This window comes from Scaptodrosophila lebanonensis, unplaced genomic scaffold (assembly GCF_003285725.1).
Source record: "Scaptodrosophila lebanonensis strain 11010-0011.00,11010-0021.00 unplaced genomic scaffold, SlebRS2 tig00000080-arrow-pilon, whole genome shotgun sequence".
Classification (NCBI taxonomy): Eukaryota; Metazoa; Arthropoda; class Insecta; order Diptera; family Drosophilidae; genus Scaptodrosophila; species Scaptodrosophila lebanonensis.
In genome coordinates, this window is record NW_022060561.1 from 3,251,253 (window position 1) to 3,389,806 (window position 138,554).

The 138,554-nt window shown below is 39.0% G+C and overlaps 18 protein-coding genes and 1 long non-coding RNA gene across 25 annotated transcripts; 10 read left to right on the top strand and 9 right to left on the bottom strand.

The window, feature by feature from the left end:
- Positions 1-3,134: 3,134 nt before the first annotated feature.
- LOC115626063 (transcription factor glial cells missing) lies at positions 3,135-5,167 on the top strand. Its single transcript, XM_030521316.1, has 2 exons — positions 3,135-3,502; positions 4,009-5,167. Exons 1-2 carry the CDS (start codon positions 3,135-3,137, stop codon positions 5,165-5,167), a joined length of 1,527 nt encoding a protein of 508 aa, XP_030377176.1.
- Positions 5,168-8,068: 2,901 nt separating this feature from the next.
- LOC115625977 lies at positions 8,069-10,251 on the top strand. 2 transcript variants are annotated; one of them, XM_030521222.1, is made up of 5 exons: positions 8,069-8,742; positions 8,799-9,058; positions 9,131-9,720; positions 9,776-9,903; positions 10,018-10,251. In XM_030521222.1, exons 1-3 carry the CDS (start codon positions 8,136-8,138, stop codon positions 9,173-9,175), a joined length of 912 nt encoding a protein of 303 aa, XP_030377082.1. In that variant the 5' UTR covers positions 8,069-8,135; the 3' UTR covers positions 9,176-9,720; positions 9,776-9,903; positions 10,018-10,251. The 2 variants fall into 2 exon arrangements, with proteins under 2 accessions (XP_030377082.1, XP_030377080.1); XM_030521220.1 differs by having other exon boundaries at positions 9,776-10,251.
- A 5,159-nt stretch (positions 10,252-15,410) lies between these two features.
- On the top strand, positions 15,411-19,195 carry LOC115625673 (trifunctional enzyme subunit alpha, mitochondrial). Its single transcript, XM_030520809.1, has 6 exons — positions 15,411-15,643; positions 15,949-16,685; positions 16,984-17,124; positions 17,177-17,946; positions 18,293-18,428; positions 18,504-19,195. The coding sequence occupies exons 1-6, from the start codon at positions 15,568-15,570 to the stop codon at positions 19,002-19,004; spliced, it is 2,361 nt and encodes a 786-aa protein (XP_030376669.1). The 5' UTR covers positions 15,411-15,567; the 3' UTR covers positions 19,005-19,195.
- A 185-nt stretch (positions 19,196-19,380) lies between these two features.
- On the bottom strand, positions 19,381-27,150 carry LOC115625674 (probable basic-leucine zipper transcription factor D). Of its 2 annotated transcripts, none has more exons than XM_030520810.1 (4): positions 26,888-27,150; positions 23,389-23,795; positions 21,592-21,644; positions 19,381-21,514 (listed from the first exon to the last, which is right to left on the bottom strand). In XM_030520810.1, the coding sequence occupies exons 2-4, from the start codon at positions 23,742-23,744 to the stop codon at positions 20,580-20,582; spliced, it is 1,344 nt and encodes a 447-aa protein (XP_030376670.1). In that variant the 5' UTR covers positions 23,745-23,795; positions 26,888-27,150; the 3' UTR covers positions 19,381-20,579. The 2 variants fall into 2 exon arrangements, with proteins under 2 accessions (XP_030376670.1, XP_030376671.1); XM_030520811.1 differs by having other exon boundaries at positions 23,389-23,921.
- A 5,787-nt stretch (positions 27,151-32,937) lies between these two features.
- On the top strand, positions 32,938-69,663 carry LOC115625789 (mediator of RNA polymerase II transcription subunit 12). 3 transcript variants are annotated; one of them, XM_030520961.1, is made up of 9 exons: positions 32,938-33,406; positions 57,306-58,238; positions 59,645-59,859; positions 61,951-62,216; positions 62,277-62,413; positions 62,482-62,622; positions 63,079-64,936; positions 67,782-67,982; positions 68,053-69,663. In XM_030520961.1, exons 2-9 carry the CDS (start codon positions 57,928-57,930, stop codon positions 68,137-68,139), a joined length of 3,216 nt encoding a protein of 1,071 aa, XP_030376821.1. In that variant the 5' UTR covers positions 32,938-33,406; positions 57,306-57,927; the 3' UTR covers positions 68,140-69,663. The 3 variants fall into 3 exon arrangements, with proteins under 3 accessions (XP_030376821.1, XP_030376822.1, XP_030376823.1); XM_030520962.1 differs by lacking the exon at positions 32,938-33,406 and adding an exon at positions 47,671-47,802; XM_030520963.1 differs by lacking the exons at positions 32,938-33,406; positions 57,306-58,238; positions 59,645-59,859; ... (2 more) ...; positions 62,482-62,622; positions 63,079-64,936 and adding an exon at positions 66,759-67,133.
- Positions 69,664-71,104: 1,441 nt separating this feature from the next.
- On the bottom strand, positions 71,105-74,483 carry LOC115626193 (UPF0430 protein CG31712). Its single transcript, XM_030521474.1, has 4 exons — positions 74,097-74,483; positions 73,759-74,031; positions 71,799-71,882; positions 71,105-71,725 (listed from the first exon to the last, which is right to left on the bottom strand). Exons 1-4 carry the CDS (start codon positions 74,457-74,459, stop codon positions 71,558-71,560), a joined length of 888 nt encoding a protein of 295 aa, XP_030377334.1. The 5' UTR covers positions 74,460-74,483; the 3' UTR covers positions 71,105-71,557.
- An 87-nt stretch (positions 74,484-74,570) lies between these two features.
- On the bottom strand, positions 74,571-75,181 carry LOC115626194 (bis(5'-nucleosyl)-tetraphosphatase [asymmetrical]). Its single transcript, XM_030521475.1, has 2 exons — positions 74,994-75,181; positions 74,571-74,926 (listed from the first exon to the last, which is right to left on the bottom strand). Exons 1-2 carry the CDS (start codon positions 75,164-75,166, stop codon positions 74,671-74,673), a joined length of 429 nt encoding a protein of 142 aa, XP_030377335.1. The 5' UTR covers positions 75,167-75,181; the 3' UTR covers positions 74,571-74,670.
- An 11-nt stretch (positions 75,182-75,192) lies between these two features.
- LOC115626192 lies at positions 75,193-77,294 on the top strand. Its single transcript, XM_030521473.1, has 2 exons — positions 75,193-76,946; positions 77,107-77,294. Exons 1-2 carry the CDS (start codon positions 75,330-75,332, stop codon positions 77,224-77,226), a joined length of 1,737 nt encoding a protein of 578 aa, XP_030377333.1. The 5' UTR covers positions 75,193-75,329; the 3' UTR covers positions 77,227-77,294.
- On the bottom strand, positions 77,187-88,353 carry LOC115626191 (ATP-binding cassette sub-family G member 4). 2 transcript variants are annotated; one of them, XM_030521471.1, is made up of 10 exons: positions 88,215-88,353; positions 80,967-81,363; positions 79,454-79,624; positions 79,252-79,388; positions 79,026-79,171; positions 78,722-78,960; positions 78,256-78,666; positions 77,974-78,074; positions 77,548-77,909; positions 77,334-77,475 (listed from the first exon to the last, which is right to left on the bottom strand). In XM_030521471.1, exons 2-10 carry the CDS (start codon positions 81,334-81,336, stop codon positions 77,334-77,336), a joined length of 2,079 nt encoding a protein of 692 aa, XP_030377331.1. In that variant the 5' UTR covers positions 81,337-81,363; positions 88,215-88,353. The 2 variants fall into 2 exon arrangements, with proteins under 2 accessions (XP_030377332.1, XP_030377331.1); XM_030521472.1 differs by lacking the exon at positions 88,215-88,353 and having other exon boundaries at positions 77,187-77,475; positions 80,967-81,336.
- Positions 88,354-97,393: 9,040 nt separating this feature from the next.
- LOC115625913 (methyltransferase-like protein 17, mitochondrial) lies at positions 97,394-101,292 on the bottom strand. 2 transcript variants are annotated; one of them, XM_030521146.1, is made up of 4 exons: positions 100,294-101,292; positions 99,945-100,234; positions 99,468-99,642; positions 97,394-97,490 (listed from the first exon to the last, which is right to left on the bottom strand). In XM_030521146.1, exons 1-3 carry the CDS (start codon positions 101,242-101,244, stop codon positions 99,504-99,506), a joined length of 1,380 nt encoding a protein of 459 aa, XP_030377006.1. In that variant the 5' UTR covers positions 101,245-101,292; the 3' UTR covers positions 97,394-97,490; positions 99,468-99,503. The 2 variants fall into 2 exon arrangements, with proteins under 2 accessions (XP_030377006.1, XP_030377005.1); XM_030521145.1 differs by lacking the exon at positions 97,394-97,490 and having other exon boundaries at positions 98,499-99,642.
- A 158-nt stretch (positions 101,293-101,450) lies between these two features.
- LOC115625832 (zinc finger CCCH-type with G patch domain-containing protein) lies at positions 101,451-103,159 on the top strand. The gene is made up of 3 exons (XM_030521027.1): positions 101,451-101,537; positions 101,592-102,497; positions 102,551-103,159. The coding sequence occupies exons 1-3, from the start codon at positions 101,517-101,519 to the stop codon at positions 103,136-103,138; spliced, it is 1,515 nt and encodes a 504-aa protein (XP_030376887.1). The 5' UTR covers positions 101,451-101,516; the 3' UTR covers positions 103,139-103,159.
- On the bottom strand, positions 103,125-103,938 carry LOC115625833 (DNA-binding protein RFXANK). The gene has a single exon (XM_030521028.1). The coding sequence runs from the start codon at positions 103,898-103,900 to the stop codon at positions 103,202-103,204; it is 699 nt and encodes a 232-aa protein (XP_030376888.1). The 5' UTR covers positions 103,901-103,938; the 3' UTR covers positions 103,125-103,201.
- Positions 103,939-104,557: 619 nt separating this feature from the next.
- On the top strand, positions 104,558-107,417 carry LOC115625724. Its single transcript, XM_030520872.1, has 4 exons — positions 104,558-105,045; positions 105,109-105,393; positions 105,454-106,266; positions 106,687-107,417. Exons 1-4 carry the CDS (start codon positions 104,683-104,685, stop codon positions 106,855-106,857), a joined length of 1,632 nt encoding a protein of 543 aa, XP_030376732.1. The 5' UTR covers positions 104,558-104,682; the 3' UTR covers positions 106,858-107,417.
- Positions 107,418-108,852: 1,435 nt separating this feature from the next.
- LOC115625706 (tRNA pseudouridine synthase B-like) lies at positions 108,853-110,048 on the bottom strand. The gene has a single exon (XM_030520848.1). The coding sequence runs from the start codon at positions 110,015-110,017 to the stop codon at positions 109,694-109,696; it is 324 nt and encodes a 107-aa protein (XP_030376708.1). The 5' UTR covers positions 110,018-110,048; the 3' UTR covers positions 108,853-109,693.
- Positions 108,853-112,116, bottom strand: LOC115625705 (transmembrane protein 184C-like). Its single transcript, XM_030520846.1, has 5 exons — positions 111,817-112,116; positions 111,475-111,752; positions 111,200-111,406; positions 111,050-111,137; positions 108,853-110,923 (listed from the first exon to the last, which is right to left on the bottom strand). The coding sequence occupies exons 1-5, from the start codon at positions 112,114-112,116 to the stop codon at positions 110,078-110,080; spliced, it is 1,719 nt and encodes a 572-aa protein (XP_030376706.1). The 3' UTR covers positions 108,853-110,077.
- Positions 112,117-112,631: 515 nt separating this feature from the next.
- Positions 112,632-115,632, bottom strand: LOC115625682. Its single transcript, XM_030520819.1, has 4 exons — positions 114,519-115,632; positions 113,862-114,183; positions 113,102-113,806; positions 112,632-113,041 (listed from the first exon to the last, which is right to left on the bottom strand). The coding sequence occupies exons 1-4, from the start codon at positions 115,344-115,346 to the stop codon at positions 112,719-112,721; spliced, it is 2,178 nt and encodes a 725-aa protein (XP_030376679.1). The 5' UTR covers positions 115,347-115,632; the 3' UTR covers positions 112,632-112,718.
- LOC115625683 lies at positions 113,798-114,276 on the top strand. Its single transcript, XR_003995546.1, has 2 exons — positions 113,798-113,970; positions 114,035-114,276. It is a non-coding gene; the product is annotated as an uncharacterized LOC115625683 (long non-coding RNA).
- A 147-nt stretch (positions 115,633-115,779) lies between the features above and the next one.
- Positions 115,780-116,919, top strand: LOC115625755 (60S ribosomal protein L13). Its single transcript, XM_030520912.1, has 4 exons — positions 115,780-115,801; positions 116,050-116,310; positions 116,376-116,681; positions 116,744-116,919. The coding sequence occupies exons 2-4, from the start codon at positions 116,068-116,070 to the stop codon at positions 116,846-116,848; spliced, it is 654 nt and encodes a 217-aa protein (XP_030376772.1). The 5' UTR covers positions 115,780-115,801; positions 116,050-116,067; the 3' UTR covers positions 116,849-116,919.
- Positions 116,920-119,027: 2,108 nt separating this feature from the next.
- On the top strand, positions 119,028-119,925 carry LOC115625849. Its single transcript, XM_030521054.1, has 2 exons — positions 119,028-119,416; positions 119,474-119,925. Exons 1-2 carry the CDS (start codon positions 119,247-119,249, stop codon positions 119,694-119,696), a joined length of 393 nt encoding a protein of 130 aa, XP_030376914.1. The 5' UTR covers positions 119,028-119,246; the 3' UTR covers positions 119,697-119,925.
- Positions 119,926-138,554: the final 18,629 nt, after the last annotated feature.

A 138,554-nucleotide genomic window follows, 5' to 3' on the forward strand; every position in this document is an offset into this window, starting at 1 on the left:
GGATTCCAATTTTTCTGGAAACAACTTGTGTTTTTTATGGAACTAAAAGAAAATGAGCTCAGTTTGATTCCGGTTGCTATGACCATAAAAAAATTAAATATGGATCTTGAATCATACATCTGTTTTTAAACGCAAATATTAGCGAAATTAGTCACAGGCAACCAAAGTTTTGAACATGCGATTTTAATTCAATACCGCAACCTTCCACGCGCTCACAAAAAAAAATAAAAATAACTCAAAGAACAAACCACTTTCTATGCGGGTGCCGAAATCGAGAGCCGAACAATCGAGCCCTTGAAAATCGACATTGTGGGAGAAATTGTGAAATATGTGCGAGCAATGTAATGTAATTTAGAGCCTAAACAAAATACAAGTATAATAATGCAAAATTTGACAGATTTTCGTGGGAAACTATGAAAATAATTTGTACTTGTAATCCTTCTTGTATAACTATTATTGGCACAATGGGAATGGTGTGAAATTTTTTGTGATAGTCCGAGCACCTGAGCTGCTCACCGTTTTGTTTCCGCCTTGTTTGGACAGATTAGTGAGCTGAGCTACTTAGGGACGACCACTTGTCCAAGCGGTCCGGTAAATGGATTTGTATTTGTAGTTTTCTTTTTTTTTGTGGCCGTACATTTCAATTTTTAGGGAAACTGGTTTTCCGTCAGTCTCGTCAGCTCAATCGAGGGTTGGCGATCAGCCACACCGCAGGACACTCGCGGCGCTCACTCGCCTGGACTCACGCAGAGTGTGAAAGGTATTATCAGTTTGACTCGATCTCATTGTATATACTCGTATATAGTTGTTGCCGTTTATGTTTTCAATTTCGTTTATCAGTTTTTGTGGAAATGCCACGATGAACAATGAAAAATTATGAGACTTGGTTTAAATCATTTACCACTGCTATGATCCTCGAATCAGCGAATCAGTCGTTCGGTCATTTGGTTGCTGGTCGGTTCAGGGTTGTTTTAAGTTGTTCATTGGCTTATCTAACTGCATAGATCTCGCGCGGATGTACTTTAGTATATTTATTCTCCTCATTGTTGTTGCCAATTGAATGGTTTTCTTCCATCCATCCTCTATGCGACTTAATTGCGTGCGAGCGAAATGGAAAGTATAGTTAATTAGCTGCGAATTGTTGTAAGATCGTTAACATTATTCATTGATAAGCTCCTGCAAGTGAAAAAGTGGAAATAAATATTCTACAATGACAATATATTTTTTGTTAATAATACATATATTTATCCGAGTTAAGCTCTTAAGCAAAAATGTGCGGGTCTCGAAAATTCTACTATACTTGGAACTGGAACTATACTTGGAACTGAGCTTTATTCTGTAGTAAATGTATGCTGACCAGATGAGAAAGAATGCGTTCAGAATAACCAAAAACCCTCCTCCCAGACTTGACGCAACTCGTTGGCGCACACTGCAAATCCATTACAAATCTCTTTAAATCAATGGAAAGGGCGTAACTTCCCACGTTGAGCGCTCAAGACCCCGCACTGCGAAACATCAAATTTACGATGACATTTATGTATAAGTTTGGCCAAATATTTTATTGACAGGCGCAAAGAGTTTACAGTCGCCCTGGGAGTATGTCAAATAAATTGTAATAGAGCAGGAGAGAGCGACCAGCAACAACGGGTAATATCAAACCGGAATGGACACAATTGACTTCGACTTCGACATTGACGCAATTGCAATGGAATAGTTAATTTTTGGCATCATTAAAGAGGCACACCCACTTTTTGCCAGGTAGAGAAATCCCTCTATATCTGCCTCTGTATTTCACTTCCAGTCGAGCTTCCTTTCCTTCGTTTTCGGTGTCAACGCCCCTTAAGAGCACCCTTTGCCGTAATCCTTTTAAGTCGCTGCCTGCCTTACGACTGTTGGTCGATATCGCGTGCTATGCACTCAAATATCAAGACACCGCGGGTTGCTCATTCAATTGTTTGTGTCGTGTCATAATTGCACGGTTGCTTTGACGTCTTGCCTTAGAAGTGTGAAAATTATGGGGTTTTCTGGCTTTACCCTATCCTATCGTTGCCATTAAACGGTTATGTTGTTTGTTGGCTTTATCTATGGCCTGAAATCGTCAACGGTATGGTAAGGAAATTTGTTTGCTAACTTTGCTTCATATGCGTGAGCTATGGAATGCCTTTAAGGGTTAGGGGTTGGTTTTTTTCTTCGAGCTGCTCTTTGGGTTTTTATTTTACGTGTTGAATGGCATTAATGAGTCTTGTGCGAAGTTAACAACTGATTTTCTCGGTGATAGCATAACCGTTTTTTGCAAAGGTTCAGAGCTTATCAGTTTAGAGATCGTGAGAAGAAACGTCTTCATGTATGGTTTTAATAATAGCTGGCGAATGAAGTGAATTCAACTCAGACTTTGACTTTGTTTTGAGCATCCTTGAGAAAATCTAAGAGTGGAGCCGTTTCAAACCTCTCCATTATGGATTTTATTATAACAATAACGTCGCTAAGCATCAGGCTGCATTCTAATACATCCTGGCTACGTTCATTAAATTATGTGCCCCTTGTTGGGCGCCCAATTACAAACCGTGCTCATTTACAAACCCAACCACAGTACAGAGGTGGCAGCAAATGCTGTAACTTTTTTTAAAAACCTAATTAGCTTTGACTTGGCTGCACACAATACAATATTGCCTGCTGCCCCGTCTCTTGAAAGCCAGAGGGCCAGAGCGCAGGTGTGTCATTTCGTTAGGCTGGCAGTAAGGGAAACAGTCGGGAAGTGAAGCAGCGACGCAGCAGCGCTGCCACCGGATGGCTGCCGACCAATCACAAGAGTAACAAGAATGCGCGCTGGAAGTCTCTCTCAGAATGTATATTATCCGACGGATAATACTGAATGCCAATGAGAGTTCGGCAGCGAACAACCCTCTGCCCCGACTAGCGGCGTTAGAAGGGACTTGGTATACTGATTCGCAGAGTCAGAAGTAGTCTTCAGTTTGCACTCGTTGCGAGCAGACGTAGTTGCGCGCCGAGAAAAAATTGAAAAAAAAATAAAACTCATATTTTAGTGAAAACACGCAAGCGAACTCAAAACTCGTTTGAGATCTCCATACCCGTGTGGTGCGAGTGCAAGTGTAAAAAGAGAACACTTTTGAACGATGGTCATGAAGTTCAGTGATGTTCCCATGCCAATGGGCACACAGCAATCACGCGTGCTAGCCGATTGGGATATTAACGATGCACAGCCACTTCCGCAGGTCCATGAATTCGACGATTTCAACGACTGGGCCGACGACCATTGTCGCCTGGTCTACTCGGGGGCAAATGAAGAAGCCAAAAAACATGCCAGCGGCTGGGCCATGCGTAACACCAACAATCACAACAACAAGATATTAAAGAAGAGCTGTCTGGGCGTGCTACTCTGCAGCGCCAAATGCAAGTTACCCAACGGCGCCAGCGTCCACCTACGTCCGGCTATATGCGACAAAGCGCGACGCAAACAGCAGGGCAAGCAGTGTCCTAATAGGTAAGTCCAGCTTATTAGTCCAGAAATGATGCGCGATAAAAGCGAAAGGCAATCTAAAAAGCCAACTAGAGTGTAGAGAAATTTTACTTTCAAGCTAACTTTCGAGCACTGCTAATCAGAAGGACTTGCCTTACCAATAGAGCTCCTTGAAGAGCACTTCTTTAAGCCCAAGCTGAAGAAAGAAAGAAAGTGCAAATAGAAGAATCCAGAAAGCTCTTTTAATGCAGTCAAGAAATGAGAAGCTAGGCCAGCCGGCCAAAGAAAAGAAAGACTTGAAAAAGTTCCGAAATTATGATAAAAGAACAAAGCAATTTTAAAGGACTTACTTACAACTAGCCGGGCTGTTATTAATTTTGTGTTTACTTCTGAGCTCCAGAATAAGTCAAACAGAGCTCTTACCAATTGTTAATTTTTGCTTAAGGGACTCATCGATGCAAGCGCACTCCTTCAAATATTCAAGTAGAGTACAAACAGAGCTCTAAGGAACTTTTTAACTCTTTTTGCAGAAACTGCACCGGACACTTAGTCATACAGCCCTGTCGCGGCCATTGCAACTATCCGGTGACACATTTTTGGCGACGCGAAGGAAACGCCATATTTTTTCAAGCCAAGGGCAAACACGATCATCCGCGTCCCGAGGCCAAGGGTTCCACGGAGGCGCGTCGTCTACTCTCCAGCGGCAAGCGCGTGCGCAGTCTGGCCGTCATGTTGGCTCGCGATGCAGCGCTCAACAAAAAATTGGACAGCCTGCGTGCTCCGAAGAAACAGGGCAAGCTGGAATCATTGGTTAGGCGCAAGCGAACGCCCACTATGACTGAGCTACAGTTGGCCAGTAGTCTTGGCCAAAACAATAACAATAACACAGACTCGGCCATTGTGTATAATGCAGCGAGCTTTGCGCAGCCGCAGTCCTCCAACTACACTGGACAAACGACGAGCACACAATGGGACAATGAGCCCTACTATGCACCGGAGTCCGTGAATTATGTCAATGGCTGTGGCTACGATATGCTGTCCTCGCCCGGCTCCAGCATCAGTTCCACGGCCAGCTATTACGGCACATTGAATGCACAGTCGATGCATTCTTACGAACCGCAATCCCAGCAGCAGACACAACAGTCGGGAAATTATCAGCAGTTGGGACAAGAGAAATGGTACTACGACGATACGTCTAGCTTGACGAGCAATACCAGCAACCATACCGACGAATATACGATTTTCAATGGCTACGGAAATGTCTGCATGGACAATAGCATTCCTAACAATAACAACAATCCAACGACTGATGCTTTCTACACCTATAGCTCGGAAGTTTTTAATAGTGTGTTCGAGCCCACCATCAATGGCACATCAAATGCCGTAGAGCTGCTTTACGGCGAAACTGCTGGCTATCAGCAGCAAATCTCGCCACAAAGCTATATCACCTCCTCCTCGCCCTACTCCCAACAACAACAACAACAACAACAACAGCATCAGCAGCAACAACAACAAACTGGAGACTATTACTACAGCAATACGAGTATGAATAATGTGTGGAGCATGGAACAGCTGAATGCTGCAACAACCACAACGCCCTCCGACTATCATCCAACAGCAGTCCCTACAGCCCCCACAACTCTGCCGGAACACAATCTACCGCTTCAGGCCTCGAGCGTCTTCTGTTAATGAAACTGTTACGCCCTGTAGCTCGTTTCTGATCTCGCGCCAACTACAATCGATAACACACTTCCACACACACACACACACACACACAGATACACTCATGCGTTGTTCTAGTCTCTAATTGTTCGCCCATTTTTAAGCCACAATCACTCAGCAGGCTAAGTTCGCTAAAAAAAAAAAAACTATGTTCCATTGCTTGTTGGTTTTAAGTTGAATGTTTCTATACAGAATAGATGTAAGTAAATTGAAGTAAACTTGTTTCCAGCTACTCCAAAGTTATTAACCTAAGTGCATAAATGTTTAATATTAAGGTCATTTAGTAATTAAGTAAGGGACATAACCCACCTCGACTATTTATGAAATTTTAATAAAGAAATTATTGGAAATCTTTAAGAATGAAAAGCATGCAGTGTTGAAATTCATGTGATTTTATTCGCTTGAACGCCAGAAATATTCACAAATTGTTTTTCAATTACTATTTACTTTATTTTGTAATATTCTCTTTGCTCCATCTAAAACCCTTAATCCCAGAAAGAATGCTTGAACATTTCTTGTGTGTTTTTTTTTTCATATGCTAAGCATTTAGCGGTCTTCTCCTTCAGAGTTAGGATCAGTTGTCCTTTGCAACTGTCTTGCCTTTCCAGCCACATAGAACATAATCATTTCTAACATCGCTCGGACTTCTGCAAATATGGGATGTTCGGGCCTAGGATCCTGCACAATTGAAATCAATAAATCATTCACACCATTTACTATGTTGAATGAAGTGTCTATATCGGTATTTAGAATATTCTCAATGGCACGAACATATTGTTCCCGAGGGATGGAGAAAATGGATGAAGCCATTGGATGGATCCAGCGGCCCACCCTAGTATACTCATCAATCATTTCTGCTAGTGTTTTAGGTAGGACAAGTGCTATTTCTTGTAAAAGTTGATCCCTATTTCTTCTTATCTCCATCGTCCTGATGTTTTTAGGAGAACCACTGTCCGGTGCCTCGGATATTTTCGACTCTTTATGGGATGTAGAATTGCATGTTTTCACAGGTTCTGCCGCCTTGACTGATGACCCATCCCCATTTTGTCGTTCGGAAGTTGACGCTTCCTCATTTTGTGGGGCTGGATGTGAGCAGCCGGATGATATCTCACCAATCTGGCGTTTTGAATCAGCTTTTCGTATAGAATTCGTGAATGGTTCCTTATTTTGTTGTCCTTGCTGAGCTGGGGAAGTGGATGGGGATGGGGATTCCTCAACTTGGCGTCTTAATTCAGTTGACCGTCCAGAATGTAGGGAAGGTGATGGGGATGGATCTACAGATGGATCTGATGGTATAGCTTCTGAGGACGATGTACTTATATCGATAGTACGTCGCAAAAGCCTAGCTCTTGGTTGCCGTCTACGCTGCCGCCTCTGCGACATCGCTAGGACTCTAGCCCTTCTTTGTGTTGCTGCTCGCCTTCGTCGCTGTTGTCGTTGAACAGTTAAGCTTTTTGTTGGGCTTCGTCTTCGTCTCTGCCTGGGAGGAGCAATTGGAATTGTTCGTAAAGTGGACAATAGTGAACGAGAAGATCTTCCTCTTTGTCGCCGCCTTGGTGGTACTGCCACAATAGCCTGTGTGGCTACTGATAGAGCTCCTGGTCGGGCTCTTGGCTGCCGTTGACGTTGGACTCGTCTCTGCTTGTCTTGTTCCCGTGGCAGGGGCTCTTCTCGCACGCGATTTCTTAGTCTACCCCTGACAATACGTTGCTCAGAGCCATCAGCCGCTCTTCTACGTGTCGCTACCCGCCGTCTGTTACGTCTAGGACCATCCTGTTCATCTATAAGGCGAAGAAAATCGGGCAACATATTATATAATTCATTCTCATTACTCGACACAGGTGTCACTGATGGGGATCTGCGCCGTTTTTTATTTGTTCGCTTAGCAGCTTCATCCTGGATGTTTTGCCGAGCCCGTCGCTTGGGTTGTGGACCCTCCCACTCATCTGCCATATTTCGTCGTCGCTTGGCCATTAATTTGATTATAGCTTAAGGTCTCAGTGTCTCTCGAAACGTTAAATAATAAAAAGAAATTTTGAAAATTCTTTTGATTTGCAAAACGAATAGAATATTTTTAAATATTCAGTACTAAAGTGCAAACCTTCCTTTTGCTTATTTTCAATATTTTGAATTTTGATTAAATTGTTGCTGCTTTTCTGGTTGCATGTGTGTTATGTGTTGTTTCTTAAGTCTTAGCTAGACTACGACTGTGTTCTACTTTCAAATCAATTGTTATTTAAAACAGAGAAAAAAATCTCGGCATACTTCTTATTAAATAGTGATACCAAAAAGGACAGAGAAAATGCTAATTGTTGGTGAGCCGGGGGGACATTCAAAATGTTGACCAGTAAGTGTTTATGTGTAATGTGTTTTGAAGAATGTTTCTAAGCGCAGTGTGGATGGTAGGCCTAATAGATTTCGTTTTTGAAAACATCTTCCCAGTATTCTTCGAATAGACGGCACAGCTCCTCTTCAGGGGCTCGAAAGACGACCTATTTGACTGCCACACATAAAAACAAAGAGAACGAAGCTGACTGTGAAGCAAGATAAGAAGACGTGACTAAGCAGTTGATATAAGTATAAAGCATTTCTAAATACTATATGGACACATCGCTCGCATCTCCGGGAGACAGCATTGCCAATGTTTTACGCATAATCTCGAATATGCTGCCATTTCTGTGCACATTCCTTACATTACATTCCTTGAAAAACAATTGCATAAATATAGTAAATCAACCAACCAAGCAATTAACGATCTTGGAGCACACATAAATATTTTATTGTATTTAGAATTTTAAAAAGCATAAACTCAACCTACCTTAGCGTAATAATTCAAGTCTGCATTCGACAACATTACATACTAGTGAGGAACTATAATTTGTGAGAAAAGTACACAGGAACACAAATATATTTGTACAATTCAATAATAATCATAATGGCAAAACCACGTTCCAAGCAGCCAAAAAAACGCGGAGCTCCGGCAGCTAGAGGCCGGCGGAATGAGGCAGGGACACGTCGGGCACGAAATCGCCGAGTTGGCAATAGAAGGCGACAGATTCGGCCCAGATTCAGGAATGGGCAGCGCTTAGCTGAAATCCAGCATGAATTGAAGAAGAGATTGCCAAGAAGCAGCGATCGGGGCAGTGTGAGGCCTCCACGTAGACGCAGGTTGGTTGCACCTCGACAAACCAGGACTAGAGTACGTCAAGGACGTGGCAGACTAAATGTGGCACGAAGGCCAAGACCAAGGATGCGTGCGGCGCCACAGCGTAAACGAAAACCCAATGTCTCCACAAAGAAATTGAAAAAGTCGATGGAAGAAGAGAAAACACGAGTTTGTGTGGACAAAATGTCAATTTCAACCCAGACTCCTGACGTCGACTATTTTTACAGCTCACATTTACTCTCAATGCTGGACAGAGGACCAAACTTTGCTGTTCCCCTTACTGCAACACCAAGATCCACTGACATGACTGATGGCCGATCAGGACAATCGAGCAGCTCAATAAAAAACCAGCAAGAGGAGCAAGTGAATCAGGAAGGTGGGTATATCCTGCTTAATACCCGACCAACCGCGCAACTAACAGCCCTCTCTCAGAGCTTTCAAACGAGCATCAGAACAACGCTCCATCGCCTCAAACAAGAATCAATCTTGACGAGGATCAAGTCAATTTTTTTGATGCTTTGTGCGAAGTGGCACACAATCGTAATGAAAATCCGAGGAATACACTTGCCAACCTAATAGCTCGCCAGTCTGTGTACTTTATTGGAGTTCTACCAGACCCTTCGTCGACTTCCCTCGCAGGTGATCAACATAATATAGAGCTTGATCTTGGAGCTGCCGGCGATGGTGTGCACGTAAGCTCAATTATTACAACAAATCAGAATCAATTTGAAAAACTTTTACACCTTTTCAATGAACAACAATAGGTGGGACCGCCAGTATTCGATAACGATGAAGAATCAGATGAATAAAGATACAAAATAAGATACAACACTCAATGGAAAATCAAAATTTAATTTGGAAAAATGTAGCAAAATTTGTATTTGGAAAGTTCCGTTGAACCTTAGCTTCAGTTTCAATTTCAATTTATTTTATACGAATACTCGTATACTAGATTAGAGCCATTTAAAAAAATTCAAAATAGTGAAAAGTACTACAGATATCTAAATATGTTCAGTGGAATTTACTATAAACTAAAAATATCAAAATTACTTTTTGATTAAAATAATACTCTACGGAGCTTGGAGTGTGAATGCAAAGAGTAAAAAGAGAGCCTTCTTATTCGGAATTTAAAAGAATTCAAAAGAGAAACCTTTACAAAGGAAGTAGTTATAAGACGCAGAATCTGAGTTAATGGAAGAATCACTTGACTAAAGAATAATAAGAAGCTCTCCTTGTGCCAAGGATCAAGAATTTTAACAAAACCGCAATCCAGATCCGCAAAGAAAAATAGTACTTAGTATTTTTGTTTTTAACACTCTCTTCTATTTACGAAAATACCTTTTTGAAAACTATCGTAAGCTTGTCATTATTAGACATTGAACTATTTATGCATTTATTTTATTTTATAGTAACAAGTGTAGAAGGTTTACGAAGCTTAAAGAAAGTATTAAAGACTACTTGTAGGAATAAAGAGGAAGGCTGTCCTCGCGCTGACCGTAGTTATGTTTATGAGGAGCCGAAGCAACACATCCAAAAGGTATGGCAATTCAATCTTCGTAAATAGGATAAGATACAAATCAAAGAGAGATGAGTACCATCCTCTGGGCAAGTGGAAAGAGCATATTTATCTCTATTTACCTTCCCTATTTAGTGGATTTCCATTATAACATATTAACAAAATTATGAAATCGTTTTGGAGTTGGGAGCGTCAGAGCCCGAATCATCGGATAAAGCTGCAAAGTTAAGAAAATAATAAAGGGGAGAGCTCGCTTCCAACCCAAGATGATTATGTAAACGAGGACTTCAAGCTAGATAACTTTTGAAGCATATATTTTTATCCCCAATTTAAAATGAAGAGAATATATAAATGTCTTTCTTTCAATTATGTGAACATCTTTAAATATGAATAAAAAGATAATCTCTTGAGAGATTATGAGATCTGTTGTGGTTCAACAAAATGATGCTGATGGTGCCTTTTTGCATTTGATTTGCAGTTCACTATTTTAAATAGCAAATATTAAGTTAAATACAATCGTACTCTTCTAAAGCCATTGCACAAAATTTGGTCGACTTTCGAAAGTAGAGCCAACAAGATACTTAGAACAAATAAGAATCTTTTACTAAACTATGGTTTTGTTATTTAAATAATTTCTGCAAATTGTTTTCCTGTTCTCTGATCAAATCAGCGACAAAAAATGACACCTGGTTCTCTTCCACCAAACGATTAATTATCCTGTCAACACGAACTGCTGCTTATAACAGCTCAATAGCACTTGGAAATCGGCATTTTTGCGATTTCACAAATTGCCACCATCTTATGGCTTATGGGCTCATCAAATGCATTTTAAATTAGTTTGCCAAATTTGCGAAACCTCAACTCCAGCCCTCCAGTGATTGCAATTTTCGCAAAGGCAGGCACTTCAGCCGCCATTCACGCGCATATAGAATTACAACGGCAACAAAAGGATCAGCGTCAATAAATTTGCATAATTCGCGAGCAGCACCCAACACAAAAACAAAACAACAGCGAAAAAAGCGCAGAAGCAGAAGTCAGCGACTTCATTTGCATACAACACGGCAACGGCAATGGCAACGTCAAAGGTTGGTTGAAGGGAGAGGCGCTTAGGGCTAATCAAACAACAAGGACGATGCGACAGGAAGCACACGCTCTTGTCTGATTTATGGCTGAAAATTAACATAAACGAAATCAAAACATTATAAATGTTTTCATTTTATAGAGAGAAAGAGAGAGGGTTGTGCTGCAAACATCCTTTCTATGCAAATACTATACTAGATATTTTTTGAAACAAAGTCATTTCAGATTTTGTGTGCGAATATCCTTGAAGGTCACACGCGCCGCACGCTCCTTCGCCTGACAACTAATGGGCGTTTTGTTTACGGTCGCTCAAACCCTCATTAGGGTTGAATTTGATGTTTTTGTTTTTTTTTTTTTAAGCTACAGACTCCCTTTGCTGTTAAGGTTATTTAATTATTTATAATCGGCTTACCATTATAAAGAAAAAAACTATAAATAGTTTTGAATATAGTTGAGTGGTGCCTGTCAGGCAGAGGTCCTGCGTTGAAGTTTAATTGCGGATAGAAATAGGATTTCAAGATCGCTCGAGAGAGGTTTAATTATTTAATGCTCTTTTTTATGACAACACAAAAAAAAGAGGTGTTTATGTCATAATAAAGCGGGGTTCAAAGGGCTTTTGACATTAACAGGAATTAATGCTGTGGCTTGAATTATTTTCATTTCAGCCGCCATTACATATTTTTCTCAGAAATAAATAAATACGTTCACCAGCTATTGTATTTCTTTCTAAATACCAGTGTTCAATCAAATGTAGACAAAGGCGAATCTTTAGAAAAAAACATTCATTATTATGGCGCACTATTTCGCCTTAGAATGGAACTGAGTTGGATTTGTTGAAGTTTTTTCTCTGATCATATGCATAAATTATTTTTTAAATGCATCGTGCATTATTTAATCAAAATTTTAATTTTTTTTGTGCATATACATATTATTATTAGTTTAACGCATCGTGCATTATTTAATCGAACTATTAAATTTGTTGGCCGCACTTTTTAAAAATGTTGCGTACGCCCTTGGATTTAAAGCTGTGATAATATTTGAGCTGCTTTATGTCGATTAGGCGCTCCCTATCCTGAGAGCTCTACAGCTCGCGGCTAAACTTTATTATATATTTATTATAATGGAGTATCATCCGACCTGCTCAGCAATGGCGCCTCTTCCTTAGCCTTCCTTCGCTCTGACTCTATCATATTTACAAACAATTCTTGTACTTTGCTGAATAGTTTTAAATAGTTTTCAAGTTTTCATAGATTCCATTGTCGCTGTGTAAGTAATGCTAATGAATCGGCCGCACCAGCATAAGTATATAACTTCGCAGTCATGTCAAACTCGAGTGTGACTTTTTTGGCTTCTGCACATCAATACCATTATTATCAGCAGCGGCCTCTGACGGTTTAAAAATCACAGCTGCACTGTCAGAAAACGATTAACTATTTAATTTATAATACGTGAAAAAAGTTGTGAACATAAAATGTCAAATGTTGCGTCAACAACGGCGGCTTGCGGGCTGGCCGAAAACCCATCAAAAACCACTTGAGAGTGGCCACTTCAAAGGACACCACCACAATGAGAGGCCCGAGCGAGCTACGCCTCAGGACAAATGAGGCGCGCTTAATGCGACATTGAATGGACAGAGTGTCCTGCACGCATGCGCCGCAAAAACCTGAAAAGTGGATAAATGGAAAAACTGGTACTGACATGCGTGCCACACAAAACGCACACCACTGAGCGGCTTCGGGGTGGGTCAGCGTGAAAATTGCGCAAAAAATAAAACAAAAAACAAAAGGGACTCTCAAAAGGTGGAGCGGATCAAAGGTAGAGCATACAAATACATATCTGATGAGGTTGCAATTGAAAGATATTTTAGCTACAAAGGTTAAACAACTTTTTGTTATTGTCCACAATTCGCAGAAGTTCACAATTTTTGTGAAATTTATAGAAGTTTGTTCCTCTTAATGTTTAAAAAAATGAACTAAAATGAACTTCGATTGATGGTTCAAGTTTTCTTAAAGCGGGAGTTTGTCCTCAAAAGTTGGATCCGATCAAAGGTAGAGCATCCAAATACAAAGGTTAAACCACTTTTTGTTATTGTCCACAATTCGCAGAAGTTCACAATTTTTGTGAAATTTATAGAAGTTTGTTCCTCTTAATGTTTAAAAAAATGAACTAAAATGAACTTCGATTGATGGTTCAAGTTTTCTTAAAGCGGAAGCTTGTCATCAAAAGATAGATCCGATCAAAGGTAGAGCATCCAAATACATATCTGATGAGGTTGCAATTGAAAGATATTTCAGCTACAAAGGTTAAACAACTTTTTGTTATTGTCCACAATTCGCAGAAGTTCACAATTTTTGTGAAATTTATAGAAGTTTGTTCCTCTTAATGTTTAAAAAAATGAACTAAAATGAACTTCGATTGATGGTTCAAGTTTTCTTAAAGCGGGAGTTTGTCCTCAAAAGTTGGATCCGATCAAATGTAGAGCATCCAAATACAAAGGTTAAACCACTTTTTGTTATTGTCCACAATTCGCAGAAGTTCACAATTTTTGTGAAATTTATAGAAGTTTGTTGCTCTTAATGTTTAAAAAAAATGCACTAACTTCGCTTGATGGTTTCAGTTTTCTTAAAGCGGAAGCTTTCGTTTTATTTTTTTTTTTTATTAAAAGAATTAATACTGATGCAGACAAACTTCTTATTAAGTTCAGATGTTTATGTAGGTTATTAAATCAAAAAAAATACCATGTATTCAGCCATCACCATGGGTTCAGCCATCACCAAAATCCAAGCATGGCTTTATCGATTCGAATAAATATACTTTATGGTCTCAGAGATGCTTCTCTGTTACATGCTTTACACAAACCTAATGCATATACCCTTTTTTCGAATGCAGTGTATAAGAAAGCACTACTCATCACACAAACTATTTGTCCAAAGGAGAGCCAACCACTCTATCAAAGACATTCTAATCACCAATTGCGGATTTAAGTTTAAATTTATATAAATAAAATATTTGTACAAATGTAGATGTAAAGATGTCTGCCTTTTAAGATATTTTTACTCTATGTTCAGTACAGATAGACTATGTATTCATTAAAAGAATCGTTTTTAAGCTAGTGTCTTAAAATATGATCAACATTTGGAATTACACCATTCAATCTATTTTAAATTCCATTATTGAATACAACAGTCTAGTAATACAAGTATTGCTGTATTCCATAATTAACTATTTGAAATGGGTTGGATGGTTCAGGAGCTGTAATTGTAAATTATAGAGCAATGAGAAAGACAAGACAAAACGGATTTTTACAGTCATTTTAGGCATCTATTTCACAATTAATCGATCTAAACAATTGCGGCTTTAGTTTATAGATCTATATTTCAAATAGCAACAGAATAATCCATTACTAATAACTCTTTATGTTTCTTGGAATAAATGGAGATAAATTTATATAAAAGCTGCTGCTTTAAGTTATTTGTGGCTTGCGATTTAAATAAAAACTAAGAAACAACATATTTCTTACCCCCATAAAGAAGGCTGCTGTGGGTAAAAATACTTGACCTGTACATAATTTGCATCAAGAAAACTAATTACGAAATTATTCGAATATTATGTGTATATCTTTTTGGGACCTATTTCACAATTCATCAAGCTTTACTATTTAGTTAATGGGTCTATATTTCAAATAGCTATAGAATAATCAGAAACTGAAAACTCTGCGTGTTTCTACAAATAAATGCAGACCAATTGAAATAAAAGCTGCTGTTTAAGTTATTTCTAATTTTTGCAACCTTAAGTTACATTCAACCCTGATTAATGTTTGCGGTTTAAATAAGAGCTAAGAAACAACACATTGCTTACCCTCATAAAGATAAGGTTGCTGTGGCTAAAAATACTTGTACCTGGACCTGTGCAAAATTTATAAAGTTTTATAAAGCTAAATTGAAAAGTAACCATGACTTCTTAATATTTATATACTTATACTATGATCATAATATGATCTAATTGTAGTCAAATGCAAAAACTCGAATGCTGCAATTAATTTAATATTTATGAAATAATTATAATTATTATTAATTACCCATAAAACCGCGAACCTGCCTTTTACTTGTAGCATTACAGTGAAAACTCCCTTAACGGACACCTCCTTTATCCGGGCACTCTCTTCGGCGGACACTTTTTCTAAAACATTCGATCGGTGTATAAAGTATTTAAGTATCCCCTTAAGCGGACACTCCCCTTGGACGGACAAAAATAGGCCGACCGTGAGTGTCTGGCCATAAAAGTTTTCACTGTAAAAGAAAAGATTTTCATTTCATTAACATATCCGCATCGTCACCTAGCGGCAATTTTGCGTAGCTCACAAGTTTAACACAAGCGCCACCTAACGAGCGAAGCAATTGCGACAAGTTGGCAGCTCCCCCTGCAGAAATAACTAATGTGCAACAAGTAGCGTTCGGTTGGCTGACGAAACTCATTATTTTTCGAGTGTGTTGCATTAGTTAATAAGCGTTAAAGTGTTGCATTAGTTATTAATTAAGTTCAAGTGCGAGTTGAAAACGAATTATTGCGAATTAACATTGGCGTTCATAGAGGAAAGCTTGTGTAATGTCGGCAACCAGACTTCTAAGTGCAATCGGCCAGATATCGCGACAGCAATTGCTGCAGAATAAATATGCAAAAGGTAAATGGTAAAAATAGCACAAAATATAAAGCCCCCAAAAAGAGTCGAGTGGGGGGTTGACATCATGAAGCTAAAAATGTGGCTAATAAACTTAAAATCTCGGTCAGCAATGCCGCATCATAACTGGACTTTGAACTTTGTACTGTTTGACGTCGACGTCTTTGTATATAAATATGTATGTTGTATGTACATATGTGTGTGTTTCTGTGTGTTTGCATGAGATTATGCCGGCCATTAAGCAGTTGTACATATGTACATGAGTATGTTGTTAATCGATAACTTATTAACATTTTCCCTCTCCACAGCCTATCCCGCTGCTTTGCAACTCCAACGCCGACTCATGTCCACGAATCCTGCGCCAGCGGCAGCCGCTGCCGGCGCCAACAAACATTTGCACACCCGCGTCGAGAAAGGGGTGCTGATCATAAAATTCGATTCACCCAATGTCAAGGTCAATTCCTTGGGCCAAGAGGTGAGCGCGGAATTCGAGCGCGTGATCAAGGATCTAGAAACAAATCCTGCTGTCAACTCGGCTGTGCTCATTTCCGGCAAGCCCGGCTGCTTTGTGGCCGGCGCCGACATTGGAATGCTGGAGGCCTGCCAAACCGCCGAGGAGGCCACGCTCATCTCACACGGTGCCCAATTGATGTTCGAGCGCATGGAGCGCAGTCGCAAGCCCATTGTGGCGGCCATCAATGGCGTCTGTCTGGGCGGTGGCTTGGAATTGGCGCTCGCCTGCCACTACCGCATCGCCACCAAGGACAATAAGACGAAATTGGGTCTGCCTGAAGTGATGTTGGGTCTGCTTCCCGGCGGTGGCGGCACCGTACGTCTGCCCAAGCTAACATCTGTGCCCACAGCGCTGGATCTGGAACTGACAGGCAAACAGGTGCGCGCCGATCGTGCCAAGCGTTTGGGCATTGTGGATTTGCTGGTCGATCCATTGGGTCCAGGTCTGCAGCCGGCTGAACAGAACACTATGGAATATTTGGAGCGCACGGCTGTACAAGTCGCCACAGACTTGGCCAACGGCAAACTTCGCGTAAGTTTTGTGCTTTGTAGGGGAAATAAAATAAAATAAATAAATAATAAAATGCATAAAGTATCTATGAACCTTACCTTACTTATACAAATCTTCACAACAGTCTTAGAGATCTGTTGAACAAAAGTATGTTAAAATATTTATCCTAAAAAGTTTATTTAATTAGATATTTGTATATATATATAATTATAATATTCTCACAGCTAACCATCATCTGGAGTGTTCCTTAGAAATGTTTAGCATCAATTTAGTTTTTAAAAGAATTATTATTTAATTATTTCTTTTTATCTATTTGCAGGTCAATCGCGAGAAAACTGGTTTGGTAAATAAGCTACAGACCCTTGTCATGGACACGGAGTTTGTGAAGAATAAAATCTTTGATACGGCACGTAAACAAGTGCTAAGGGCCTCCGGCGGTCTCTACCCAGCACCATTGAAGGTACGCAAAAGCAAATAAAAATAGATACAACGTATAACTTCCTCTTGCACAGATACTTGAGGTCATACGTACGGGCGTGGATAAAGGCACGGAAGCTGGCTATGAGGCAGAGCGCAAGGGTTTCGGTGAGCTGTCGGCCACACCCGAATCTAAGGGTCTGATTGCACTCTTCCGGGGCCAGACCGAGTGCAAGAAGAATCGTTTCGGCAAGCCACAGCGTCCAGTGAAAACTGTTGGTGTTCTGGGCGCAGGTCTAATGGGTGCCGGCATTGTTCAGGTCACGGTGGATAAGGGCTACGATGTGGTGCTGAAGGATGCCACCGATGCTGGTCTGGGACGCGGCATCGGTCAGGTGCAAAAGGGTCTGGAAACGGCTGTGAAACGACGACGCATTACAACATTGGAGCGCGATCTAACACTCTCCCATCTGCGCCCCACACTCGACTACAACGACTTCAAGAAGGCCGACATTGTGATTGAGGCCGTCTTCGAGGACATTAACATTAAGCATCGCGTTATCAAGGAGCTCGAAGCTGTGGTGCCCGAGCATTGTGTCATCGCTACCAACACCAGCGCTATACCGATTACAAAAATTGCCGCCGGCAGTGCACGCCCCGAAAAGGTCGTAGGCATGCATTACTTCTCGCCTGTGGATAAAATGCAGTTGCTGGAGATTATCACACATCCAGGCACATCCAAGGATACGGTGGCTCAAGCGGTGGCCGTTGGACTTAAGCAGGGCAAGGTGGTCATCACAGTGGGCGATGGTCCCGGCTTCTATACCACACGCATTCTGGCCACCATGTTGTCGGAAGCGATAAGGTGAGTGCAAATTTTTACATTCTCTCTCTAAGTATGTGTTCAGCTTCGAAAAACTATTCAAAAACTTGCGCTTTATATCAAATATTAATATGCCTATAGTATTTTACTGAAGACATTTAAAAAACCAATTATTTTATGGTATTTCCCAATTTCCATCGAATTCGAAAACTATAACAGCCTTGATACGCTCTTTGTCCGTTTTTTTCTATACAAACTAACTCCTTCGTTATATGCATATAATCGAGCTTAAATCAAATTGAACAAATACTATATGTCTTATAGCTGGCGTAGAAACAATCAGAGATAATAAGATACAAAATTTATTATTATTATTATTTGAAAACAGACTGCTGCAGGAGGGCGTGGATCCCAAGGAATTGGATCAGTATACTAAGAAGTTTGGTTTCCCTGTCGGCGCAGCTACGCTCGCCGATGAGGTAGGCATTGATGTCGGCTCTCACATAGCCGTCGATTTGTCCAAGGTAAGTGCAAAAGCTTTATATCTATAAATTATTAAATACAGCATATGCTGTACTTGCCATTCACGTTTTCTGTAGTCCTTTGGGGAGCGCTTCAGCGGTGGCAATCTGTCCGTAATGCAGGATCTGGTATTGGCCGGCTTTCTGGGTCGCAAATCGGGCAAAGGCATATTCCTCTACGATGGGCAATCCAAGGGCAGTCGTCCGGTTAACAACGATGCGCTCGAAATTGTTAAACAGAAGTATGCCTTGGTCTCCAAGGGAGCCAGCACTGCCGAGGATCAAACATTGCGCATGGTCTCGCGTTTTGTCAACGAGGCTGTGCTCTGTTTGGAGGAGAAAATACTTGACAGTCCGCTTGAGGGGGATGTGGGCGCGGTTTTCGGTCTTGGTTTTCCACCATTCACGGGCGGTCCCTTCCGTTGGGTGGATCAGTATGGTGCTGGTAAGTTGGTCGGCAAAATGCAGTCCTATGCTGAGCTCTATGGTGCACCCTTCAAGCCAGCACAGACACTGCTGGACATGGCCAAAGATCCGGCCAAAAAATTCTATCCCAAGACTACCGCCTCTAAATTGTAAACAGTCCAAACGAACTCAGGCAATCAATCAATAGGCAACCAATTAATTCTTTTATATAGTTTAGTGAAGACGAATGTGAAAAGGTTTAAGCAATCGTCGCTCGCATTTCTCTCTCCGGCAGCATTAAGTGGCCAGAATTGTCTGTTAACAATGCTTAAATAAATTGTACTATAGAATTTTTAAACATTTTACAATGGTGTTGTTGTTGTTTATTTGACACAGCTGTATGCGTTTTTATAACCATTCTCATTCTGATTCTTTTTCTTTTCACTTAACACTCACTTTTAAGAACTTAAGAACTGCAAAAACTTTGTACATCAAATTATAAACTAAACTTACATACATATACAAACATTGATGCGATACATATACACATATATGTAACAAGAGAGCACGGTTGCCACTATAAAAGATATATATATATATATATATAGGTGGTTGTTCAGATTTACATTTTGGAATTTTCAGTTTTAAATGCAAAAAACAGTTGAGCGTTGCAGACAATTTTCAAAAGAATAAGTAAACCTAAGCGGTGACCAGACAGGCAAATTATTTGCCCGCAAACTTTTGCAATTCTACAAATACGTCATGAAGCTTCGATTACAAAGCTGTTTAATGTTATAGAAAAGTATTATTGCAGCCAAAGCTAAAAACAATTGTATCTTTACTTGAGCCGCGATCAATCAGACATATTATTTGCACACAAACTCCTGCAACTTTACAAATACGATTTTAAAAAAATCAATTCCCTCAAGCCTAAGTTGTTGTACAAAAGTAATTTTGAAAACATATTTTTGGAAATATTTATCTAAATATAAGTTGTGGTCAGACAGACAAATTATTTGCACACAAACTTTGATAGTTTCGCAAGTGCGAGATGGATTTCAAAAATTGGTTTAGTTCTGTATATTGGTAGTTAGTTAACGATACAAAAAATTGTGGTTTTAACGCAAATAATTAAGGTGTGGTCCCACAGACAGATGATTTGTCTCACAGGCTCCTACAGTTTTACAGGAAAATTTAAATTTAAAAAGAAAGTAGTGTGTAAAACAGTTACTCAAGTTGGTTGAAAGTCGTTTTTGTGCAAATAATTTGGCTATCTGACCCATAGCCTATTTAGAAATATTCATTATTTATATTATGCTGCATTTTTTTGGTGGGAATTTGTTGGGAATTAGTAAATTAGTGGCAACCGTGTTAACAATTAGCACTGAATCATTTCCAAGGATAATCATTTGTTTAGCCTAAATTTGTAAACCTAAGTTGAGCGCTCAACTCATAGGGCCAGCAGCGAAATTAATGAAATGACAAAAAGAGGGAAACGATCAAATATAGTGAGCGTGGCAAACTAGAGCATCACAACCGAGCTTTAAGTATGGGGTTATACAAATGGGACGTATGGCTCATTGAAATATGATAATGGTCCTACGACACTAGACTAAAATAAAAACGATGGAAACGAGAAGTACGAGAAAATACAAAATTGAAGCGAACTGAAGACCTTCAAGTCTAGTTTTTAGTCTAGTGCCGTAAGGTCATAGGTAATATTCCCTTAATTTATGACTTGTTGGCGGCTCACTTGCGCCACTCTCTGCCCAGACTGCGACGTTGTTGCCGAATGCTGGTGCCGCCACCACTACCACCACCACCGGCACTGCTGCTGCCACCGCTGCCATTTAAGGTGCCATTGTAACGCTCCTGCGGCGCCGGATAGCGCTCAACCACATCATCGATCAGCTCCAGTATTCCAATTTTAAATTTTCTTCGCTGCTGCGGAGTTAATGCGGCAATGTCCGGCAAAATGCTACGAAAGAACTCCATGTCCGTGTGTTCGCTGCCTGTGAGGCCGCCAGCATAATAGCCACTGGAGGTGGTTGTGGTGGCTTCGCATTCTGTCTTGATGCGCTTCACACCACTCTGCTCGAAGTGGTGATGATGATGGTGCATCGGCGATTCATAAATCAAATCCTGTCCGGACTCCGCCAGCTGTACATCGGGTATGAAATTTTGCATCGTGTTCGCGCTGGCTGTGTCGCTGAGCGCAGGAGAAGTAGCACCACCGCCGGCGGCTGCAGTGGCGGCGGCGGCAGCAGCAGCAGCTGCCACATTGGCGCAGGGCGTGGAGGCAATTATATTGCAACCCACACGTTGCAAGCCCAGACTAGCGGCTATGGCAGGATCGAATGCGTCGATGGTCTCCTCATCGTCGTTCTCCGATAGCGATTGCTTCAGTTCCAGCTTGGTGTCGATACCATTGTGGTTATTGTTGTTGTTGTAGTAAAAATTTTGTTCTTGCTGCTGTTGTTGTTGTTGCTGCGAAAACTGATAGAGTGTGGCCAGATTGTTGTTGCCCTCCAGCGAGTTGCGCGTGGACTTTAGGAAGGGCAGTAGAAATGCCATATGTTCGGTCAGATAATAGGGTTTATGTTGCGGTTCCGAGCCGCTCTGCTGCTTAATATAGCGGGAGAGGCAGGCGCGTAGGTTCCGCCAACGTTCCTTGCAATGTATAACTGCAATGTTCAGAGATAGACAGAATTAGAGTGGTTTTTCTTATATACTCGTAGAAGTTGTGAAACCTAACACTTACCGCTCTCACGCGTTTCCTTTGATATGAGCACCCAAGCTTTCTCCTGATTGTCTCTGAAATGAAGCAAGAGAATTGTTAATATTAATACATTTCCAATAAAATTATTATTCTTCCCCCCTTCTATGTCAGGAACTTCTTAGCAAGTTACTAAGCAGAGTATTTGCTTGTAAACAAAGCTTTTCATATATACATATATATTAAGGTCTTAACCCTTATATTAATATTTCAAATCGTAGAATCTTTCAGTACTTAGTATTTCCTAGAGATCATTGGAAGTTAAGTTGGGCTTATGGTTCAGCTAGTTTCAATAAAATAATAAACTAAAACATATTTGCTCGATTTCCAAAAGTTTTGTGAAATCAAAGGCGATATGTTCTAATTCAGTTTATTAGAATGATTATTACAATAAAATTAGTCAATTTCTTTGTCAAAAAAAAGGAACTCATAAAAAAAACATTAAAAAATAACATCAAATGCTTACCAATAAGCAATACATTGGACTATTAAAAAATGAACGAAATTCGCAATTATAAACCCACAAAGTTTTCTTGGCAGTTCGAAAACTTATTCTTTTAAGTTGCTTGGAACACCACATCTGAATTCTTCACGTATTGCGTTAGTTTTTTTAAAGCAAATATTGGAATCGTTTTTTTTTTGGAATTTAACTAACATTTTCCAATTATTATTCCCCATAATTGTAACGATTACGTAAACGGTAAGAACTGAAAACGCGACGGTTCATTTAAAGCAATGAAAATAATAATGGATATTTTTAAGAAAGTTTTGTTTTCATTTGATGTGGATATTTGGATTTTGCGTAACGCAAAGCACAAAAGACGTGCCCTAAAAGTATGCTGTGTTAAATATCAATTTGCAATCGGATTAGTGGCTGAATTTTGAGAATAAAGTTTCTGAACATGTTTTGTAGACAAACCTTATAATTATTATTCATTTTGTCACTATTGATTGTGTTGAATAAAGACGGGTCAGAAATAAAATGACAGAAATAGAATGACTTATAAAATTATTGCAAAAGCTGATGTCTTTTATTAATACCCGATTCGGCTAAAACCGAGAAGTACGGTCAAAAAATTAGGGAAAGGAATGCAACAATTGCGATGGCTAACTAACGGATGAGCTGGGTAGCACCGACATGGCATTACGAAGCACAGATTCCGTGGAAGAGCAGCCTGGAACGCACACTAGCTGAGCCAGTGACAGATTGCTGAGCCACTGCAGAATGATTACAACAGGACTGCTTCCTGCTAGGCCTTTGAGAAGATTAAAACGAATCCGATCCGACCCCCTCATTGTGCTTATAAATCCTCCTGCGGAAGTGCAATATAATAAAAATTATAAAATGACTGGAATTACATATCAATTAATTATTGGGGGGTCAAGATTTCTTCAAACATGCAAATTGATAGAATTTTAAAAAGAATATCATATTTATAATGTTATTTCAATCAAACCTAATAAAATTCTATACAAAAACTGCTTTGTGATTTTATTTTCGAAGCCAACTTGTAAATAACAATGTGGTGTAACCAGCTTTGAAATCTACATACTAGTAATAATTGCTCAAATCTCTCGGCCCTCTTTATTTTATCTATATTAAAAATATTATTATTGAATAGAAGCAAAACAACCATTTGATACATCTTGTTGACAATTTTTTAAGTTTTCTTTTTTATAAGTTCGTATTGCCGTATTGTTCGTATTGGAGATTCTTTAAAGTTTTATTTTCTTGCGTAAAGTAAATTGGCTTACATTCATAAAATTCTATTTGCAACTTACCTGTTGCGGTACTCGGGAACTTTTTTGTCGTATAGACATTTGTGCGTGCGCACCAGATTCACGAAACGTATGTTGAAATCCTCATCGGCTTGCATGACACGACTCGCAATTGTTGTTGTTCCTGTTACTGCTGCTGCTGCTGCTATTTGTGTGGTGGCCATTGTTGTTGTTGCTGATGCTGCTGGAGTTGTGCTGTTGCTGTTATGTAAAGCGACTGTTACTGTTGACTCGCTTTGAAGTTGTTGTTCCTGCTGCTGCTGCAGCTGCTGTTGTTGTTGGTGGTTTCTGTTGTTGCTGTTGTTATTTTTGTTGCTTTCGTTGGTTGCAGTTGTGTTGCTGCGCGTTGAGGTGGTCATATTCGTTGTTGCTATTGCAATTGTTGCTGTTGTTGTTTCTGTAGCCGTTAGCTGTTAATTATGAAATTTTTAAACTGCAGTTGTTGATAATAACGGCAACCGAAGCACTGCTTGTCACTGTTGCTATTGTTGTTGCTTTTGCTGCTGTCAGAACTTTAAAAACTGTATTGCTATTGCCTACAATAACAAATGAAACGTTTGTTTGACTGTTTGCTTCTCTCTGCGTACATGAGTGGGTGTGTGTGTGTTCGTGTTGCTGTCTCAGCAAGCGCAGAGCAAACGAACGAACGAACGGGCAACAGAAAGACAGCAGCAGCAGCAGAAACAGCAAAAACAACGGCCGACAAAGCTTTTGCTGTTGTTATTTTCATAAGCATGTACATATGTATGTATGTGTATATGTATGTATGTACGTATATTCTGCGAAACTTAATAAAACATTGTGGCTGGCTGACAGTCGTTGTTGTTATTGTTATTGCTGCTGCTATTATTTTCAGTACAGTTTTGCGGGCGTAAAAAAAATTCAACAACAATGTTTACTTTTCATATTGTTATAGCAACAACAACAACAACCGTATTGGCTGAAAATTATGGTCTGGCTATTTTTGTTGTTCTTATTGTTGTTGCTCAAGTTTGTTCCGCGTTGCTATTATTCGTTGTCGTTGTTGTTGCCAAAGTTTAAAAGCTTTACTTTTGTTTGTATGTATGTATGTACATACATACATATACGAGTATTTACGAGCAGCTGATAACAGCAATCAGCTAACTTATTACACGACAACGCTGTTGTAATGACAACAACACAACAGCAATAACAATAACGACACTACAACAATTTGTTATGGTTCGCCAAAACTAATCGCCTGAGCTAAAAATACTTCTAATTACCGTTGTTTTTTTCAACCTACACCTCCCACTTTAAAGCGAATCACTTCTCGTTACTCGTTTCGATTCATACATGATTCATGAATCGTTTAATGATTGCTTTTGTCTCTTCCATTTAACATGCGGACTACCTGTTTTATTTTCTATAATTCTAATCAACAACCGTTGCTTGCGTTCTCTCTCTCCCGCTCTCCCTCCCACTAAAGTATGTTTCTTCTCGCTTCGCACTGCTTTGCGCTGCTTTGCGCTTGCTCAAATCTTTAACAGTTTTCCCGCCACTTTCGGCACCTTGCGCTGTGCCCACCAATTTGCACAAAAACAACGTGCGCACAGTGGGCTCGACTGTACTATATAGCTAGTGAAAAATCGTGTATTGAAATCAAAATATACAGCTTCTAAAGCTATGTATTTAAATATTGCAGGAGATATATTTGCTGAATTTTTGAAATAATTTAAATTAAGCAGTATACCGTATTTTAGAATTGCAAGATTTTCGTGATAGCCAATTTGTAATTCTAATTGTCCAGATTGCTAGGCTTAAAAACATTTATAGGAAAATTTAAACTCTTATGAACAGTTTCCAAGCATATTTCGCGCCGTGAGAATATGTGCGCAATTAGTTTAACGATTCTTTAAAAATAATTCCTGTGTAAGAGAACTCAAAAAAGTTCAATTTTCAAAAACTTAAACTCTTACATTAAAGTTAAGATAAGTACATACTAAATATGCTGTGTGCCCCAGGATACTTTAATTACTATAGATTTTAAACTAAATTCATTATGTTGTTAAGCTGTACCACTTGAACGAAATTTTTAGGGAATACTATTTCCTAAGATTTTAAGTAAGTTTGTCTTCAGTTTTGTTTTGAAATAGTGTGCATACTTTTTGTAGTGATTCATAAGCTAGAGTTCATTGTTATGATATTTTTTATTGCTTTTTCAAAAATGTGTTTAGCCCACTGTGCTGTGTGTCTACTGCTTGTGTTGTTTTTGTCCTCGTCATTATTATCAACTTCATTATCATGTTGTGAGTCTACGCTGCGCGCGTGTTTCAGTTCTTGCTTGTTGCCTGTTGTTGTTGTTGGTGTTATTGTTGTTTTTTCGTTGCCGTCTGCCTGCTGCCTGCGCCCCGCTTTGCTGTTGTGCTGCTGGCCTGGCCAGCTAGCTGTCTGACTGTCTGTTGTATTTCGTTTGCCGCTTGCACCCTCCCCCTCGCACCACTTCGGCTATTGTTGCTTTTGCTGCTGCTGCTGCTGCTGTTTCAACATTCTGTTTTATTCGTCATTTGTTGTTTTCGTTAGTTTTGTTTGTTCGTCGCCGTCATCGTCGGTCCCGGCAGCTGTTGTTGTTGTTACTGCTGCTCTGCTGCTGCCGTAGCAGCTTTAACAGTTGCTTATTCCCTCACGTTTCACCGCCGAGACAATAACAGCAGCGGCAGCAGCAGCAACAACAACGAAATCGTAGCTGACGCAGCGTTGACGTCGTTGACAACGATTGTTGTTATTGTTGCCAGTTCGCCTTACAATATTGTTGTTGTTGTATTGTTTTGTGAGATAGCGAGAGACAGAGAGAGGCAGGGAGGGAGCGGCAGCATTAGCCAGAGCGACAGAGAGAGAGAGAGCAAACAACAAAAACTAGCTAAAAGATATTTATTGTATTACGTCTATTAACATAAAATGTATTTACACACACACACACATACACATGGCAAAAACAACAATAACAAAAGCAACAAAAGGCGTCAGCACAAAAAGTACAGCAACGTGCAAAAACAAGCACACATACAAAAAAACAAAAAAAACCAACAACAACAAAATATTTCTAAAGCTAACAAAACACACAAAACTTGCAGAAAGCCAACGTGCCCCACCACTCCCCCTGTCACCTATACACCCCCTCAACACCCTCCACCCCCCTTACGACCAACAGGCGAGTGAGCGAACAAACCAAAGCCCCAGCAAAACAATAACAACAACAACAGCAATAATCAGCAGCAGCACAGCAAAGAAAAGGCAATAACTTTGTTAGATAGAACAACAGCAGCAGCAGCAGCAACAACAACAACAAAAGCAACAACAACAGCAAATACACTCACAGATACATAGCTACATACAATATGGAATATAGAATCTTTCTTGCCCGTGTATTGTTGTTGTTGCTTATCTGAGTTGTTGTTTTTGTGGTTTAAAAACAATATTTAAAAAATTGTTTTTTTTTTCAAACATGTGGACTTTTGAATTCCTTAATATTAAACATTACCTTTCGTTCTTCTGCTTTCACAAGTCGTTTCACGTTTTTTCAAAAATAATATTTGAAAACATAAGCCGTTCTAGCGTCTTAAGCAGCGCGTACAACAACAATAAAACAAAAAAACGGCGCCAAAAATTAAACGCTGCTTGCTGGCTGCATCAACCGACCGACAACCAACCGACCGACCGACCCACCGCCTGACGTAACGTACCAAAATTTCAATTTCGTTTGCGGCGTTGTCGGATCTCTCTCTCGATGCGAATGTTTCACGTCTCAAGCGACGAATGCGACTAAACACACAGATACAAACGACACGCCGCGGCTCTGCCAAAAAGTATCTATAAACCACACACAGCCAGCCATAGCCAGTAGAACACACAGAGCGGCAGCAAACAGAGAACAAAACACATTCCTCTCCTACACACACACACACACGCATGGCGGCAATGAGCGAATCAACAATACCAACGAGCAACTTTTTATACCCTGCCACCAAAGAGGGGGAAGAAAGTACATTCGATTTGTGCCAGTGCATGTAGCAAGCTATGTATTTCTTTTATTTCAGGAGTACGGAAATAGGTCAACGTGGTTTTCTTTAATAAAGAATCTTAAGATTGTGTATTATTAAAGCTTTCTAGTTCTGACAGTTCTTGTTTTTTTTTCATAATTTATTCTTTAAAAAATTTTTAAAAGAATTTTTATACGTATTTTATTTAAATTTATAATTAGAAAGCTTCTCTGGAAATATATAGCAATAAAGATACTAGTTTTTAAAAGTAGTTCATTTATATAGAGGGTATTTCAGTGTCGGCCTGCTCGACTATAAAATTCTCTCGTGTTATTGTTGCTGCTGCCGAGCAACAAATAATACAAACAATACACACACACACACTAAGCTACGCAGCAGGCACATTTCTCTCTCTCACTCTCTCTCAGAAACAACTACGGCAACTGCGCGGCATAAAAAGAAAAGAGACAGATACGCCAACCAACAAAAATTGTCGCACAGTGGTGCGAATTACAGACAAAAACATGCCGTTCTCGCATCTGAAAGTTTGTCATGCTGACCATTACAGATTCAAAAGGGTACTGCCTTTTTAAAACTGTATCTAACTGCGTGGGTAGGACACAAAAAGTTCTGTAGATAAAGATCTATTGATACTGTCCATGTTTTTTCGAAATTCATATGTCTAAAAAATTTGCTTCTCTAAGGCCGTCCTGCCTTATTTTAAGAAGAGCATTGACACTTTTCGGTTATGTTTTGTAATACACAGTCAAAGAGCCCTACTTAGACTGCTATTTAGGAGCCAACTTCCTCCGGAACAATTCAAGACTTTCCACTAAATTCGTTCAGACTTCAGGGTGGATCTAAAATATGCTTGGAAATGCGGAAATATCATGGAGAAATGGGAAGTGGAAGTGAGTCCGGGATCTATTCCTGACTGCCGCATATATATATATACATAGTATATATAGTAAAACTATTTGTTCATACATAAGTACATATTAAGAGTTTGTCGTCCATCCTAGTATTCAAATTGAATACGTAATGCTAAACAAACCTAGAGTTTTTGTTCGACTTTACATATATTATAACGCATATCCTCCAACTTACATGTTTATCCTAATCTTCGATTACCACCCTACTCTAGCAGAGTTCTGCTTAGCATCCGTGTTAGCTATTCAACCGACAAATCTAGGTATTGTAGTTCCCCACTCTTGTGAGGGCTGCCATTTCTTAGACAGGCTTTAAATGTAAACTCAACTTGTTGATGTTTCATGGTTGTTTTTTATTTCTTATTTGTTTATTTGTTGATTAATTATTTTTTATAAAAAAAATATCAATATAATAGAGAATAAGGTTAACAATTAAAAAAAAAAGATGATTATTCCCCCAAATGCTACCTGGAAACTTCGTTTAAGCTTCAAACTTCTCAATCATTGAGAATATAGAGATTCGATTTGAATTACTTTGTAAACATTTTTGAAATCGCTCTGTCGCCTTAATCTTACATCCGAATAATCAAAAGTTGTATGCTGTGTGAAAGATAATCTAATTATCAATAACATATGCAAGTTATCGGTGGAAACGCAATCTAAAGCTTTTTTATGCCATCAAGCCCAACTTCTCTCTCCCACTGCGCATTTCTCTCTTTGGCAACGTGTTAATGATTTGTTTACAACTTTGTTGCCGTGCAGTTTACCGAAAGCTTTGCCCGGCACCCTTGCCCCCCATTCCCCGAAAAGCTCCGATGCGTGCGCGCAAAAATCCGATAAAAAGGAGGCTCGTTTCGGTTGTGGCCTACATAAAAAAGCGCGAGCGAAGGCACGACACGACCCCTCATAACACGAACACGAAGCAATGTTGGTCAACAGGAGGTGTTGCTGCTGCGGCGGCAGTGCTGCGCGCTCTTGAGTGTCGGAAAAAGCTAAAGACCAGATTTTTCATTATTATCATTCCTAAAGAGGAACTAAGCTCCAATTCTGCGTTTCATATGTGTAAGAAGGGCGGTCTCTTGCAATAGTTTTCAACTTTTCTTCTGCACATTTCTATTTACAATCCTATTTCACGAACGAGTAACAATGTATTTACAAGTATGTATATATTACGACATAAAATTTGATAAATAATATTGTCACAATCCGAGAAGGTCATATACTATTAATCGATTTAATCGATTTGTTATAAAAGGTCTAGAATCAAAAGTGTGACTACGAGAATCTATGTATTCAGGGCTTACCTCACATTCGACGTGGAATGTACGCTAAAAATCTATAGGAATACTTTTTATTTATGAAAGGAATAGGGGGATGGGAAATTTAATTAATTTATCTGTTGGAAACCATAATCAAGTCATTTATGTGATTTGCAAAACACCCAAAAATTAAAAGTGATTAATAATTTGTTTTCAACGAGACAATTAGTAAATAAGTTAGTCGATTGATTTTTAAAAATGAACTTTATTTTTCGAACACACATTTTATTTGAAAATCTATAGTTGTTGAAAAAAAAAGCTAAATTATTGGCACTGTTTTGCTAGTGTTGTGGTTTCAGTTGCAATCCTTTGGAGAGAGGTTGGGAAAAAGGAAGAGAGAAACAGAGAGCGCGCGTAGCCGAGGCCTTAACGCTGACAAACTTCAGTGTCGCACACTCAGTTGTCAATGGACGGTCGGCGGGAGCCTTTCGTACTGCGGACGCCCAAAAGTATGCCACAAGGCTTCGCAGTATCGCGTATTGAATTGCGTGCGTGTGTGTGTGAGTGTGTGTGTTAGAGTGCCTCGAAATATTTGCTGTAAATTATTAACGAAGTTAACTGGAAAATTTAAAATGCGTGCTTTGTTCGCCCCACGAATCGGAGACACAGCTGTCACTCAAAATAAATGAAAATGGAAAGGAAGCACTCGGAAAGAGGTGACAAAGAAAGAAGCAAAAGAAGATATTAATAATACTATAATGTGGGACAAATTTTAATGCGTGGCTCAATTCTCGCCCGCTGTGCCATTTCACATGCACCTTAAGCCAGAAATGCATTTCAAACCGCAGTTCGGGTCCCCCTCTCTCTCTGAGAGGTGCCAGGAACTCTCTCACTCTCTCTCTCTCTCTCTCTCTTACACACACACACACTTTAACGGTTCGCACTCAATGACTCTGCTACTACGCAGCTATTTTTTTTTAGAATATGTTTTCTAGTATAAATGCTTGCATGTAGAGTTTCGGGTTTGCTAGAAAATGGAAATGGCCGTGCCAGTGGCAGGTGTGGATGTCGTTGGCATTGCCTTACCGTTAATGCGGCTACCTGTAGATATTGTACAATGTCCAATTGTAAGTGTATGTGGGTGGGGGTATGTGGATATATGGTTGGTTGGTCGTGTATGCGTGTGAGGGTGTGGGAGTCAGTTGCCAGGCAAGTCCTTGAAAGAACCGAACGCTTCGTTCGTTCGAGCATTGCTGCGTGCGTTTCCGACTCTAATTAATTTGTAATTCAAGGTCCACTGAGCCGCCACTGAAGGTTACTGTTGATGAGCTTATTGTGTTTAATATCTGAATTGAACATTTCCCAGTAATGTGCCTGAGGCGGCCGCTCGGTCACTCAAATCCATAAGTTGGACAACGGCCTCAAATTAGCCTAAGAATCGACGGTGCGTGAGCAAAGCCGTGTCTCTTTGTGTGCAGCAATTCTTAAATATGGGCGGTACTTTTAAAGATAAACTCATTTAATCTACACAAAAAGTTTGATTTGACGACGAAAACGGAAGACGGAAATAAGGAAAAGGTCAAGCTTATTAACGGCCTGTCACGGCACACTTAAGGAACCAGCTTTTAACTTTTATTTGTGTTAGAAAGCAAAGCTGTGCTGTTTAATTAGAAATGTTGATCATCCTGTTCCAACTATACTTTGAACTTTATCTTTTAATTACTGTGTAGAAACGCTCTCTCCTTTGTTAAGAAAATTCCAAACTGCACATAGAAAAACACCTTTGTACAGAGACGAAATACTGGCTGCTGTAGCCAACAAAACTTTATCAAAAGTGCTTAATTTAAGGAATCTATTTGCCAATAAACTTTATAAAAATAAGCAATTATGACCTTCTATTAAGTTACTTAATTTTTGTTAACGAATTTTAGGTATTTCTGTAGAAAATGTTCCCTGTGCATTAGGAAAACTAAGAAAACTGAAAATTAGATCATTAACATTGCAACAATAAAGAGCTCAACATCTATGAAAATTTGAAATGTTCGTCAAAGGAAGCAAATCGTAGGATACTTATTTTTGTGTTTCAATTACGTAAAATTTCAAACGTAATTTTATTTATTTTTTAATCAGTCCTGGGTTGGGCAACTATTACATTTAATGATAACTTTGAGCTTACCTTGTACGATTCCTGCAGTAAAGAACTATCAATAGTATTCAATTTCATTTCCATATAGTTTCTAATTATTGATGGCGTTGACTCCAAAACAAGATAATTGGGGTTTGATATCGTTATCGAAAACTTACTCCTACATATGCATATCTCCAATTTTAATCTTTTTACATATTTAATAACTTTCATATTAATATCTATAAAATATGTGTGGGAATTAACCTAACCTGTCCTATAACGGTAAAGTCGAATTATTAAATAATATTATTTCAGTGAAAGTATATGTAATTAAACAGTTGTTCATCACAGCAATTTAACACTTTATTGCAATTACTTATTCTGTTTATTACATTTTTAAAGCTTATCAATGTCCGCCATTTTCTCTTCGCTGCGTCTTCAAAATAAATTTTTAAAAAGTGCCTACAAAGCTGTTTTAAATTACAAAACCGAATAGTCATGCCTAAAAGTATGCTGCTCTAAATTTCAAAAAAGTTATGTAAATATAACATCCAGGCAAAATGAATCCAATTTTCATACATTTTGTCTTATAAGCAAACATGGTTACTTTTTATGGAAGGTAGTCAAACTTTTAAATGCAACTTTTACAGCAAATAAATAATTAGGCATGTCGACAAACGGCTTTCTTTGCGCGCTAGTTGAGCTTCAAATCCATCTTATATTTGTGTTGAGTTTAATTAGGAGGCGAGCAACCAAGAATTTAGAACCACAAAAATGCGTACTTAAGTGCCTAAGCGCCACGAGCCCGATTGCCAAAGTATATTAATCCAAAACCCTCCCAAATACCCAACCACACAGTTTCTAAGAAAACCACATTACGCATACGCCACATTGCACAGTCTGGCAACTTTGGGGCGCAATAACAAAAACAAACAAACAAAGAATAGAAGAAGGCAAAAAAAGCTTTTCATTGCTGGCCATTAGCGTTCGTATATTCCTTTGCGTGCGCTCTCTCTCTCTCTCTCTCTCTCGCTCGTTCTCCCTCTCCATCCATTTGGCTCGTTGCCTCCTTGCTATAGCAGCAGCAGCAACAAAAACAACAGCAATAATGAGAGCCCACATTTTTTGTGACGCCGACTGCGGCAGCGACGGCGACGGCGACAGACAGCAGACACAAACATTTTCGCTTGAGTAGAAAAATTCAATGATTTTTTGTGCTTAGTGTGAAACGAACCAACAACTTAAACGAAACGAACGCGCGCGTAAAATACCAACAAGCAATCAACACACAAATATAAATATCTACAGCACACACGAACACGTACACACACACACACACACGTACATACTTGCACATACCTGGCCACAGCAGCAACAACAACAATAGAAACACATAAAACACAAAGATATTATAAACAAAAATAATTTCAAACAAATTTTTAAAAGTCAGAAACGTAACAATAAATAAGCGAGCTGAGAAATTAGAAATGAGTATTACAAACGCGATTGCCTAAAGAAACGACCAAATAGAATCTACAAGTAGCTGAAACTAAAAACAAACAAAACACAAGATATATCTCACAAAGCCGCAGCAAAAACTATACGAAAATTATTCGAAGGCAACAACAACAAATGCATTGAAGGCATTTCCAACCTGTGTCGAGTTGCAGAATGTGCTTTATGGGCTGAGAGCAAGAGAAGAACGTGAGTCAACAGTGGGTCTACTTAAATAAAAACATAATTGATCTGAAGAGTGAATCATCGCTCATCCCCATATTTTAATATATATTCATGTAGAATACATTTTCAGCAATTACTGAATATATTATTTTATCTATAGATATTAGTATTACAAATGAAAAAGTCGATTTATTCTATTGATGTTCCACTAATTTTCAAAAAGAAGAAGACTTCAAAATTAAAAAACAAAAACGCCAATATTTTTCGGAAATTTATTATTTTGGCGATCCCAGTTTTGACTTAAACCAAACATTTTTGAACGCTAGAACTTGCATACGCAACCACACATTTTTAAAATTCTTATGTTTTTACCTTACCTAATTGGCTAAAAAAAATATTTTCAATACTTTTAGATATGATTATGTTTCTAAATCTGTTTATGAGAAATGTGTTTAAGAATTCTGAAAGCTTTTGATGAAGCACAATTCAACGTTATTGTATTTTATTATATATTTATTTCTTTTAATTATTGGATTGGGAAAAAAGAAATAAATTTTGTTCACTCTTTTTCAAATTTTATTTAATAAGGATGACGTTGTTCGATTTACATCCCGCATTGTTTAATTACTTGTTGCCATTTCAAAGAGTGCTTCATAATTCCTCTCTCGTAGAACCCCTGTTTCTACAGTCCTTCACTGAGTACACTTTTGGTTCATCCATAAAACGTTGTAATCACAAAATAGGAGATAATCACTTGCTTGTACCCTTTCTAATGGCCAATTCTGATCACTTCGGTAGCTTATTGTTGACAGTAGAGGTCAGAATTTGATGGTAGATGGGACTAGAAGGGTCCCACCGGTTGCACATAACTTCCTGGCTTAAAAACCATTAAATTGGCTCCACCGAACTTTTCCCTAAACAAGGAAGGTGTTATTCTCAAGCGAAATGGTTTTTACAACGTTTTTCAACATCGACCAAACAAGCTAAATATAGTACCATTTACACAGTTCTTTCTTCAATTGAAAGGAACGTTTTTTTACGTTTTTTTTGCATTCTTTCTTCAAGCAACCTTTCTGAGCAATCAACGTTTTTTCAAACGAAATTGGATTGCTTTTCAGGAAATCAATGCCAACCACTTGAAAGTTTCTTCTTCCTTCACACCAACCACCCTCAGCTCTGGTAATCTAACGTTTGCATATTTCAAATCAAATTAGCAGCCCACACTGATAGAAATCGAAATAACAAATTTAGACGAAATCTGCGTCACAAAGAAGTAAACAGATATATAACCTGGCTGGCACTTTTTCTTCAGGCAGCCAGCTCGGCCCAGCCCTGACTTGTCGTTCACATATTTGTCATTTGCAGTAAATCGGTACCACACGGCGTATGAGTTTTATGTGCCTTTTTAGCCTGCAACAGTCACACATTCAACACATACACATATGTACGTGCATATATATGCATGTGTGTGTATGTGTTAACATCAATTTGAATTTTACATGTGCTCGTTGATGTGTCTTTTGTGTGTGTGTGTGTGTGTGTGTGTGTGTGTTGGGACCGGAAGCTAGAGAAAACTGCGCTTCATTGCAACTTTGTGTATGGGTATATATGTGTGTGTGTGTGGTTGTATATACAAGTGCTGCGCCAAAAATCGCTAACTGTGACTCAATAGGCAAATAAGCCTCATGAGCTCCCTCAATCGCAAGAGTTGCTGCCATTGCTGCTGCTTATGTTATTATTATGGCTATGTTGTTGCCTCTGTTAATTGCAGTCACTGTTAATGTCGCTGTAATTGAGACTGTCAGTGTTAAATGAACAAAGCGATCGCTGTAGCGCGACATATAGATATGTATGTATGTATGTCGAAAAATGAAGGCGGAAAGGAGTGTTGGGATTATGTTATGTTATGATTATGGCTATGTTGTTGCCTCTGTTAATTGCAGTCACTGTTAATGTCGCTGTAATTGAGACTGTCAATGTTAAATAAACAAAGCGATCGCAGCAACGCGACAGATACATAGCCCATTAAAAAGGAAGACGGAAATTACAATTTAATTAATTATTTATTTTATCGACAAACAATGCAGTCGATGTAAAAGAAAAAGCACACAAATAAAAAATCGGAATTTTATTTGCCTAACGGCCAGCTATGCCCGTTAGATATTTTGTATTTAGTTTAATTTAATACATTTTTATTTTTTGATTAATTGTGACGGCTTATCAATTCATAGAAAGAAAGGGCTGTTGTAACTAACTCATTAATTCGTTCAAAAATTAGTAAATCACTGTAAATCACACTCACAGCAATGTTCTGCTAAAAATCGCCATTTTCGTCACCACTACTATTCGAGTATACGATATGTATGTAGTTTCTATATATACATACTCATTCTCTTATATGGTTGCTTGGGTGGCACTTGTTACAACGGAAACGGATATCCCGTGTGCTCTCCTTATTGCACAGCTTTTGCCTTTGCCTTCACCCATCCCCCAACCCTCCCATTTCGCATTTCGCCTGTTTGTCTTTTCATCATCAGTGCCGGCTTTGGTTGTCCTTGCAGCTCAGGAAATTTTCAAATTGAATGTGCGACCAGTTTGTTTGCCTATTCCACTGGCTTGTCTTAGCCGGAGTGCTGGCCATGTGAAGGCTGTCAACATGCTAAATAATACTCGCATCGTCTTTATTGTTGCCATGTCCAGCACATTTGTCATTCCTGAACTGATGTAGCACTTAATGGCGAGTTTTCTGATTCATTTCCATAAATACAAGTAGTCGCATTGCAAACGCGTCTCTGGCCTTAAAACGCACTCTAATGCCTCCTATACTATATAACACGACACCATCATCACCAGCAGAAAACTAAAACTGCTAACCCAATTTCGGCACGGTTTAAACAAATTTCGTCAGTGCCTCCAGCCTCCAGCCACCAGCCATGAACCACAGCTGTGTGCCGCATCAGGCATCGCCCAGTGCCCTCAATTGCGTTTGCACAGCAGGATATAGTCAAATAAGTACATAGTCTCTGGCCAGCACGCACACACACACACACGCAGGCATTTTACTCCAAATGGCATGTGTAACTACAGCAGTGGCTGAGAAGTAGAGTAGAGAAGTAGAGTCATAGGCATTCCATACCGAGGCATATACGCTCTGTAAAATCCATTAGGAACCATCATAACTATTTAAAGGAGCTGCTTTACTTCCGAAATATGTTGAGAAGGGTTTCTTGAATCAAATTTCTACCTTGAATTTCATTCTGAATTTATAAAATTTAATTGAAATTGAATAACAATAAACAAATTCCTCTCTTACCTTTCATAAAGTTTGATTATGTTATGGTCATATAAACAAATAACTTGGAGTTTACATTTCAAACAAACGTAAAGATTATTATACTATACAATACGCTCTGTATAATTCATTAGAAACCATCATAACTATTTAAGGGAGATGCTTTACTTCCGAAATATGTATGTTGAGAAGGGTTTCTTGAATCCAATTTCTACCTTCAATTTTATTCTGAATGTATTCAATTTAATTGAAATTGAAAAGACAAGGAGTATTTTCTTATAAGCCAATTACTCTCTTATCTTTTATCGAGTTTGATATGTTATGGTCATGCAGGCAAATAACTTGGAGTTTATATTTCAAACAAAAGTCAGAAATTTGGATTACATTTTTTGCGGTATTACACATGTTTGGATAAAAAATTAATGGAAGAGTATTGCTTCCCATTCAAAATGCACTTTTCAGCTTTTCCGCAAATGGGGGCTATTTATATCGTTGGAAGTATTATGAAAGACCCTCTTTATTAAAATCAAACTTCAAAAGCAACAAAATGTGAAGTGTGTTTCGTGATTAGTGCTTCATACTCCTTTGAGAAAGTGTATTTAATGAAAAAAGCTCAGCGTACGCTTGCCTATGCGCTCGCAAGAAAGCTGCTTGCTGGTTGTTGGTTTTTAGTATTATGGTTATGTTTAGTAGTAGCCATTGGTGTTGTAATCTTGCGGCCCAGACACTCTCACACTAACACACACCCACGGCCATAGTATCGGCCACTTACACTTACATTATACATACATATTATCCTATAAACACTTAACGTTGCAAATCGTCGATGGGTGTTTTTTTTTTCTGTCTTGTCTTATCTCGGCTTTTGTGCTTATCGCGCCAATCACAGTTGACGAGGCCGCCCCCACTACTCAACCACCCAAGACAGAATCAGGCCTAACTAAATGTACATATCATGAATATGTATGAGTGCATGTTCATGTATGTGTGTGTGTGTTAGTGTGTGCTGTTGTTGTTTTGTTGTGCCTCGTTATTGTTATTGCGCCGCCTGGCCGTTTGCATTGTATGCGTAGGGATTTATGTTGAAGCTGCGCGCGTGACAACAATAAATTAAGTCACAATCACGCAAATTCACGAAACTAATTCTTATCAAAATCGGTCCATCATAAGGGGTCTGGCATAGCTCATCGAGCTAGCAGGAATCCCACAATGTAAGTTCGTTCCTGAGTAGGCTTGATTGTAAAAATTTCAGTTATTATAAAATTTAATAATTTTTCAATAGGACAAATCCTAAATAAAGATTAAAGGTTAAAAAAAAGTACGTTATATGATAAGCTCTTTAATGTTACAAGATGTGTTAGATGTGTGTCTAGAAACATAAGCCATGTTGCAGAGCTTAAGACTGTACGAATGTTTAAGAGCATAGCTTTAAAAAATATTTCATTTGAAAATTAAATTTATCTTTAAAAATTCAAAGAAAGTGAGCTTAATTCCAAACTGTCGTTTTATTAATTGTTCGTTACTTTATTGAAGGGAGAGGATAGGTCTTTCAACTGAATTATCTCACGCTTTTTCAAAAACCTTCCTTATTGTGTATGTGTGCGATATTTGTTTTTTGACCAGATTTAGATTTGGCCTAGCCAGAATGAACTAGAAAAGTACTGAAATAAAACAATTTTTAAATTGTGTTGGCTTCAATCAATGGTATTTGATTCCACTGCAATTTTGGCAGTCATTCTTCTTTTTTTTTTGCCTCTCACAATCACGCACATTCACGCGCTGCTCTAATACATGCACATACATTTATGTATATAAATATGTACATGTTTGCTTTCAATCCTTTTGTATTTGGCACAACAATAAAACATACATACACACACACACATATATATATATATATATATATATATATATATATATATATATATATATATATATATATATATATATATATATATACTCAGCCACCTCAGTAGATGCGCACAGTTGCGTTCGCATAAATATTTTATTATTTATATCGGATTTCTCTAGTGTCAAGTCCTCTGGCAGCGCAAGGCGAGCTCGTTAAGCGCCATGTCCTTCAATGCGTTCGCATGTGTGTGGTTATTGTTTTACTTTGTTTGATTGAAGTGCTTTGAATTGTTTGCCATTATGAGTGTTGGTGTGTGTGCGTTTATTTGTGTTTGAGAGCAAATGTACATATGTAGAAATGGTTTTATGATTTATAATTATACTTAAGGAATGCAGACGACGGATATGTTATACACAGTAGCACAGCTAGCTTCAATCGCGCACAAACTGTTATGGAACTATTTATGTTTTCATTAAAATTTATCTAGATGTTAAAGTAGTAGTTCATATAATAAATATAAGAAGTTAGCATTCAATGAAGGGACAATCAAGAATATAAAAGACTTATTTTATTTATTGAATACTACTTAAATATTCTTAAATTGTTATACATACAATCTCAAGTATGGAGACGGAAACATTTGTTCAACAGTTGGCAAAGATTATCTCTCAGGCGATTGATGTAAAACAGATGTCATACTTTCAGTATAGCCCTCAAAACCTTAGGGGGAGTTTTCGATGACAAGCCGATAGCCTATCTTCGTAAAGGCTTACAAACTACAACTGATATCATTCTGAACGGTCTACATCGCTTCCACATCTTATGACAATAGAGAAACCGTAATCACAACATTTTTATCACCAATTTATTTTATTGTCTGAACGGGGTAAACAAATCTCATATCCGAAGCGAACCCGTTCCCAGTTAAGTTCGTAATTTGTGACGCAGATTAGCTTGCAATATACAGTTATTCTTCTTTGACGGCTTACAGAGCACGCCTATTAATAATTATTATATAATACGATTTGTTTACCAGAAGCAAACAATAGCTAGCCTAATTTCATGTGTGAAAGTGAAAGGCTTGTTTGTTAAAAATGCAAATGCGAATTTTTGCAAATTTTAATGATTTTTACAACAAAAAAGTGTAAAGTACCTTAATTTACTTCAATATAGCTCCTATTGGCTTTATCCAAGCCAAGCCTCTTAAGTCGCTTACAAAAACCCCGCATCTGAACACATTAGCAACTAGTCGTCGGCTCAAGCTTATCAGGCACGGTTGTCTGCTTGAAAGGGGACCCTTTAGACAGCAGATTTTTGGATTTGAATACAGAATGTGCTTCCGTGTGTTGTGCTTGATTTTCGCGGTGGTATTGCTGCCGAAGAATGTTTTTTCCACTACATATCTATTGCCAGCAAATTTGGAGTTACGCAACTTTGGAAACTTCGACATTGGCCGGTTTTTGAACAGCGTTCGCTTTAGCAACCCTTTTGACAGAGGGTTCAAGCCTACACAACCACCGAAATATTGGTACCCTCCACCACCGCCTCTGTATTATCCGAGCTATCCAATATATCCCCCGATCTACTACCCCCCATGGCCTGGAAAGTTTCCAACTACAACGACAACCACGTCAACTACTCCAACGCCAACCACCACATCGACAGAATCGACGTTTTGAATCTAAAAAGTTCCAGGAGATAAGTCAACGCCTACTCAGTGGCATATTTCAGTTCTTAAGAGATCTACCTAGATAGGTTTTCCCAACATAGTAAGTACAGATGTGTTTTATTGACATATTTGTGTAAAAAGATTCAAATACCATGAGTTCTACGACATATATTTGATCTTCAGTGCAAGTATTTCACAATAGTTTGTTAAGTTTATTTGTAAAAAGCGCAGTCATATTTATTTAAAGCTTGTCCAAAATGTTAAAAATAAATAAAATATATTAATTTCCATTCTACAAGTACTATATATTATAATCCATCAGCATGGGCAACAGAGGACCTCACTCGAGCCTTTGTTCACCTGTTGACAATTTCTTCTATAGTTTCGTGGAGTTTAACGTACAGGAACAATCAAAAGAGCCTTTTTCTCTTTAAATTATTATTATGAGGTTGGGTTAATCAGGTGGACTGCTATTGGCAGCTCCACATGGACAAAGGTTGGACCTAAAAGTCATCAAAGTAAGTAGGGAAAGAATTGTGGCACCTCCTTAAATAGCTTTGTAGTAATGATTATTGATTGCAGTATACTTGTATTAATGACATGATTGCAATAAATTAGTCAGCATATCATTTGTCTGTCTGGCAACAGATCACATCTGCTGGAAAGAGTTTAAAACTTATTAGTTGGCTAATTATAATTTTCCCCAGACCACTTTGGCACTTTGCTGTCCATTCCAGGAAATAGCTGCATGCCGTTCAACTCAGCAGGTCGATGTTCAATCGCACGCCTGTCTGCCTTCTACAGTCATTGCCTGTCAATTGCTTCCAGCTCGGCAAAATGTTATTTGTTCAGATTCAATTTCCGTCGTACATCAAACTTTTTGATCTGCGAGTGATTCATGGAAATATTTTTGCCAGCCATAAATGCTCAAGACGAAAACAGATTAAAAACTCAAAAATATTCGTATAAAAACACAAGTATGCGCGGCAATCAAAATTAAATTAAATAGTCATATACATACATATATACATATACGTACATATAATTATAAAGCTAAAATCCACCATTTCGCAGCAGGAAAACTGTTATTGGATAGTACTTGAAAGACAAAGGAACCGAACAATTAGATAAGCTCCTGCTGGGGCGAATAATTTCTGGGGAATTGAAATTGTTAAGCTCAGATATTTAAATTGGCCAAACGACAGTTGATTGGCCATTAACATGCTTTACGTTGATTGTGTCTGTGAGTTGAAATGGGGAGTTCCCCCCACCTGCGCTCTGCCAATTAATGTTCTTTTCGCTTCGAGCTGACTCAACAGGCCGCCATAAAAGCATTTTTCGCCTTCAGCTACCGCCTTCATATCCGCCGCCTACACTGTCATGTAAACACAATTTACAAATTCACGATGCGCGGTCAAAAAGTCACTCGCATTATTCCAACCACCGACATTTATATATATGTACATACAAGTATGTATGTACATATGTAGATTGTATATACAAAAGTACATACTATGTATGCAGGTTTCTTGTGTACAACAACAGCACTGGCTCATCAGCAGTCAGCTAATGATGGACAGCAGCACATATATATATATACATATGTATGCCTCCGCCATTTGGGCACGATTCTTGACCGCAGGGTCTGCGACCCATTCAAGTTGATTCATGATTGGGAAGAATATGTAACATATGTACTCAAATAATCTACTATAATTGCTATTTACTCTACTTTTTACATAGTTCTTTTTACAAAAAATTAAAGGACCTTCATTCATCATTTTAATCAATAAACCACCACGCCTTTTTGGGACCCGATTTTCCCCTATCAGTTCATTGTTTTGAGAGTTTCTTCATCTCAGGAAGAAAGTGGTAAGCCCATGCTTCATTTATGGTTATAAATCGATGCAGAAGCTTGGCTTTATTGTTGAGAAACATTGCCAAACACTTCATTGAAACATTTTAAAGACTATGTGTGGAAGATGGAACTTTCTCATCTTCCAATTCTCAGTCAATGTCCACTTAATTGCAACATTTTAAAGTCTATGCGTGGAACTTTCTCATCTTCCAATTCTCAATCAGTGTCCAGTACCAATAGATAGAATTTCACATTTGGCCGACCACTGCGATAATTGTTTTGGTAGATCGTTCGGCCTTGCGTAAACTCTCCGACCCAATATTTTAGTTTTGTAAACGAAGGATCAGAATCCCCCAAATTGAACCTTAAAATTAGTTTGTTAGTTGCACTGAGAAGTTTCAAAAGAAACTATTGGGTTGATAACCAATTTTTATACTCTGTACATGAAATGTACAAGAGTATATTAGGTTTGCGGGAGCTGAAAAATGTAACAGGCAGAAGGAGGCGTGGCAGACCCCACAAAGTATATATATTATTGATCAGCGTGACAAGACGAGTCGATCTAGCCCTGTCTGTCTGTCTGTCCGTCTGTCCGTCCGTATGAACACCTGGATCTCAGAGACTATAAGAGATAGAGACACCAAATTTTCCACAAAGATGCGTTATGTGTGTATTCTATACGAGTTTGTTTTATTTTTTTGATTTTCCCCCCCACTTCCCCCCTATGGGGGTTTTCCCGATTTTCCATTCGTATAATCGCCTATATCTCGGAGACTATAAGACCTAGGAACACCAAATTTTAGTCCAAGATGCCTTGTGTGAATACGCAGAAAATGTATATTTTGGAATTCCCCTCCCTCCCCCCTCTCCACCGCCAATGCGATTTTCTCTAACTCCCGTAATTCTTGGAATTTCGAACTAAAATTTTGCAAATACCCCCAGTTAGTAATTATGTGTCCGTATGCCAAGTTTCACTATGATAGACCGATTTACCAAGAAGTTATAGCCATAAATATATTTGCTGCTGCAGCGCTGCTCAAGCGCTGCCCGCGGCTGTTGTTGATGTTGCTGTTTGGTTGACTGCGAAAATGCTTACACAGACACGAATTGATGCGCATAGGCATACATACACTCACACAGACGCAATTGCTATGTAAATGTGCAATTATACACCCTTTACGTGAGTTCGAATACCGAGAGAGGTAAAATCGATCCAATTTTTTTTTTATATATATTTTTTTTTATTTTCTATAATTATTGTAAACATATGTAAAAAAAACCAAGAAAACAAATTTTTTTGCAGCTCTACTCTACAAGCATAAAGTACGATTATAAAGAACAAATGAGAAAATCAATATTTGCAAATGAAATTAACCCTCATCATTATTGAATTTCGAAGGGGGTTACAAATAATCATTTGCATGTGTTTCAAGCAAATCCACAGCTGCTTCAGAAACTGAAAGTAGAATTTTCCCCTTTAAGCCTTCTGTGCGCACAGTGCTAATGGCTAAGAAATTGAAGTTTAAATAAAAACAGCATTTCAAAAAGCACTGGGTTCAAGAGTTCGACACAAAAAAAAAAATAGCTATTTCCGGCGGAAAGGCACACTGTGCGGTGGTAACAGACAAGTGTGTTTGTATATGTGTGGATTTGTATGTGCCTGTGTGTACATATATACTGGTATGTACATATGTCTGTGTTGGTTGGCATATCACTCGAACCGTCCGGACATACGACTGCACGTCAAAACAGTTTGTCAGTCAGCTGTGCGTCAAGTGCGTGCCGTCGGTGTTGGCCATATTCTTTGAGCAGCTACCGACCAGTGGTGAGTAGTTTGGTCTTGCCTGGCCCGGTCGGGCCTGTACGTGTATATAAAACAATGAAAACGATGGGAAAAAAGTAAATATATGAAATCAGCCAGCTAGCTGGCCATGTCGATGTCGATGTCGTCGTCGCTGGCAACATTGTACAAATATATACCTATTTATGTGTATATATATGTATGTATATATGTGTATATAATTTTTCTTTTTAATTTAGAAATTGTATAACCTGTTTACTCAGAAGTATTTAAGCTCTCTGTATGTGCTCGCATGTATTTTATACGCGTATTTGTTTGTCTGTTCGCCCCCCTCTCTCTGTACTTTAGTTAATGGCTAAAAACCCACACGTTAGCCACACCGACAACCACTCTTTCTCGTGACTTAAGCACTGCGGCTTTTCCTCTTTTCTTTTTCCTGTGTTTCTCCCCATATCCCCCCTGCATGCATCCTGCGAGCCTTGCGTGCCTCAACTGTTAGCCAGTTTTTGCCCCCAAAACTCAAGGGAATTCAGTTGGTTAGTTTACAACGCACTCTGGGCCACGTTAAAGGCAAAAGTATTAACAGCATTTGTGGTTTACATTTTTAATGTGACGCGGCGACACTTTCAATTATGTGTGAAGTGTAATTGCATTTTATAGTTGAATATGGGGGAACTGAAAAAAGAAAATGTGGAGCACAATAAACGCCACTAATTACATATAGCAACTTGGACATAGAAAATGTAGTGAAGTAAGTTAGATCTATTATTTAATGGCTGATAACAAACACTTATATAATCTGATCTTACCCGAAATAAATTAAATTAATAAGAAGTGACGTTAGCGAATTGGGGTAAAAAGGACAATGTGTTAATAGAGAGACTTAAGCAACCCACATATTCATTTATTTATTTATTATTTATATTTATTCATTTATTATTGCAATAAATCTAAAGTTTATAGAGCGTCCCAAAAGTAATATAAATGAAAACATAAAGTTGGTTTTAAATTGTAGTCGTTAATGGGAAATTTGACTCACAAGTGGGATAAAACTTTACATGACAGAGCGAAGGATTTTAATGAAAATAATGGTGGGTATAGCGGGATTGGCACGAGTAAATGTTTCTAAAAATGAGTGTGTCAACTGGATAGATGCAAGCTTTATAATTCCTTATAACCTGAAAAAGACTAATCAACCGATATAAATAAAACTGTTTTTAAACTATTCTTAAAGTATCAATCAAAGTCATCAAAGAAAGGCTTTCTCCGCAGCACTAGTCTGATGTTTCCAAAAATTTATTATGAAATATTGATTATTATTTTCATGGAATTTAGTGTAGAGGTAATTGAGTTACAAACTATATCAAGTAGCTTTTATATTTTGAAAGTAAAAGTTAGACTATGTGATTAAGATCTACTTTGTTTTGAAAAAGATTTTCTTCCGATCGGCTGTCAAAACATAAACAATTGTTATTAAATATATAAAATGCTTTACAATTTTTAATTAATTCAAACAAAATCGATACTGTTTTCCTAAATTAAGTAAAGGGCATCAGTGGCTTCAGAAAAGAAATGAAATGTGAAATTTCAATGGAATAAGCCGTTTTATTTAAATTGAAATAAATATATATTTTTTTATCCTGATTGCAGCTGTTTATGAAATAAACAATGTCAACATTTAGCTAAGAGTTGCAATTTTAGTTGAATTCTGCCGTCCAGCTTCTTTTGTACCGTTAAAAGCTCATTAGCTGCCACCATATTTCAGCTGAAAGGGAACTCAACAAAATTTGGCACCATTAAAAACAACTTTTTAACGCTAACGCGATGTTAAAAAAAAAACGTTAAGAGTGGAGGGAGGGGAGGCGTTTTCCATCCAACTGTTAACTGTTCTTCCTGCCCATCATTAGTTCCCTCGAGCCTCGTAAGTCAACTTGTCTGTCATTTGGTCAATTATCTGGTCCCAAAGCAAATAAAACACCAGCAGGGCGTAACATAAAAAGTATACGTATATAAAAATAATATATACTTTAGTGTATATAGCCCGATAACAACCAATTGGTAAATGGCCACTATTTTGTTTGCGCAGAGAGCGACGCGTTCATTCATATTCTCGTGTTTATAATATGTCGAGCAGGCCATTAATTTATGCCCGAAACGCAAACCCACAAGCTGGGGACGAACGTGAATTTTTGCACGCGGAACAGCTGTTCGTTGAAACAATTGGAGAGGGACAACAACAACAAACCACAAATTTGCTCTCGTCGTCCGTGTACAAAGAAGCTACAAGGTATGGCCATGTGCAGGTCCGTTAATCGGCATTCTCATGTTGCGATCCAATGCTTACTTACAAGTACACCATCAATTGTGGATTGAATTGGATTTGCAAGTCAGCCTTAAAGTGGTTAAAAATCTTATTTCAGTTTCTGCAACTTGTTTTCACAATCAAGTCAACACTATTGTGGCGTGCGCCTTTAATGCCTTCTCTTTTTGTCATGTCGCCGTTTGCTCTCCATTTTGTCGCTTTGTGGCGATCATTTGCCTTCCAGGCGTAATTCAGCAAGAGAGAGAGAGAGAGGGAGAGCGAGAGCACGACATCGCATGACGAGCTGTGAATCTCACGCGGCAATGCCGATGAATTCTTTTCGTTTTGCGAACGTTTGGCGTTTGGACGTGTGGTCGGTCAGCTGCTCCTGCTGCTAGTGATCGCTGGTGTCGCTAAATGTTTAAGCAATTTACTTGCAAGTTAGTCACACGAGGCGTATGCGCAATAAGCGCGAGCATATTAAGCAAAAACCTTTGCCTAGGCAGGGCATCGTCGCAGCGTCGCGAGGTCGCTGCTCGTGATCGGTTTGACGTCGTGTCGCAGTCATCGTTACTGCTGTGCTCGCTTCTCGTTTTGTGAGCCGTCGTTGTCGTCGTCGTCGCCACCGTCCCCAGTCCTAGTCACTGGCCACCCAAATTTGAATTCAAATTCCACTCCCAGTCGTTGCGCGCCGTTCGTGCGTTCCGTTAGCTGCCGCCGCTGCACTCGCTCGCTGTCTTCGGTCGAGATCGTCGTCGTCGTCGTCTCGTTGTGCACGCCGCCCAGCTGTCAGGCAGCCAGCGTCACCATCGCCGTCGCCGCTATCGCCACCGTCACCGTTTGGAACTAAAAACGTTTCAAGGCACGGGATTTTCTCTACTTTTCAAAACTTGCTATTTTTAACGGATCGCAAACACCAGCAACATTTTCAACAAATTTTTTAACAATTCGCCCGAGTTTTCATCATTTCGCTTCACATGTGTTTGGCATCCGTGCGTGCGTGTGTGCGTGTGTGTGTGCGTGTATGTATTGTGTATGCGTGTGTGTGTGTGTGCATGTGTGTCGGTGTGGAAAATTTCGTTTCGTTAAATAAGTTATAAAACAATATGCCAAACCTATTGCAAACCAAGCTATAAATTTGATTTAAATTAAAACCCAATTTAACAAAAAAAAAAAGAAAAGGAGGATTTATATTAAAATCCAACTTAACAAAAATAAATAAAGAGAAAAGGATTTATATTACAATCCAATTTAACAAAAATAAATAAAGAGAAGAAATTCCGACATATTTTTTCATATAAACTAAAATAAAGAGCTAATTTTGCTTGTAAAACAAAATGCGAAACTGAAAAATATAAATAATTTATTGTGTTAAATATTAGCAGCTATGCACCAAGTGCCCAAATGTTGCAAGTTTCAAAAAAACTCAAATAAATAAAAATGAATAACTTTGGCTAAAAGAAAAGTTCTGAAGATTATTTATTTATTTAATAAGTTTTATGCAATAAATAAAGAAAGTGTTCTATCGATAAATAATTATAAATTCGAATTAAATAAATTACATTCAGTTCCTAGCCACAACTGCTGAGCGCCACGAAAGCATCGACACATATGTATAGCATATATGTATGTACATACATATTTAGGTAATAAATGGGTGACCACTGGGAACATTGAAATAGAAAAGTGAATTACTAGACACTAAACCAGCTAGATGTTCTTTATGTGAGCTAAACAATTAATAAATTTAAATCTAATGTTGTGAAAGAGTTAATTACATTTTGTAAATTTTTAGCCAATCATGTTTATACCAATATTTACCGGTTATTAATTATTGTTTCAAAATCAGTCAACTGCTTGCTTACCCCACAAATATCGAATAGAATAACATAAATGCTCAAATACTCAAAGCAGAGAATATTTGAAATCTTTTATTGCTGCCACAGATATACGAGATATTGAACGTATATTTATATTTAATTCTGATCCCTATGAAAACTCAAGAGCTTTGATTTTAAATAACTTTAATTTCATAAAATTTATAAAATGTGTATTTTTTAAACAAAATGCAAAGCCTATGAAAACTAAAAAAAAAGAGCTTTGATTTTAAATAACTTCAACTTCTCCTACCACATATATATGCGATATTGTGTATATATGGAAAAAGATATCAAATGAAACTATATGCTGAATTCGGTGTCTTCATTGGTAATTGCCATTCAAACCCAACTTGACTATCAATTATACTTGTAATCAATAATGTTCCCTATAAAAGGAAGCAAGTTCGTTCTTCCTTGACTACAATTCAATAGTTATAGTTAGTGGCTTGCCACATTTTAGTTGTATACTAAAAATAAGTGATGTGCCGCCATTCTATACCTCTCCGATTAACCAATTTAAAGCAACCAAATAGCCTATAATTTAATATTTTATTCACTGTGATGGCCAGTAATAAAATTAGTTTGCTTTTTAAATGGAGAGTTTATTTTCAATATGTTTCCATCATTCTTCATCTGGGTGGCATATCAAGTCGTTAGCAGGTTCTTCTTGTACTAGCCAGTTCAATAGCTTTTTACTCGAATTACTCTCTTCTTAAATTAATATTTATTAAGATTTAGAAAAACTACAGTCTAAACAATTATAAATTTGTAATGCAATGCAAGAAATTACTAAATTTTTTAACTGACACAGCTATTAAATAAAAATTGCTAACTATTACAATATATCGAAACTAAATCGTAGATTCAGAAAATGAAACTGATATGTTATATCTAAAGCTAAAAGAAATTGTTCACAAGCAATCTGAGAGCAGAAGAAGCTGCAATACGCCAATGACACACATAGATCTCTGATTTTGTGTCCTCTTGATTATTATTATTATTATCGAAAGTAAATCAAAGCTATACTCGTAGATAATGAAACTGATGTCTTATGTCTAATGATAAAACAAATTGTTCATATGCAATCTGAGAGCAGAAGAAGCTGAAATATGCCAATGAAAAACCTAGATTTCTGCTTCTTTGATTCTCTTGATTTTGTGATGGTCTGCTGAAAAGCGTGTCAAGTAAAACCCCCAGTAAAAACCCAAAGCATCAACAACAACAACAACAGAAGCAACAATTGTGAACCAAGTAGCTGTAGCTCATTGGTGTTAATACTTAATTTATGTGAACCTATAAATAATTTCAATTTAGAGAATGTGTTGCCTGCCTGCCTGCCAGCCAGTCTCTATATAATATTCTCGTAGTGCGAGTTGTACGAAAAAATCATCTAAAAATATCGAAATACTTAATGCTGCGTGTCTCTCTCTCTCTCGCTCTTTTTCTCTCTTTATGTGCGTGTGTGTGTGTGAAAATATGTATGTGCGAATTGATTGAAATGCAGCGCGTTTTCAACTAAAACAAAAAGTAAAATAAACTAAACGCATAGAACAAACAACAACAAAAAGAGAAGAAGTGAAAAACGCACTCAACAAACGAAACTACGACTACTGCTGATGCCGATTCTGATGCTGGTGGCGACTCTTTTTATTTTTTTTGCCTTGTCCTGCCTGCCTGCCTGGCCGGCCCGACCCGGCCCGGTCCGGCGACACTGTCATCCCCATCCCCATCACCATCGACGTCAGTCAGACAGCGACTATTATTTAATTTTTATCTTGGCCAGTGTTTTTGGCTCACTTCTGGCTAAAGAAACGAAATAGACTTGTTGCCAGCAGCAGAATACAGAAACCAAAGAAAATTTGCCAAGCGAATTGAATTTTTTTTCCTTTGCTTCTGATTTTCTTTGGTCCATTGCGGGGCATTTTTAAAATAACAATGATACACATGCGGCCGCTCGTTGTTTATAAATAAATGGGTAATACGTAAATGTTTTTATCAGCAAGCAAAAGCAGCAGATACGACCAGAATTAAAGATAATATTGGCAAAATGTGCTTTGATGCATAATTGAACATTCAATTATTCGAATTCAACGGAAATCCATTTTATCTGCCAATCAAGCTTTAAACTTTCTTTCAAACAGAATAATGTATTCAGTAGATAGTCTACATTTTTTAAACGATGTGTGGTTTGTTCTTAGAAGTTTACACTCGAGGGAACCCTTTTTAAAATAGATTTATGCTTTCAGTAATTAGTTTATAGAGGTGTTTGTATATAAATAGTCTGTACTTAGTAGCTGAAAGGTCGCAGAAACCTAATAAAAAATTATAGTACCAATTAGCTGCTTTAAAAAATCAGTGTTTTTAATGAAGCATTATTCAATAAAATATCCTTTGCAGTATTCTTTCAATACATAATGTACATCTGACATACTTGTAGTTCTGATAAAGTTCTGATAATGTATTTTATTCATTTTATTTCCACTTTCCTTTATTATTTATCTCTGTGACCAAAAGCTTAAAAGGGTCATACTTTATTGTCGGTAAAGAGGAGAGTAGTTTTAAGTGTATATATAAATATAAATGTGTTCGTAGAATTCCATAAGAGGTAGAGGAATCAAACTTGGCTTTAACTGTCTGTGTTCTACACATCCTGAGAAAAAAAATTTAAATAAACGGTCGGCCAGGCCAGCAAACAATATAAATGAAATTCATAGTATTTTTTATTTAATGACAGATGATTATTAACTATGCCAACCTTCAGACATTTACTCAATGTTTTAAATTGTGGTTGCTTAGGAAATTACTTGAACCATCAAATTCGTGAATAATTCAAAATTCTTTCAAACAATAATAGGAAATGAAAACTTAATTATGTTACGAAAGAGTTTTAAATGTAAAATTAACAAAACACTATCAAAAAACAAAAATAATTATTATAATAATTAAAACATATTAGTATCAAGATGTTCATTTGCAGTTACTAAAATATGGGAAATTATAAATAATAATTATTAAAAATTACTAAATCATTCGGTTGATTAATTGAAGGCTAGCTTGCAATATCGATCGAAAAAATTAAAATGGTGTTAAGCTCTAAGCAATCTGAAATATTAACTGGGCTAACTAAATATAGCTGCTGAAAGTACGCAACTGTGAAAGATATTTAATAACTCAATGAATTCTTCAAATAAGGAATAAAAGGGAAATTTCTGACTTGGATAAAAGTATAGACATTTGCTAAGACTACGTTATCTAATTCTATAAGGTATTGAAAAAGGCAATAACTCAGAAATCTCAAATACATTTATGGTTTCATAACAATTTGTATTTGCAAACCGTTGTTTTGATTTGTTAACTGAAATAACAACAGCATTCATTCAACAAATTTGTGTGCAATTTATTTGCCTGTCGGACCTGAGCATATTTCTTAAAACTACTACACAATACTTGTATTGAGACATATGTTATTCTGGCCATATTGACTTTCGCCCACCCCCGCCAGAGGAAGCTATTAAATGTATCTGCTCTCTCCCGCAATAATGCCAAAAAGTATCAACTCTGCCATGTAATTGCCTCGGGTATTTATGTAGTTGACCCTACATATGTTCAACTTGTTCGGCCTGCTCTTGCGAGTATGTTGTTGTGGCGTCGACCGAATTTCTTCAAATAAAATGAATTTGTTTAGAACAACAAAGCGCGCACGCACACACACCGTGTGTACGAGTGTACAAAAATCCACATACAAATGGCTATGCGTGTTTTCATCATCATTAAAGTTTAAACAAAATATCATTGCTGCCAGTTGCTAGCTTGGCTCTATTCTATTCTGCACTGCTCTGATCTGATCTGCTCGGTGTGTGTATATTTCTATTAATAACAAAAGCTTTAGAAGAATTTGCCTTTGCTGCTGCTATCGCCGCCTCAATTCGTAAAGAACAATAAATCGAAGAACGCGGCCAGCAACAGGCTGAGAAAAACACGAAGTGTTTGCGGCAAAATAATACTACGAGCATTATTATGGCAATAACAATGAAATATTCCTGTTGGGTAGAAATAATTGCTAATATTTGAGACATCTGTGGAGTTGTTGTTGTTGCTTAAAAAAGAAAATCGATTCGACTTCCATGCTTAGCTTTTCTCCTATTTTACTTGAAAACTTAAAGAAACAAAATTTTGAATTTACAAAACAGACTGCAAGTTGTTGCAATACTTCGCAAATCAATTACTTAATATTGCAAATATTGTATTTCATTTTAACTATTTAAATATAACTATAATATATGAAAAGCTCTTATGGGTTAACCAAAAACTTTTCACAAGAAAGTAAACTTTGCTGGAAATCTTTTACCAGAAATCTTCAAAATTAAAGTTTCCATACATTAAAATTTTCCTACACTACTTTATTAAAAAACATAAATAATTAGCAAATATTAATAATAATAACTTGAAATTATAAAAGATAACAAATATTTAATTGTAAAAGAAAAAAATTTTTTATTTAATTCTTAATTACAAGCCAGACATTGATTTTTGAATATATAAGTTCTCTTCTTCAAAACAATACATATAGTATAAGAAACCATTAATAATTAATCTATTGCAAGTATTTAGTTAATGCTCAAGCTCTAAAAAAAAAGGAAACTGGCCCTTTCCTTCAAATTAAAATTAATTAAAAATTAAACAGTTCACTTCTAATAATGGCTTAAATATTAAGCTTTACAGCGAAAAAAAAGCTTAATATCTCTAATGAAAATTCTACTCTGCTATAAATCTATCTTAGATCCTCCACTGACTATAATAATCACTACCTCATGTATTCTAAAATTCAGGGCTTGACGTTTTTATACCCTGTACCCAAAGGGTACAAGGGTATATTAGTTTAGTGCGAGTGCACATGGAACACACAGAAGGAGGCTTGGTAGACCCCACAAAGTATATATATTCTTGATCAGCATGACAAGCCGAGTCGATATAGCCATGTCCGTCTGTCCGTCTGTCTGTCCGTCTGTCTGTCTGTATGAACGCAAGGATCTCCGAAAGTATAAGACCTAGAATAACCAAACTTGGTATACAGATTCTCCTGAGACCGAGAAAGGGCGAGTTTGTTCATTTTTTCTGATCCACCCCCCCACTCCCCCCCTATTAACGATTTTCTATAACTCCCGTAATTCTTGGAATTTTGAAGTAAAATTTGGTAGTCACATTAGGTTAGTAATTATATAACCGTATACCAAGTCTCATTATGATAGAATGATCGGAAAGAAAGTTATAGCCATATAACCAGGCTCAATGCACACATACATACATATGTACAAGTACACAAACACGCATAGACACGATTCTGATGTAATTGTAAATGTATGTATGCATGCATGGAATATTTTATATTTAATTAGTTAATATTTAGTTAATTAATTAAATTAATTTAGTTAATTAATTTAATTAAATTAATTAATTAATTTAATTACTTTTTTGTGGGGTGGTACAGGGTATTTAAGAGTTGAGCCTGCTCGACTTTAGCATTCCTTTCTTGTTTCCACATAAATTAGTCTACCACAATTCGACTTTGTTTCCTTCCCTTTCCAGTCACCATCAATTCAGCCAGAGAAAACACTAAAAACATTTAAGAAATTATGTACCGTTGGCTAAAGAATTTCCCATTAAACAATTTCCGCTGAAACTCTGACTTATTCGCCGCATAGTTTAATAAACACACGCACCACATGGCGTATACGCAATGCGACGCCCGTGAAGCGCACACTTCCTGTTGCTGTTTGTAGGCATTTTTGTTGTTGTTTCTGGTTGTTGGACTTTTGTAAGTCAAATTGTTTATTAAACACACAGTACGCTGCAATCTTTAAAAAAATTTCAGTACAAAATATTTACAAAGTGCTGTGGGCCACAAAACAGAATATGCAAAAAAAAAATGGGAAAGATATGCGTGAAATGAAGATTGGTTGAGTTGCGTTTGAAAATCCACGCATTGCAGGCAAATAAAACTCAGAGGGCGAACAGAAATATTCAGATAAATTGCATGGCTGTTAGGGAAAGCTGAAAGTATTTAAATGGAAGTAAGAGTAGAATGTGACACTATGTTTGTTACAAGTAAATGTATATTTAAATTATATTCTGAAGCTCTTTCTGTGCTTAAGAATAAACTAACTTTTTTTGATTAAAGCAATAAATTGATAGTAGATAAGTCAAACCTATTTAACATTTTTTGGAATCATTTTAAAACAATAATCTCAGCTTATATACGTAAATATTTAGAATGTCTCTTAGCACCTTTAGTCCTCTAAAATTCTTTCACAAGCCCCTACTTCCTGCAAGAATGTCTCTAACTAGCTTCAGTCTTCTGTAAAAAAAAAGAAGAAAAGCTTCGTTTCGATTTCTGTAATATCTTTCAATATCTTTCTGTGGGAAATATTAAAGGCATTACTTACATTCCCATTGGTTATTAACATAACATGAAAACTTTTAATTATTTCATTTGTTATAAGGAAATATTTTAACACAGACTGTTATCGGACAGTCGAAATAAAACAATAAAAAGCATTTTTCAATACTTATTCGACTCCAGCCGAAAATAAGCATAAAATATTAGGCAGCGACCCCAAAATAACTCTAAAACACATGGCCGCAAACTAAGATACTAGAAAACAAACATTGAAAAGCAAACGAAAATTGTTAAATAATTGCTTCAACAATATATATAATAAGAAATAAAAAACAAAATAAACCACACAAGAAACCCAGCAAAGGATAAAATACAGCAGCTTACGAAGAAATAAGCTTAAAAATGCAAATGAATTTGAAAACTTTTCACGTTGTTAGCGCGATGTTCCTTTTCTGCTATGCAGTTTTTCTAATATTTTATTACTACTATCGCGAATTCATATAAAACCGAAACAAAAACAACAACAAGAACATCAAGAGATCCGGGGACTCTACGTGGCAAACAGCTGAGAAAAACTTTAGGAAAAAAAATAAAGGCAACCTGCGGCGTCTTCTTCAATGCTTCGATGTTGGCCACCCACTCAACTGGCGCGCCATTGAGAATTTTGGCCCAAAGACTACAAACTATATACACAGATATGTGTGTATATAATAAATATACATGTATTTTGTATATTTGTGCATCTACGTATAAATTTCGCATAGAAATTGTGCCCGGTGCTCTGCTCGCAGTGGCTAGCTTTGGTGACGCATGTGGCGGGGCCGAATTGAAATGAAAATCGCCTTTGTACTCGCAATTAAAGCAACAATAATAGCAGCTAGCCAGCCAGCTAGCCAACATAATTTTACAATTAAACAGAATACATTTTTCATGCATATCATCATCATCATAATCAAAATCAGAATCCGAATCACAATCAGCTTCAGCATCGGAAATAATAGCATCAAAAATAACATCAAATCGTCGTCATCAAAAGGGATTTACATTTCGGCCATTTGACTCATGTTTACGTTTTGAGACGCCCTTCAGCTTCCTCGCTACTGCCTTCAAGGTACTATTTGCTGATGCAGCCCATTAATTTGAACGATACAATAACTTGCTTGATCTAGAACTAAATCGTGAAATATTTTTTACGCTTGTGGCTCATAAAGTCATTTCAATGCATGGCATTGCAGCCAACAATCAAAATACTCGCACTTTCAAATCGACAGATAGAAACCAATCGAATTCGCATCGTGAATCATTGGCAATGTGCGATTTAAATGCTATGGAGGAATGTTTACGATAACATACCAGAATATACACATAAGTAATATATATGAGTCAAATATTGATGTGATTCCACTGCTTATGCATTGTTTTGATCAAAGATTTGGCAGGGAAAACAATTGCGATTTAAGCTTTAAATTTGTAAATGACTTCCGTAAATATTGGCTGGTAATTCCGTATTTACAGAAATATTGCCTACAAGTTTCATAAAATAATATTGAAACTTACTTCATATTTTGCGTACAAGTTTTTGAAATTAGTATTTAATGTTAAATAGATGTAGATATTTCAAATTAAGACTGTATGCAAGATTAGTCTATGTAGTAGCGCAGAAATTATGGACAGTAGCGGGGCAAGAGAGACAAAACATGTGAAAAAAATATATATATAATTAAACTGGCCTTGGAACCAGATGCAGAAGCATCTTAGCTTCACTTAAAATTGGTAATCCTGAAAAGCCAATAAAATCTCGGCATGAACATTATGATAAAATTTAGAAAAACCATAGCGATGAGTTCATTCTTTATGTTTATTATTTTAATGTAAACATTTGTTTATACAAATTTTATAAGTAGACGTTTTGAAGTTTTTTGTTGTTTTTTTTTAAATCGAAAAACAAATCAACTCAGACAGTGGGAATTTATTTGCAAACAATCAGAAAATGCATAACAGATTTGGGCATATACGAGAAAATTAAATATTAAGAATTGTTTGTAAATAAAACCCATTAACTGGCTGCTAAAAATCATCTTCAAAGAACATTTTCAAAAGGCAATCAATATTTTCTCTGTCCAAGCGTATATTATTAGAAAATGTTTAACGAATTTATTTTGAAAAAAATGGTACATTTTATTGATTGGAAATAATGCAGAAAGCATTAGATTGTGATTAAATATTAAACAACAACAGGTTTAATATAAAGTGAATAAATAGCTTTATTTTTGAGAAAAACAAACATGACCTTAACCTTAACCTAAGTTGGACTTGATGCCGAAAAAGCTACATTAAGCAGCTTTTTATGTTTTTATTTCGAATAGGGGTTTTGAATCATTGGTATTTCTGATGCTGCTAGTTCTATGACTAATTGCAGCACTGGATCTGGTCCAATTAACTAATTTAAATAACCATTTTTATTACTACTGCTGGTTCCGATACTGTTGGCACTAACTAACTAATTAGTTTTAGTGCTACTTTGAATCCAGTACAGTACAGGTGTTTGTGTTGCTTGTTATCTTAGTAATTAAGTACATCTATTCAAGAATTAATTTAGTATACAAACAATTAATTTAGTATACAAGCAAACAATTTGCACAATTTCGCACAAATTTGTAGATTTTCACTAGTCTACTACTTAAAATTCTTTACTGAAATATTATTTCCTGTGACAAAAAAAACTGCTACTTTTACTTTAAATGTCTGTTAAATAATGTATATCTGACCTATATTTTAAAATAAAGTTGTGGCTTACTTTGAAAATTGCAATCACTTTGTAAACTGTTGTTAAGACTTTCTTTAATTCAAAATATTGTGTTTCTCTTTCCAGCTATACACCATATACAAACACATACAGACATTCATTACTGATCCAATGATGGCATACGACATTAGCATAAAGCGCAGCAACTTTCTGACATCAGCAAACACTTGATCTTGAACTTGAGTGCCAAACTGCCAGAGAAGGCGGCAGATTGAGTCAAGACGGGCCATTGTCAATGCTAAACGAATAACACATTAACAGAATCAAAAGAAAACCCATTTAGAAAAATTGCAACTTTCGCGTTTCAGTGAAAACACAATTTTATTTAAAAAAAAAAAACTATTAATTTTACATTTAAGTTCAAAAGCCACGCCTAACAAAACTTAGAGAAAACTTTTAGAGGACTAATAACGAAACTTAGCGAAACGAAACGGAAAAGTTTAGAAGCTGTGAGAAAGATAAGTAAAGAGCGAGAGAGAGAGAGAGAGAGAAATCAAAGATTTAGTAACTAAATGCAAATGCTGAGGCAACAACAACCACAAAAACAACTACCACTACAATTGCAACAAATAATAAGAAGAAATTCAATGCGCAGCACACGAAAGCATAAAAAGCTCAAACCAACAACAACAGCAGCAACAAACTTAAGTAGCAAGCATTAACAACAACAGCAAAGAAACCATTGAGCATGCAACAGGCTGACCAACTAACACCACAGCAACAACAACACCAGCTGCAGGCCCAACAACTACAGCAACAGCAACAAAATGGCGGCGACATGGCCGCCGGTGCTTACGCCAACGCCCAAGGAGGTGCCATTAAACGCGCCCCCATGAGTGGCGGCCGCTTCGATTTCGAGGACGGCGGCACCTACTGCGGCGGCTGGGATGAGGGAAAAGCCCACGGACATGGCGTCTGCACAGGCCCCAAGCATCAGGGGGCCTACGCGGGTGCCTGGAACTATGGCTTTGAAGTGTCCGGCTCCTATATATGGCCCAGGTGAGTAAAAAAGATACTCTTGTGTCAACAAAATTCCACGGAAAAAAGAATTAACTTGAAAAAATAACACACAGAAAATTGTTTAATGCTAATTGGACCCATATATTAAATGGAATAAAATATATGTATAGAGTATAAATTAGTATTCAGAGTAAGAAGGCAGTAAAAATGTACTGAGAAAAGGACTCCTTATAACAGCTTGAAGAAAATTGTTTGAAAAGAACGACATATAATAGAATAAAAGGTTAAATGAAATCAAAGTTAAACTCAGAAAAAGGTAAACTCAAAAAAAAGACATTTTATTAATGTTATTATAATGCCTCCAATCAGTATACTTTTTAGAAAGGAAAGTATATAGAATTCTTTATGTTAGCTACTAATAGTGTGAAGATAATACATACCAACCCACATCTATTAATCGACTAATCCTAGGGTGTCTATTATATTGCGAATGATGACGTATGTTGTCTATTAGCTACTAATAGTGTGAAGATAATACATACCAACCCACATCTATTAATCGACCAATTCTAGGGTGTCTATTATATTGCGAATGATGACGTATGTTATTAAGTGAAAGATGTTTCTTGTACTACCGAAATATGCTTTCAAAAATTTCTCAAACTCCTGCCTAGTCCTGACTAAGCATAGGTTAAACGGATCCTTAGAGCGTTTTATAAATGTGATTGAAACTAGTTGTAGATAGCATCAGTTACTATAATTAAGCAATTTATTCCCAATCCAAAAACAATTATTCAGAAAACTCTTCAACTACGGCGAGATAGAGTTGTCTTGTGAAATGTGCCCTCGCCACATTTTATTATAAATCGAATACTATATAGAGATGAAAAGTTGAAAAATGTAGCTGTCTAAATACATGAAAAGTTTTATTTATCGGAAAAATAGACACTTCCATCGAATTTTTTTAAAGCGTTCTTGGACCCTCTCCAATCTAAATTATTAATAAGCTAACTCTTCCAAATACAAGACGCCACGTAGATATCTAGAATGAAAATGTCTTGATAATCAAATCGTGCGATTATAGTATATATTTATAAATCTACTTATTTTAGAGGCTACTTTTTTCTTAATAGGCTTCAATAAATACATGCCTTCATCAGCCTATGAATATGAGAAGGCGACTTAAAAAGAAAACGCCATTTCAGTAACTGAATTAAAAAATTGTCCAAAATTTTATTCATCAAAAATCAAGCATTATAGTATACTAACATTGATTTTTAAATTTAAATTGTGTTTACAATTTTATTTTGAAAATTTCCAAACAAATATTCTCAATCAGGAGTAGTAATGATGGTAGGCCTAATGATATAATCAGTTTTCAAATGTCAGCCCTCAGATGTTGTTTTCACGCCAGATTGAACATAATGCTCCTACTTTGATTGCAGTGGCTCCCACTACGAGGGTCAATGGCAGAACGGACGCCGTCATGGGCTGGGCGTTGAGCAAATCGGTCGGCAAATCTATCGTGGCGAGTGGTCCAAGGATGGCCACAAGGGTCGGTATGGAGTGCGAGAGAGCACCGTGTCGACGGCCAAGTACGAGGGCACCTGGAACGAGGGCTATCAGGATGGTTCCGGCTGTGAGACCTACGCCGATGGCGGTAAGTTTGACACCACTGCGTATACGTAATGTGCGGGGGCATGAGATCATTTCACTTGCTGCCTGCCTGCCTGCTGCCTGTCCGTTATGGTTTTCTATTTGCTTTTTGGCTCGTTTTCAAAACAGGCAGCAACAGCAGCGACTATGAAAATGAATTTTCCTTTTGGTATGCGTGTGCAGTCATTTTTCGATGCCGGTAGGGCCGCACACACACACACGGACGCAAACACAGTCCCAAAAACCTGACGTCATAATTTTATTTCTCATTGCGGTTCAATGATATTTTAGACTCTTTCTTTTTTGTACATTTTTGCAGCATGAGTGAGTTTTTTTCTGGGGAAATTCGGTTAGGCAGCTAGAAGAAACATATGGATGGCCATTGCCTTCCTTTTGGTTGTGGGAGCTCGAAATGCAGCCAGAATATGCATAATACTTATAGCAAGTATATATGTAAACATATATTCTCAATAATGTGCCAGTATATGCGATAGATGGCGCCATACATTGTTGCAAAACTGTTCGTAAAATACATAATAATTGCATTTAAATTCTTTTTTGAAAACAGTGGAAACTGTAGTGAGGTAGTTTAGGAATTTATCCACATACAAACACAATATCCGTATAGATATGTAGATTAAATATAGATATACAATCTCTTCCCGAGTGCTTGTAAATATTAGGAAGTGAGTCAGTTTTTAAAACAATCAGAAGAAAGCAAATTATGCCTATTCTTGATCAGCAAGGCCAAAAGCATCGTTTGTCCATCCATCTGTCTGTATGAACTCAAGGAACTCGGGAAGTACAAAACGTAGAGTCCACAAATTTGGTTCGAAAACCAGGAAAGTGAAATCTTAATCTTTTGTTTTAGGTATCGTTTGGAATTGTATTAAATTGTAACTAATAGGAATGAAACAGAAAATCAATAAGAAAATCGAGAACAGTAAATAACAATAATTAACATATAATACAAAATAATGATTTTCTTTTTAATTTTGTTCATTCTCTTACAATGTAATGATTAAAATTGCTTTATAATTTACAACTCAAACTATAAATATTATTTAGCGCAACACAAAAAATAATAAAAACTTTACTGTTCCTTAGGTTTAATTTTGTGATCAAATATAAAACTGAAGTTGTAATTTCGCCAGAATATATTTATTTTTTAGCTCAAAACTGTACTTTAGAGGTTTGTTAGGGCCCTTGTTTAAGGAGATATAAAGAATGTTTTTTTTTATCTCAAAACTGTACTTTAGAGGTTTGTCTGGGCCCTTGTTTAAGGAGATACATATATATATATATACATTATGTCCATATTTCCTATGAAAAAGGCAGGGACAATTGCAATTTGAGATTTATTTTTTATCAACAAAAAAAATTGCTTATGAGTTTAATTTTTTCCTAAAAATAATTATTATTTGAAGAGGTGTAAAGCATAACTAAAAAGTTAATCATTATGTGGTAAGAGAACGAAAATAAATTAAAATGTTTAAATGATGGTGAATATGCATAGATAATCAAAAAAGAAGGATATTGGTATAATCCTCGTTGGTAAATAATACTGTTTTAAAAGCAAGTTCCCCCTTAGGTACGTTGTTGAAATGTTATTCAACAATCTTTTGAGTTCACTTAACTGTATACAGTTCGAGTCTGTTATTATTATTATAATTCTTTTAGTAGTTGGTTGGAATTAATTTGAGCAACTTTTCGTACTCACCTAAAGGGATACTAAACCCTAATCAACCAACCACCTTTAGTTTCTGTACTTTGCCATAAGACGACTGCCTTAAAGCTAGCTGTCCACATAACGAGAAAAAATGGCGCGCAATTAGCCGGAATGGCATTGGACTGTGCATTAAGCGGACACGTGTAGTCATTAATGGAAGCCAACAGTTGTTGGGAGGGTTCAAAAATTGTGGAATAATGTTCAAGGGGCCGCCCACCTTTAGCTTACCTGTGCCTTTGGTGTCCTAGACTGCGGCTTCATTTATCATTTGCATTTTAATCGCCCGACTGCAGTGTTCATCATGTAAATGAACCCGCACTGACCCCGAAGACCTGAGCTGACTTATGAGCCATATGTCTATTGCAGGCAAGTACCAAGGTCAATGGCAGGAGGGCAAACGTCATGGCTACGGCATACGCACATCGGCGCCTTTTGGCCTCGCCTCGCATCATCGACGCAAGAACTTGCATGCCTCGTTAAGTTCACTGCCTGGCGGAGAGAATGGCAATGCGGCCAAAGCGAACGAGAAGACGGAGGAGATACGCGGTGGCTTTGTGCTCACGGCCAAGTCCGACAAGTTGCCGGTGCGACGCAACAGCCTGACGGAAAAGTCCAAGAAGGGGTTCCTTATGGTGAGTGGGAACATCTGCATATATAATTGATGCAAATTATCCATCCACGTGTTTTGACAGGGCCTGAAAATGCGCAAACAACGCAGCACGGGGGATCTGGAGAAACGCGGCACCATTGCCTCGGGCAGCATACGTTCAACCATGTCCTCCGCCTCATGGATTAGCACCGGTTCCGAGCAGTCCAATTTAACGACCAAGTGAGTCTCACACCTATATTCCAAATATATGTAGCAGGCAAGACTAATACTTTCACTTTGACCTTTAGATCCGCGCATACGGAGTCCAATGCCAGCTTTACCATGGAGGATGAGCAGCTGGATCCTACGGTAGTGGAGACCTATATGGGCGAATGGAAGAAGGACAAGCGTTGTGGACATGGCGTAGCTGAGCGCAGCGATGGCTTAAAGTAAGTAACGACAGGGAGTTAATAGAGTCGACTTAGACGGTCTCCGAAACCCCCTAGCATTCCGATTTCTAAAATAGCTGCAAGCTTCTGCTGCTAACTATTTAACTATCTAACTTTTTTAAACTTCTGTGCCCCATTAGGGCTTTATGTAATAATATCTTACCTAAGCCTGTTATAAACCTATTACAGAAATATTTATCAGTTCAACCTTGAAGATGCTTCTTAACAGAATATCCCTAAGCCTTTTAGAACCCTGCACACCATTTATGCACAAACCATCGTTTAAAGGACTAACTCCCCGAGGCTTAGGATTTTATAACAAATATAGGACTCTTCAAAATTATACTTCCACTAATATGTTTGGCTTTTCAAGTTCGTCGGCCCCTCAACCCCCAACTCAATCTATAATGATTTTACTGACCAGCTCTCAATCCATTCTCTTTCAATTTTTCATAGATATGAGGGCGAGTGGTATAACAATCGTAAGCATGGCTATGGCGTGACCACATTTCGGGATGGAACCGTCGAGGAGGGCAAATACAAGAACAATATATTGATCACCAGCCAGAAGAAGAAGCATTTGTTCCTTGCGCGTTCGCGTAAATTTCGCGATCGCATCACGGCCGCCGTGAATTCCGCGCAGCGTGCGCTCAAAATGGCGATGCAACGCTCCGACATGGCCATCTCACGTATGGCGACAGCAGCGGCGAAGGCCCAGAACGCCGATGTGGCGGCCGAGCAGGCGCGTATCGATTGCGAGAATGCCGTGCGAATGGCACGCGAGTTCGCGCCAGATTTTAAGCCATCGGTGCTGGAGCGTTTCGAGAAGCTGCGCTTCCGGGAGCGCTTTCGAGGCGTTAGCTCCAGCGCTGATGTAACAGGCGGAGGCAAAAGCCTGCCAGCGTCCCAGCAATTTTCGCCGGCCAGCAGCGGCAGTGCCTCGGATCCAGCGTATGCCACGCAGGCGCAGCGACAGCAGCAATACATGAACATGCAGCAGCAACGTCGTATGTCGCAGCAAAAGCAGGAGGCCGACTGTCCAGTGCCTTCATCGATGTACTCGCAACAGCTGCCGGTGTCGCCACAGACAGACCTCTCCGCACTCGTCAGCCATACCCAGCCGAGTCATGCGCAGGTCATTAGCGCGATTAATCAAATGTATCACCAACAGCAGCATCAGCAGCAGCAATTCCAACAGCAGCAACAACAGAGCAATCCACAAACGAATCCTGCATATCAATTCCAGCAACAGCAGCCGCCTGGCACCAGTGTTTCCACTCAACAGCAGCAGCAGCTGCAGCAGCAACAACAATTTGCCGGCACTTCCAATCTAACGCCCACAAATGCCTCAATGTATCAAAATGCCAACAATATGTCGCCGCAACAGCAGCAGCTGCAGCAGCAGCAACAGCAACAACAACAAAGACTCTACCAGCAGCAACAACAGATGCAGCAGCAACAGCAGTTGCAGCAACAACACCACCAGTTGCAGCAGCAGCAACAGTTGCAACAGCAATATCAACATCAACAGTTGCAGCAGCAACATCAAATGCAACAGCAACTCAATCAGCAACAGCAATCCTCACTGCACGTCTCGCCCAGCCACAATGCGTCGATGCGTCGTCCCTCGCAACAAGTCGCCGATGCAGCCCAAGCCAGTGCCCAGGCTGCCACCATGGCCGCCCTCAACCAGCAACAGCGTTCCCAGCAACGACCACCGATGCTGGGGCAAACGGGACAGCAATCCTCCATTGATCACTTCGATCACTACAAGCGGCCCCCGAGTCGGGACTCCTCCATCGATCGCTATGCCCGCGCCGCCAGCCGCATGAGTGGCGCCTTTGGCGGCTCGCGACAGACCTCTCTAGATCGGTCCGGCCTAGCCAACGATCCAACCCAAGCCGGTGGTGCTACCAACACCACACCCGACGGACGTCCGCGTGCGGGCTCAGTATTTCGTGGCTCCACGCCGGCTCCGGGTGGCGGCACAAATCCCACAAGCACAGCCACTTCAACGCTCACCGGTAATGGAACTCTGCCCTCGGGCGCCGGCGGACGTTTATCGCGCGCCGGCACGCCCAGCTTGGGAGCGGGCGGACGAGCGCCCAGCCAAAGCAAAGTGGAACCCTTATATTCAGCACCCAATCAACCGTTTGAGGATGTGCTGCTGCGTCAGCGTACGCTCGGTCAGGATATCATTCCCTCGCCCTCGCAACCAAAACGCACCGAGAGTTTGTACTTGCCTGCCAAGCCGGCGACGCCGGTGGGCGTGGCCATGGGCAAGGCTGGCGGTAGCGGTGGCAAGAAAATGAAGGTAAGTTCTACTTTGAACATCTTTTGATTTGGCAGAAGCATTATATTAAAACATAAAATTAAGAACAAATGTATTTCGTGAGGGGAAATCCAGCATTTTTTTGGACTTCGAAATTCTATTTTTGTACCAAGACAGTTACAGAAAAAAGAAGACAATAACTGATAAAATAACATATATAACATATGTATAATAAATAAACAAACAAATTTGTCAAATGCTGACAAGCAAGCAATTCAAAATGTTTGCAATAACTTGCAAGAAAGAAAGAAAAAAAATTTACATTTTGGAAAATATGTAAATTTACGATAATTTTTTGAACCTGAATTTTATTTTCCAAAAAACTTCATATCTAAATCCTCAAATCATTTAAAATATTCCAAATAATAACAGCTGAATCAACATCTTATGTTCATCTCATTGAACATATACAGCCTACGATTCCTAACAAAATTAAAACCGATATGTAGTTAAAAGGGCTTCCAATCTGCTCTTGAAATGGGATCTCTTCTGTCCTTAACAGCCCTTTTCAGTAATAAAACCACTCGTGGCAAATGTTTTTTTTAGATAAATCTAAGTCTACGTCTGTACCAACACAAATCTATGTATTATTCGACAAATGGAAGTTTATTTTTTAGAGATAACTTTCCTATAACTGCATATATAATGCCGTTGGTATTAAGATTGGCTTTTGATTTTGTCTTTGTGTTATTTCCTTGAAATATAAATGGACAAGAAGTTATATAAAAAGAACGCAGCCGTTAGACAGTTAATGAATAAAATATTAACCAATCTGAGAAGATTACCTTTTAAGCTATATGTTTTAATTTGAAAGAAGAAAAGCTGCTTATTATTATTAATGAAACTTAAAGTTGAAGTTCGCTTTATAGCTGGCGGGAAAAAGCAGAATTAGCAATACTCTAATATAGTATACCTAGAGCTGGGAAAGGGTATACTACGATGCCTAAAAATTCATACTTAACAAACGAAATGAAACAGAAAGATTCAGGAGAATTGAAGTCTACGATCTTTTGAATCATAACATCTAGGCACCCCAAACTTGTCATAAACGCTAAACGGCTAATGCACTTTATCTCAGACCCCAAAAAAAAAAATCGCTCATAATACAGTTAATCCGCTCAATTAAGGGAATTTCGATCTGGCAGGCACGCACATTCGTATAGATTTGAAGAAAGCTATGAAAAGCATTCACTGCCGAGCAGCTGAGGAGCAATGTGCCCATTCTCCTGGCGTGCTCGGAGCTCTAAAAATAGCGGCAACGATTGCACTGCCAACAACAACAACAACAACCACAACAACAACAAGTTAGTGAGCCACAACCACCCAATGGAATGCATGTGCGCCGCTGAATGATGCTCTGAATGAACACTTCACAAGTGGCCGTTGTGGTCGCTGCCGCCGCCATTGGAAAGCCCATGCCTTTGAAATTGTCGCCCAACTCTGCTCAATTGCCGCCTCGCAGCGACAATATTTGAAAAAACGCTTCTAGTTGCCACAGAAGCGTTGGCCGCAGCGGGCGCGAGCATTTCTTTTTCGTCATTTCGAATATACTTAGTATTCCTCATTATTGCCGAGCAAGAAGAACATTTTTTGTGTGGCATTGGCTTTTGGCGCAATAAAAATATACTTAACTTATTTATACATACATACATATGTATGTATTGTACATATGTGCGCCGTTTAACAAAAATAAATAAATAAATTTCTCAAAAAGAAAAATATTCAAAAACGATTTTTGTTCGTTAAGTGCGACGCTGGCGACGCAATTTTTCTGTTTTTATTCATTTTGTCAGTTTTTTTCGGTTTTTCTTGTTCGGTTGTTGGCTCATTGCCGTGCGCGTTCGTTCTACTATTTTTGGCCATTTGGCGCATTGGTTCGCGACCAACTCATGCTCATTATTTTATTGAATTGTAACATGCACAACAACAATAAGAACAACTCGTTTACAAGTTGGAATTCCCTGCTGCAGTAGTTTTCTTTTCTTTGTTATGCAAGTGTGCCTCTAAAACTGTAGTACAAACCCAAAAGATTCCATCAAACCAATCGCCCATCCAATAGCAATATCACAAGACTAACATGGATTGGTATCCCGAGGAGGATGAGGAGGACTTGATGTTCTCGCCAGCACTGCTGGCGCGTCGTGCCAGCGAAAGTTGGATCGTAGAGCCGCCAGTGGAGGTGCGAACAATGCTTACGTTTTTCTACATTCCAGATTGGTTTTAAGATCGATAACATAAATGCTGATAATCTGATTAGTCATTTGCCATAATATAAATAAAAAATTAAAAAAGCCAACAAGATTTTTTTCGAAAGTGTTTTTTATGCCTACGAGAGTTGTTTAGATGGAGTTTCGAAAATCACTCGGAGTTTAATTCCCAGCATTTTTTCAATAACAATAATGGTATCACTTAAAGTCTGATGAGTCATTTTCTATATATAGTAAAACCCACGGCATCCGCTTACAAACTAATATAAAAGAATTAAAATTTGTTTTTATTGAACAGTAACAGAGATTTGTATAGTATTTAAGTGTTTTAGTTCTCAAGACATTATACGTATTCTCCTTTCCAAGCTCGATGAAATTTTAAAGAAATAATAAAATTTTGTTTTAAAAATTTTCTCGATGAAGAATTGTGGAGACTAGCTGCAATACAAGCTTTAAATCAAATAACTCTATCGTTTTTTTGAATTACTCGTAATATTTATACCTATGATCAATTTACTTTAAAAGTAATATAAAATATGTAATACTTTCGAATTTCATTCTTTTATTATCAAATGCGATATGATGCAATAACTGCACTTTATTTTTTAATTTATTTTTAGACAGTACCCATCAATGTTTCGCTTCAGAGAAAGAAATCCATGCCAGATTTCCAGGAACTGCCACGCGCAACCGAGGCGATGAGTCGTGAGGAGGTCTCCGCATTGGGATCGGCCAGACGCGAGGCGGTGCGTCGGCAGATCGAAGTAAACGAACGTTTGAGGGCAAATCCGCTTCTGTACTTGGTTAGTCCACAAGTCAAGGTGAGTGAAAAGCTTTCTTTTGCGAAAATTCTGAACGAGTAATGGTAATGCCGGACACTTTATTTTGCAGGATTGGTTTGTACGTCAGCAGCTGGTGCTGTTAGTGCTGTTTGTTAATGTCCTACTGGCGCTGTTATTTGTCAAAATGCTCACCTAGCGCCGAAGGATACGAAAAACCACACGAAACAAAGCCACAGCGCAGCAACAGTGCAGCTCCAACTGTGCACTGCTGTTAACTGCACGAACTGCTTCTTAAACTGTTAAAGGCTAAGCTTAGCTGTCAACTGTGTAGCAGCGCTGTTAAGAGAACATGACGTGCTGAAGTTTAACAGTCACTGGGCTATAGTTTTTTTGTGCCGCTTAGCTACAGCAACGCAGTTTTATGGTGACTGCCAATTTGCACTTCGTGTGGTTCACATTTTTTATTGGGGGCTTAAGCTTACAATTTTTGTAGCATTTGCAGTAAATACATATATGATGAAAAGGAAACACACACACACAATCTATATATTCATATATATTTATATATATGATAAAAAGGTATGTAAAAATCGAATTAAACTTTAGACTGCAGCCGCATACAATTTAAAACAATTTCTAGAGCACAAAACATAGGAAAACTTAAATTTGTTATAACAATTAAAACGATATGGCTGAAGCCAACAATTTTGAGAAGCCATTTGAGGTGAAGTTAGGGGTTTTAAAAACGGATAAACAGATAAAAGAAAATGCTGCTAATTGTTATTAACAAAGCATTTTGCTATTTGGGCAAAACAATATGCAAATCAATTTAACGAATTTTTCTACACATTTAATGTAAAAGTAATTTAAATACCGAAACCCATTTCAACTACTCTTTAACCTTATCAATGTTTAAACAATATACATAATTATTATTATATCCATACATAAATACATATTTATATATATATTAAATCCTATGGCTACAATATGAAAGCAAATTTTAGACAAATGCAAAAACAAACTATTTTATATACCAAAAAGTGAAAAGTGAAAACAAAACTACAAGTATAATGCTAATTGAATCTAGTCAGGATGGCGAGCTAATCAAAAAACAGAAAAGGCAATTTTTACACAAATTGTATTCGTATTTGTATACATAATTAGCGAAATTGTTTGGGACCTAAAGTAACAACAACAAAAGCAACTAAGAAAAGCAAGCGCATGTTGCGTTTTTTGTTCGATTTGGGGGCTTGCAACAAAAAATCAATTTGGAAGAAGCAACTAAAACCTTAAATGATATTTTTTAAAATAAATACTATTTAAAGCAAAAGCGATGGGTTTGTTATAATGACGATAATGATGAATGGATGCTGTATATATATATAATTGTATAACTTTAAAATTTATCGTAAAATTATAAAAATTTAACTATTATTTCTCTCATAGCTGAATATTTCACTTTTAGTTGAAAAATGCGAGAATTGTGGTTTTCGTTTTTGATTTCGGTTTAGTTTCATTTCATTTATGTCACGAGTTATATAAATACTTTTAAAAGCATATTATTAAATTTTTTATTTGTTATTTTTTATGCATATTTTTTTTCAAAATAAAAGTGCCACACACACCCACACACACACACTAGTGTGCGCAATTATGTGTTTTTGTCTGCATCTTTTAATTCCAATTTATGTTAAATAAAATCAACTCTCAAGTGCAATTATTGTAATACTGTGTAAAACTTTCTGCTTTCTTCACTCCCAAAAAAAAAAATACAAAACAAAAAACCTTTTGGGGAAACGCGATTTAACAGACAGAAAGGCAATAGGCAGAAAATCTTACAAATCGAAAGACTTGAACTGTAAATTGTTGGCTGATGTTTTGCATTCGTTGCAAAAGAAATGGTATTGAAAAGATTAAAATGGAACTCAATCCATATTTGAGAGCTCAAGCTCATGGCAGCAGCTTATAAATTACAAATTTTGCTGCAACAAAAGTATATATACTATATATTTGCATATAACATTGAAAAAAAAACAAAAACAAATGGAAAAATTGTGCATCTAAAGTTTTAAAGCTGAGAGCCTATTAAAAAAAAAAACATTAAATTATTCAATGTTATCAATCTAAATATATCGAACAACCATAATGCTAATAGCTACCTAAAAAAGAATAAAAAAACACAAAAACAATTTGTGTATATAAAACTGATAATCTTTGATTCCATAAAACCGAAGCTGTGACTTTTTTTCAAAGCAGTCAAAGACGGACTTTATTGTTTCTTTACAGATCAGATCAGAGAAGAGTTAATCGAAGATATACGACCGTGAGTACGAATCATCCAATCAGACTTTGAATTTTTATTAAAACTGAGCCCGTAATTTCCACGAGCATCCCATTCATATGAAATAAAAACGCGAATTATAGATTTTGTAAGAAATGCTTCAATTATTTATTTATTGAATTATTTATATAATTGTTACTTAGATTTATAATCCTGTGATCTATATAGTCAGAGCAGCGAAGGCCTTCAGACTGAAATGAAGAGGCATGCGTTGGTAAGCGAAAAACTTGAGAACGACTAGACGATTTGGATATTTTTTTGTCGAAATTAAGTTAATAAGCAACCACCTACAACAACAGCAGTAACCACCAACCACTTCTTACAAAAAGTACTGTTGTTGGTGGTGCTTCTTGATGGTACTGGTGGTTTTTGGTGATGGTTTCTTTGTAGTACTGGTGGTTAATTGTAGTTCTTGGTGGTTTTTGGTAGTTTCTTGTGTTTGTTGGCGGTTGTTTGCTGTACTGGTGGTTGTTGGTGATACTCTTGGCTGTTGGGGGTTCGTTGTAGGTGGTACTATATATTTATAATTTAATTTAAAAATATTTTGTGTATTAAAAAATAATTTTAGTTCAATGGAAAATTCCACTCTTAGCTAAATACCAGACGAATATAAATTAGCAGCAAGCAGCCGCTCTGAATTTTGCAAAGTTTGAAACGAAATAAGCGCATGTTTTAACTTGCAAACATTTTATGATAAATATTTCCAATTAGAAGTATGCCATGCTTTCTTCCAAACCTCAAAACCTTTACTTCGTTCACGACAGCAACAACAGCGTTTGCTTCCACTAGCTGACACAAAAGAATAATAACAATGATATTTAATTACTTCTCGTATTATCTTTTTCATTTTGCTTTAAGTTTTTTGTCGGTATTATTATTAATATCAAAAAGGATTGCATTTTAGCGCTTTTGGTTTATATAAATGGGTTGCAGCATTTAACAATACAATGCACTTTACACAAAAGCATTTGACGCGGAGTTGTCTGAATAGGTCTGAAGCAAATAGTGCGCAATTGATTCGAATAGGTTCCCAAATGTTGTTAAACAAAAAATAATTGAAATTTGTATAACATACGACTAACCTCGGGCCATTTGGCTAATGCTCTAGGCTGTTTAACCTCCAAATTCAATTCTATTGGGTTAATGTTAAATAGTCTCGGGCAGAAGCAAATTGGCGTACTGAGGTAAACAAAATGGAGCAACAGCTATTAACAAAATCTAAAATAAAAGCTAAAAAATTCATTTTATGACAACTGCAGATGCTGCCGCCTCATAACGCGCCCGGTTTCAGGGAAAACGATAATTTTGGTCTTGAATTATTTTTGCCCAATATGACCTTTTGCTCCTCCTTGACGCGCTTTTCCTGTTCCTTGCGCATGCGCTGACGCTCCTCGTCCATGAGCCGCTGCTCCTCAATTATGGCCAAGCGCTCCTCAGCCTGTAAAAGCAGGGAAATTTATTAATTGCAATATTTAATTGTTGCTCTGCTTAGACACGCTAGTCGTACTTACCAATTTTCTTTGGGCATCTTCGATTTTGCGATTATTTTCGGCCAAAATCTCTTCGAGTTCTTCGCGTTTTTGCTTTTCTTCCTCCTATAAAACCCAAATAAAAGGCAGTATAAATATAACGAGTTTGGTTGTTGAGCTCAAACTTAGATCTATATAGAAACTTTTTCTTCTTCAACACTAGAACGCCCCAAATGTGCGGCAATCAGGGACGCACGCATATATTTTTTTCTCTTTTCTTTTTCCTTTTTTTTCTTTTCGGTTTGCTGCAAGAGCTATATTTAAGAGCTATATCTTTATGTTTTACAATAGAGTTACATAGAAAATTTTTGGTAGATAGCACACAATAATAATGAAAAAAAAAACATTAAGTGTCTAATAAAAAATGTTTCAATGAGAGTAGTTTTTTTTACTTTCTTTTTAACACAACATTAACAATTTAATTTCAATTTTGGTTTGTTTTTTGTTTTAATTTTGTTTTTTTTTCTACTTACTAGTTTAAATAGATCATTTTTTCCAGTTAATGGCTAAATATTTTGTTAATTTTTATATTGATTTTTTTTTTTTGTACTTTTTATGATTTAATGAAAAAGGCACGAATCAAAAACTCGAATGTTCCAAAGATGAAAATTAGGTACAACAACAAATACAAAGTCATGCCCATTAGATTTAAGGCAGAAGTGTAGGTGGTAGAGGTGTATGGTATATATCTATTTATATACATAAATGGCTTATAAACTACATGTTATTCGCTTGTTTAGATTCTAGAGATATAGACAGCGCTTATCATACACTTTCACTTCCGATTTCCGGTCGATTTTCACATTTTATTGATGCTGCTGCTGCTTTAGAAACTCACCCGTTGATTTGCTTACTTAGATTTTGGATTGGATAGGCCGTTCTAGGCCCAAATTTTCGACCCGCCCAACTAGCACTTGGGTTATATGACACTATGGATGGTTATGTATGTATGTGCATGTAATTATATGTAACTGGCTAACGATCTACACACACACAACCCAGCTGTGCGATTGCATTTCGTCTTCGATTTTGATTTCGACTTGGATTTCCATCCTTTGAGCCCACAGTTCATCGGCTTTGTGTATCCGGCCTGGCCTCTACCTGACCTGGCCTGGTCAAGGTGTTGGGTGTTACATGCATACCTTCTTAGTGTTCGATTTGATTTTTGTTTTGTTCAGTGTTGTTTGTCGCGCGCACACACACACATACACACACGCGCGCTCGTTACGTTACGTTCTACAGAAGCGCAAAGGTAACAACGACAATTAAGAAATATAAACAAAAGAGGATGTACGAACAAAAAGTTGTTGCTAAAAAATAGTAGTATTATGCAAAATATATATTTATGCGCTAAAAACTGTATGATATATGGACATTTGGCAGAGCCGCTTTGGGTCTTGGCCTGTCTCACTGGCTTTATAGTTTTTTTTTTTGTTTTTGTTTTTCTTTCGGTTGGGAAAATAAAAATTACAAAATTATTGGCAAGAAAGTAGGACGAAACGAGTGACGAGAAGACAGCGCCAGGCAGCGACACCTGCTCGAGAGTGTGTGTGGGTGTGTGTCAAAGATTGTGTATGAGTTGACGGTGTTTGGTTGAGCTGAAAAGTTGTTAGGAAGTGAGTGTGTGAGTGCGTGGGTGTGTAGATGTGGTTTGTTGTTAGACCATCACAATGCTTATGGTGTGCACACACAATCACACACACACACATGGAACCATTTGGCTGCCGCTGCCATTGCCGCTGCACTGAATCGCCACCCTTTTCTGGTAGCATTGGTCAAGACGACTGTTTGCAACTGCTGTTTTCTGTTTCTGTTTGTAGTTTGTTGATTGTTTGGTGTTCTGTCTGTGTACGTGTGGCTGTATTTTTGTGATAATTGCGGTAATTTTGGTAGTAGAGTGGTAGCAGCAGTCGTCCAGCGAAATCTGAATACGAGCACCTACCTCACGTCGGCGTTCTTCTTCGCGTATCTGCTCGCGCCGTCGCTCCAGCTCCAGCATCATTTCGCGCTCCATTTCGGCCTTGGCCGTTTCAACGCGTCGATTCACCTCCTGTTCGATTTCATCGCGCCGCTTCTCCAGCTCCTCCTCGACGCGTCTTTTCACAAGCATTTCAATGCGTTTGGCAGCCTCCTCTTCAATTGTTTTCTGTTCGGCTTCCTTTTGCCGACGCTGTCTCTCCATTTCCGCCAGTCTTTCCACTTGCAGTAGATTTTGCTAAGAAAAAACAATAGGTTTTAAAACTGGTGCTACTGCATATAATTCATGCTCTCGAAACTCACTTCATCCAGCTTCTTGTAGCGACTGCGCTTGTGTCTGCTGCGCTGTGATTCATGGTCAGAATATTGGCTATCACTGCTGGAGGCCGTTGAGCTGGAGCGTTTACGTGACTTTGAATGATAGTCGCGTTCTGTGTGTCGGTCGCCACCGCGATGCCTGTGCCTGTCGCGCTCGTGGCGCTGACCATGTGGATAAGGATGTGGGATTGATGACAGACTAGGCGAGTTATCTCTTTCCGCCCGACTGCGACTGCTGCGCGTTGTGCTGCTACGCTCGTGGTCGCGATTGTGCGATTTACTGCGCTTCTTGTGTTTGCTTTTATGATGCCGACGCTTTACTGAAGGACTTCGTGAACGTGAACCCATTCTGATCTGGTTTTGTAAACTTGCTACTTTATTGGCTTTTGTATTTTTGTTCCTACGCTCACAACTAATCTATAAAATGTTACAATTTTTGCAGATGCCTAGAAAACAGTGTTGTATAGTGTGCGAATTGCGGAAGTCGTTAATGACCTGCACAGCACTGATATATATATTTTTTGTATTTTTGATGTCTTTTAATCGATAACATGTTTGCTTATGTTTTATCCATTTTCAAAATAATGGAATGGAAACTTTCAATCATATCCTGATTGTCCTTGAAGCCCACACACTGCTTGGCTGCCTCCTTGGCCAGCCACTTGAAGTCTGTGTGCTCGTCGGAAAGCACGGGTGCTTGGTTGGGGTTCCGTAATTCTGCTAGCCAATAAATTACGATCTTCGGCTTGCCCTTAACGACATAATTCAGCGTCAGCGGGTTGTCACGGTATATAATCAGATCCTTTTCGTCATAGCTAAACATAATTAAAAGAGAGTACGCATTGACTTTATGCACTGCTAATAGAATTGTTGAGCACTTGCCCGGCTTCTTCTTTGGTCTCGCGCAGCGCTGTAGTGAAGTCATCCTCGCCGGGATCCACGTGTCCCTTAGGCGAGCTCCAATGGAAGTCACCGTATGATGCTTTCAGCAGCAAATACTCGATTTCGCCACACAATCTGCGAAACAGCACAAATCCAGCCGCCCGCTTACCCATCTTCTACTCACAACAGCTGATGACCAACTGATTGCGCTTTACAGTACTGGAGAACTAATCGATAGTACCAACAGTAACGTCTGCTATAAGCACGTTTCTCTTCCAAATTGTTATTACATAAATTTGTAATTTTGCCAGGTGAACATTTTTTAATTAAAACGACATGTACGCTCTGCTGCGCCGCTTTGCCAGCGCAACCATTCCAAGTCAACGTTATGCATCTTTTACGTTGAGGGACGTTGTGCGGGAGACGGCTGACGAAACCGGCACCTTGTTTACCCGCTTTGCCAAACACATTGCAGTAGAACGCTATAATATTGCGGAGCACGTGCTGGCGCCTACAAAAATACGTTATGTCGATTACTTTCCTGTGTCGGATGATCGCTATTTTCAGCGTTCCGTCAGCGGCACGCCAGCGGAACAGGTTCCTGCACTCATAATACACACTTCCACCTACCGCTCCAATGCGGCGCCACCCAAGTATGCCATGGTGTTGAACGCGCTGGATGCCCACGCTGTGCAACAACTGCCTAACATGGATACTGCCACTGTGCTGGAGACGCTTTACGCATTCGTTTTCCTCATGCCCAACTGGCTGAAACGCTTGGATTTTTATCATGCTGCCCTGCGCCGGTTGGCTGAAAAGGATTTTGTGGATCCTTCCTCTGTCGGCGGTAAGGAGCGTTTTGTGCAGCTCTGCTTCTTTTTCGGACTGCAGAAGAAACAATTTAACAACAAGAAAGCGCCCACATATTTAGAGCAGCTGCTCACCACACACCTGCTACAGCATCTGAGCAGCTTCAGTCCCCTGGACTTGGCGTTGGTCAGCAATGCTGCCTACAAAACGTCCACAGTCATCACCGGAGATGCACGTGCACCGTACGAGCAGGCTCTGATTGATGCCGTTTTGCAGTTGCCGCTGACCGCTGGCAATGATGCTCTATTAGTGTCATTTGTGAAATCGATGCGTCTTCAGCGCGTGTCTGATGAAAGGATTTGCCAGCATCTGACCTCTATTTGCTTAGAGCCTACACATATACGGCAATTTGAGCCGCGTGGCATTGCACACATTTCCGCGTACTTTGCTGAGCAGCTGTGGGACCACGCCGATTGCCTGAGCACCATTGTGGAGCGTCTCTTAGCTCTCAAGCCCGGGGACTTGCGTGCCAAAGATCTGGCCACACTTCTCTGGTCCTGCGCCGAATTGAACTGCCAGCTAACTGCTTTGCAGCTAAAGCAATTAGAGGTGGCTGCACTGCGCAAATTGGATCTGGGTGAATACGATTACTTTCCGGATAATCTAGTCGACACCTGTCTCTCGCTATGCAAGCTGGGTCACTACTCCAAGCGCCTTATAGACGCCGCTGAGGAGCTGAAAGCCACGCAAGCGCAACGCCGGCAGAACGCACAACCCAAGGTGGACAGTCGCTTGACAGTTCTTAATTCAGCCGTGGCTATAGAGCAACCCACATGGTCAGACTTGAGCACAAAACAGGTCTTCAAGGAGTCGACACGTACTCCTGACTATCTGCTTAAGGAACGCGGCGACTTGGTAGATTATTCTAAGGAACTGGCCACCGCAGCTGATGTTAAAGCTGTGGATCTCGTGTGTCCCATCCATGGTATTAACCTGCCAAGTATTCGGGTACGCAAGGAGGAGGAAACATACTACGTTGAGTTGTTGACGCCACAACAGTTGTTGAAATTCAGCAAAAAACCCACAGCTCTGGTGCGCTTAAAACGTCGCCTACTGGAGGCTTTGGGCCAAAAGGTTGTTGTGGTAAGTAAGACTATTCATAGTCAGTAATCCAAAGAAATGTTAGGAAGTTAAAGAATCTTCTATATCCGTTGCCTTTCTATAGTTATGCTTTTTAACCACAACTGAAATTAAACCATAAATAAATTATAAAGCGAATCTGTTTTGCATCATTTTTTTTTAGCTCAACTCTGCCGATATGGCCTCCAATGCGACAATATTGCAGCAACTGATGCAGGAAAACATAAAGGGGAGTCCGGTAGATAAGGAGGAAGAACAGGCGGCTAAGCAATTAAACCTGTGATACTTTATGATTTAAATAATAGTACTAAACATAGTTAATTTTCGACAATTATACATAATACAAGGCAATGTGTTTGGTTATTATACTTTAAATAATTATAACTAAACTCATCTAACCGATTTGATCTTGGCCTTGAGCACTATGTAGGAAACAGCTCTAAAGATAATAGTCATGGCGCTAAGTGCTATCACATCGTTCCAGAATTGATCACCGGACATGGTAATCTCCTCCAGAAACTTTTTCGGATATCTGCAAGCGTACAAAAAATCATGTCAATTAACTATAAGTCCTCCAGCTATACATATAGATAGGCCTCAGTACCTGTAGTGACAATATGGCGCTTCGTTGCACTCTAAAATGCCACGATCCAGACCGTAAATGGCGCCTATGAAACCCTCCAGGCCATACCGCAAATGGGATATATGGCTTCCCCACTTTAAGTAGCTGGGCAGGTCGCGCAATGTGACACCGAAGCCGGCGAACATCATCATTGGAATTGTGAGCACCGGCGCCAGGAAGGTGCCATTCACCACATCAAACCAGGCTCCGATCATCAGGCCAATGCTTTGTCCCACAAATACCGTCAACAAACTAATTGCGAAGAACATCCAAAAGCGCACCCACTCCATGGGCTGATAGCTCCAACAATATATGATCACAGTAAAGATAAAGCAGCTGATTATCTGTGAAGGAAGCCGCATAATAAGTTAAGAATTCAGTGAACGGATTTGTCACAGATCAGCTTACCGAGACGGGCAGATCCACAATAGTCATGGCTGTGTAGTAGGCCTTCATAGAGTACCAGCGATTGAAGTGTTCCTTGATCAAAATGGACATCTCAATGGGAACTTGAAAGAGAAGCCAAATATTAAAGAAACAAGTAAGTAATAAAATTTAGTAGTAATGGCCATAACTATTGACCAATCCAAAACCCATTCGAAATGTTAATACGTAGAATTTATGACTTAAAACCTAGAATTAACTCGCCCCGAAATACATATAAATAAATTTGTCGTAATCGTTACTCACATGTGAGGACAGTCAACATCATGGTCGTCATGGAATGATGCATCAATATGGCAAAGAGTAGGTTATAATTGTCGAGGACACGCGAACCCTCTCGTCCCGCGCGATCGTACATGGCACCAAAGAGTATGGCAACAGCGATGTTCACCACAATACGGAGATGGGTCATGGTGGTGTCTCGCCTGGACTTTATGTAGCCCCGTCGCAACAGCACCGAGCACTGGTTAGCATAGCCGGTGTTCTCCAGGGAACGATTCTTGTTGTGCTTCGGAATGGGATGCTTGCGCATAAGCTGCTCGGCGCGCAGCAGCGAGCCGGGATTGTCAAACCACGTCAGACAGCTGCCATTCTCGGTGGCACTCTTCAGAGTGTCGATCTTATCGAAGCCATATTCCCCGCAGGCCAGTTCAATGACTACGAAGGAAATTTGCTTAAAAGATCAGTTTTAAAGCTGCTCGTGTCGGCTTACTATAATCCGCTGGATTGTGGTACATGGGGCAGGGTAGATCGACGGTCTGCAGAAACGGAACCAGCTTTTGGGTGCTACCCTGGTAGACACAGTTGCCGGCGGAGAGCACATATACCTGATCGAAGATTTGGAATAGCTTGGCCGTGGGCTGATGGATGGTGCAGATGACGGTACGTCCCTGGCTTGTCAGCGTTTTGAGCAACTCGAGCACTTTGGTGCAGGAACTGCTGTCCAAACCACTTCATGGAGTAGAGATTATAGAGATTAGACATCCGTTGGAATAAAACAATATCTTTTATCTTACGTTGTGGGCTCATCGAGAAACATCACAGTGGGATTATTTATCAGTTCCATGGCAATGGATAGCCTCTTCTTTTGACCCCCGGATAGCCGCATTGTCAACGTCTGATCGTGATTATACAGCCCCAATAGCACCAAAATGTTTTCAATCTATTACAAAGAGACAAATCCATATAAAAATTATAAAAACTTATAGTATCCCTAGAGTATCAATTAGCTTCATCACTCACCCTGCTCTCCTTTTCCTCATAGCTCACTTTTTCACCCAATTTTAGATCGGCTGCTATATGCATATTCTCACTGACTGTCAGCAGGGGCTGTAGGCGATCATCCTGTGTTATATAGCAGGACATGCGTCGGAAGGCAGCTGTTGGAGGAAATTACTTCTGAAATGAGTCGCTCTCTCTCCCTCCTTTAAACTAAACAACTCACGTAAATCTCGTCTGCGACCATTACACAATATGGAACCGTCTACACCGGTGGTCTTAAAGCCCGACAGCGCATCCAATAATGTGGATTTGCCCGCACCCGATGGTCCCATAATCGCAATAAGCTGGCTGCCCGGAAATTTGCCAGAAACATTGTGTAGAATCTCTTTAGAGCCTAAAGGAAAAACAAATACAATCAATTAATTTACGTAATGCTACCACAATTCAACAAAAGACTTGGAATTTACTACAGGTAAGTGTTTATCAGTTTCTTGTAAGATATCGGCACATTATTAGGCACGTTTAGAGGGGCTATCAACATGTGCCACTATTCAGTTTACTTGTCCGACACCCAATTGTTTCATAACGTTTCATAAAATAAAACGAGCGCGCTATCTTTCTAAACACTTTTGATGGAATATAAGTATAGTATCTGAAGTAGTATCTAAATAAATTTAAAAGCATCTAGTTTATGTAAAATATACACTATTTTCCTGTTACCTCGGCAGGGTAAAATCAACATATAGTATGTATTTATTATTTATTGTTCTCATATAAGTGTATGCCCAATAGAAGGAATTGTGCTCCCACTTAGATATAAAGGAACATAATATACTTAATGTTTAGTCCATAAACGCGGGTACTCCCAAAAAGAAAGCTACCTATAAATGGAATGGAGAAAAGGTTCCTCGGTTGTTGGCCTTTAAAATGTTATATAGAATTGTGGAACCCCTTTAAGGTGTAATTACTTGGCTAGAAAGGTTAAGTAATTGTGAATGAAATATTAATTATTTTATTTTCATTGCTTTTATTATCGTGTTAAGTAAAATATCCCCCAAAATCTCCTTGCCCCCCACTTAGTCAAACATAATACTTGAAAAAATTAATGTTTTCGTAATTAATGGTGTTATTTCCCAGAAACAGAAAGGCTATTTATAAATCTTTATTTGTCTCAAAAAGTTTACTCGGCTATTAGCCCCTTAAATTATATAAAGAATGTTAAACCCCATCAAGACGTAACTACTTGGGTCGAAAGGTTAACTATGTTCGAATGAAACAGAAATTAATGACAGACTTGAATCGCTATCGTTGTTATGGCCCTAATCGTGTTACCAATGGCGCTGGCAAGTCGATATCTTACTTGAACTTTGAAGTGAATATTGTTAACAAAAAAATTAGTGAACATTGCTGACTTGGCTATCGCAATGACTAATTGTTTGATTGGCAGTGGCAATGGTGGCAGTGGTTGGGCGTGTTATCTAATCAGCGGCCAATTTAGCAGAAACAGCAAGAAATGGCAGCGTGTTTGAAGAATTGGAAGAACCTTGAATGAGACTGGCTTGTTAAGTGGCCATAATTTTGGATATATTAGAGGCTCATGGACTGGTCAGCCGGTGTATATATTGCTTAGTTTTCTTTAATAAACCATTGCCGCAGCTGCCAATAAACATTTCCAACAATCTTATCAAAGTTATATATGACTATATAGTACATCTTTGGTATATCTATGTACTCACCACGCTTGAAGCCCAAACTGACTGTTAGCGACAACTCTTTGAACTCAATGTCGACAGGCTCGCGTGGCGGCAAATTGGACATTGTGTCACCATCGTAGGGCACCTTCTCCTCCTCCAACTCAGGCAGTGGTGCCAGTGGTGCCAGCGGTGTGGTTTGGGTCTGTCCGTGCTTAGTCTGAGTTCCATTGGTGGCCACTGTTGTGGTTCCGTTTCGCCAACTGCTGGTATTTGTCGTAGACACCGGCACAGTAGTGCTATTGTAGACGCGACTTGGACTTGTGGCACTGTCCTCGCTAATCCCTATGCCCAAGCCAATGGCGGAGACTGTGTCGCCACCGCCATAGAAAAACTGCTCTCGGGCTGTTGGCATATTTTTCTCCTTTTTTTTTTCGACCAACTGTAAAGTAAATAATGCAACAGGTATGTCTCTTGTAATGCTTGATTGATTTTTGGATTATGTAACGCTAGTCACGCTTCATGTTTCTTGTTGCATCTATGTGTGTGTTGTGCCACATTTGGCATTTTGGCCACATCATGTTGTTGCAATCTCAATTTTGTTGTTGCATTCCCTGACTCTTAGAAATAAATGTATTTGCACGTTCGCTGCAGTGCCATTGCACTTTGAGCTTTCATTCGGATTTGTTTATGACTAATTAAGAGCAGCACTTTGTACTCTTCCCATTAAGCTAAGTACCCTCTATTCCTATCCGATCGCTGCCACTAATTAGTTCGTTGCTATAAAAAAGGGCTGGTCTCAATGCATTAAATGTATTTTTACTTTATTTGTTTCCCATGTGACATATTTATTTACGCAAGTTCCAATTCCAAATGACGTCAATTCAATTTGTGTAACGCAAAATATTATTTTTCCATAAACTAATAAAAATAAATCGAACCACATAACCAATGCACTGTCAATCCAATGCGCTGTTAACCCAATGCGCTGTTAGCCAATGTGCTGTTAAGCCTATGCGCTGTTAAGTAAATGCGATGTTAAGCCAATGCAATGTTAACCAAATGTGATGTTATTTATTAACTTTCAAGCATAAATACCCGCTGTTTAACATATTTTTTACCTAACAGCTGACTATAAGAAGTAAATTCATTATTAAAACTTTTATTTACGAATAATTAGCAACCAATAAATCAAATTTTGGGCTTTCAAATGAACATGTACATATCTGTCCCCACTTCTTTATGCCTTTGCATATATGTATAGATAAATAATATATAGAGATAGCTATGTATTGTAGAATTTAGAATTCTAGCCAACTAACCGAAATAGACTCGCTTTTTGCCAAACCTTTTTAAAATTACTTAATAAGATGTGTAGCTAACCAACATACGGTTTTATAAAAGGACTTACACATTAAGTATACGTTTTCTGCACGTAAAATACAAGTATGTTGGAAAAACTTATTTATCGTAGTTTTGAATTATAGAACACTTAATAATTGTTATCTATATAGATAATTTATTATATATAATACGAGTATAATGTAATAATGCTTGACAGTACAACCAAGTGAGATAATTGAGAGTTTATTAAAAAGTAAACATTTAAATTAAAGCTTCTTTTTAATTCAATAAAATTAAATGTAATACCAGTATTCTTATGAATCCCTTCTAGTTTATTAAAGCTTAAATGTTTTTCCAATTTAAAGTTTTAACCACAAAAATTATAAATATTTTAAAATATAGGGCAGTACATAATAGTTGTAAGCCAATAAAGGTCGAGATAATTTCTTTTAATTAGAAAAGTTGACACTTTTAACAAAGGTTTTTCTAAAGTCTATTTGAATGTGCAAATCATACACACACAATACTCACATTGTATTTTGAGACACATTAAATAATTTAGTCAGATTTTAGAATAAAGAAGTGTAAATGAAATAAATGTAAGATAATGGGTTAATGGGTCAAATTAAGCATAATAACAAAACGATTTGTAATAAAAAAAAACAAAAACCTTTTATTTTTCCAAACTTATATGTAGTAGTAAATTAATGAATGCATTGAATTTCCGAATTTAGCTTCAGCTTTCATCAGCCGATAAGGGCTTATCAAAAATCATTTATTAAGATGACGTGCAGGTAGTTTTAACAGATCTGCAAGTGTTAAATGGTTTATTAATGATGCCAAATATGATAATGATTATAAATGATGATTTGGGTAATCTTCAAACCTTCTGAATTAAATTCACAAAGCTAAAGCTAAACAGATCAGCAATCGAAACTATTATTTTCAGATGATATAAATACTTGGATTGTTTGAATGTGTTAACAATGCTAATTGCAAAAACCAAGAGAGTACGCTTGAGAATCCCTTCAATGAGCATATTTAAACGTAGAGCACCGTCGTGTAGACATTCTCAGTTCTATAGAATGTACTACTCATAGTGCCCTTTTACGTTGCTCTATGTTTTGAAAACAGTCTGTGATGATTGCGGTTAACCACATATGTATACACAAGTAAGCTGTCATCGTTTTGCTAGGCTGACAGCTAAAGACTGAAACGAAAAGGTTTGCCTGGCATATCAATCGACTGATCTGTCTACCACAACATTTTAGACACCAATTTTTAATATTATCTCATTATGAACAAACCCAATTCCCGCGCAAAAGTATCGCGCAATTTACCGCCCATTTCCGTTCTTCTTAAGCACACTTCGGCTGTTACAAAAGCCATATAAGAAAATAAATAATACATAATGCCAATATGTCGCACATGTATTGAAAAGATCAAGGTACAGAAAAGTGAGCGAGCACAATTAAGTATATTGTAAGTACCAACAAAAATATAGAATTTATATGCACACAATACAATTAATCAAAACAAAGCATTCCTACATATGTATATAATAGTACATATGTATGTACTTAAGTATGTATAAAAGAAATTGATTATGTGCATGCGAGTATTTACATATTAACAATAAATGCGATCGCCTGTGCCTGTGACGAAGGCAGCGAAATTGTCGCAGTTGACTGATTGCCGTACTATGGAACAGAAAGCATTAATTGATGGCAAAACTTGCAATTTCTTAGTATGTATTTAAATTTAATATATTGAAGACTATCTTTCTCTCTCTCTCTCTCTCTCTCTCTCTCTTTCTATCTTTAAACAATGATTAATACATACATTATTTGTTCCGTTTGTATTAGTTAATAAATGAAGAACTTTTTAGAAACTAACAACTAATTAACTAGTTTATTATAAAAGCTAGTTAATATTTGTAAATTCAAAATATTTTTGAAAGAAAATAATCTCAATACGCTCTATACATTTTTCTATGTGCTTCCATAAACTACTATTTATTTAAATTATTGTCGGAATTATCGATTTAAAGGGAATAGTTATATCTCCTGTTTTATTATGTTGGAAGCACAGTTATATTTTAGAAGCGATCTGCTTATTCGTATTGATATGGAAAATTCGCTTACATTTGTTGTAATGGAAAACAATGTAAATCATGGAAATTGTGTTCCAATGCTCTTAAACTGTTGCAGATGGCTTTCAAGGGAATAATGGGTTCGAAATAATGGGTTCAAATACCACAGTGCCGCACAGTGCGTCATATTCAGCTCAGAGCAGCTGACTGCTGGATGCTGTAAGTCTTATCTCGGAAAGTAGCACAAAAACAAGTGCGAACCGTACTCGTAACTAAACTAAATTGATTTCAAACTGAATGAGCCCACACTTCAACGTGTTGAAGGGCCATTTACCTTATTTGTAATCCCCCCCCTCCCTCCCCCCACTACCCTCTCAAACTAATGAGCCTTGCACTTGAATCTTGTGGGCTGTCAAACAAAAAATATAAACATTTCAATCAGAGCCGCTGTTGTTGGTGTCAATGCACTCTAGATCGGTGCTGAGCTGGGACTAGTGATAGATTAGCCCTATTTGGTGAGCTTTGTAGGGCCCGTGTTGGGCATGACGTGTTTTTTTTTTTATAGTTTCGTTATTTATTGTTTCACGGCTGAAACGATTTGCACATTTTGCCAGACAAGCTGATTTTCCTTGTTTAGCGCGCTCGGGTCTTGATCTTGCTAGTCTGGCTTTCTGTTTACTTATAAGACCTGAAATTTTGGTACTTAATGAGCTTGAATTTCCACTCAAATTTGTTCAGTTTCTGCCCAACATAGCCGCACGCATAATTACTCTGCTTCGTAATTACACACTTCAGGGTTTTTCTCTCTTCCCCAAACATAATATTGCATGCTGAAATCATTATAAACACAGCATATACATTAATCTTTTTCTCTACTCCGCACTTGGCTCTTAAACCGGTTCCACATAAAACAATAACAACAACAACAACTAAACAAAGGTTGCAGCTGTAGAGCAGAAGAATCAGAGACTGTTTCTGCGGCTGCGGCTGCGCCTGCGTCGTAGGCTGATGAAGTAAACAGAAATGGAACAGAGAGCAGAAACGGCAGCTGGTCAACAAAGGCCATAAATAAGCCTTACAATGTTAACCTACAGAGTCTTGTAATCTTGTGAAATCTACGTAGATAACGCTTATTAACCATTATTTGAAGCATAATCGAATGACTTAATCGTAGCGATTGCAAATCCAAAAAGCAAACTGCGCACATTTTTTAGCCCGACTGTGCAGCTGCAATATGTTCGCAATGCTCGCATATAGTCGTATATAGTACAGTACATATATTGTCAATATTGAATCATAATAGCTGATTCGACCCCGTCCCAGCAACAGTCCCCGTTGGGTTCAAAATTCAAATATATAAACTGCATACTACGGTCATTTTTTGATTGCTAACTCTAGTATAGTGTTGCGCCGTTTTTTTTTTCTTCTTCTTCTTTTCATTGCAAACTGCTTGCGTTGGAAATTTGAATAAAACTTTTGCTAAAATGACTGTTTAGTTGTCAATATATTCGACAATATGTAGTGATAAAATCTCAAACAAATTGGAAAAGAGTTTAACAAACTGAAAAAAGTTATATGAATTATGAAATTATAATAGTATAATAATAATAGTTTTTTATGCTTTTAGTCATAGTTCTGCTTTAAATTAACTTTCCCTTAATAGACTTTTACTTATACATAAGGGCCAAGGGCTATAATTCATTTCAAATCAACCAAAGCGATTTAAATTCGTATTTTTTTTTCATAACTTTGTTGATCCGCATAGTCTATTTTCATTTTTTAAGACAAATTGATATTTCCAATACACAATCAGACATTGGATTAAGCTATACCTTGCGATTTGTGCATCGCAAAAGAATTGGCACCCTTGGCTGATTATTTCGCTCATTTCTATCAACATTGCAACACACTTTTGATAATTAAAAAATAGTTTTACAACTTGTTTATAAAACCATTTATTTTAAGTGACTGAGTCGCTCAATCAGTCAATCACTTATTGGTGATCAAGGAAGCTGAAATTTGAGTACAATTTTCCTTTCACAGTGTACGTGAATACAAAGAAGTTACTGTGGAAAATGTGAATTCCAATTGAAATTGAATTTTTTACTTAAAGAAAGAATACAAAATAAACTGCATTTGCTGTTTTCTACTTTTTTCTTGGGGTTTTTCTTTTAACTTTTATAATTCACTTTTAAGATATTCTTATTTTATTCAAGATAAGCCATTTAAATGAAATCTATAGAAAGCTTAAATGAATAGAGAAAGATGAAAACATATGTTAATCTTTTCGGTTTTAGAAACGAATTAGCTTTGAAAATCATAACAAAAATTGGTCAATCTCCAACCGACTTCTTTCCTTTTTATTAAATTAGTCATATCATGTAAAACCCATTATTATAATAAATATATTATTATACAATTAATAAATAATTGCCGAGTCGATTTGTAAACTTTATATAATCGAAATATTTATTATAATTAAACGGAAATGAAAATTCTAAATGCCAGTATAGAATGTTGGATATTAGAAATTTTTTGAATAACATTTTTAGTATTTGCTCTAATTTTATTTTTTCTTTAATGTCTTCATATTTATTTAGAATTTTAGCTAAACTAACAATTTGCAATTCCTTTTTAAATTTTGAAAAATTATGCTTTTCATATAATTTATAATTGCATTCTTTTATTTGAAAATTTTTGTTCACAGTTTTTATTTTTATTACTGATGATTATTTCATGATAAAATTATCATTGTTGTCTGTTATTATACTTTCTTTCACAATTATGATTTATTTTATATATATCAATATTTAATTTAAATTCACGTTAGGTAAACTTTTTTTTTATTTTCTTTAAAATTATTTTTATAGCCTGTACCCAAAGGGTGAAAGGCTATACTAGTTTTGTGCGCATGTATGTAACACACAGAAGGAGGCGTGGCAGACCCCACAAAGTATATATATTCTTGATCAGGATGAGAAGCCGAGTCGATATAGCCTTGTCCGTCCGTCCGTCTGTCCGTCTGTCCGTCTGTCTGTCCGTCTGTCTGTCCGTCTGTCCGTATGAACGCAAGGATCTCAGAAAGTATAAGAGCTGGAATAACCAAACTTGGTTTCCATATTCTCCTAAGACCGAGAAAGTACGAGTTTGAGTTTTTTTTCGATGCACCCCCCCACTCCCCCGCAATTCGTGTTTTTTCTTATAACTTCCGTAATTCTCGGAATTTTGAAATCAATTTTGGTAGGTACATCCAGTTAGTACTAATGTGTCCGTGTGCCAAATTTCATCATGATAGGTCAATTCTGAAGAAAGTTATAGCCATAAGTAAAATCGCTGCTCATGCGCTGCCTCTGTCGGCAGCGCTGCCCGCAGCTGTTGTTGTTGTTGCTGCTTTGGTTCAACTTTGTGCTGCATACATACACGCATATAAACACGCATAGGTACGTGATGTAAATGTATGCTGTTAAAACTAAACATAAACATATATTCTAATTTAATTTAATTAATTAATTCATTAATTTTTTTTTAATAATTTAATTTTTTTTTTTAATTTTTTTTTTTTTAATTTTTCTTTTTTTGTGGAGAGTACAGGCTATTTTACTGTCGGGCTTGCTCGACTGTAGCGTTCTATCTTGTTAAAATTTGTTTGTTATATGTTTATAGCATTATTATGCATATTCAGTTTAGGCATTTCTCTGGACACTCTTGATTCAGCTTTGTGTGCACTTACTATATTTCTTTTACACTTAACAGTCAGTGGAACGTATTTAAATTTTTAAGTAGCTTACTTCGTGCACTAATTAGGCGTGATTATGTGTGTGGTTCTAAATTATCCGTTTCGAGACAGCAAACCTTACCCGTTTCGTATCGAATGTAAAGTTAACACCTTTGTAGAAAGACACACAAAGACTGCAAATATAGAGAAATGTCGCTAAAATCGAAATAACTGTTGAGTTGAGGGTTTTGCGCGGCCAAACGAATCAAACAGACGTCTTGAGGTGACGCTCGCCAAACGCGACTGATCCCAGCCAGCGATTTCCCTCAGAATTCCAGTGGAGCCAGCCGGCCAGCTGACGACTTGATCGGCAACACAAATACATTCTTAATCGAGTGTCTCAGCTGGAGCGGGTGTAGATGTGTATATGTGAGTGTGTGTGTGTGTGTGTGTGTGCACACGTTAAGCTTTATCAGAAAGCCGACAATAGACACGAAGTCCGTTCGGACGCAAAAGCGCTTCGTTTAGTTTTTTGTTAGCATATTTTTCGCATTGATTAGTTATGTATTTCGCGTGTTATTATATTGTAGTTTTCCTTCATTGATAAGCAGCGCGCACACACTCTCTCTCACACACACAAAGAGAGCGAATACTCCATATTCTCACCTGTGGCGGCTCAGCTGATCAACATTTTTTGGTAACCCGCTCGCTTGACAACCTGCCTCTGTTCCAAGTCCACACATCGGATTTCTTTGAGTCCGCCCCCCCGATACGTCGCCATACGTAAAAGGTTATAAAAAATTGTTTATTGCTCTGTTGCTGTTGTTGTTTTATTTAGCTTTTATTTGTTGCCGCATCGTTAAAAAAAACGAAGAAAAAGACAATGGCACGCTCTATGCAACGCTTTATCGTTTGAGCTTACAATGCAAGAGTTGTTTTTGTTTCTTGTTCTCTGTACTCTCTTTATGAATCATAAGCAATTATTTCTAAAGCTGGAGAATGATATTCCCCGTATGATGTGAACTATGGTACTATATAGCTGCTTTTATTTTCTGTAGATAAAGCTATCAATTTAATGACTTCTGAAATAGAAATATAACTAGAAAGGCTGGAGAATGTGTTATGTGGACTGTGATGCAGCTTTCGATTTTGTTTGCTGCAGATATGAATGGCTCTTTATATTACAAGGTTTATAGTTTTCCTTTAGTGGTTGTGTTTTGCATTCGTCTACTATTTTAACGCCGGAAAGTTTAAAAACTATGTTTTTATTTTCTTTGAACTGAAATACCTCTTTAAATAAGAATTTCTACTTTGGTTTATGGTTGTTGTGTTTGTTAAATATTTTATTCATTTTCCATATATGTAAATCATGAACAACATGAGTAGTCTTAACTGGTTAAGATAAACATAGATACATATTTAATTATATAAGCTCACGATTTAGTAATTTGCTATAAAGTTGTTAAGAATGCAATCGTTAGGAATTGCGATTCATTTATATAAATACTTAATCGACTTTAATTTCTCTAGGTAAAGCTATCAATAAAATGTGGTTTGTAATTATAAGTAAATTTATGCTTTTACAAATTCTATATACTCGTATAGCTTGAGTAAATTATATGTGAACTAGCCTAATTATATAAGCACACCATTTCCAGTCGTGATAAATTGTTGTGATGTTTTCATTGACATGTGGTTCGAATTAAAAAACCTTAATAAAAACAATAAATAAACGATCATAACTGGTGGAATAACAAGTGTATAATTGTTGTGCACAAAAGGTCTCAAAAGTAAATAAAAAGATCATCTCTTCAAGGTTCAAGTTATAACCAAAAAAGGTGAAATTAAAGAAAAACTTAGCACTAAGCAGAAAAACTGTAAATAAAAGGCGCCTGCGAAAAATATCATTATATTGCGATTCCATTTGTTGCTGAAATATTAAACATTATCAGAAAAAAATTGAGCTTTCATTTTTGATTTGGATTGGTTCTGACAATTCGTATATCATCTTATTTTTACTGGGAATATATAGTAGTTCTAATATTCCGCTTTCAATTGCTTCAATATTGTATTAGTAATGAAAACACAAAGTAATTCTTTTATATGTATAATGATTTAGAATTGAGAATATTCACGGTTAATTGGTGAGAAAAATTAATAGAAACTGATGGATTACATTTTTTGGTTGTAGATAGAATTGTTAAGTTACCATTTACACAGTTAACGAATTAAATTTGGTAATCATCTCGAAAAGCATTGCTATTGGAAGCCAATCGGAGATTAGGTAGAGAGTTAGAGATATTTCTATAGAAATTGTATTGTTTTTGTGTTGGTACTACCCTCGTAGTTATTATCATAGAGACTTTGCTCCAATTCATGAGCAAGTAGTCATGAACCATGCGTAGAGCTGCCTGCAACTACAATCAAATCCGAGTACTTACAACACTTAGTTGGACTTTGGACGGTTTTTGACTTAACTTTGACTCAAGCGAAACAATAGCCAATGGAAATGAAAATAGAAGTACATTAGTTGTAGTATATAAAGATATATTATAGAACAAAATACAATTTTAATTGCTATAGTAAATGGTACTACGTCATGGCTTTGTTGTTCATTTCTTGATACGCACATACACATACAAATATGCACATATACTTATAGACATATAGTACATATATGTATTTATATTGTTTTCCCCGTTCTTTGAAGTGCTGATTAAAAGCAGAGGGAAGCGAAGCACACGACTTGTTAATTTCGACTTAATCAAATTTTGAACACATATTTATACTATATTCTTCATATATGTGTAGTATAGCTAGTCTAATTTCTTGTTTGTTTATAATTGAATGTGAAATTTTGCAGATTAGAGCTTACATGAGTGCTTCACATTAGACGAGTTTAAATATTGACCATGACACCATCCACAAGCACGTTTGATGCTTTTGGCTATATAGCAGCCATCTGATAAGATTAGGAAAACTTTAATGGCTTCGTCTCATATAGACACATGCAGATTTAATGGGAAATAAATTGTGTTTAATAGATTCATGATCTCCATTCGCAGCAAGGCCAAAAATTTTGCACTCGTTTTGCAAATACTCGTACGTATACAAATATTGACGGCAATGAAATGCGTTCCTCAATACTTCGTTGTCACTTATCATGTCGCGGCGATTGCATGTGTGTGTGTGTGTGTGTGTGTGTATTGGTGTTGGCTTGTTAATACTTGTATTTATTCCTAAACACCAAAGTCCAAATATTTGCGGCTTCTTTTGAGACACTCGCCGTCGTGGGTCGTTGCCGTTTTATTGTGGGCGTACATACTTACAATCTCACGTATACACACGGAGAAAAACATAGCCTTTCTCACCGATATTCGTGCTATAAAGAAAGCATTTTGGAACTCTCTTTGGGATATTTATAATTTGATTTAGTTGTGTCCTTGATACACTTTCCACCATCATCTCTTTGTTTCCTTAAATATTTGAAATGTTTTTGACCGGTCCTTGATAGATTTCTCTCTCGTCTCTTTCTTTCATTTATTTATTAAGAGTTCTATACATTTTGAAATAAACTACCATTTGCTAAATACATGCTAAATTATAATACATTTCTCTTACTGAAGAAACTTATGAAGTGGGCGGTAATCTCAAAGCCCAACTAATTAAGAAGCGCTAAGTATTTGTGCCAACATATTCGTAATAATTAACAATTAACAACAAATATTTTCTCGGTGTAAATGCAAATATAGTATAGTATATAGCCCATGCATATGTCGAGTGCATTGTTCTTTTATGACGACTAGAATGCTGCTTACTTTTTATTGCTGCTGGTCTTTGCTGATAAGTGTATGTTTTAGTAATTGCCATTGACAATTTAATAGAGTAATTAAAACGTGTTATTTAGCGACCCATCGCGGGAACTGAGTCTACACATTTTATGAGGTATTCTTCCTGATGGCGTGATTTTCACATGCGGTTTGGTTATGATCGTGAACCATATACTAGAATAACTACAAAGTTGGAAATCTTATCTCCGAGCAAATGATGAACGATGATGTGATTCAATGTCGAGTGACTAATTTTAATGGTTTTATTAAACAAGGTCAGCTTTAGTCTTCTATGTATATACAGATTGTTCACAAGATTCGCGAATTCATAAAATTCAGAAATTCATAAAACATGTAAATGGTGGACATCAAGCAGAGACTAAATTATTTCTTCTTTGAAAACATGGTTCAACAAAGGAGGGCAAAAGAGAGATCTTCCTCATCGATTACCTATTCATTCATTTCTGAACATTATTGTTCACTAAAGATAACATTTTACAGACATAGCGAAGGGATCTCAAATACACAAAATTCCTAGCATACTATCTAGTGCAGCAGCAGACAGACGCGTAGCACGAAATGCATACAAGTTAGGGCCACGACTAGCGCTTAAAGGTAGCTTAGTTAATGGTCATGTTTTGGAAAACCACTTGAGAACAGATTGGAACAAATTAGAATTTGGAAAGAGAAGAGTAAGGCATTTATTAACCGACTTCAAAAAAGGAGTACGTTATTTTCGAAGATAAGAAAATAGTGAGTAATAGCCAAATAAAATCAGAATGAATTTGGATATTTAGGCGATAGTTTGCTCTTCCATTTGTGTCACTTTTCAAAAGCTATACAAGTAGAATTTGGTTGCAATCCCTACAATTATAGCTTTCTTCCTTTCAACTAAAAGATCAAGATCTTGCCAGGCTGACTATTAAGTGAAATTAATTAAAAGAGTTAAGAGGTTGAAAGTTTCCCTTTTTTTGTTTATTATTTATATTTATTTATTTATTTTTGTTAATTGACAAGACAACAAATCTAGACATAGATAGACATACATATCTACATAGCTATTGTAACTTGTGTAGTTTCTTATTTATTTCTTTATTTAAGACTGGCCGAACAACTTCCAGAGCCATATACTGCTAATTAAAAACCACTCGTCTATTAGTTCAATAATATATGTACTTGTAAGTGTTAAGGTCAAGAATAAGATTGCTCACACTTTTCCGTTTGCCGTTTTCTAAGAAGCCTAATATCTAAGCTTGATATTAGATATGTAAAAGATATTGCCTGATCATTTGTTCCCACAACCCAAAACCCATATTAATTTGTATACTCTACTAGTTAGATTTTAGATATGTAAAAGGTATTGCCTGATTATTGCCTACTTATTTTATTTTACTGATGTTCCTCCTACCCTTTCGCGTAACAGATTTTTATCGACACCGAAGCAAAGCAAAGCAAATGCAATCTTCCGCTACGGACTATACCTGAAGAGCTTATCGAAGACGCAGATAATGGACTGGAAACTTATTGCAAGGCTGCCCGATCTAGTGATATTTGAATACTCTACAATCCACGATTAAAGCGTTATGTTCGTCTATCCCTCTATAAGTCAATAACTTGTTAATTTCCATGCCCTTTTCAACATTATACTTGTAAATGCCTTTCCTTGAACATCATCTTGCACATTATCCGCCCATATGGGCTACTGAAATAAGTGATAGACAAAATAATGGCACTGATTGTAGAGTTGTACATCAGCTTATCATCCTTTCACTTCTTTGCTTTCGCAGAACACTTTTTGTCGATGAGACCGCTACAAATTTCTCACACACCTGAAATTTTGCTCAACCGGGAATGAAAATTGCAATAAATACGGTTCAGCAAGATACAGGCGCGAATGAAATATGCCGGTTAAAGTTTGGAGCACACACACACACACATACAAATATATGCATACAGACATATGTATTTGTATGTACTTGTATAGTACATGGACTAAAGATATATCGGAGCGCAACCGCAACTATTCCTGACGACGTCCGACCAAAAACTGATGTACCCATCATGGCAACTGCGACTAGGTAGCTTCAAAGTCTTCTATATAGCATACGAGTATACATAGATAGTTGCCATTTGATCGACTGTCGGACGTCGCATCGTTCTGGCTATGTAAAGCGTTTTTGCTGCCCCTTTTGCTGGTCGGGAGAGTCGACATTAGAATTAGAGCCAAACAAAAGGAACAACAATGCTTTCAAGCTGGCCAACTGGGTGGGTCAGCGCTGGCGTCGGCGCTTACTGAATTGTTGCAACAGCGGCGCATGCTTTCTAACCGCCACAATTGTTGTTGCTGTTATTGTGGGACGCACCTTACTAATACAAATAGCCACATAGAGACCAACCGACAACCGACAGTCGACAGCTGACAACAGTGAACGCGCCTTTTAATGAGTCGACCCCACCTTGTACATAATACATATACTTACAAACATAAGTAACTATATACCGAAATGATGTACATATGTTCGAGTATACCCGTAGATGCCACGACTTGGGGTCGGGGGTGCTGTCAAAGTCAGAGCATTTGTACATATAATATCGCCGATAATGTACGACTATATGTCTGTATATCCTTTTAATCCTGTCGCATAACATGATATTTTTTGTTGAGCAAAATGGGTTAATGACTTGAATTTAATTTATTTTCTCTTTAATTGAATGTGGTTGGATTTTCTAAATGCTTTGCCATTTATGCTAATATCCTATTATATTTTCTAAGCCAAAAACTTTCTACAGCTTGTGACTTCATGATTTCGAAAAAACAAAAAAAAATGGCACCTGCACAACTCATAAAACAAAACGGAATTCCTTCATTTTATTAATGGTTTGATATTTTCAAATATTTTTGACTACAGTATAGAAAGTGTGAGTAGAAAAGGGGAAACATTCTAATTATTCTAATTAATAGCTAATTAGATTACATAAGTAAAACAGGAATATCTTCGAAGCGATCATTAAAAATCGAATATCCAGTCCAGTCCGCAGAGCCAGATTTCCCGGACATGTTTATAAAAAGATTTTTAGGCCGTAGAGAGCTAGATAGATTTTTTTTAGAGAACTTTTTAAAAATTTAACAAAAACAAATCAATCAATCAATCAGCATTAAGTGTGAGAAAATGGAGTATTACTGAAAGAATGCTTTAATATCGACAAACACTCTTTATATTTGAACTCTAAGACTTCCTTGTATAAACTAGACTTGTACTTTGTAAAACCCAATACACCACCGCCTTTAAACGATTTCCTGCGACTTTTTTATGTACACATATACATACATACAAGTATATGGGATATGTGCCGACAGTCCTTTGCTTCAGAGCACACCTTGTTATAAAGCCAATCCTTAAAAATGTACTGAGCACACACCCAACACACATAGCCACATGGACACACTCCCAAGCAGCGACGTGCCAGTTTTCGCGCCCACAAGTTGCCCTTCTTTCCATAAGTATATCGCAGATAGGTTATGCCATTTGGCCACGCAAGAGCTCCCTTTTTAATACTCGCACATCGGGGATGATCCGCGACCGGTTCATGCTGTCATTAAAAGGGCGCGTTCCATATTAAAACACACCAAAATGTCACTGGATGTGCGGTTCCTACACATATACATAAACATATATATGTAAGTATATATATATATATATGCATATATGGGATTGGCACTTCGGTATAATAACGATGCAAGTTTCCCTTTGGCACTTGCTTACTTGGCTAATTGAAAGTCGTTGTGGTTGAACCCCAAGAAGAACGCTTCCAAGTTGTTCGTTAATCCGTTTTCAATAAACAGGACATTGTTGCAGAAACTACATACTCATCTACACACAATTGTGTGCTGAAACTGATTAAAATAATAAATTTCAATTTAATTTTAATTGAAGAAAAGAAAACAAGACACAATTTAACCATCACTTGGATATTTAACGGCTTTATTGCAATTCATAATAATATCATTTGAAGAACCGTAAATACCTAATTATTCATTTAATTCAGAGTGCACATTGTTTTTAACTATGTTATTTTTTTTTTTTTTTAAATAACTGATTCTAGACAATGAATCCCAAAAATGTTAAGTCCAACAGATGCTTGTAGAACATTGATCTAACAAATTAACACAAAATTAACTTATTTAACGACTAATTGCTGCCAAAATGTTATTAAATATTTTTGCTTATACTAAAAAGAAGATAAACTTGCTAGATATTCCATTTTTTACATCCAAAATAAAGTTCTTCCATAATGCGTTCATTTCGTTTGCTGCCACCATTAAGGATTTTCCAACTTCAATCACGACTGATATACGCACAGCTTTCCTTTATCGTTGCACTCTAAACTCCTAAAATTATTGTTGTTTTTTCATGCAGTTTAAAAAACTTTGAGTCCTTTCCAATTTTCAGATACAGCCATCTCCGGAATTCAGACAGACGGACTTGTGTTGCGTGGGAACTAGGAGAGTCTGCTTACCAAGTTTGATCTATGTGGCCTTAGCCGTTTCCAAAATATAGGCGTTCATCAGAACAGACGGACATGGCTATGTCTTGTCATGTCAATGAAGAATATATACTATAAAAGCACGTTAGGCCTTCTGTCTGCTAAATTTATCACTTTGCATTTAAGTTTACCTATTTACTATACAAAATAAAACATAAATAATACTTGTATTTATAGACATTTTTGGTTAATATGGATAATTGCTTAAGATAACAATTGCAAACAATTATATATAAGATGTTGAGAAATAATGTCAATAATTTAAATTTATTCATTTTCCTTAACAAAATAAAACATACATATATACAAATTTATGAAGCATGGAACTATGTCGACGGACTAATTGTATTATTAAATGAACAAAAGAAGTATGCAGCCACATACTCCTAAAAGTTATAGTTAAGTTCCACATTCTAAATTACTTGTAACATAAAATCATATTACTTAGTATTTATATACATATGTAAAATGCTATTAAAATCAAAGTTAACTCATCCAAAAAATACGAAAAAAAATTATTAATTACTTAAACAAATAGCGCAACAGCACAAATTAATATTATATTAAGGCTTAAATTAATTATAGCTTTTCGAATAAATACGTTTCGTACAAGCAAACAAAAGTTGTGACGAGTAGTTGTTCTTTACATAAATATCATACAATGATTTCGAAAGGAAATAATGCAATTATTTATTTTAAAGGATGTGGTAAGTAAGCATGATCGATTATAAGCACCTATTGCATTTATTGGGTGCACTCCTCCGCGCTTCTCTTACGAAGATCTTAACCGAAGCCTTGTGGGGCATTAATAGCTGATTTATTCAAATTTATTTAAAAAACCAATTTCGCTATCATAAGTACTGAAATCACCTAACCCAAGTTAACTTTTGTTGTCAATATCTAATTAAATAATTATATTATGTAAATTAATCTTTACTTTACTTTTCGTTTCGAAGCCACACTTAGCACAAAAAAGGGTGTGTGCTTTAGAAATGAGACGCTGGGAATTACGTCATCAAGTTGCACTCGCAAGTCGCTCGAATCTAAAAAAAAACAGAGAAAACAAATTCAAATTGGCGTTTTAACAGATTTTAAGCTGCTGCCTACCAGGCGAACATAAATGGGCAGTAGGCAGCTGCATTGCTTATTTATTTACGGCGAAACAGCTGATTTTTGTTTACTTTTCGCAATGCACCGCAAGGATCGCGTTTGTTTACATTTGAAGTGCAGCCAATAGGAGAGCCCCAATTTGTTTACATCTCGCAAAGCACCGCAAATATCGTTTTTGTTTACAGCTTCAGTATGTTTACTTTTGGGTTTGTTTACATTCCTAATTTAAATTCCAGCCGGCTTGTTTACTTGCTGTGCACTTATGCTGGCCTGGTGTATGAATAAACGAAATGAAGCTCATTCATATCCAAAACCGAAAAATTAAAATCCACCCGACCAAGTTGGCCTTTAAACGACGCATAAACCAACTCTATCTACCAGGCGAACATAAATGGGCAGTAGGCAACTGCATTTCTTGGTTATTTAATGAGAAACAGCTGTTTTTTGTTTACTTTCGCAATGCACCGCTAGGATCGCGTTTGTTTACATTTGAAGTGCAGCCAATAGGAGAGCCCCAATTTGTTTACATCTCACAATGCACCGTATTACTTGCATTTTAAGTGCAACCAACTTCAATTTGTTTACTTCAGTTTGTTTACTTTTTGTTTACATTCAGAATTAAAATCCCAGTTACCTTGTTTACTTGCTGTTCACTTATGCTTGCCTAGTATATGAATACATGAAACGTGTGGAAATTAATAGAAAAAAAACGAAAAACGTTGGCCGGCACGGCCTGCGCCTACAAGCCAAAGAAGCTGTGGCGTTCAAAAAATTATTTATTAAATAAGAAATAAATCAGTTGCACTGCAACTGCTTGATAAAAATTGAATTATTGAATATTTACATAAATTATTGAATCTTTTTTTGCTTTACAGGTATTTTAATAGTAGACTAGAATGGAAGGAGAGAGTTGATTCTCAAGTGGTGCTTTATTTAAGATCTTTCGTAAAAGGACTGATATTAAATTGGTTAATATGCATAGTTAGTGGCATCTTACAAAAGACAAGATTACATTAATTTTTCTAATTTTACATGGAACTTAGCAATTATATTGTTGATGTGGATTAGAAATTGTGAAAATAACGAAGATTGGTTTAAATATAATATACTCATGAGGGATACTTTTGCTTGTATAACAAACAAGATTAAAATTAAAATGTTTTCGGAAGACTATAATTTACACGGAATGGAAGGGCAACCGGTTGGAGTCTTTTAAGGCGTTTGTGATGCTCGATGAGATTTATGGGAAGTACGTTTTGGAGAGCTGTTGTTTTCGTATTATAAGTTTTTCCGCGTTTGATAATTAATGTTTGTCGTTTTTTATTGCAAGTATCTAGTGAGGTGTTTATCACTTAGTCTATTAACATTTTGATAGTTGAATCGAACCCCAAGGAAATGGCTGTAATATATAGCCGATGTTAAATATGGGGAGGAAAGGCCTTGCGAGTGAACTGCAAGAGACTTCTAGTTCGCATTAACACTGGGCGTGTTGAGAACGCTGGCCATTGGTTAACTTGTGGCTTATATACACACACATTATGTACAACAATCGATTTATGTGTTAGTGTTGCGGCCAACCCAGTCAGTCGGCAGCGTCGCGACGCTTTTCATTGTACACATAGCCTTTTTTATCTTTTTTTGCCATTAAAATGTAGGTGAGGGTGTGTTGCCTGCTTATAGAAAGCTGACAAGCGCCGACCACTGTCTCTGGGTATCAATGAACATTAAGTTCAGCAGACAAACATACAATATATGGTTAATTTAAATGTGACTATTTAATTAAATTTTCGTTGCCCGCCCAACGTATTGTTTGCACATAATTAAAGCAACTAATTGGGCGTTAGTTTTAAAGGTCAATTAATGGAGGGCAGGGTGCAGCGCAAAAAAAAACAATAAACTTAACAAACTACCTTTAACAAAAATAACGACTATGGCTCTGCCAGCGGCTAGATTTTAGATGCCTCTGAGTTGGGCTCCGAGCCTGATGTTCCTGCTCTTGTGGGTTTTGTTTTCGCTTGTGGTGAGCCCAGCGCCATGGGCAGACGGTCGCCCCAGCGACTGACTCGAGCGCAGGTATAGGCAGGTCTGCAATTAAAAATGATTGTATACGTTATTTTATCAGAGAAAGAGAGAGCAAGGGACTTTTTAATTTTCTGTGGATCCCTTTTCAATGAAATCATTAATAGAAACATACTCAAAAACAAAGTGGGTTGTTTCAACAATAAATTAAAAATTAATTAATAAATTAAGTTAGTTATGTAACTTTAATCTTCAAACAACGAAAATAAAGTAAGGGGCTAAGAGAAAATCTCTGTGAATCTTTCAATATCATTGTTAATCAGGCTTTAACTACGCTTTCCAAATTTCTGTACTGTATTTATAATTACCTGCCATGCTTAGCGGCTGTGAAGATGACTTCCTGCAGGTTGCCGCCTTGGGTGCACAGCCGACAGATTGAGTGTTTGGAACGGACGAGTGTGGGTCGCACGATGCGGGGCCACGGTTGCGTCGCATCTGTGAGTTCGCCCTTCTTCAAAATCACATAACTGTATAACGCAGTTTGACGATCAGCAGTCGAATTACTAGCCAACCGGAGCGGCACAAACGAAATGGGGAAATTGCAGGGCGTACGATCGTCCTGATTGCTTAAACGTGGACAGCGTAGGTCGTGTGGACACTGTAATAATGAATAAATTTAATACATAAATTACAGCAAAAGTAAAATATTCTACGTACCGGCGCTAACGTGTGGCCCGCCGCCTCCTGTTGTTCGGAGCGCAGCAGAAACCGCCGGGCTTCATTCACCAGCTCGCTACCGCGCCGTGTTCCTTCTTCCACAATGATCATGTAACCATCACATTTACGCCACAAATTCAGCAAAGTCTCCCGCCGCTGCTCCAGACTCGGCAGCTCGAAGAGCGTATGTGAGATGAGCACTAGATCGTATTTGGTATCAATGGCGGGCAAAAATTGACGATAGAACACGTTTTTCACCGAGATTTGCTTATTTTCCTGCCCGTCGCACAATATTAGCTCTGACAATTCGTTCATATGCCGCGAACTATCCACATTATAGTATTCATATATGCTGTCCCGCCAGATACTGCTGGCCGCCCAAGTCCCAGTCCCCACGCCAGAGCCAAAATCCAGGAAGCTGCGCGGCTTGAACTCTCCATTCCTTAACGCTAACTCACTGAGGATACGCATTAATACAGCATACTCTTGTGGCCCCCTGGCCACAGCATAGACAATAGCCTCGTAGGGCCCATAGTTAATAGGTTTCCAGGCGTATGTGCGTTGTCCGAGGCGTTTGTTGATTTCCAGCTCGCGTTTGCGTTGCCAGCGCGCGGCTTCCTCCTCGCTGAGTGTGGCCAAGCGCTCTAAGGACATCTTCGCATTTACTTCTTCAACAATCAGTCTGCGCTTATTCTCGATCTCACCAGGTGTAGGCGGGGGATGGCGCGAATTGATATAACGGTTAAGCAGTTGGCTATCGTGCAGCAATTTCTTGACGGGATGATCGCCGACAATGCACTTCAGAGCATTGCTTAGTTGTGTGGGCAGCTCGACATGGGTGGGCTTTATGATACCAGGATGTTTCCGGGGCTTTAACTCTGCTTGTTCCAAATCTGTGAGCACAGTGGGCTCCACCTGCACGCTGATTTTGCTGGTGAAGCGTTGGCACATGTACAGTTTGTGGTTGCAGAGTCGGAGTGACTGACTAAACGAATGCTGCATTTTAAACAAATCTATTTCTTGTTATTTATAATAAACACGCGGATTATGCAAAAGAAGAAAGGGAAATGCCGGTTAGTGCAGGAGTGCATCCCTGGTAAGTCATTCGATAATTTCCTTCGCTTTTGTTTGGGAAGTTTTTCGATTCCGATTAATACCAGCTGCATCCTACAGCTGCCAAATTGCATTTTTATGAAATTAATGGCTTCACAATAAGCCAAAGTATGGACGAATACGAAGCGCAGGTAAGTGTTGGCCGGTAATATCAGTTTAAAAAGCTCATGGACAATTTATTGCAGCTGCTGGTGGTGGAACAGGCGCTGCTCAACACACAAGATGAGGAACAACGAAGCGAACTTTTAGCATTGCGACTAAATTTACAAGAACTTTTGGCGCTGACACGACAGACTTCAGATGAGGCTCCAGCGCCAGTTGACCATCTGGACGATGAGCTGCAACGTTTTCAAAGCGAGCTGCATGAGTTGGAGGAAGCTGCTCCAACGGCAACGCAACTGAACGAGAAAGAGCAGCTCGAAGCTCTTCGTACAAAATATAATGCCATGCTGGGGGAGAAGTGTGCGGCTCCCCATGAACATGGCTGGGGTGCGCTGAGTTATCATAATGCACTCATATGTGGAGTGGATGACGAAGTGATTGTGGACAGCAATGGCGTGCTGGATGTACGATTGCGCGTGCTCTTCACCAATCCCACGCATCGCGAAATGTTGCCATGCAACTATTACCTAGAGGGGGAATGTCGCTTCGATGAGACGCGCTGTCGCTACTCACATGGAGCCCTAGTGCCGGGGGCTGCTATAAGAGAATACAATGCACCCAACTTTCACAGACTAGCACGCAACTGTCCAGTCCTGGCCAAACTACAGGATCGTCTATGGCATCGTGGACGTGTGTTGTGTGTGAACTTTGTGGAGCAGAATTGCCGAGTGCGCCTGGATGGGCAAGAACACAAGGAGCGCGAAAGAGATTTCAAATTTGAAGAGCTTTACCCGCTGACTACTGAGGAGGGGGATGATGACGAACTATCCAGCACTGACAGTGAAGCCAATCATAGTGATGATAATGTTCAAGAGAACGACTCCGATTTGGACGAACTGGAGGCAGCGCGTCAGGCGCGCATGGTAGAACTGAGCTTGTTTACATTCAAGCCTACTGAAAGATTGGGCGCCTGGGAGCAGCACACAAGAGTGAGAGGCACTAAGTAGCTCATACATTATAATGTTTCTTAATGTATTCTCAGGGAATTGGCTCCAAGCTGATGGCTAAAATGGGGTATATTCACGGTACTGGCTTAGGCTCTGATGGACGCGGTATTGTTACGCCGGTAAGCGCACAAATTCTACCACAGGGGCGTTCCTTAGATGCCTGCATGGAACTGCGTGAGGCCGCCAACGGAGACAAGGATTACTTTAGTGTAGAACGGAAACTAAAGCGTGCTGCAAGACGCCAACAGGCTGCCAATGAGAAGGCCTATGCGCGGGCATCGAAACGCACGGATGTGTTTAGTTTTCTCAACGGGGACGTGTTTGGAGGCCAGCAACCAAATCCTTCCAAGAAGCAGGCAACGAACGATTTGCAGCAGCACACAACCAAGACTCTAAATGTGGAAGCTGTACGCGTGGCTGATGACATACGCCGCAAGAAGCGGGACATTTCCAAGGTGCAGCAATCGCTAGAGCGGAATGGCAGCGACGTCCAACTGCAGAAACGTTTGCGCAGTCAACTGCAAATGCAACAACAGGAGCTGGCCACACTTCAGGCGCAGGAACATAGCCTAAGCAGGGAACAACAAACGCGCAAAACCAAGAATAAAATGTTTGAGTTCTGAGTAAGACTACACTTATATTAAGATGACTATCAACTACTTCACAAACACACGAACATCTCAAAGCTACGAACCAAAGTTCTTCGATGTTAAAATCGCGGTCATATACTGCTCCAGCAGCGTCTGTGCCAGATGCGCCCCATGCTCAACAGCCAACACATACGCCGTTTCGCCATTCTCATTTGTTGCACTAAAATCCAAATCTTTAGCCAGCAACTCATTACACGTATGGGGATGATTGCCCGCCGCCGCGTACATCAATGCCGTATTGCCCATAATATCCATATGCGTGATCTTTGCTCCATGCTCGATAAGGAAACGCACAATCTCGTTATGGCCGCCGGCAGCAGCCAACAGCAGAGGGGTCACAAAGTCAGGGGCTTCGCTATTTACATTAGCACCTGCGGCCACAAGCAGTTGAGCCGCCACCAGCTGGCCATAGGAAGCGGCCCAGTGCAGTGGTGTGAATCCAGCCGAATCTTTAAAGTCTATGCTCTGTTGTCGGGTCAGCTCTGCTTTTACCTGTTCCTCAGTGATTTCGCCCTGACCGGCGCGTTCGTGAAACGACAGCGAAACTTCGACGGGACAGAAAGTTGCCTCCGTGTTACCGCGCTGCAGATTGGTAAGCACAGTGGTCTGTGGACGATAGGGTAAAAATGCGCTTTTCCGTTTCGTTGAGTTGGCATCCAGCAAAATGCTAGAGCCATGCAAACTGGAGCCCGGGGTCGTCGACTCATCTTCTTCGGAATTGGTGTTGTTAGGCATAGCGGTTGAAAGAAATGCATTTAGTGATGACACTGTTGAAATTAATGATTATCGAAAGTCGTTGTGCCTGTTTGTATTGTCTTGCAGCTAAACTAAAACATATGCAGATCTGTTTATATAAGAAATATAAAAGCTATACATTTTTTCCAAGACGATTGTTGTAATTAGTTTAAAAACGTTTACCGAAGTATCTTAGTATTTTTTAATCTGAATTACAACTGGTACTGATGGGAAGATTGAAAATACCGTCACTACAAATATGCGTAAGGTAAGGCGCGATATTTAAAACCAATATTAAAGCCAAACAAGCTCCGCCCTATTTGTTTAAAGTAAAGTTGCCTAACAGAAATTTGGGCTATAACCTTTTTATTTTGTATTGCTAGACTCTACCATTCCAAGGTTTTTTTTTACATTTATTGAATGCCAGCAACCAAGAAGAACATGGTTGCCAGATTATGGAAATACCCATGAGGAAAATATACCGATTTATGGTAATTTTTAGGCAAATTTAATTTATAATAACTAAAAGTTATAAATTCGATTCTGCTTGCACTTTAATTATGTAAATATTTACTTAATTAATTACCACAAAATGCGCAGCGATTGTTTCATAACAATACTGCGTAGTTTTGTTTCGATTTATAGTTGAAATTAATCAGCACCTGTTGCCGTTGCGTTCCGTGCAAGCCTGCGTTTACATTTGTGTGTTTTTGCCGTTTTCGCTTATAGATTTTTATTGCGTCGAAAGTTGAGGGTGGATCGACATAAACAGAATACTGCAAATGGGGAATACAAGTTCAAAAGGCGATGCGGACGGCAGTGAACCGCCGCTGGACGGTGGGAAACATAAACAACAGCATAAATCGAATACAAATGTGGCGAATGCGACGCAAAATGGCAATAACAATGGCAACGATGTATTGACAAGGAACGGAGGAGGGGGCGGGGGCGTTAACAGTGACAGCAATAACAGCAGTCTCAAGGTTCAACAACAACAACAAACAATGACACGATCAGCCTCAGGTGCCGATGTAACCGAAAAATATCTGACTCAGTTGGTGCCTGTGGAGAAATTGGCGGAAATATTAAGAGAAACGACGCTAGCAAAATACGGCATTAATGGCATTGTAGCAGACGTTTTTGTTGTAAGTGGAGCAGTAGGTGTACCAGTTGTTAATTATCACCTAATTAATTTTGCTTATTACCAGTCACAAGTTTTTCCACAATACGCCGATTTGGGACAACGTCTTTTTCAACTGATGCATATTTATTCCCGAGCGACAACTAAGCACTTGGGCGCCGTGGCCTTTCGGCAACAATGCGAGCGTTTTCTGGGCATTATGGATGATGCCAAAGTACTTGAGTTGTATATTAAAATGTACGCACAGCAGGATAATCCAGATTTCATAGATAAAACAGGTGTTACTCGCCTACTCCACATATGCTACACAATTGCTATGCAGCACTCTGGCAATGCGGTTCTCTGCACAGCTGTGAGTAGCCTCTATCAATCCTCTTCTCACCTTGCCTTACATTCAATTGTATTTGGTTAGATTAATCGCACCTTTGGATCGGTTACAAAGTCAATATTCCTATGCCACGACAGCCTGAGTCTAGGCTATGTTTGCCGTTGGTTCGAGCAGAACCTCATACGTCTGGTCCTTCTCGTGCACAAGTATTGTGTGCACACACTCTCCACCGCGTATCGCGGCCTGGAGCAACAGTCACAATCGTGCGGCATTGAGTTGCAGACGCCAGTACTGGAGCAACGAAATCCTTTTGCCGCAGATGCCACGGATAGCAGCGGAGCGAACGGTGGTTCTCTTGAGTCACTGATGCCGCTGTCGCAGGCTTGGCTTCTTGCTGGTGCTCTACCACCGCTCTACTCCAAGCCCCAAACCATATCGCCACAGTCGAGCAAATCGAACAATTCAAGTGCCTCGTCTGCAGTGCAAATATTCAAGGATAAACTGTCGATGATGCCCTCGCACTGGACCCTGCTGTACGATTCAAATGAGCATGGTGTGGGCGCCAATCGCTTTCTGCACCATGTGCTGGGCTATCGCGGCCCGACACTTGTGCTGCTGCACACAAACGATGATCAGACGTACTGCATTGCGGCGCCCAGTGAGTGGAAGGAGACGCATTTGTTTGTGGGCGGCGAGGGCTGTTGTGTCATTCAGCTTATGCCCAAGTTTGAGATACTGGAGAAGAAGCCGAACATACTCTATCTTAATACCAGTATACGTGGCTATCCTAAAGGATTGCGCGCTGGCGCTGATCCCCGTAAGCCTATTCTGGCGGTCGATGAGCATTTCGAGAATGTTGACTGCAAAGGCATTGCTGCAAGATTGAATTCCATCGAGGTAAGAACTGCTAGCTTCTCATTTAAAATGCGCTACTTTATACATTTGCTTTATTCATATAGATTTATGATAGCCATTAAGCATTTAACATTTAACACATGGAATATATATATGTATGTATGTGTATATATATATATTTATATATATCAGATATTGTCTATATATATATGCTATAAAAAGACATAGACATATATAAACGACTTAGTTTCCAGTCTAGCATTTAAAAAACAATGCACATTTTCATATTGTAATGCAGCATATTGCAAGCATGACGCGTTGTGACATGCCACATTGCAATTTGGAAACGAGCGACTACCGCTTGAATTTAAAATCAAGTCTAAAATTCTCCATACTAACAAAAAACACAACAACAACTTTCAAGAACAAATTGGTAAAATGGCAATATTCTTACACCACCAGGTCTGGGGCTGCGGCGATAAAACATCACGTGAAGTGCAATTGGATATTAAGAAATGGCAAATAAAGGAAGCGGAACGTCAACGTACAGTCAAACTAACGGCGGCCGATTGGATGGATCATCCGGATCGTTATCTGCTGGAGTTGGGCGGCAGGCAGAATTACAACAATTGAGCCTGTCTGTCACGTGTAGTTCTACAAAATAAAAGCAATGTCTCTGTGTGGTGCCTCTCACGCGGATTTTGAACGCGTTATACGTTTATACTTATTATATGTCATGTATATTATTCATACTATTAGCTGCGCGCGGTTTTTTATGACTGGACTGAATATGTTTTTTGTACCTTGTGCAAGTTGCGATTGATATACGAGCATGTTTCTATCAGCAAACTAATTGTGTTTGATTTGATTTGAAATATCTATGTATGTGTAATTGAATTGGTATTGTATATTTTATAGTCATTGTCGAATGCAATGCCATTTTATTGTTTGTTTATATGTATTCTATCTCTGCATTCCCAAACTGTATTCTTTTATTCGTCTACGTCTACGTCATCATTGTCGTTCTTTAAAAGCCGTCTTTATATATATTTATACTCCTATTTGTGTTTTATCGCTTCAATTGTCAGGTATTTTAGTATATTTCTGTTCCGAAATTAAATGCAAGTATTATTGAAAAGACAACAACAAGAAACACTAATGCTTAAAAATAAAACGCAATTCACAAAACAAAAGATCGTTCACTTCTTTTTTTAACATTGGCAGTTCAAATTGTGTAATTACTTTTGTCATAACTTATCAGTCTCGCTTGCGCTTATGCCGATGAGATAAAAATAAGTTTCATTTATTGGGCCACAACACATGATTATGGGATTTAAAACAGCCACCACGACTGGGGCCAATAAGACAATAAATCTAAATCTGGCTCGAACCGGTTAAAGCCGACTATTGGCTGCGTCATCGAATGGTCCAATTCAACTCAGATATATTAAATATGTGGAGATGAAAGTGGTATTTAAATAAATATGTTACGTCAGCAGAGCAGGGCTGAGTGAATTTTATAGGAATGCACCTATTTTTCATAACATTATAGACGCCTCAAAATTAAGAGAAAAATAGTAGTAATGCCCACTCCTTAAATAACTAATAGACTTTTTAAAATAGCTTTTAGTGATATCAGTTGATGGAAACTTACAAAAATAAGACTATAAATAATAGATGCTACTAATAGTGAGAAAAATAATAATATTAATGACATCCAGTCTTATCCTATTGGGCTACAATTTTTATCAAATTATCGGAAAAATATGTTCTAGAAATGTCGAGAAATTGTCAATTTCTTCTTGTTTCCTGGTAGTTAGCATTGTTTACGTATCAAGTTTCAGTTTTGGACCGTTTTTTTTTTTCAATGGCAGTTAATTTTCCATAAATTCTAGCGTGTTCTCAAGCATGACTACATACGTGTCGAAACTTTTACGGCTTCCGCGCGATTTTTCATTGAATTATTTAGTATTTTGATTTTAATTATAAAACTCAAAATAAAGAATCTAAAAAGTACGTAGTCTTTCTTTTTTACTTCGAATTCAAAATAATACCAATGGTATTCAAATTATGTCTAATTCATATTTCTTCTTTTTACTTAGTTCCATTATCATACTATACCTAGAAAGTAAAAGAGCTTTTTTAAAACTCTGCCTTTTTGACATACTTATAGCTCAAATTTTCTCAATATATACCTATAACTAAATGTTTTTAAGAATCTTATTTAAAACTCTTTTGTGATAAATAATATAAATAAAAAGGGGTTTTAAAATAAAAAGCTGAACTTACTTTTCGGATTAAATGGTTGGTTTTTTATAGCGTACTGCCAGCAGATTCAAATTTTGAATATTACTTAGTTTCAACTTCAGGAATAATAAGGTTATATCAATTCAATGAAGGAATTCCCTATATTGGAAGATAATCATGAGATTAGTAAGAGAAGTTTGCAAGCGGAGACTGAATAATAGCATGCAGTTGTCAAGTCGGTAAATACGAGTTACATATATATTGTAAAAAGTACGCAAATAAACAATTCAAACTACAATAAACCAAAGAAATCAAAAAACATACAAGTATATATGCATAATTCTAATAAAAATTAAAATGGCAAATAAAACAAATGAAAACTTTTTAAAATCGTCATATAACTATATAATATTATTATTATTACGCTTAGTTTCGCATATTACAATAATTCTTGTTTACATATTAAGTTACGCCCTTTTCTGACCGGCAGTCGAAAAATTCACAATCATTTTTATAGGTATGTTCCTCTTCTTCATATTTGTTTTACTATGCAACATATAACTAGACTAACCACTACTAATTGTTAAATGGAAAAGATGTAGACTCTAAAGTTGAATAAGCTTTTTTTTAAATCTATATATATATATATATTTTTTTTTTTTGAGGAAGGGAAGGTTCCTGTTGTAAAATTTGCATATAAAAAAGATTGGAGGCATGTTTCCGTTTCCGAATCTGATTGAATTATGTGAACTCGAATTTGCTAATGGATTTAAATCCCCAGAAACTATTGAGCTATTTCGCTTTTATTTATAGGATCTGGTATTTCACCTTTGAAAGCAAATAATTAATTGTTTGAGTTTGGATATTTGCCAATTTCGATTCCGCATCATTCGAATCGAATTCGGACACGGCAATAGGCCGTTGATTCCTAAAATGTATATAGAAAATCTGTATAACAAGAAGATTCTTTGGAATAATATAATAAAATCTTTCTTCATCGATTTAAACTAAGGCCACTCTTTTTTAGGCGGCTCGATCTGATCGAGCATCAAAAAACACACACAGGATATCTTGAGTATTCTAATTGAATTAAATTAAATGAAAGGAAGTGAACCACTAATTAGGCTGACAAACCAATCAAAACAGAATAATAAATACAAAATATATAGAAATAGAAATGTGAAAATAAAGCGTCGTGGGTTGAGTTCGTCAGTTCGCTGCTTTAAGTGATGTATTCTCTATCTCGACGCGCTGTGGCTCTCACCACAACGAGCCGACGTTGCTGTTGCGGTTCCTCATCATCATCATCATCGTTATCGTCTGCCACATCATCATTGTCATTATCGTCTTCATCGTCGTCGTCATCGCCGCCCGTTGAGTTGGACCATTCGGAGGCAGTTTTATTGCTGCACGTGGCGCTAAACTTCAAACTGCTCGACATGCCAAACGAAACGGACAACGATGCACTGACTGACGAGGCATTTAAATGTTGACTAATATCTAACATTCCAGGCGCCACATCAACACCATCCTCGTTCTCGTCCATGTACCCAATGTCCCCAAAGTCGTTGTCCTCGTCCCCGTCCTGATTGTTTCTGTAACGTTGTCATCTGCCCGCGCCCGCGCCCATCAGCAGTGCATAATCATCATTGGAATCGGGTATGGGCGCCGCAACAGCAGCGGCCGCTGCTCGCGCTTGCAAAAAGCTGCTGCCACTCTGTGGGGGCCCAACACCGCCTAGAAACTGCAGCTGCTGATAATCGCCACCACCCATGCCACCAGCGCCGCCGCCGCCACGCTCGCGCAGATGTTGTGAGTCGCGTTGACGTGCCGCCGCCGCCTTCGATGTGACATTTGTATTTTGAAGAGCGATACCCGTGAAATTGCTGGCGCCTGGCAAGTGCAGTTGTTGTTGTTGAAAGTTGTTATCGCCGCCGCCAATACCGCCAACAGCTTCACCGCCACCTGCTAAGGGAAATCGAGAGGGAGTTCGTGCTTCAGTAACTTTGTTCAGTTGTTGACTGCGTTCTTCAATGCACACATTGACAGGCACAATTAAACGACTTGAAGTGGCGCCATAGGTGCTATACTTTCCCTGCCCCTGCCCCTGTCCCCTATTACCTGCTTGCGAGGACGATGTCGGCAATTGTTGATCCAGTCTCTTGTTAATTAAATTATCTGATTCGTTGCTCAGGCGACGCGGACCTCGTGCCAATGGTTGATAGGCGCTCCGCCCATGAAACCGCCGACTTATCGAGCTGCTAAACACGCCAAAATGTTCGGTCACATCCTCCTGCATATCAGAAATGTCCATCATCGACAGGAAGGCCCGACACCAACTATGATTGGGGTTGTTCCAATACTGTGGTGAATTAATGTGGAATGGATGATGTGGAAAGCTATAGATATGCGCAATCGCAGCGAGAAACATTTCAATGCAAATCAGAAAGTTCTGTGGAAGAGAAGCCAAACATTTCATTAATTCCGGTTTGGTAAGCGGCACACAAACGTAAAGCAGAAATTATATTCGATGCAGAAAATGCAATCTTAAAATTGGGATCGTGGAGTATAGACTTACTTGCAACAAATTTGCATCACCCAGTTGCTGGCCAAACATTTTCTCGATGACGCCATAGTAGACCAACATGTTGAGAAGAACGCCTTGACTGAAATGTGATAGATAATTTGATGTTTAATAAATTAAAATGACTGCTACAATTGCACTTACAAGAAGGAAAAGAACACAACAGCCTTGATGCAAAGGAATTTTGGTAAAGGCTTCATGGGCTTTAAGTCTTCTTTGTTGGCGCGATAGAAGAGCACCAGGCAGTACATGGCAACAAACTGTGAGATGTTGTTGATCACAATGATGTAAGGGAAGGCCACATTGCCGGCGAATTCACCCTCGCCGTAGACGCCGCACAGCTCGCAAATGCTGTGCATATGCCCGTGTAAGCAAATATTGTGGTTAGATAAACAAACAAATGCCACGTCTATACTTACACAGATATGAAGGTCGTTATTGGCCGCACCACCGTATACTGTAAAATGCCGTGCTTGCAATTGTGTATGAACTCTCGGCCCATTACCCAGGGACGCATGCAGCAGAGGGGAAAAAAGTGATAAACCTGTGGCTTGTACTCCATGGTCGCCTCCAGGTCCATGCCGAGATTCAAATAGTGCAGCAGATAAACCATAAAATTGTATATGACGTAGGCTTCGTAACATTCGCGCAACGAATCCACGTATATCGAATGCGCCGGAAAGAATAGTCCAATCCACTGTAAGATTATGCAAACTCATATTTTATGCGGTTTCCATTTCAGTTTTGCATGACCCACTTACCGCATTCAAAGCATAGATCGGCACCATCCACAAGATACGTATGATATGCTTTTGTAATATAGGCTTCGTAAAATGAATGACGTGTTGTATGATATGCCATATCGACACGGGCACCGCCGAAAGCACGAATAGGCCGCCAATCAGTATCAGTTGGTCGCGTCTCGAGAAGCCATCCTTAACCGAGTTGACTATCAAAAGTGGCACGACAATGATTGCGAATATCACATATGTGAGAATTAGCAGTGGACGTATCCAAATCCTCCACTCCTCGCAAAAGCGACGGACGTTTAGGCTGCACATTTCGGGGGCGTGCGTAGCAGGCTCTCAGACGTGAAAATAATTAGCTTATTGTCAGCTCCCACCGGCACCTTTATGTGTTGAATTTGCTGTCGTCACAAGACCCACAAAAATCAAAACAGCTGCAGTGACCCACCGATGTTGTGTTGTTTTCCGCCGCCCCCCTTATTGTTTTATTTGCCTTTTCTGTGCTGTTGTAGTGGCGCTTACATGGTATGGCCTCTACACCTCAACTGTTTTGGTTTGATTTGCACACACATACTCACATAGACGGATGGCTTAAGGCTATTTCAATAGTCGTTTCGGGTAACTTCCAAATAGTTAATTTTGCGTTTTTGTTATAACGGAGTGCGATTACACTGAATCAGATACGGCAACACAGCCACTTTCTTTATGTTTCCGACGAAGGGAAATTTGAACAAGCTGGCAAGGTCGTTATTATACGGACAGCGCAAATTATTCAGCACTGTTTTCAACATGGTTGTATTCCATTGGGAAATTTCTTTTTTGTTGTTTATTTGTATTTAATGAGGGCCTACAGTGAACGATATCATAATGTAATAAAACCAATGTACACAGTTATATAATAAAAATGGAGATAGCAATTAATTGTTGTGGTGGTGCAAAAATAGAATCGCGTCAATTTGACTGCCAGTTAATAGAAAACGCTTGTTGAAGTCATATATCTGCTCTCTAAGCAGTTTTTTGAATTCCAGTGTCACCACGCCGGGCACACCCTGGTAGAGTGTGGCCAAGTCGCGCAGGGTGCCATAGATGTGACCCATTTTGCTCCACCATTCAATGGGGGACTCGTCAAGTTGCACGTGAACTTCGTTGCGGTAGCGCTTCAAGTCACTTTCCACTGTGCTTTCCGAATCCCGTCTGCGTGGCGTATTTATTTCCGCCACATCAAATAGCAGCTCTAGTTCTAAAGAATGCATTCTAAATGAGTATTTAAACGAGGGATATTTGTATGATGGCTACTCACTTGATTTTTTGGAGTTGCTGCCAACGCTGGGTTTTGTATTGGGCTCTGTCTTAATGGTGACAATGGGCGTGGTGGTTACTGAGGTGGTTGCTGCCACTTCAGTGGGTTCGTTGCTGTGGCTACCGCCTCCGCCTCCAAATATGCTGTTGTATTTTTGCGTCAAGACACGCACGCATCGATCCAGGTTGTCTATAGTGGTCAGGCGATGGAAGCGCGGATCGAGCAGAGCTGCACTGGTCAACGTGTCGTTTGATATGACATGTGCCTGCAGCACACCAGCAATGGTGCGTTTAATATTCATCATGAGTGGATCATCTTGTTCCACAATACCCAGTTTCTTGATAATTATCTTTGATGTTATTGGCGAAAGCATACTACACAGTGGTATATCCTCGCCTCGCAATGTGTCCAAAGCAATCACCAGCGCGCTGAGCGCCTCTGTCACTGTCTTTGCCAATATGACCAATTGGTCCATATCTTCAGACCAAGATATGGACTCGGTAAAGAATTTCAATAACTCATACAAGGTCCATGGGAAGTGCTCGTTATAGGCAGGCAACTCGGCTACCTTCGAGTTAATCTCTGTGGAGTGCCGCTGTATTATATCCCTGACCTGCTCCACTAGCGCGCTCACCTCTTCCAGTTCAAAAACGCGACGCAAGGACTTGTCAATAACTGCCACATAGCACATTACGATGGGAATGTCTGCAAAAAATCAGCAATTATTGAGATGTATATAAACCCAAATTCTAATACGTACTCTTCTCCTTTAAATAGGCATGCAGCACATCCTCGTCCTCAAAGTTAACAATAGCCAGAGTACAGTTCGGCATGTAGAAGTCCGTGAGAAGATCATCAAACATCATATAGTCAGTATATTCAACAGTAGCATATAAACAGCTCTTCACACTTTGAGTCTCTTCGTGCAAATAGTTGTGATAAATGGTGAGGAATCGTCGGTGCTCCACATTAGTCCACAACTCAAAGGCCAACGAGAAGGGCTTCTCTGCAGTATAGTCGCGCGTAAAATCATTTATCTCAAGAAACTTAGATGCATGCATTTCGCTGATCAAGGATTCGATCTGTAAAATATCATAAAGAAAAGTCTTAATTTGGGATATACATATACATATTTTAAAGTTGACTGATAATAATATAAATAATGTACAAAATTACAACATTTATTTTTCTAAATCAATAAATAAAAATTCAATAAATATATAATTAAATATATGAGCATAGATGAAATGTATACTAGTATTTGGATTTAGTTTACAACGAAAGCCTTAAGTATTGTGGAATTATTTGGCCACCCACTTATCATTTAACTTATAGATTATATTTAGTTGTAGGGTAAAACAGTGAACTTATACACACATATATACAATGATAAGGAAATATAATGAAGGGCGCTTACCTTCTGCGGCAAGGGCATGGAAACCGAGTTCCCCATGGCCATCCGTATGAACTCGCTTATGCCTACGTCATAGAGCGTCTCCACATTCTTTAAGTCCTTGATTACAATGTCGGCCATAGCTTCTGGCAAATTGGCTATATTAGCCGGCGTATAGCTGCGCAAGAGTGTGCTTACATTGCCTCCCTCAGTCTTGATGGGAACGCGCGTGTAGTGTATGGCGGATGCCGGTGCTGTACTTTTGCGCTTGCGGCCGTACTTAATTTCGCGTGGGTCAATGGTAATGGAGCGCATCTCCTCCTCGACCAAATTTTCGGCGTCGTCATAGGTTAGCGGTACCATTGTCTCGTACAGCATTGTTTGGGACGAACCGTCCTCTTCAGCTTGCATGGCCGCAGTGGCCATTGCAGCTTCGTCCATTTCATCTTCGGAAGCATTGTCGTGGTTGCGACTGCTCAAGAATTCCAACTTAACTCGGCGCGACGACACATTGCGCTTCGATAATGGAGGATGGTTATTGCTGCGCGGCGTTTTCCGCGGCGGCACATGAATGTCGTTCTCTTGGCATAAATTCTTAAACAGCTCCTTGTGTCGATGTTGCAAATGGGCGCGTAAGTTGGTTGTATTGCCATGGTTGGTCAAGACCTTGTGGCATTTGATGCATACAACGTTCTGCTTGGTGATTACCTCGTCATTGTCATTAGAGGGAAAGCCGAAATAGCGCCAATATACGCTTTTCATTTTGGGCGTGTAGAGTTTGGAAAAATTGAGCTGCGAGACATCCTCAAATTTGAGCTCTGCTACTGGGGAAGCGCCCACGTCCTCGCTCATGATGGTTCCTTATTTTTATTCAGTTGCGATATATTCTTATTCCAATGAGAAAAATAAGCGCGCAATTTCTCGATTATAGATAGTCACCAATAACCAATAAATAGTTTTTTATCTGAATCAGAAAGTACAGTTCAGAGTTGCCACGCGACAACGTAGTCAATCGATGGTGACAAATCCACGGGGTAAATGCGAGAGAGGGGCGCGAGATATGATATGATATATTTTTGATCAACTCGGAACAATCAATACAGCTGAATTTAATGATTTCTTAACGTCGAGCAAAGCGTAATGTTAATTGCGAGACAGTTTTCTTAACACTGATTGCATCACCAATCGATAGCTGGGGAAATTGTATGTGTATTATAGAAGGGAATTTTCAATGGGAAATTTTGACTTCATGATGAGACGTGAAGTTGGCTGCGATTTCCTTTTTGATTCGTTGTTGGGAAGAAGAGGTGCGTTGTGATTTTGCGGTGCCAAAAATTAATAAATTTCGCACACTTTGACTGCCAAAATAGTTTAAATAATAGCGCGAAATATGCCGACAACGAGTGGCTTTCGATTTTTATTGAAACATGTCTAAAAACGATACAACTATGTGTTCAAAAAGAGCGAACTCTGCCAGCCACGTGGTGCTGCTACGGCAGCTGCAGCAGCTACTATTTGGTTATATGGTGTATTGATATTTGCGTTCTCCTTGCAGCCAATCTAAACAACCAAGATGGGTAAGGGAAATAATATGATTCCGAACCAGCACTACCACAAGTGGTGGCAGCGGCATGTGCGCACCTGGTTCAACCAACCTGCGCGTAAATACCGCAGACACCAGAACCGCATCAAGAAGGCTAAGGCCGTGTTCCCACGCCCAGCCAGCGGTGCCCTGCGCCCTGTGGTTCGTTGCCCTACCATCCGCTATCACACAAAATTGCGTGCCGGTCGTGGCTTCACTTTGGAGGAACTGAAGGTAAGAACGCTTTGCATTTACAAACATAAATATGTGACCATTAATGCTAAATCCAATGTATTCAGGGTGCTGGTTTGACCTATGGTTTCGCAAAGACCATTGGCATTGCCGTGGATCGTCGTCGCAAGAACAAGTCCCTGGAGTCCCGCCAGCGTAACATTCAGCGTTTGAAGGAATACAGAAGCAAACTGATTCTGTTCCCACTCAACGAGAAGAAGATCCGCAAGGGTGAATCTACCGTCGAGGAATGCAAATTGGCTACCCAGCTTAGGGGTACCGTCATGCCCATCAAGAACGAGAAACCAGTCATTGAGTTCCGTGAGATCACATCCGATGAGAAGAAGTTCAAGGCGTTCGCTACTCTCCGCAAGGTGCGTTAAATGCTTCGACTATTGATGCAAATATCAACTATATTATTTTTATTTGTTTGCAGGCTCGCACTGATGCTCGTTTGGTTGGCATTCGCGCTAAGCGCGCTAAGGAAGCTGCCGAAAATGAGGAGGTTGCCAAGATTGACGCCAAGAAGGCCAAGAAGTAAATTGCAAATAGACCAGATAGTTATGTCTACAACAACCACAATAAAATATTAGTTTTTTCACAAACATGAAAGATTTGAAAATTGTTTTACTGATCATATTTTTATTGTATTTTACAAAACGGAATACGTATATAATTATAATAACTATGAAACAGGAACAGAAACATTCTTAAGAATATAAATAAACAACTTGGTAATGGTTGGGAATGGATTTTTTTAAATATCTCCTCTAGTGACAATCGAATGGTTAGAGACCGAATTATCGCACGCGGTATTTCTGCTATCGGTACATAAAAGACAAACGAACATTTAAGTTGATGTTACAAGTTTATGGCGCCAATTGTTTATCTCGTGGCGAGTGGAAGTTTGTAATTTAATAAATGAAATTTAGTGCTAAGTATAATGCATATATAATTACAAAAGCTTCGACATTGCTTTATATTGGGATACGATATAAATGGAATTGCTAAAGAAGTAGAAGGACTTTTTGGATGCATCTGCTGGACTATAACGCATGTATTTATTTAGAAGGTCTCATGTACAATATGTTACGACTACGCTTTTCCTCTTGGGCAACGCCGGCTGGCTCATCGGAATTCTCCTTGGGTGTGTGGTTCCAACCCTATGCCCGCGTGAGTCGTACAATAACCGATAACACGGTTCCTCCATCGATAAACAAAATGCCATCACTACAATAAATTCGACGCGCAATATACAAAACCGAATTCAAAACGTAAACAAACCAAAAAAACTAACATAAACTAAAAGAAACGTACTGCGACAAGAAAACAAATAAACGGATAACTCCCTCAAGCCATCCGTACGAATACGGGTGACTGTAAAAGGAGATAATATACGTGCGGACGGACAGGGATTGGAGGCATCGGACAACTGTATGGGATTTAGCTGTTGTTATCCCAGGCGTACCCTCCCTGCCTGTATCCAAAGCCAAAATGTTTCTTGGATACCCTATTTTTGGACCGTGCTTGGGCTATTCCATGGCACAGGTGAGTCTCCCGCCCCTACTGATGCTGCTTTAATGCATCATCACCAACGGTGCGACCATTAAAATTAACAATTAATTTTCAGTTTATGTGGCTACAAACATACATATATTTCAGTGTGATTGAGTGTGAGTGAAAACAATGTAAATATGGAACAATAATAATTTATATAAAAACAAAATAAAGAAGGCTTGCCAACGGCCAATGCGGTTCTTTATGTGCGCCAACATGCAAGTATGCTTATGGCAAATAAATATGTATATAGATATATGTGTATGTGTATGAGAAAAATATGCGCGGTACAAAAATTTATAGAAAAATGTCTAACCAAATCCTAACGAGAGCTCTCGACGGTCATGGGCGCAATAGAAATATAAGAATACATATAAAACACTGCGCGCTACTGCAATTGGCAATCTTCATACAATATAAGTGTGTATAAGAGTGTGAACTTTTTTTTTTTTGAATTAAATAGAGCGCCAAGCTCTGTTTAGGTGCCACTTTCTGCCTTGTTTTGGTTTTTATTATATCTGTATATATTCTTTCTTTTGTATTATCTTCCTTTTTTTTCTTTTGCAGAAACTTCAATGGGCGGCGTGTGGGACCCTGCAGGCGCAGCCCATACAAACGACACGACGTAAGGCGCGCGGGATCTCTGCCTGATGTCGCTGCTCAACCGCGAACAATAGGCACGGCGCGTGGCCAAGGAACGGACTCACCGGCTTGTCTATCCTCCGCTGCTGATGGCGCAGACGGACGTGTCTGCTGTTGCGTTGTGGTGGCGCCGCTATTGCTGCTGCCACTTCTTGGGTGGGCGCCTTTGCTCCGGCTGCCACTGTCGTTGCTGCTGCTGCCGTTGAAAACGCTGGTGCTGGATCTGCTGCTGTCGTTGAAGACGCTGGTGCTGGATCTGCTGCTGTCGCTGTTGCTCCTGCTACGATGCAGCTCGTGCTGCTACTTATGACGGCCGCTGCAGCTGCTGTGTATGGTTCCACCGCTGTCCGAAAACTTGGCGATATGCCGGAAAATCTTCGAACGGCTTCTGGTTCTTCCTTTCCTTTTTCAGGTTTCAGCACGGCCTCCAGTTCACCAAACGAAAACACTGCCTCGTGGGTCTGCACCGTCGCCCCAAAAACAGGAATGGCGTGTTGCGGCTTGCCTTTTATAGGCCGGATGTCGTATGCCTGCGGATTTTTACGTCCTTGCGCATCCGTTCATCACGGCCTTGACTTTTCCCCACTTTGAGGTGCCATCGGGACACAACCCTGCGCCTGCGTGGCTGCAGTTGCCACCATGGTGCCTCGCTCGGTACCGCTAGATGGCGCTGCAGTACCTTTATAAATTCTTGGCGCCTTCCGTAGCGCTGCCACCTTTTATTCTTCGTGACCAGCCCGATGCAACACCACCGCAAATATCCAAGTGGGCGGACGCTCGTGCCCCGAAGTGATGTTTGCGCGCATCAAACGGCTGGTGTTGTTGGAGTCCTCTGCTTCGAGTCCGGCGTTGCCTCGGATGACTACTACCGCGGCGCCCAACGTAGGCCACACCCACTCTTGATCTTCAGGTGAGTAGCTCTGGCTGCATCCTCCTCCCTATATTCATCCATTCTGCCTTAGGACAGGCGTCACACTCGGATATCCTTTGCGTGGAATACCCCCAGCAAGTTCCCTTGCAAATCTTCCAGCTCGTATGCGTTGGTGCCGATGGATTTCCTTACGCGAGCTTTTAGAAATTTCCGCGCGAATTTCGCATTGAACGCGCGGCTGAAATCACTCAATGCAAAGTTTCGCCGGTATACCTCCTGGCCGGGCGCTAGTCTTAGCCGCCGCGCACGCCGGTTATAGCGAACGCTACTGCGCTCATACGCCGCATGCAATTGTGCCTGGATTTTCTGTTGCAACAGGGATTGCCTGTCTGCTGTACTCAACGCTGCGAATTCGTGCTCGTCTAAGGACCTTAATTTCCTCGCCAATCGGTACTGCGAACCGTGCAACATCATATGTCGGCCGAATAGTGCGAAAAAAGGCGTTACTCCAGTCGCAGAATGCACGCTGTTTCTGATGGCCACTTCAATTTCCGGAAGGTGTAGGTCCCACTCGCGGTGATCCTGCCCCAGATACGCCCGTATCGCGGACAGTATAGCCCGGTTCACCCTTTCGGACGCGTTGCTTTGCGGCGAATACACCGGTGTCCGCAGATGCTTAACACCGTAGCCCTCCATCATGTCTATAAACTGCTTGGACGTGAATTGCTTACCATTATCGGAGTGTATGACTTCTGGAACGCCGAACGTATGGAACACTTCGTTCACCAAGAAGTCGACGACGCTCCGAGTGGTGGCCTCTCGCATCGCCTTCAGGAACGTGAATTTGGTGAAGTGATCTACCACTATGAATATGAAGGCGTGCCCCTTCCTTGATCGCGGATACTTGCCCAAGAAGTCTATGTATAACTTCTGGAACGGCCTCTCCGTGACGACTTCTGCACCAATTCCCACCTGCATCCCGTAATTGGTGGCTTTCGTCTCTTTGCAGACCACGCATTTTCGGACCACTTCAGCAACGTCTTTGGCCATTCCCGGCCAATAAAACTGCCGCCGCAACCAGGACAACGTCTTCAACACTCCTCCATGCGTTGACGCTTCGGTATGGGCCTTCGATATAAGCATGCCGGTTAGCGCACGCGGAACCCACAGTTTCCACACACTGCCTTCGAGCTGATCTTCTAGCCGATTGAAGGATGTCTTTTTGTAGATCACCCCGTTTTCAATTTTTAAATCAGGTAATTTATCTTTTTGACTTTGAATTTCGCTAATCAGCTCCCGATACTCCTCTGATTCGAATTCTGCGGTTTCTATACCCAACAGGTCTCCTGGGAAGAAATCCAACTCCTCTAAAGTTTCGGCTTCGGTGCTTCTGGACAGCATATCCGCCACGATGTTGTCGGAGCCCTTCCGGTGCGTGATTTCAAAGTCGAAGCCCTGGAGCAGCAACGACCAACGAGCCAATCGCCCGGACAAATCCTTCATGGACATCAGCCATTTCAAACTGGCGTGATCGGTTATGACTGTGAATGGCATCATTTCGATGTATGGCCGGAATTTTTGTATCGCCAATACCGCCGCCAAGCACTCCTTCTCGGTCACCGAGTAGTTCACCTGGTGCTTGTTCATCTTGGCAGAAAAGAACGCAATGGGCCTCTCGTTTCCCTGCAAATCCACCTGGAATAATACGGCTCCGACGCCAATATGGGATGCGTCACATTGTACAAAAAATGGGCGTGAAAAATCCGCGTGTACCAGCACTGGCGCAGATGTGAGCGCCTTCTTCAACGCCTCAAATGCTGCAATCGCTTCGCCACCGAGTGAGAACCTACCTCCCGATCGCTTTTTCAAAGCCTCAGTGAGCGGAGCCGCTAAGGTGGCAAAATCTTTAATAAATCGCCTGTACCACCCGGCGGTTCCTAAGAAAGCTCGAACCTCCTTTACGGACCTTGGCACCTGTATGCGCTGTATCGCCTGCACCCGTTCTGGATCTGTTCGAAGCACGCCGCCGCCCACGATAAATCCCAGGTATTTCAACGTTTTAAAGCAAAACTTCGACTTTTGTAACCCTATCGTCAGGTTTGCCTTCTTGAGGCATTCAGCTACTCTCTTCAGGTACTCCAAGTGCGTATCAAAATCAGCCGCGAAGACTACCAAATCGTCTAGATATACTTTAACGTTGGACCTCAGTTCATTCGGTATGACCTTGTCCATCAGCCGGCACAACCTTTGAGCGGCGTTACACAACCCGAAAGGCATCATGCGGAATTGGTACAACGGTCGCCCTGGTACCGTAAACGCAGTGCACCTTCTACTGGACTCCTCCAACTCCACCTGCCAAAACGCAAATTTCAGGTCCACACTGGAAATATAATATGTCTGATCGATTCCAGATAGGATTCCCTCCACGCATGGTAGCGGATAGGCATCTTTGACTGTCAGTTTGTTCAACTTGCGGGCATCGAGGCAAAAGCGGTTCTTGCCCGGCCGTCGCACTATGGTGGTGCGGTTACTCCACGGACTATCGCTTACCTCGATGACGCCAAGCGCCAGCATGCTGTCCACCTCATCCCACACAATCTTCTGCATAGCGGGTGATAGAGGGTAGTGCCTGTCTTTCACTGGCTCTGCTCCGCTGACCAATTCAATTCGGTGAGTCTCCAAAGTAGTCTTGCCTAATCCCGCTTCTTCGAAGGTTAAAAATTCTTTTTTTACTTGTTCCAATTGCAGCTTTTGTTGTTCATTCAATTTCCACATATCTGGTTCAGGCCTTACTTCATCCTGGTCCGCATAATGCGCCACTCTATCAGCTAGCAATTCATCGAGGACAAGTCTTTTAACGGCTGGCTTTTCTGGAGGAATTAATAGTGGTGCCAAGTTAAACAGCCGCCAAAAGTCGATACCGAAATACGCGTTCTGTTCGAGTGATGGGCATACGTAAAATTCCACTTCTTTGGCCTCTTCTCGATACACCACTGGTAAACGCACTCGTCCAATTACGGCTCTGTCTTCACCGCCTGCTGTTTTAATTATCGAAATGTAATTTCTGGGCACCATGCCAATCTCTTTCAGCAGTTCCAGACTGCCCTTGCCTAGCACGCTTACCGAGGCCCCGGTATCCAGCAAACCGCGTAGCACATGGCCTCGTACCAGTACTTCGGCAAAAATCCTCGGATCTGCTGCTCCTTCGCGTCGCACTGCCTCGGCTACCAGCTTCTTCGTCTGCCTTCTCCCTCGGAATCGTGCTCGGGCCTTTTTAACTTTGGCTGTCACCATCCTCATCCCATCTAACTGATGTTGGGCAAAAATTCTATTACGCGCCTCCAGATATGCCCGCATCTTTTCCTCGTACGGTAAAAATTTCAACTTATTACTATATGGGGTATTTTTCTTATGAAATTCTTCTTTCAGGACCGCTCCGCTGTCATCCTGGTGGGCACCTGTGTCGAGCGCGATTCGCCCACTTGCTCCGCACTCCGACGGCCGTTTCCCGTGCAATCGGGACAGGTTGGACTATAGGTGTCGGGCCTGCCACACCTATAACAGAAGACGCGCCTTTCCGGTGACATGCAGTCGCGGAAACTATGGCCGGCTTGTCTGCAGTTCCAGCAAACTAACGCCCGTTGCGGACGCCTTGCCAAACGCGCCTCTTCAACTACGCCGAAATCCGCCGACTCCTCGCCGTTAGTGTCGTCGACCAACTCCTCCACTGCCGGTGGACGGTTTCCGCCACTAAAACGTGTGCCGCTGCGAGTTGGGAACACGCCTTCCCGCCGCTGGACCATAGCTTCCACCTCTACGCATTCGTCACGTAAGTGGTCTACCGTGTACACGCGCATCGCATACACATAACGAGCTAGTTCTATTTTTAATCCTTTTTTTATATATTTCATCATCTCGTTTTCAGATGGTGCTGTGTGGAGACGCGACGCCAGTTTCCTCATGGCATGGAAGTACTCCTCAACGCTTTCGCTTGCCTTCTGCCGTCTTTCGCGCAATTGACGCATGCGCTCGAATTCATCGGCGGCGCCTTTAAAACGGGACAGCATGCTCCGTTTTAGTTCTGGCCAGCTGTCTGCCCGGTGGTCCCTGACGTACTGCCAGTACCACTCGCGAGCGTGCCCAGTTACTAACAGATGGAAACTGTTTAATACTTCGGACCATGCGCAGCGACACTGCCTCTGAAGGAACTCGACCTGGAAAACGAAGTCTTCAACAGCCATTTTTTCCTTATCGCCGCTGAAAACGATGTCCCACTTTTCGACGCGGCACCATCCGGATCTGCCATTCGCCGCTACATACGGAGGAGGCGGGTCCAGCTGACCACTCCCATCGTAACGCCTGTTGCCTCTTCGACGGGCCGACTGTGCTGCGGGATTTTGCCAATTTCGAGCTGTGTTGCTGCTATTGCCAGCTCCACTGGAGGAATTAGCTGCCGCTGGCCTTGCTACTGGATGCGAAGTTCCTCTTGCTGGTGTTAGAGGTTCAGCCTGGTATTGATGCGGCCGTTTTGGCACCGCACCCCGATTCTGGCTGACTGGCGGTTGCCATGCTCCATTTGCAGCTGAATCGCCGCTATTCGCTCGCGGTTGCAAAACTTCTTTCAACGCGCCCATCAAGTCTTGAAACCCCATTCGGATTTCCTCCTGCAACACTTTGTTGATACCCTCTTTTTGCGATTGGCGGTATGTTTCGTTCGCCTGGGCCACTGCTGCTTCTACCACCGACGCGACTACTGGCTCGGCGTCCCAGTGTACTGCTGGTGCTATGGACGGCCTCGGAGGAGTGTGCATGAGGCCACCGGTGGAAAAACCTACGGCTCCTTCTAGGTGTTCCTCCAGCACTGGATCATCATTTCTGGCAGTTCTCGACCTTGTGTTATACGCCCGCGCAGAATCCTTCTCCATTTCAATCCAAAAAAAATACGCTCTGTTTTTTTTATAATATTTATTTATATTTTGGATTATGAATTTGTTCAGCTTTCAAGCAGGCCCCGAAGAAAAAATCGTATTAATTGGATAATTGTATATATGTATGTATTCCAAACAATGAAAATGTTTGCAAACGCCCAAAACAACAAAAACAAATGGGCAAGAAAATATATGTACGCTGAATATGTATGATGGATAAATAAATAAATAAATAGGTACAACAATAAATAGATAAATATGTGAATTGGAATAAATAAATATGAATATAGTAGTAAAAATAAAAAAAACAAATCTTTAAATAAATTCACGTCCAACTTTGCACGGAAACCAAAAAAAAATATATATACGCTCAACCACAAGACAAATGTAACATATGTATATGCACCAAACGTAACCAAACAGACTTAATAAAATGTAAGCAATAAACAAACAAATTTTCTTTTAAACTTCTGTATATAGGGGCTGAGACTCACACTCCGCCGGAACCCAAACACGGCTCCTCTAATATCTACGCCTGTTACAGCTGCCCTACGCCACAATCCTGCTATATTTGTTCGCTGCTACATTTATCGCCTTGACGGCGATGAACGACAGCCAACAAATTAAATGGTTGCTTCTTGACACCCAATTCTGTTTTGTGCACCATCTGCTCTGGCTCACCGTGCGTAGCGGTGCATCGCAGGCGACTTTCCTAGTCATCCTGGGCCACCGGTACTCTACGTCCACCAGGCAAACACGATGACACCACGGCGACCGTGCACAAACGAATTGACGCAAGAATTACAACAAAGAACACTGAAACGAAATAACAAAACAAACGCGCATTGGAATCCCCCCATAGTACCCATTGCCTAGCGTCGTTCCAAATGGCAGTCGCAAACGAAGGGCTCCTACTCGCACCTTCGTGACTTACTGTCCATGTCACACACGCTTGCAGTTGGTGCTATAAGGGATTCCGTCCCTACCATACCGATCGTCGGCCCCTAGCCATCGGCTTAATTTATTTTTTTCCTATCTAAATTCTCAGCCTGCGTACGGCGGCTGCCTAGACTCCTCCCCAAACGTGGTACAGGGCCCTAAACAACTCCACCTACTCCTTGGCATTAAAAATTCAAACATCCAAAATTGGGCGCCATATTGTTACGACTACGCTTTTCCTCTTGGGCAACGCCGGCTGGCTCATCGGAATTCTCCTTGGGTGTGTGGTTCCAACCCTATGCCCGCGTGAGTCGTACAATAACCGATAACACGGTTCCTCCATCGATAAACAAAATGCCATCACTACAATAAATTCGACGCGCAATATACAAAACCGAATTCAAAACGTAAACAAACCAAAAAAACTAACATAAACTAAAAGAAACGTACTGCGACAAGAAAACAAATAAACGGATAACTCCCTCAAGCCATCCGTACGAATACGGGTGACTGTAAAAGGAGATAATATACGTGCGGACGGACAGGGATTGGAGGCATCGGACAACTGTATGGGATTTAGCTGTTGTTATCCCAGGCGTACCCTCCCTGCCTGTATTCAAAGCCAAAATGTTTCTTGGATACCCTATTTTTGGACCGTGCTTGGGCTATTCCATGGCACAGGTGAGTCTCCCGCCCCTACTGATGCTGCTTTAATGCATCATCACCAACGGTGCGACCATTAAAATTAACAATTAATTTTCAGTTTATGTGGCTACAAACATACATATATTTCAGTGTGATTGAGTGTGAGTGAAAACAATGTAAATATGGAACAATAATAATTTATATAAAAACAAAATAAAGAAGGCTTGCCAACGGCCAATGCGGTTCTTTATGTGCGCCAACATGCAAGTATGCTTATGGCAAATAAATATGTATATAGATATATGTGTATGTGTATGAGAAAAATATGCGCGGTACAAAAATTTATAGAAAAATGTCTAACCAAATCCTAACGAGAGCTCTCGACGGTCATGGGCGCAATAGAAATATAAGAATACATATAAAACACTGCGCGCTACTGCAATTGGCAATCTTCATACAATATAAGTGTGTATAAGAGTGTGAACTTTTTTTTTTTTGAATTAAATAGAGCGCCAAGCTCTGTTTAGGTGCCACTTTCTGCCTTGTTTTGGTTTTTATTATATCTGTATATATTCTTTCTTTTGTATTATCTTCCTTTTTTTCTTTTGCAGAAACTTCAATGGGCGGCGTGTGGGACCCTGCAGGCGCAGCCCATACAAACGACACGACGTAAGGCGCGCGGGATCTCTGCCTGATGTCGCTGCTCAACCGCGAACAATAGGCACGGCGCGTGGCCAAGGAACGGACTCACCGGCTTGTCTATCCTCCGCTGCTGATGGCGCAGACGGACGTGTCTGCTGTTGCGTTGTGGTGGCGCCGCTATTGCTGCTGCCACTTCTTGGGTGGGCGCCTTTGCTCCGGCTGCCACTGTCGTTGCTGCTGCTGCTGCCGTTGAAAACGCTGGTGCTGGATCTGCTGCTGTCGTTGAAGACGCTGGTGCTGGATCTGCTGCTGTCGCTGTTGCTCCTGCTACGATGCAGCTCGTGCTGCTACTTATGACGGCCGCTGCAGCTGCTGTGTATGGTTCCACCGCTGTCCGAAAACTTGGCGATATGCCGGAAAATCTTCGAACGGCTTCTGGTTCTTCCTTTCCTTTTTCAGGTTTCAGCACGGCCTCCAGTTCACCAAACGAAAACACTGCCTCGTGGGTCTGCACCGTCGCCCCAAAAACAGGAATGGCGTGTTGCGGCTTGCCTTTTATAGGCCGGATGTCGTATGCCTGCGGATTTTTACGTCCTTGCGCATCCGTTCATCACGGCCTTGACGTTTCCCCACTTTGAGGTGCCATCGGGACACAACCCTGCGCCTGCGTGGCTGCAGTTGCCACCATGGTGCCTCGCTCGGTACCGCTAGATGGCGCTGCAGTACCTTTATAAATTCTTGGCGCCTTCCGTAGCGCTGCCACCTTTTATTCTTCGTGACCAGCCCGATGCAACAAATATAATATATAAAGGTATGTGTGTATATATCAATACCATCTGTTTCAATTTGAATTGGAACGTGTCCTTTGAAATAGGAAGATGCAGCTCTTGTGCAACAGATTTCTTTTATTTGCGGATTTATTGTAGAAAGTGGGTTGCTGTTGTTGTTGTCCTTTGTTATCAAGACCCGATGCCCAGGTAGAAATCCACAGCTGGCAGCTGTTTATTGGCTTTTATTTGTGCCTTATATCCGCTGTCCAAATGTCCTGCGTGCGGATGTCAATACATAAATTGTGTTTGTTTGTTTCTTGTTTGTTGTTGCTGTGTTATCTACTTTGTTCTGTCCTGTTGTAAAATGTGCGTGGAGGTGGAAAGTTGCGGCAAACTTCTTCAGAGTTTATTTGGATTTTAAGATCAGTTGAAAATTAACTGCTCCAAACGGCCAAAAATCAATATATTAATATAGGCTAAGGATATAGGATAAGCATGGGAGCAAACTTACCAAATGTGGAAAGGAAACTGCGATCAAAACATTACGTAAACAGCAGAACATCTTATAGCCTTCCATGAATAATGTCTTCAATGTTACATGAAATGATATCTAATATTGTTAAATTCAATGTATTTGATTATTCATTGCTCCTGGTTATTCCAGAAGAACAGGAAATTTGCAAGTTGCTTTATAAACGTAGATACAAGTGTCACTTACACCATAACCAAAGTGCATTAGTGTGTTTCCCAAAGTTATATAGAAAGTTATAATTGTCTGACATCTGAAACCACTAGTCACTTTGCTGAAGTATATAGAAGAAAGAAGCGCAGTAAGACTCCAGAATTTGGGTAAATTACCGGGCTGTCTGACAAACTAGTTACTTATTTCACAAATTGCTTTCATAAGGTGGCCCAGAACAAAATTGTGTATCATAATCAGTTATCCGAATTAGCCAATATTAGTGGCCTGTCCAGGCAACCACCCATCAATATGGGCATATTGTAAAAATTTAACGGCGATCAGTTCGATTGTTTTGAAGCCCATAAAGAACAAACAGTCAGGTAGGAACTTGTGCCTCGAAATGCCTTCGGTTAAGCGCTTCCCATGAGAATCGCGGAGGAGGGCAGTACTTTAATTAATTTTTTTTAAGCTGTGGTTAAGTGCTTCATATGAGAAGGGCGGAGGAGCGTGGCTTATGATTTAATTTATATGAATAAATATAATTAAATCATCAATGAATCCTATAAACAGACAGTCAGGTAGAGAATGGTGCCTCAAAGTGTCTTTGGTTACCTGCTCCCCAAGATAATCACGGAGGAGGGCAGTATTTCAGTTCATTACCAGTTATAGCTGCTAGAAATGGCTTCGGTTAAGTGCTTCGTATGAAAAGTGCGGAGGAGGGCGCTGAATATAATTATGTTAATTAAGTACAAGTAAATCAGCTATAAACGCTTGAAGGGGCTTGTTTCAAAAAAAGCATATACTTACAATTAATTGTGAATTACACTTAGTGAAAAATGATTGAAAATTGAGTGATTCAAAATTAAAGTTAGCAAATTATTTAATTTTAATATGGTTATTATTAAAGTGACTAAAATTAAAACAATTGGACTGATATAAGTACATATTTCCTATATCGCATGACCATCAAATGCACAAAATGTAATTGAATTCTCCTAGCATGTGTAACAGCTTTTCAAAGTTGTGCAACAATACCTGATCAATGCTAGAAAACTTCCTACTTCACTTCTCACCACAGATTATTATACTGGACCGAGTTGTCAAATTATTTTTTCATAAGCATCGAATTGTTTGAATGCTTGTATTCATATTAATGCATCTCTTAAATTTGTGAAGATAATTTTCACTTTTGGATGACAACATTCGCGTGTCATGCCCTCTATGTCAAAGGCTAGAGCTAACACTTTCATTTGGTTACGAAATTAAACAACAGCTGACCACAATTCATCTGCATTGCACAGTCAACTTGGAGACATGATTTATATACAATATGTGCATGTATTTTCGAGGGCAACATATGCAAAAGGAAAACTTTTATTGTTGCTTAACGAATGAAATGATAAAAACATATAAAAAGGGTTGATGCTGCAGCTTCCCAGTTAGAGGAAATCAAATCAGGCAGGCAGGCACACAGGCAACCAGGCGACCCAATTCAATTAACAGGATGCTGACAATTGTCGATGCTGCCACCAATTTGGTTGCCCACCAAACCAACCCGCACCTTCAACATTGTTTATGCGAGTCACTGATTCGGATTCTGATTTTTATTTCATTTAACCTCAGATGTTGTTGTTGGTGTCGCTGCTTGTTTCGTGTCAACTGCATTCAAATTTTTATTATTGAAATTTATGAGCGCAAAAGTGATTTTCTACATAGTTTTTCCACCAACTCGACCGCACTTTATCGACCCCCCCTTGTTTTTTTCGCTCCTGCTGCTGTTGTTGCTGCTGCTGGTGGCTGGCATTGTTGTTGTTGGTGGTAGAAATGGAAAACAAGCGAGCGTCCCTGACTCTGTAATTGGCAATTGTTTTTCTATTTTTTTTTTTTCTTTTTTCTATTTTCGTGCACCTTTTGCTGCCAGTTGTTGGTGCTAAAATATATTTGCTGCTTTGCTTGGCTCTTTTTTTTGCGACATGTGCGGTTCATTTGCATGACTTGTTGTTGTTACTGTGGTTGTCATGGATAAAGCAACTAAAGAGTTGTCTGCTCTCTACTTCTACTACTATCTAATTTCCTCTTATCGACTGGAGATTTAAAGGCTGCAATATTTTCCATTTTCACGACTGCTACCAATCAGTAAATTATTGATGTTTAAAAGGTGGCTTTATGTTGGAAAATATTTTAGAATTGCGTTTTTCTTAACCCTTTTATGGCCTACTTTTTAAACCTTTCAGTGACGGGAGACACAGAATATTGTATTATTTATGATTATTGTAATTTCTCAATTGAAAACTTCATTATTTTCAAGTTTGTATATTTATATTTAGTCATACATTTTGTTTAAACTTTACGTTCACATATGAAAAGTATAGGGGTTGTGTATTTTTCAAGGTAGTTAGGAGGGAATACTTGTACTATATATCTCTAAATGAGTTCCCGGCTTCGCCCATGATTGCGGTTATTGTTGCATTCTGCACAAGTTTCGACACATTTCGGCATGTAATTCGATTTTCGCACTTAGCGCCTTGAATTGCATTTGAATGTTGTCCTTAAATCGATTTGCTGTTAAATCGAAAGGCTTTTAAACTCAAAATGTTGAACATAATTGCACAATGAGTGCACTTCACTCCGCTTCCCTCCTCTCCTCTACCATCCCCTCCTGTCCACAACCTCACTCTCACTCTCAACCCAGCCATCAGCTATCAGGCATCACCCATCACTATTCTGTATATTAATCTGCATATGTGCGGTTGCAGTGGCAGTTGCCGTTGCCGTTGCTGTGCGACATGTGCCTGCCATGTCCTGTCTCTGCATCCTTCCACAAGAGCATGTGCGTAGTGAGTATGTGTGGCATGAACGCAATCAGTGCTTAATGATCCATACTGCAATTGGATTAGTGCGTGCCTGCCAGCCAAACAAACTCACACACACACACACACACACACACACACACGCTTACCAGCAGGAACAGGAGCAGCCTTGAATGAGTTGAGTTGTTGGCTGAATCGTACTATGACTTGCTCCGACTATCTCACTGGCTATTAGCATTTGAAAGGGATGCCGAAGCTTAAGCCTTAACAACAAAATCGATTAAAAATTAAAAAACATGTGTAATTTTTCAATAACGTTCACAAGCTGTGGCAGGTTTGTCCTTCCGCCTAATCGTAAACAGCTTTGGGAGGGTAATGAGCAGGCAATCATTTAAATATTCAAAATTGAATAAAGAAAACTTCAACTTAATAGCAGTGAGGCAGAGATTCAATTATTGAAGTGAAAGTAAGCCCACAAATATGTAATTAAATTGAAGTATGTAAATGGAAAGCATAAGCTTCTGTTTAATTTTATGGAAAGTTCTGCCAGGTCGACTCTTGAAAGCTATATAGTCCTTCAACTAGAACAATCTTTGTTGCACTTATGACTTGGAAAAACTTTACATTATAGTCAGGTACATAGTTTGTGTAATCCAATAATTATTATAAAAGCAACTGTATTTGGATAATGATTTATAAAGGTTTTCAGGGGCAGGTTCTATAGCAACCCTTTCTTAGCGAACTCACTGAGTTACCAAAAAACGAAGATAGCGAATTAAAATTATAGAGATGTTATGACATCATAAGAGGCCTTTAAGGCCTGAACAGCTTTGTTTGACATAACTTCTATTGGGATTATGTTGATTATGTTTTAATCTTTTAGGTTGGATAATTGATTATTCTTTTTATTTATTTATCCTTGGAAACATCGACCTTTGATAATGGTAAGATGGTCTAATTTTTGTATCTTACATCTTCTATAACATCTTTCTTAAATACAATTTTAATGACGAAGTAATTTTGTAAGCGCCAATTAAGAGTCATTTATTAAGAAACAATTTCGATTATACATTTTAAATATATAGAACAGTACATACATACATATTGGCAAATAATATGTACATATCTGTTATAGACAGGTAGCCAGTCGAATACCCACAGCCCACATAATCATAATTCAGAGGGGCATTAACGATGCCCATAAAACGCATTACATTTTTTTATACTATGTATATGCATAGAAAATGTAGCCCTCATTGCCACCCCAGAGGCCGGGAAGTGACAATAAAGCGCTTATTATTTTTGCATAAAAAACCACCCAAAAACCAAACAAATTAATCAAATATGCAAATAAGCAGATGAACAGATGAGCGCAAAGGCCACAGCCACCACATAACAATGTCAAGTGCTTCATAATTTTTTCCCTCTCGCGCCCCTAACATTTTCACGCATCATCGATCAGAAATTGGCAATCCATAAAAAAGGTGCATAAAAAATATATTAATGCGAAAATGGTGCTCCCCTCCCCATACCGCCACTTAAAATGCCGTCTGTTGGTAATGAAAAGGCAAACAGGACTCGAGACTCAACTCGACTCGATCAGCCAAACAAATCGTAAAGAAACGCAAATTGCGAATTGAATCGAATTGAACAAATGGGCGCGAAATATCAAAATCCCATTAAAAGGCAAATACAATAGCCAAGAAATTTGCATACCCATATGGAAAAAAAATTGAGTAATTGGCGAAAAATATGCAAATGAGGCTGAGGCATGAAATTGGAAATGCTATATAATTGCAGTAACTATTACCTTTCATTGTTATTATTGTTTTTTTAGTATTCTTCCCTCACAGCAGTTGAAAGTTGAATGTCCTTTTGGTGCTGACGTGACGTGACGGCTTGTGGTTGATTTTAGAACCCCAACAACAACTGCCAAAGGACACGAAAGTGCAACCAAAATCAATTTGCATATGAGAAGAGGGCGGCTGGGCGTTGCTGGGCGTGGTCGCCAACAGCAACAATGACAAATTTTAGGGCACTATGCCAGAAAAATGCACAATTTTGCGTGTCAGTGGAGTTTTGTTGGGTGGGCGGAGGGAGGGGGACATGCTTTACTGAGAACTTGCATAAATGTTTCAGTAACTTGGAAAATAAAAGCATTTCTTTTAACAGCGATCGAAAGAGAAACAGATTTGAAAGCTTTTTTTGAGTATGGAATAGATTATAGTATTTCTGGAGTATAATATACATTATATCATTAGATGTATAGATAGTTTCTAGAAGCTAATAACTCTGTTCTAATAAAAGCTTTATAACTTATTTGGTTTGAATTCAGGAATATGTAAATTATTATTAAAGGCTGACTACCTGCTAAGCATTTCCTTTATCAGCGATCGAAAGAGAAACAGATTTGAAAGCTTTTTTTGAGTATGGAATAGATTACAGTATTTCTGGAGTATAATATACATTATATCATTAGATGTATAGATAGTTTCTAGAAGCTAATAACTCTGTTCTAATAAAAGATTTATGACTTATTTGGTTTGAATTCAGGAATATGTAAATTATTATTAAAGGCAAACTACCTGCTTAAAGATGCAGCTTAATCTAGATCTTTACTTATAAATTTGATATTAATTATTATTCAAGAAACTCATTTTTACTTTAAGCATATATCTATCAATTCCTCTATTTTTTAGAACATTGTTTTAAATATGGTGTGTACATACGGTTGATAACCGAATCTTTTCTCCAGTAAAAAAGATTCTTTACTTATAACTCTAATATTCATTATTAATCAAGCAACTCATTTTTACTTTAAGCATATATCTATCAATTCCTCTATGTATTAGAAAATTGTTTTAAATATGTTGTGTATATACGGTTGATAACCGAATCTTTTCTCAAGCAAAAAAGATTCCTCCATTCGACGAGATCGCTTAATTTGTTAAAAACTGTTTTACTTTTCAATAATACTGTAGCTAATTTTGGAGTTAATCTAAAAACCGGAAACCTTTTTTTTGCGTTACTTCACGCTTAAAAACCTTTGAAAATGTGATGCTTTTCAGCGAAAACTTTTGATTGATTTGCTGCTCCCTCTAACCCTCACATTGTTCGCGCACATGTTAGCTTTCCTCTACAAAAAAAAAAAACACAATATTTTTCAAAACGTACACATTTGTAGCGGACTGTTAAGTTTTAGAAAATGGCCATTGATACCATTGGCTAGATGTTGGTCAATTGTTGGGAGCAATTCATAAAAATGTTCACAGCCACAAATCGAGGGCCTCAATCAATTGGCGGTGGGCCGCGAACAAATCGATTTTCGGTTATTACCCGTCACACAGTCATTAAAAATTTTGACACATTTTGACAATTTATTGATGTTTCGAAGCGCCTCACCATTGACAAACCAAATAAAAAATCAAAAACGTTTCAGCTGCAAACGTTCTGACCTGCACACGAGCATTGCCAAAAAAAAGTGGACAAATGTTTGCCCGACTGGATTTTTGAAGTGGCTGACAATTTGCGCCCCCTCCCCAGATGGCAAGGGATGGCGTGGCGTGGCGTGGCGTGTTAATTTGATTAATTGAAAAGCAGGCGACCTTTTTTATGTTGCCACATCGAGGGTTGTTTTCCGGCCCATGGCGTGATTTAACGATCGTTTGCGATACCACTGGCCGATGTTCGCTTCAAGTAGCTCTCTATTGTGCTTACTATATATTAGCAGGTTTGGCCAACCCCCCGACACAGCCCTTATCTGCGACCGTTTTTTCTACGGCGAGTGCCTTCAAAATTTAAATATCGCATTACACACAGACACTTGATTTTAAAACTGCATTCAAATGTTTCACTTGTCCGACATGGCAATGGACATGGAAATCATCGGGTGGGGTTGTGGTTGTGGTTGGATTGTGGACGTGGGTTGTGGTCTCTGGACAATTTCCTAACATGTGTTTTTTAGTATAAAATTTAAATCTGTCTATCTCACTGCGTCTGTTGCCGATTATGCGATAAAATTGGACAGACGACTGTTGGGACTTTCACTTGTTTTGGACAGTTGTGTAATTGTTTTCCTCTCGCAGTGCCCTTCAATTGTTTTCAGTTTAAATTTCTGCACCACATTGGATTCGATATGTGTTTTCTTTTACAAACTAAGGCACTGGAGTGAGGATTCGTGCATTGGGTTAATAGTTGGGTTGATAAGCATCAGTATCAGCAAGATTATTCGGTATTCTGTTACCATTTTCTAGTTTATCGAATGGTCGTTTTAGTAAAGAACTTTTAAGTTTAGTGACTTCGTATTTAATTGTTTCCTTTCGATTGAAAGTTTTGGACACCTTACAAGCCTACTTTAGTTAGAAAAGGAGACACTCTTCAAGCATATATCTATTACCGTTTTTTAGTTCATCGAATGGGCGTCTCAGTAAAAAACTTTTAAGTTTAGTGACTTCGTATTTAATTGTTTCCTTTCGATTGAAAGTTTTGGAGAACTTACAAGCCTGCTTAAGGTGGAAAAGGAGACACTCTTTACTGTCTTATTTTATATTTTCTTTTTTAAGTAATAATCGTATTGTTATCTTTTAAGTACAGTTTCAGTTCATCGTAACTTGTATGCGACTCTACTCGCTATAAAAACATTCAACCAATTTTCTTTATAATTAAATGAGCGTAGCCGTTTTACCCTCAGGCTTCAGTAGTTTTGATAGATATAGTAAATTAGTATTTTTTCAATATTTTTACAATCATAATTGAATACTTCTTGCCGGCAAGCACACACACTTTCGTACAACACCTCAAGAACTAACTAACACTTAACAGTCTGAATATTTTGTCAGTTTTACTTTCACGTATATATCCACAACACATTGATGAAATAATACGAACAAATTTCTGAAAAAAAAAACTAAATTCGCAATTAAAGTAGCCAAACGATAAATAATTGAGATAAAAACTATCCTATGTTTTAAGTTAGACCAAATAACAGATACATGTGCAATTGGATTAAAATTGGTTCAGTAGTTTCGGAGTTTATCAATGAATTTTATATCTATACTAAAGAAAGATTTGATTGTTTGTTGTTTATTTAAATTCAAAAGGCTCCGAAACTACTGGACCGTTCATATAGTATATAGATAGATAAATAAAATTTTTTGACATTTTCAAACCCATTTTTTTTTAAGATTCTTGCTTTAAACAAATAGCAAATGCCCTCAAAACTTTCACACCTGTGCCAACCGTAGAGCGTTTCAAAACATTCTCCCAGATCCTGCCCATAGATGGATAGGTGGTTGCTGCTAAAAATTCATAAACGGCTTTGAACAACTACAAAAAGCAATGAGAAGCTACACCAGTGTTGTGGGTTAACCCTTTGCCTTAATTGCGCGGGCATATCATTAAAATCGTATATAGATCGGACTATAAAAAAACGACAATGACGGCGAGGCAAGTCAATGGTTGTATAACATGCATAAATTATCGTAACTGCCACAGTTGCACATATTTCACTTCATTAAGAGAAGGGAGAAGTTACCCTTAACCCTTTGCTATCACTGGACAAGAGCATATGCAAATAATGCCGCATCATTAGTGCGTGTGGCAGTGGCAACAACAATCAGTGCATACAACCGAGTGCCAAAAAGGGTTGAGCTGTGTTCAAAACGGTGGGGCACGTGTCCGTGAGACTGGTTGGCTGGCTGGGAACATAACAGTCTGGGCTGAACCTGCAACTTTGTTCATGTCAGGGTCATGGGCTTTGGTTCTTGGTCGCAATTTATTTGCATATGTTGTCGTTCTCAGTGATTTATGTGCTACGGTTTGGAAAATTTGGGACATCTGAACCTGAAATATGCGACTCAGATTTAATTAGAACATGTTTTAAAACGTATCATATACAACTAACTTTTAAAATACTAACTCAATACTCGCACGCTTTTTTTGAATTATATTTAAATCAATAATTAGCTTAACTTATCTGCCTTTTCGAGCTAATCTTGCAATCGTGCTGTTCACTCAGCCCCTTTGTGGCATATCATAAGCCCCAACACTTCCTTAATAGCACCCATCTAATAATGCTTCCTTCCACTACTTTCAACATTTTTCCCACACACAGCAACGAACGGCAAATTAAGAAACAACAAATTTGACCTTGTTAAGGTAAAAAAGCGCAAAAACTGCAGAAAAAGCGAATATCTTCTGAGGGACTGCGATATTCTCAGCATTGTTTCATGGCTCCTCCGCGCACAGTTGAGCGTCGACCAGCCAGCTACCTTCCTCAGTTACCTCAGATTCGAGGTGACGGGAGGGAAGCCGCGTTAGCAGATGCGAACCAGAATGAGGCGAGCTTAATCCACTCATAAGTCACGCCGTCGTGTTCCACCAATATATATTTATATATATACAAGTTTGTGTGTATGGCAGTGCTGCTCAAATCCCAGAATCCACTTTTAGTAAAATGCTAAAAGTGAACCTTACTTATTAGTTATAGTTTTGTTAACTTAGAGTTGGATGTTGGACAAGTTGTTCATTATAAATAATATACTTGTAGGTATTAAAAGATATTCTACCCTATAGAGAGTCATACCAAACTGAAATTGAAATTAAGTTCGGTAGTTATTGAGAGATAAACAATTCTATATTTGGTTGAAAAAGTCGAGCCAATCGAAACAGAGTTTCTTAGAATAGTTATTGTCTATGAAAAGTACTATTAGAGACTACTTAGAGTTGGATGTTGGAGAAATATCTTAATAGTTGAAATATCACATGAAAAGTAAAATAAAATTCAAGTCGAAAAACAACTTAATTTTAATAATAAAACGCTGTTTTTTGAAAGTTTTTTTTATGCAATCACTGGCCATTCGGCGCTTTTCTCACATCATGACACCATCTACAGCCGACCACAACAATAACAACAAGATTGAAATTGAAAAAAGATCTTTCAAGCATTGCCGCTGGAGCTGACGCCGGCGAAGCTGCCGCTGCGAAGTGCAAAATGCCCGCCCGCCTGCAATGCAAAGAAACGAAAACGTACAACAACAATAACAGCGTGAGTGTTGAAAAAAGAACAGCAGCAGCAGCCGCAGCCGTAATAACAACAACAACAACAACAAAGTAAAGGGACTTCAACTACAAGAGCACGACAACGCCAACAACAACAACGTCGACGACGACGATCGATGAGGTTCCAGGTTCAGGTTCAAAGCATATGCATACAACTGCGATGATGCGACGATGTGATTGAAACAAAACATCTTATTATTACCTACAAACGACCGAACGAGCGACCGGCCGACCAGCCAGCAACCGACTGCAGACCGACCCCGTGCGACCTCGTGTGTGTGTGTATGTGTATGGAGGGCAGCGACGACTGGACGTTTGGACATGGACTTGGACGAGTGAACGACTGGGCCCACTCGCTCGACGACGCGACGGCACAAAAAGAGCGAGCAAAAATAATTCCCACGCTCAGACTCTGCCTTTTGTCGTTGTCGTCGTCGACATCGTCATCATCATTCCATATAAGGTGCATTCTGTGCAACGTCCTTAACGCCTGTCCGCCCCCCGCACATTGCTCCCCGCCTTCGTCAAAGATTGTGCGAAATTTTTTGCCATATTTTGTTTTTGCTTTTTTTTTATTATTCATGCTAAACGCCTCCCAAAATCAAAACTGTGGGCAGGGCATGCACTTTTGTGATTGATTTCACTCTCTGGTCGCTCGGTCGGTATAATTTTTGTGACTTTCACAGCTCATTGATCTAAAAA

What these genes read in the sequence shown, in the direction of transcription:
- LOC115625706 (XM_030520848.1), bottom strand. Translation starts at nt 110,017, where the DNA reads ATGGACGAGAACGAGGATGGTGTTGATGTGGCGCCTGGAATGTTAGAT.
- LOC115625682 (XM_030520819.1), bottom strand. Translation starts at nt 115,346, where the DNA reads ATGAGCGAGGACGTGGGCGCTTCCCCAGTAGCAGAGCTCAAATTTGAG. An exon ending in CCATGCCCTTGCCGCAGAAG is followed by an intron (nt 114,184 to 114,518) that starts GTAAGCGCCCTT and finishes GATATTTTACAG; the next exon opens with ATCGAATCCTTGATCAGCGA. An exon ending in TGCCTATTTAAAGGAGAAGA is followed by an intron (nt 113,807 to 113,861) that starts GTACGTATTAGA and finishes GATTTTTTGCAG; the next exon opens with ACATTCCCATCGTAATGTGC.
- LOC115625674 (XM_030520810.1), bottom strand. Translation starts at nt 23,744, where the DNA reads ATGACCACCTCAACGCGCAGCAACACAACTGCAACCAACGAAAGCAAC. An exon ending in GTTCCCGAGTACCGCAACAG is followed by an intron (nt 21,645 to 23,388) that starts GTAAGTTGCAAA and finishes GCTTCATTTCAG; the next exon opens with AGACAATCAGGAGAAAGCTT. An exon ending in AAAGGAAACGCGTGAGAGCG is followed by an intron (nt 21,515 to 21,591) that starts GTAAGTGTTAGG and finishes TGAACATTGCAG; the next exon opens with TTATACATTGCAAGGAACGT.
- LOC115626194 (XM_030521475.1), bottom strand. Translation starts at nt 75,166, where the DNA reads ATGGGTAAGCGGGCGGCTGGATTTGTGCTGTTTCGCAGATTGTGTGGC. An exon ending in GAGACCAAAGAAGAAGCCGG is followed by an intron (nt 74,927 to 74,993) that starts GCAAGTGCTCAA and finishes AATTATGTTTAG; the next exon opens with CTATGACGAAAAGGATCTGA.
- LOC115625849 (XM_030521054.1), top strand. Translation starts at nt 119,247, where the DNA reads ATGCAACACCACCGCAAATATCCAAGTGGGCGGACGCTCGTGCCCCGA. An exon ending in CACCCACTCTTGATCTTCAG is followed by an intron (nt 119,417 to 119,473) that starts GTGAGTAGCTCT and finishes GCCTTAGGACAG; the next exon opens with GCGTCACACTCGGATATCCT.
- LOC115625705 (XM_030520846.1), bottom strand. Translation starts at nt 112,116, where the DNA reads ATGTGCAGCCTAAACGTCCGTCGCTTTTGCGAGGAGTGGAGGATTTGG. An exon ending in CGATCTATGCTTTGAATGCG is followed by an intron (nt 111,753 to 111,816) that starts GTAAGTGGGTCA and finishes ATAATCTTACAG; the next exon opens with TGGATTGGACTATTCTTTCC. An exon ending in GTTGTGTTCTTTTCCTTCTT is followed by an intron (nt 111,138 to 111,199) that starts GTAAGTGCAATT and finishes ATCACATTTCAG; the next exon opens with TCAAGGCGTTCTTCTCAACA.
- LOC115626192 (XM_030521473.1), top strand. Translation starts at nt 75,330, where the DNA reads ATGTACGCTCTGCTGCGCCGCTTTGCCAGCGCAACCATTCCAAGTCAA. An exon ending in TGGGCCAAAAGGTTGTTGTG is followed by an intron (nt 76,947 to 77,106) that starts GTAAGTAAGACT and finishes ATTTTTTTTTAG; the next exon opens with CTCAACTCTGCCGATATGGC.
- LOC115625977 (XM_030521220.1), top strand. Translation starts at nt 8,136, where the DNA reads ATGGCAAAACCACGTTCCAAGCAGCCAAAAAAACGCGGAGCTCCGGCA. An exon ending in GGAGCAAGTGAATCAGGAAG is followed by an intron (nt 8,743 to 8,798) that starts GTGGGTATATCC and finishes GCCCTCTCTCAG; the next exon opens with AGCTTTCAAACGAGCATCAG. An exon ending in CTGCCGGCGATGGTGTGCAC is followed by an intron (nt 9,059 to 9,130) that starts GTAAGCTCAATT and finishes GAACAACAATAG; the next exon opens with GTGGGACCGCCAGTATTCGA.
- LOC115625833 (XM_030521028.1), bottom strand. Translation starts at nt 103,900, where the DNA reads ATGCCTAACAACACCAATTCCGAAGAAGATGAGTCGACGACCCCGGGC.
- LOC115626191 (XM_030521472.1), bottom strand. Translation starts at nt 81,336, where the DNA reads ATGCCAACAGCCCGAGAGCAGTTTTTCTATGGCGGTGGCGACACAGTC. An exon ending in ATGAGGAAAAGGAGAGCAGG is followed by an intron (nt 79,172 to 79,251) that starts GTGAGTGATGAA and finishes TCTTTGTAATAG; the next exon opens with ATTGAAAACATTTTGGTGCT. An exon ending in GCGCCATATTGTCACTACAG is followed by an intron (nt 77,476 to 77,547) that starts GTACTGAGGCCT and finishes GTACGCTTGCAG; the next exon opens with ATATCCGAAAAAGTTTCTGG.
- LOC115625913 (XM_030521146.1), bottom strand. Translation starts at nt 101,244, where the DNA reads ATGTGCCAACGCTTCACCAGCAAAATCAGCGTGCAGGTGGAGCCCACT. An exon ending in CGGGCCACACGTTAGCGCCG is followed by an intron (nt 100,235 to 100,293) that starts GTACGTAGAATA and finishes TCATTATTACAG; the next exon opens with TGTCCACACGACCTACGCTG. An exon ending in ACAGCCGCTAAGCATGGCAG is followed by an intron (nt 99,643 to 99,944) that starts GTAATTATAAAT and finishes TTTTAATTGCAG; the next exon opens with ACCTGCCTATACCTGCGCTC.
- LOC115625673 (XM_030520809.1), top strand. Translation starts at nt 15,568, where the DNA reads ATGTCGGCAACCAGACTTCTAAGTGCAATCGGCCAGATATCGCGACAG. An exon ending in TCTACCCAGCACCATTGAAG is followed by an intron (nt 17,125 to 17,176) that starts GTACGCAAAAGC and finishes CCTCTTGCACAG; the next exon opens with ATACTTGAGGTCATACGTAC. An exon ending in ATGTTGTCGGAAGCGATAAG is followed by an intron (nt 17,947 to 18,292) that starts GTGAGTGCAAAT and finishes ATTTGAAAACAG; the next exon opens with ACTGCTGCAGGAGGGCGTGG.
- LOC115626063 (XM_030521316.1), top strand. Translation starts at nt 3,135, where the DNA reads ATGGTCATGAAGTTCAGTGATGTTCCCATGCCAATGGGCACACAGCAA. An exon ending in GGCAAGCAGTGTCCTAATAG is followed by an intron (nt 3,503 to 4,008) that starts GTAAGTCCAGCT and finishes CTCTTTTTGCAG; the next exon opens with AAACTGCACCGGACACTTAG.
- LOC115626193 (XM_030521474.1), bottom strand. Translation starts at nt 74,459, where the DNA reads ATGGGTTCACGTTCACGAAGTCCTTCAGTAAAGCGTCGGCATCATAAA. An exon ending in GCTACAAGAAGCTGGATGAA is followed by an intron (nt 74,032 to 74,096) that starts GTGAGTTTCGAG and finishes GTTTTTTCTTAG; the next exon opens with CAAAATCTACTGCAAGTGGA. An exon ending in AAGATGCCCAAAGAAAATTG is followed by an intron (nt 71,726 to 71,798) that starts GTAAGTACGACT and finishes CTGCTTTTACAG; the next exon opens with GCTGAGGAGCGCTTGGCCAT.
- LOC115625724 (XM_030520872.1), top strand. Translation starts at nt 104,683, where the DNA reads ATGGGGAATACAAGTTCAAAAGGCGATGCGGACGGCAGTGAACCGCCG. An exon ending in ATGCGGTTCTCTGCACAGCT is followed by an intron (nt 105,394 to 105,453) that starts GTGAGTAGCCTC and finishes GTATTTGGTTAG; the next exon opens with ATTAATCGCACCTTTGGATC. An exon ending in CAAGATTGAATTCCATCGAG is followed by an intron (nt 106,267 to 106,686) that starts GTAAGAACTGCT and finishes TTACACCACCAG; the next exon opens with GTCTGGGGCTGCGGCGATAA.
- LOC115625789 (XM_030520961.1), top strand. Translation starts at nt 57,928, where the DNA reads ATGCAACAGGCTGACCAACTAACACCACAGCAACAACAACACCAGCTG. An exon ending in TGAGACCTACGCCGATGGCG is followed by an intron (nt 59,860 to 61,950) that starts GTAAGTTTGACA and finishes TGTCTATTGCAG; the next exon opens with GCAAGTACCAAGGTCAATGG. An exon ending in TGGTTAGTCCACAAGTCAAG is followed by an intron (nt 67,983 to 68,052) that starts GTGAGTGAAAAG and finishes TTTATTTTGCAG; the next exon opens with GATTGGTTTGTACGTCAGCA.
- LOC115625755 (XM_030520912.1), top strand. Translation starts at nt 116,068, where the DNA reads ATGGGTAAGGGAAATAATATGATTCCGAACCAGCACTACCACAAGTGG. An exon ending in TCACTTTGGAGGAACTGAAG is followed by an intron (nt 116,311 to 116,375) that starts GTAAGAACGCTT and finishes CAATGTATTCAG; the next exon opens with GGTGCTGGTTTGACCTATGG. An exon ending in CGTTCGCTACTCTCCGCAAG is followed by an intron (nt 116,682 to 116,743) that starts GTGCGTTAAATG and finishes ATTTGTTTGCAG; the next exon opens with GCTCGCACTGATGCTCGTTT.
- LOC115625832 (XM_030521027.1), top strand. Translation starts at nt 101,517, where the DNA reads ATGGACGAATACGAAGCGCAG. An exon ending in TGGACGAATACGAAGCGCAG is followed by an intron (nt 101,538 to 101,591) that starts GTAAGTGTTGGC and finishes AATTTATTGCAG; the next exon opens with CTGCTGGTGGTGGAACAGGC. An exon ending in CCTGGGAGCAGCACACAAGA is followed by an intron (nt 102,498 to 102,550) that starts GTGAGAGGCACT and finishes ATGTATTCTCAG; the next exon opens with GGAATTGGCTCCAAGCTGAT.